Genomic DNA, 144,179 nt, shown 5'->3' with positions numbered 1-144,179 from the left:
TCCACATCACCATCAAACTGTCATGGTCCAAACCACACCAAGACAGTCGTGAAGAGTGCACGACAAAGCCTATTCCCCTTCAGGAGACTGAAAAGACTTGGCATGGGTCCTCAGATCCTGAAAAAGTTATACAGCTGCACCATCGAGAGCATCCTGACTGGTTGCATCACCGCCTGGTATGGCAACTGCTCTGCCTCCAACAGAGGGTAGTGTGTACGGCCCAGTACATCACTGGGGCCAAGCTTCCTGCCATCCAGAACCTCTTCACATTTACATTTTAGTCATTTAGCAGACGCTCTTATCCAGAGCGACTTACAGTTAGTGAGTGCATACATTTTCATACTGTACCCGGAAGTGTCAGAGGAAGGCCCTATAAACTGTCAAAGACTCCAGCCACCCTAGTCATAGACTGTTCTCTCTGCTACTGCACGGCAAGCGGTACCAGAGCACCAAGTCTAGGTCCAAAAGGCTTCTTAACAGCTTCTACCCCCAAGCCATAAGACTCCTGAACAGCTAAATATGGCTACCAGGACCATTTGCATTGTCCACCCCCCACCCCACCCCCTCTTTTACGCTGCTGCTACTCTGTTTATTATCTATGCATAGTCACTTTAACTCTACCCACATGTACATATTACCTCAATTACCTCAACTAACCGGTGCCCCCGCACATTGACTCTATACCGGTACCCCCTGTATTTAGCCTCCCTACTGTTATTTAATTTTTTACTTATCTATTTTTTACTTAAAACAGCATTGTTGGATAAGGGCTCGTAAGTAAGCATTTCACTGTAAGGTCTACACCTGTTGTATTCGGCACATGTGGAAAAACATTTTTGATTTGATTTGATTTGAGTAGGATGAATGGGAAGAGGAAGTGGAGGAGGGGATAGACAAAGAGTGAAAGGAGGACAACTAGGATGAGGGGGAAGGAGAGGAAGAGCAGCCGAGGAGCATGGGGGATGGAGTCAGTCCCCTTGGGAGGTCAGGAGTACCAACTTCCTATGGGCGCTCCCACAATGCACCATAATCCATCTCTATAACCATTCTATCCATCTCCATGGAAACGGGAGTAAGGAGGCAGGAGGAGAGGCAGCGAGGGCGAGCAATGGGGAGAGTTCAGTGTCAGTAAGTCTGAACTAGCCTGCCACTTTAGTGCCCAATGTACTGCACTCTCAACCAAACTACGTCACAGTGAGTCCCAAGTTCAAACAGGGTCGGAGCAAACATGGGCTGAAGAGGGCAGCTAAGGGTAACGGGAACAGACCCACACATTCTCACATGCACATAACTCTCTCTCACACACACACACAAAGATGCACACACACATTCCATCAATACAGAGGGAGCTGTGGGTGTCTGTGGGTTTTTGCCATGGCAACCCAGGTTGTGGGCCTGCCTCTATACAGTGTGTCCAAGACTTTGTGTGAGTGGAAGTCAGTAGATGATGATATTTAGATTGGTGACTGGTCTCTTCTCTCTCTCTCTCGCTGTCCATTCTAAATACCCCCCCCCGTCTCTCTGTCCATCCATCCCTCTCTCCAGTGGCCTGGACGTCTACAGAAGATAATAAAACAGAACAATACAGTCAGTCACCAGGTCAGGGCCCACTGATCCTCTCATTGTCCTTGGTGTCACATCCCAAATGGCACCCCATTTCCTTTATAGTGCACTACATTTGTGATATACCCCTTCTGTTCCATTTAGAAGTCTCTCTCTCGCTCTCTCTCTCTCACACACACACAAACACCCATCTTAGATATGTTTGTTCAGTTCATCTGAAGTGTCTGACTACATTTACTTCCTTCAGAGGTTTTAACATTTTAGCTGCAATCTGTTGATAATGTGAGGAGTGACAGATCTAAAAGATGAAAAGAGAGGAGGGGAGGAAAAATTGAGAACAAGTCTACCACTTCAGTGAGAACAAGTCTACCATCCAGATGCATACCTCTATGTACCCTGCTTAGCTTTGGAAACAAGCTGTGTTTGATTCAGCTGAGCTATCATGTCAACACATTTAGACATTGGTCTACACATTAATAATAAACTTTTACGTTTGGATAGAGAGAGAGAGAGAGAGAGAGAGAGAGAGAGAGAGAGAGAGAGGGGGGAGCGAGAGAGAGAGAGAGAGAGGGGGGAGCGAGAGAGAGAGTGAGAGATATGCATCTGTCACGTGCTTGTTTACTGTAGGATGGAATGTTTGGACAGATACATGCTAAAGGGATACTTCGGGATTTTGGCAATGTCTCTGCGTGCAGTTTGAAGGAAGTTGCTAACTAGCCCTAGCGCAATTGCTAACTAGCGTTAGCACAATAACTGGAAGTCTATGGGTATCTGCTAGCATGCGCTAGTTAGCGTTGGCTTGCGAAACTACCTATAACTTCCTTCAGACTGGACACAGAGACAGTTCATCTGATTGGGAAAGTGGATAAAGGGCCTCATTGCCAAGATCCTGATGTATCACTTTAATGATTACAGTCTGTCTGTCTGTCTGTCTGTCTGTCTGTCTGTCTGTCTGACCAAACGGAAGTGAGCCCTCTCCTCTCTCCCTCATACTCTCTCTTTCTCCACCCCCTTTCTCTTTCTGACTTCTATCTTATCTGTGTGTGTCTCTCTCTCCCTCTCCCTCTCTCCATTCGATAGGAATCTGAGCTCTGAGGACAGTGTAAACAGTGTACAGATGCCCTGTGCAGTGTAAGCAGAAAGGAGTAGAGGAGTGCAGGAGAAGTAAGCAGCACTACAGTGAACTAGTGAACTGGGACGGCTAAAAGATCTGCAGAGAATAACCGAGGATAGGTGCACAGAGGATAACTGCAGTCCTAAAGAGCTGGATGGCTGCTGGTTTCCTGCCTGAAAAGATCGGCCCAGAGAGATGAGTTTGGAGCCAACAGCTCAACAGGCCAGCGGAAACTCCAGTGCTGTTCAGCACATGTAGCCCAGCCTACAGTACACCATTCCACACACGGGAACATAGCAGAACAGGCTTTCTCTCATTCTTACTCTCTGTCTCACAGTCATTCGTTCGTTCAATTTCTTTATTTGACCAGGTGTGCCAGGTGTGTTAAGTTCTCATTTTAATGCAATTCATAAGGAATATGATGACATTTCGGATACACCCTTAGCTATAATCTGATGGTGAATCACCATTGAAATGTAAATTTGATTTCTTTGGAATCCTCTCCTCCCCTTCCCTCTCCCCCCTCCTCCCCCCTTCCCCTCTCCTCACCCCTTCCCCTCTCCTCCCTCCTCAACCCTTCCCCTCTCCTCCCAAGGAATTAGTAAATTGTCTCCTCCTTCCTACTTCAGGGAACTGCTGACCTCACAATGAGCTCTAATTCCATTAGATCCTAAGTCGTTTCAACCCAAATGGTACCCTATTCCCTATACAGTGCACTATTTTTGACCAGGGCCGATAGCCAAAAGTAGGGAATAGGGTGCCATTTAGGACACAGCCCTAGTTGTGTCCTGCTTCTCTCTGTTGTATTTTCAGACAGTAATATCTTTCCATGGGAAGAGATGGGATGCACGCGCGCACACTCACACGCACAGCCAACAGAGAGTGGCTCTAGGGAAGCATTAGGATGACAGTCAGCAACACTCCCAACTTATTGCACAACAGCTGCTTTCACACAGACTGACAAATCGCTTTCCATCTCTGCTTTCTATTCCTTTTCTCCCTGATCTTTGTGAGTAAGATTATTGCAACAAGCAAGCTCAGTGTGTGTGTGTGTGTGTGTGTGTGTGTCTCACACAACAGAACACAGAACTGAAACAGAACAGAACACAGAACTGAAAATGATCGGAGAGGTTGAGAGTAGAGGAAGTTCAGGAGAAAAAACAAAATATAATTATTGTAAAATTGACTGTCTCCATAAAATGTAGATAGTAGGCATAAGCTGGAAGTAGAGGCCTAAGCATTGTTGTTCACTAGTTTACTCCAAGTAGGGAAAGGGTGGTGGGGTTGGAAAGTAATAAAGGGGAATATATATATATTTTTAAAGGATATGTATGTGTATGTATGTATGTATGTATGTATGTATGTATGTATGTATGTATGTATATATATATATATATATATATATATATATATATATATATATATATATATATATAAAGAACATGGGGGATTGGAAGTGATGCAGACAATTACATTGATGGAAGTTACAATCTATCTGCAATATTAAGCTGATCTACCCCCCACATTTTTTAAAACTAAAATTAAACAAATTATTACAAATAAATAAAAAACAAGCAAGCTCAGTGTGTGTGTGTGTGTCTCACACAACAGTCTCTGGTGAGAACAGAACACAGAACAATGCACTGTAGAACAGAAACATAGAGACAGAGACACCCCCACAGAACTCTGGCAGAAGTTTGCTCCACAGAACACTTGCTCTGGCTTTGTTTTGGCATTGTCCACAGCTGGACTGTGGCCGGGGCAACGGGCCGAGCCTAAAAGTGCAACAGAGGGGGGAAAATAACATGATTTAAAAGAAAGAGAAAAGTTGAAGTTACGAAGCTAGAGAGAAAAGGTTCGCAGCCAGGGCAGGAAGTTGTTAATAGTTTTTCTTCTGCGTTTTTCACCTGAATTTATCTCCCCCTCCTGATCCCCCTCCTCCTTTGTCCCAACACTCACTCCCCCTCTCTTTATCCTTCTCCTTTTCCCTCTCTCTCTATCCCAACACTCACTCCATCTTTCTTCCTCTCTTTTCTCCCCTCTCTAACCTAACATGCACTCCAATTCTCTTTCCCTCTCTTTCTTTCTATTCCCCATCTCACCCTATATCCCCTATCTCACTCTTCCCCATTACATCTCTCTCTCGCTCTCCTTACCCCCCCCCCCTCTCTCCCACACCCATAATCCTAATTTCTCTCTTTAATAATCATAAATCCATTGAGTGCCAAATTACACTTCACAATGAGACAGCAACCCAAACAAGCGCCCATTAAATCATCAAGAGAGAGAGAAAAAAACATTCTGAAGCATCCAAAAGCAACATGGCTGTGTTTGGCCAGGTCTTCACGGTAGTTAGCTGCTGCTGCTGCTGTTTCCAACCCTGACTCATTGGGACCACACAGAACAGAGACACAGGTAGAGTGATCTGATCGCCATTCTATCTGACCATCCAAATAATCATAGAGAGGCAGTGTCACGTTCGTTGAATGACAGGTCAGACCAAGGCGCAGCGTGATATGCGTACATGTTTATTAACGTAATAAACAACACGACAAAACAACAAAGGAAACGAAACGTGAAGTCCAAGGTAGTACAGAACAACAAACCTTACACGGAACAAGATCCCACAACTAGACAGTGCCAATAGGCTGCTTAAGTATGGTCCCCAATCAGAGACAACGAGCGACAGCTGCCTCTGATTGGGAACCACACCGGCCAACATAGAACTAGACATACTAGATCCTCATACATAGAACAAGCACAACAAGGAATATACACACCCTGACTCAACATATAAGCGTCCCCTGAGTCAGGGCGTGACAGGCAGAGGATTACTCTCTGAGGTTTCAGGTCCAGCCTGCGTGAGAATTTCTGGGATTTCTGGGAAAGATGGAGGAGGAGGATGAAGGAATGAGAGAGGAGAGGAAAGCAGAGAGGGGGCAGAAGACCAAGGTGGGTATTTTCCCTGAAAGAAAACAGGGAGGAGAGGGGAGAGGGAGAGAAGAAGAGAAGGATAGAGGGAGAAGAGGGAGGTCAGGGTGGGATAGTCCTTAGCTCCACTAAAGGGTCTGCCTGGGTCTCCTGACTTAAACTCACTCTGACTTTCTGCTCTAGAGAGAAAGAGAGCGAGAGAGAGAGAAGATAGAGAGAGAGAGAGAAGATAGAGAGAGAGAGAAGATAGAGAGAGGTCTGAGAATTCCACAGGAAGGACAAGCTCTTCGGTTCTAGCTTTCACACTTGACAACTGACTAACAGCTTCCAGTGATAAAACACAGCACACACACACACTGAGGTCAAAGAGCGACAGAGCAGGGAACTACTAAGATAAGGAAAAGGAAACTGATAAAGGAAACTGCTACTCATCTTCAGTTTACTATGCAACAGAAACTACGACATGTTGTGGCCTCTTGATCACTCTCGCCCCACTCTCTCCCCCCACTCTCCCCCCTCTCTCCCTTCTCTCACCCCCTCTCTCTCTCTGCTCTCTCCCTCCTTCCTCTCTCACTCTATGCTCAGTATAAGACAGGGGACTGAGGTGTTTCTAGGCCTATACAGTGCCTTGCAAAAGTATTCATCCCCCTTGGCGTTTTTCCTATTTTGTTGCATTACAACCTGTCATTTAAATAGATTTTTATTTGGATTTCATGTAATGGACATACACAAAATAGTCCAAATTGGTGAAGTGAAATGAAAAAAAATTACTTGTTTCAACAAATTCTAAAAATTAAATAACGGAAAAGTGTTGCGTGCATATGTATTCACCCCCTTTGCTATGAAGACCCTAAATAACATCTGGCGCAACCGATTACCTTCAGAAGTCACACAATTAGTTAAATAAAGTCCACCTGTGTGCAATCTAAGTGTCACATGATCTGTCACATGATCTCAGTATATATACACCTGTTCTGAAAGGCCCCAGAGTCTGCAACACCACTAAGAAAGGGGCAGCACCAAGCAAGCGGCACCATGAAGACCAAGGATCTCTCCAAACAGTTCAGGGACAAAGTTGTGGAGAAGTACAGATCAGGGTTGGGTTATGAAAAAATATCTGACACTTTGAACATCCCACAGAGCACCATTAAATCCATTATTTAAAAAATGGAAAGAATATGGCACCACAACAAACCTGCCAAGAGAGGGCCGCCCACCAAAACTCACGGACCAGGCAAGGAGGGCATTAATCAGAGAGGCAACAAAGAGGCCAAAGATAACCCTGAAGGAGCTGCAAAGCTCCACAGCGGAGATTGGAGTATCTGTCCATAGGACCACTTTAAGCCGTACACTCCACAAAGCTGGGCTTTACGGAAGAGTGGCCAGAAAAAAGCCATTGCTTAAAGAAAAAAATAAGCAAACACGTTTGGTGTTCGCCAAAAGGCATGTGGGAGACTCCCCAAACATATGGAAGAAGGTACTCTGGTCAGATGAGACTAAAATTGAGCTTTTTGGCCATCAAGGAAAACGCTATGTCTGGCGCAAACCCAACACCTCTCATCAACCCGAGAACACCATCCCCACAGTGAAGCATGGTGGTGGCAGCATCATGCTGTGGGGATGTTTTTCATCGGCAGGGACTGGGAAACTGGTCAGAATTGAAGGAATGATGGATGGCACTAAATACAGGGAAATTCTTGAGGGAAACCTGTTTCAGTCTTCTAGAGATTTGAGACTGGGACGGAGGTTCACCTTCCAGCAGGACAATGACCCTAAGCATACTGCTAAAGCAACACTTGAGTGATTTAAGGGGAAACATTTAAATGTCTTGGAATGGCCTAGTCAAAGCCCAGACCTCAATCCAATTGAGAATCTGTGGTATGACTTAAAGGTTGCTGTACACCAGCGGAACCCATCCAACTTGAAGGAGCTGGAGCAGTTTTGCCTTGAAAAATGGACAAAAATCCCAGTGGCTAGATGTGCCAAGCTTATAGAGACATACCCCAAGAGACTTGCAGCTGTAATTGCTGCAAAAGGTGGCTCTACAAAGTCTTGACTTTGTGGGGGGGGGGGGGTTGTGAATAGTTATGCAAACTCAAGTTCTGTTTTTTGGTCTTATTTCTTGTTTGTTTCACAATAAAAAATTGTTTGCATCTTCAAAGTGGTAGGCATGTTGTGTAAATCAAATGATACAAACCCCCAAAAAATCTATTTCAATTCCAGGTTCCAAGGCAACAGTAGGGCTCACACGCATTTGGTAACACTAAACCCCCCAAAAACCTGAGTGAATTGTGTGTAGGACTGTTTTACTGTTGTGAGCAATAACAGCATGAAGGAAGAGATAATCTAACCATAGACAAGCTATAACACTTGGTTTTATCTCCATGGAGATAACAGATTATTTTATTTTCTGTCATCTCTGACCATAGAGATCCTATTCTAATTCCCAATTATGTGACTGGGTAAACAAAGGTCTAGTGACATCATGCCATGTAGCTTAAGGGCAATTCCAAAGTAATGGAATTACGCGTTGACTCCGTTTTTTCAATTTTCAATGTATGCCAAACAAAAACCATTGATTTCAAAGATTAACAAACCATACAAGTCTATGCACAAGGACTACGTTTGACAATTTCCACTGAAACATTTACAAAAACTAATTTAGTGAAAAAACTGTGCAGATGCAAACTTTGTTAACGGAATTACGTTCAAATCTTCCTAAGATTTTTATGCGACCACATTTTCCAAAACCTCTGTTAAATATCTGCTCAAAATTAAGATTAAAAGATGTCTGCAGAAAGAATGGGGTGTCAGCTATGACAAGGCACCCTTGAGTTTGAAGAAATCTATTTTGGTTATTGAACTACAATAAGTTAAGTGGATTTACACCCGGTAACGGAATTACATCTTGGGTCCCTGATCTGTACTCCACAGAAATGCATAATTATGGATATGAATGTCATTCTCCTCATGTTTCACAAGTTTGGACATCACAACACTGCTCAGCAAAGCACAGTACAGTGCAGTACAATACACCACAGCAAAGCACAGCAGAGTAGAGTTCAGTACAGTGCAGTGCAGTAGAGTACAGTAGAGTACAGTACAGTAGAATTCAGTACAGTACAGTACAGTACAGTACAGTAAAGTAGAGTATAGTTCAGTATTGTACAGTACAATATACTGTACTCTACTGTAATATACTATTCTTTAATGTACTGTACTGTACTGTACTATCCAAACTTGTAAAACATACGTCTATGATAGGTTCAGATTTGGACCAGTTCGGTCCGTCTGTGGACGTTAACATCAAGGCCAGGGTGGACTGACCAAATGTCAACAACTTTTCAACGTCCATGGACGTCCGGTGTCAGTCAGTGCTCAGTGGGTGAGGATGCTGGTTACAGTAAATGGAAAGAGAGGGGGCTCATGGGTAGGTGTCAGTAAGAGCTGGGATAGGTGACATTAACTGGAGAGAGAGAGACAGAGAGAGTTAGGGAGAGAGAGAGGGAGGGGTTGTCCAGACTTACACTGTTTTAACACTTGGTTTGACCACCAGACGACAGAAAGACAACGAAAAAACATATGAGCTGAACATAACAGTATGCCAGTGGAAGGGAGGGCAGTAGCAGGTGACCAAACTGTGGTTTGTGACTATTATGATTGCCCATTGTAGCCAATTCAGTTGCAGTAATTCCATTACTGATTTTTTGGTAATTCCGCGACCAAATTTTGTAATGGAATTATGAGTTTTAATCACTTCATGAACAAAATTGATATCAGTAAAATCACTACAACTAATTGATAGGTCTACCATTACCTCATGAGGGAGAGAAATTAAAAAATATCTTAAAGATATGTGGGTTTTTGGTAAGGCAAAAAGGTAATATTTTTAAAGGTACAAGGCAATATTTTTAAACTTACAGAAAGGTAAACAATTTCTCTAAAACTAAATAGAAGTGGTATATCTAATACCTTTTAAGACTTTTTCTGGTAATGTTTTCTAAGACCCCTTTTCTATCTGTTTATCCAGATGGAAAATGGTTGAAAAATGTATCTATGCCTTCATTTCCCAAAGATATAGTTTCTTAGCTTTCATTTGACACCCAGTTTTACAGTGAGGGAAAAAAGTATTTGATCCCCTGCTGATTTTGTACGTTTGCCTACTGACAAAGAAATGATCAGTCTATAATTTTAATGGTAGGTTTATTTGAACAGTGAGAGACAGAATAACAACAAAAACATCCAGAAAAACACATGTCAAAAATGTTATAAATTGATTTGCATTTTAATGAGGGAAATAAGTATTTGACCCCCTCTCAATCAGAAAGATTTCTGGCTCCCAGGTGTCTTTCATACAGGTAACGAGCTGAGATTAGGAGCACACTCTTAAAGGGAGTGCTCCTAATCTCAGCTTGTTACCTGTATAAAAGACACCTGTCCACAGAAGCAATCAATCAATCAGATTCCAAACTCTCCACCATGGCCAAGACCAAAGAGCTCTCCAAGGATGTCAGGGACAAGATTGTAGACCTACACAAGGCTGGAATGGGCTACAAGACCATCGCCAAGCAGCTTGGTGAGAAGGTGACAACAGTTGGTGTGATTATTCGCAAATGGAAGAAACACAAAAGAACTGTCAATCTCCCTTGGCCTGGGGCTCCATGCAAGATCTCACCTCGTGGAGTTGCAATGATCATGAGAACGGTGAGGAATCAGCCCAGAACTACACGGGAGGATCTTGTCAATGATCTCAAGGCAGCTGGGACCATAGTCACCAAGAAAACAATTGGTAACACACTACGCCGTGAAGGACTGAAATCCTGCAGCGCCCGCAAGGTCCCCCTGCTCAAGAAAGCACATATACAGGCCCATCTGAAGTTTGCCAATGAACATCTGTATGATTCAGAGGAGAACTGGGTGAAAGTGTTGTGGGCAGATGAGACCAAAATCGAGCTCTTTGACATCAACTCAAATCGCCGTGTTTGGAGGAGGAGGAATGCTGCCTATGACCCCAAGAACACCATCCCCACCGTCAAACATGGAGGTGGAAACATTATGCATTGGGGGTGTTTTTCTGCTAAGGGGACAGGACAACTTCACCGCATCAAAGGGACGATGGACGGGGCCATGTACCGTCAAATCTTGGGAGAGAACCTCCTTCCCTCAGCCAGGGCATTGAAATGGGTCATGGATGGGTATTCCAGCATGACAATGACCCAAAACACATGGCCAAGGCAACAAAGGAGTGGCTCAAGAAGAAGCAAATTAAGTGGCCTAGCCAGTCTCCAGACCTTAATCTCATAGAAAATCTGTGGATGGAGCTGAAGGTTCGAGTTGCCAAACGTCAGCCTCGAAACCTTAATGACGGAGAAGATCTGCAAAGAGGAGTGGAACAAAATCCCTCCTGAGATGTGTACAAACCTGATGGCCAACTACAAGAAACGACCTCGCTTTGTGCACGGGGGCATTGTCATGCTGAAACAGGAAAGGGCCTTCCCCAAACTGTTGCCACAAAGTTGGAAGCACAGAATCATGTCATTGTATGCTGCAGCGTTAAGATTTCCCTTCACTGGAACTAAGGGGCCTAGCCCGAACCATGAAAAACACTTGGCATTGCGCATGGTGATCTTAGGCTTGTGTGTAGCTGCTCGGCCATGGAAACCCATTTCATGGAGCTCCCGACGAACAGTTATTGCGCTGACATTGCTTCCAGAGGCAGTTTGAAACTCAGTAGTGAGTGTTGCAACCGAGGACAGAAGATTTTTTGCGTGCTATGTGTTCTGTGAGCTTGTGTGGCCTACCACTTCGCGGCTGAGTCGTTGTTGTTCCTAGACGTTTCCACTTCACAATAACAGCCCTTACAGTTGACCGGGGCAGCTCTAGGGCAGACATTTTACGAACTGACATGTTAGAAAGGTGGCATCCTATGACAGTGCCACGTTGAAAGTCACTGAGCTGTTCAGTAAGGCCATTCTACTGCCAATGTTTGTATATGGGCATTGCATGGCTGTGTGCTCGGTTTTATACACCTGTCAGCAACGATGTGGCTGAAATAGCCAAATCCACTAATTTGAAGGGTTGTCCACATACTTTTGTATATATAGTGTATGTCACAGACCTCCAGTCAATGTTGCATATTTGGGTCTTCAGCACAACTCTTATCTGCCATAACAACTGACATAACAACTGAGTCATAGGTGTGTTGCCATTGACTTGCCGTGGTACTTCTGTACTGTGGTAGTCCTGTTATTACACCAGCAGCATCACATAAAAACTGTGGCCCGAGTTTCTCTCTGACTCCATCATGACTGAGGTTCCACTCTCCAACTGAGGGCTGCTGAACTTGCAATCGCTTTCTCACAGGAAACAACGTTTTTTTCTTTATCATGTTATGTTACATTATCATTGTTGTGTTATGTCATGTTATTACAATATCATAACATTTAAACTGGTAGTTTGTCTTTGGAGAGCTGTTGAACTTCCAATATCTTTCTCACAGGAAATATTTTGTTATGTTCTGGGCAATATGTTCTGTCTCTCTAGTCTCTAAGAGATGCCTGTCACCTCATTTTGGTTTGGTTGTCCTCAAACCAAGAGGGCAGAGACAAAAACATGTTTCTCAACTTCAGACAGAACAGCTGTCATGCGTTGCATCCCAAATGTCACCCTATTCCCTATAGTGCACTACTTTTGACCAGGGTCCATGGGGTGCCATTTGGGACGCTGTCTCTCATGTCATCTTCACCTCACCTCCAAACATAGGCGTGCGCCTCTTTCTATTTGAATTAGCGTACCGTCTATCTGTAACTCTGTCATTGTCACGTTTTCGAAGATATCATTATCCGGTGTGAAATCTAAATCTGTAATCATGTGCTCTGTCGATATTCGTAACTATGCATATAGCGCGTGTCGCAATCAAGTGAGTTGGCGACAAAGTAGCCAGTTGGCACTGTGACATAACATTGTGGCAGTGGCTCGCGCAGTGTTTCAAGTGGCCGCGCCATGGGATGGATACTACACCTTTACATCCATACCTTTCTATCCATATCTTCACAAATAAAGTCATTACTGTTTTGTAACATGAATGGAATTGGAGTAGATGGTTAAAAACACAAGTCAAAATATGTTCAACGAGGGAGGGAGGGAGGGAGAGAGGAAGAGTCCTTAGGCCACGTGTGTCATGAACAACATTAGCGTGAGCAACAATAGTGGAATCGGCGGATCGCCTTCAAAATAAAAGTCCCCAATTGAAACTGATGCAAACGGATGAAAATAGTTGAATCATGGCACAGTTGGACTAGATCATGCTAAACAAAGGTTGGAATGTTGTTATATAAATTCAACAAAAGACAATAATTAGTTAATTTGATGACGAAAAAATTATAGACTTCAGAATTGCATTGGGGGCATACTTATATTGCAATGTACAGCCTTACCTATGGATCTTGGGTCCATGAAATGGGGTATCAGCCTACTCAGTGACACCCACAGACTACAATTCTAAAGAGTTTACACAAACATTAGCATCGTAGCTCTTATAATGGGACTTTAAATTTAGTGGGGCAAGGGGGAGGCAAGGGGGGAGTCCGATGACATCAGCGGGCACCATCAGACCAACTCCTTGAATGCCCTGGCCTACTGTCTACAAAACACAATTTTGCTTCAAACTTATTTTTTTACCCTTTAGTGTGTGTACTTTACTGTATTTATATTTATTATTCGTCAGGCCAAGCGATTGACCTGATGCATATTTTGGCACGTCAACGCGGCCTTGAGATGATTTAAATGTGTAAAGGCACCATTAGGATAATCTAGGTCGTTATGCCAGTCAATCATTGTTTACATTATATCTTTGAAGCAGTTGGCTTTTCAACTAAAGTCTAGTGTGGAAAGGCATTTTATTTCCCACTGGAAGCAAACAGGGTAAGCAAAGAAATGTTTTTAAGGTGTTTTGTCTTTCCAACTGATATTCAACACAACAGTAAATTCATTTAAATTCCTTCAATAAGCGCTACGACGCTAATATTTGTGTACACTCTACATAGTTGTGTTATGTGTGTGTCACTGAGTAGGCTGATAAGCCATTTCATGGACGCAAGATCCATAGGTAAGGCTGTACATTGCAATATGAATGTTCAATACACATAGGTTTACTGGTGAGCTCAATGTTGCTAATTTCACAGTGGTTTCAGAGTCCCGCAATAAGAGCTATGACGCCAATATTTGTGTAAACTCTTTAGAATTGTAATCTGTGGATGTCACAGAGTAGGCTGATACCCCATTTCATGGACCAAAAAACCATAGGTAAGGCTGTACATTGCAACAAACGTATGCCCCCATTGCATTTCTGAAGTCTACACAGGCACAGTGGGATTTCAACTGATTTTGTCTTTTGTAAAATTGTCTTTTGTTTAATTTATATAATAACATTCCAACCTTGTTTAGCCTTATCTAATACAATTGTGACATGATTCCACTATTTTTAACCGTTTGCATACATTTCAAAGGGGAACTTTTATTTTAAAACCGCCAATTCCACGTTGTTGCTCACGCTAATGTTGTTCTCAACACACTGGTATTTCGGCCTACTTTGCAAACAGTCATTGAAGTCTGCAGAGTGGTAGGTGAAAAGCAGCCATAAGGAACGCACGCATTGATGTCATCCACCTTTTTACAATAAATTGACATTCCTCTATTCCCTCACCCCCTCCAAGTTACCTCAAACTGGCGATTTTGAATACCTCTCCCACACATTCAACTTCAAGTTGACCTCAGTGAGTTGCAAGACTCACTCCGGCCACACCACACAAGTGATAGAAAATTATACAGTGTGATTTTTTCTTACTCTTTGGCGGTGGCTTACTGGCGAGCGCAGCGATGTGTCGCTGTAAACGGATCACCTTGCCCTCGAGCGTGCCCGACCGGTGACAGATAGACACGAGCTCGCCCTCGAGCTCTTCCAAGATGCTGACGGAGTGCCGGGATAAATCCGAGAGCTGTCGGAGCACCGAACACAGAGTGAACCCGCAAACGTCTACCAAGTCCCCGAAAATCGCAGTTTGCCTCTTCGCGTCGTTTTTACAGACATCCTTGGGAACTATTGTGCGCTTGCAGAAGGGCATTTTCACTCCAAACGCGCAAACCCAACCGAAAAAATCGTCCTTTAGCAGTAAAGAAGCGTGCTGTCCGTGCGGAAAACTCTGTTATTGTTGTTGTTGAAGAACCGTAGTAGGAGTTCCGAGTAGTAGCCTACAGTGCATTCATATTTTGCATTGCGATTGACTGTCCCCGCGCGATGCTCTCCGCATCCGCGCAACAGTAGGCTGTTAATAGGCTTGTCTCTGGTCTTCCCAAAGCGAAACCTGCTGCGGGGAGGAGGAGGAATCAAACCTCAACCCCTCTGTTCTGATCTGATCTGAAGACAGCGGTCAAGACGTCACACCGACCTGCACTTTGCACAGATACTCTGGAACTTGAGACTTATGTAGGCTAGCCTATTTGACTGACACAGGTGGCTGGTGGCACCTTAATTGTGGAGGATGGGCTCATAGTAATGGCTGGAACGAAGTGAATGGAATGGTATCAGACACATCATGGTTACCATGTGTTTGATACCATTCCATTCACAATTATGATCCATCCTCCCCTCACCAGCCTCCTGTGATTCTAGAAACTTGTTTTATCACCTTTTAACTTATGCCAATTATAAACAGAGGCAGCCTATCCATCTATATTGCATCTTGTATGCAGCATGTGAACCATGTGCAATTTTGTGTGACAAACACAATCACACGTGATCTGCATTGGAGCACTTTTTTGTTGTTCTCCTTTGCTTTTACAGACCACATCTGTGGATGCCATTTCACTCTTATCACATTCCTGTCCACACACATGCACACACACTAACCCTTATAAATTAACCCAAACACCAATATAACCCCAGTCTCTCTCATTCTCGCTCCCTCTGACTCTCTCTCCAACTCTCTCCTTGTTGCTCTCGCTCTGACTCTCTCTCCAACTCTCTCCCTTTTTTTTTCTCTCTCTCTCTCTCTCTCTCTCTCTCTCTCTCTCTCTCTCTCTCTCTCTCTCTCTCTCTCTCTCTCTCTCTCTCTCTCTCTCTCTCTCTCTCTCTCTCTCTCTCTCTCTCTCTCTCTCTCTCTCTCTCTCTCTCTCTCTCTCTCTCTCTCTCTCTCTCTCTCTCTCTCTCTCTCTCTCTCTCTCTCTCTCTCTCTCTCTCTCTCTGTGATAGAATCATAAGCAGAGGGGAGTTTTCACAGCTGTTGTTAGACAAGCACAGAGAGAAGTTGGAAATAATACACCCATGTTCAGGGCACACACTTCAGCAACTGTCCACGGAGAGAACCTTTCTCTCTGTGTCACCCCCCTCCTCCCCTCTCTCTCTTTGTCTCCCTCAATCTCTCTGACCCACAGTCCTCCCTTTCTCTCAACGTCAACTCTCAAGTCTCTACTCCCTTTTCCTCTCCATGTCAACTGTGAACGCACCCCTCCTATACTAAAGGAGCACATCTGGTCCCCCTCAACACCCCCCCAGTCCCAGCCTCCCCCAGCCATAGCCACCCCACCCAACCATGGACTTGGCCCACTCGTGCAGTCTGTGTCTTGGTTAGACGGGACTGAGGGAGAGAGAGAGAGAGAGAGAGAGAGAGAGAGAGAGAGAGGTAAAGAGGTGGCGAGAGAGACAGAGAGAGAGGTAGATAGAGGTGGAGAGGTGGAGAGAGAGAGAGAGAGATAGTTATTGGAAAGAGAAGGTAGGCTAACTGATACAGCACCATGTCATGTGCACTAATCTTATCGGGAGGATGATTTTCATGGCTGCTGATTTGAGTTCCACACACACAGTCTGTCCGTCCGTCCATCACATGATGGAAGCAATTGATTGGAAACATCTGTCGCCAACTCCTACCTTCCTTCCCTCCTTTCTTTCCTCCACTCCCTCTCTCTCTCCCTCCTTCCATGATTGTGTTCATTGGCAGCGTTCTATTAAGATGACCCGGGTTGAACCGACCTATGGCCCGTCACGTGATAGGGCGAAGCCAGTCGGGAGGAGCGCCCTGCTCAAATCGAACAACAATCTGCACCGCTTAGTTATGTTGTCAACAAGGCAGCATGATCCATCATTCAGAAATATAAAATATATGTTCGAATTTCCAAACTTGTTTTCATTGGGTAGGCAGATAAAGTGTTTTTATCCAAAGCAATCACTTTTGCATGTGAAAACACAGATCCTACTCATTACTCCACGTGCTAACCCACGTCACTTTTGTTTTGAGTAGACTGCACTGTCGGCCAGAATGGGGCTGCCGGCTCATGCCCGGGAGGCAGCCCGCTTCTAAAACAAATGCGATCACTTTTCACCCGATGCAAACTACGCCTACCCGGGCCACCTTAATAGAATCCTCTAATTGTTTCTCGGCCTACCCAACCCACTTCACTGATTGAACGGAAATGGTGCTGTACTGAACAACCTGTTGAAAAACGGGGAGGGGTTGGTTTGTGGGTTGGGGAATGCTTTCAGCATGGCCACTGCCCTTTTTGCTTCAAGCCACACCACGCCAAACCCACCAAACGGGAGCAAACGTACTTCAAAGTCTGTTCAAGAAAGTACAATAACGTTTTTGGGAAACGTGTCGTTCGATACAAATCGTTCCACAACGTAGCAAATGTTCAAGCGAACTGAATGCACCTCAGGGCTTGATGATTAGTTGACAAGTAGAATCAGATGTGCTTGTCCGGGGCCACATAAAAAATATGTACTGTTGGGAGTACTCAAGGACCAGAGTTAGGAAACTTCCAGAATCCCTCCATCCTCCTGTTCGTCCTCTTCCTCTCTCTCATTCAAAGTATTATTTTGCTTTTAGTTTAAGTTATTTATTTATATCTTTCTTGTATGGCCCATTATTCCTAGCATTATGTTCTGCCAAATATACCGCTCTTAAGCAGACCTGGGTTCAAATACTATTTGAAATAATTTCAAATACTTTATCTGTGCTTGATTGAGCTTGCCTGGCTTAATGGACCAATAGAATAGTATCAAGCCTGTAAACCCCACCCACCTGGGATTCCAGGCAGGAAAGAGGAAATGCTCAAAGTATTTGATAGATTTCAAATGGTATTTGAACCCAGGTCTGGTCTAAAGCCAACTGGGTCTCTGGTGTAGCCTAGTTCTATTCTGTTCACATCAAAGTGATTGTTTTCTTTCTGTTCAAGGGCGGATGCAGCCAGGACCAGAACCACGCAGGAGCCTGGCCAAGCTCACATTGCACCATTCAAACAGTGTGTGTGTGTGTGTGGGTGTGTGTGTGTGTGTGTGTGTGTGTACAGTTGTGGTCAAAAGTTTTGAGAATGACACAAATATAAATGTTCACAAAGTCTGCTGCCTCAGTTTTTATGATGCCAATTTGCATATACTCCAGAATGTTATGAAGAGTGATCAGATGAATTGCAATTAATTGCAAAGTCCCTCTTTGCCATGAAAATGAACTTAATCCCCAAAAAATATTTCCACTGCATTTCAGCCCTGCCACAAACGGACCAGCTGACATCATGTCAGTGATTCTCTCGTTAACAAGGCTGGAGATACACCCTCCTTTAAAAGGAGGGTGGTGCTTGAAATCATTGTTTTTCCTCTGTTAACCATGGTTACCTGCAAGGAAACACATGTCATCATCATTGCTTTGCACAAAAAGGGCTTCACAGGCAAGGATATTGCTGCTAGTAAGACTGCACCTAAATCAACCATTTATCGGATCATCAAGAACTTCAAGGAGAGAGGTTAAATTGTTGTGAAGAAGGCTTCAGGGCGCCCAAGAAAGTCCAGCAAGCGCCAGGACCATCTCCTAAAGTTGATTCAGCTGTGGGATCGGGGCACCACCAGTGCAGAGCTTGCTCAGGAATGGCAGTAGGCAGGTGTGAGTGCATCTGCACGCACAGTTAGGCGAAGACTTTTGGAGGATGGCCTGGTGTCAAGAAGGGCAGCGAGGAAGCCACTTCTCTCCAGGAAAAACATCAGGGACAGACTGATATTCTGCAAAAGGTACAGGGATTGGACTGCTGAGGACTGGGGTAAAGTCATTTTCTCTGATGAATCCCCTTTCCGATTGATTGGGGCATCCAGAAAAAAGCTTGTCCGGAGAAGACAAGGTGAGCGCTACCATCAGTCCTGTGTCATGCCAACAGTAAAGCATCCTGAGACCATTCATGTGTGGGGTTGCTTCTCAGCCAAGGGAGTGGGCTCACTCACAATTTTGCCTAAGAACACAGCCATGAATAAAGAATGGTACCAACACATCCTCCGAGAGCAACTTCTCCCAACCATCCAAGAACAGTTTGGTGACGAACAATGCCTTTTCCAGCATGATGGAGCACCTTGCCATAAGGCAAAAGTGATAACTAAGTGGCTCGGGGAACAAAACATCGACATTTTGGGTCCATGGCCAGGAAACTCCCCAGACCTTAATCCCATTGAGAACTTGTGGTCAATCCTCAAGAGGCGGGTGGACAAACTCCAAGCATTGATTATGCAAGAATGGGCTGCCATCAGTCAGGATGTGGCCCAGAAGTTAATTGACAGCATGCCAGGGCGGATTGCAGAGGTCTTGAAAAAGAAGGGTTAACACTGCAAATATTGACTCTTTGCATAAACTTTATGTAATTGTCAATAAAAGCCTTTGAAACTTATGAAATGCTTGTAATTATACTTCAGTATACCATAGTAACATCTGACAAAAATATCTAAATACACTGAAGCAGCAAACTTTGTGAAGACCAATACTTGTGTCATTCTCAAAACTTTTGACCACGACTGTACAGGTCTGCATCTGTCACGCCCTGGCTCTGGGGACTCTGTTATGTTGAGCCAGGGTGTGTAGAATCTATGTTTTGTGTTTCTATGTTCAGGATCTAGTTGATGTGTTTCTATGTTGGCCGGGGTGGTTCTCAATCAGAGGCAACGTGAATCAGCTGTTGCTTGTTGTCTCTGATTGGGAACCATACTTAGGTAGTCGTTTGGCATTTGTGTGGTGTGGTATCTTGTTCCGTGTTGGTTTGTTTGTTAAACCGAGGACTTCACGTATCGTTTGTTGTTTTGTTCGTTGTGTAAGTACTCTAATAAAAGATGTACGCATTCCACGCTGCGCCTTGGCCCGTTTCTTCAAATGACGATCGTGACAGAATATACCACCTCGACTGGGTCAAGCAGCGTGAAGAGGAGAGAGGTTGGACTTGGGAGCAGAGGATGGAGAGTCTGGCGAGAGCCATGGAGGCCATATCCACGGGGGAGAGACAAGCCCAATACATTCTTAGGGGGGGGCTCACGCCATGGACGACGGGGCTGCTGGAGGCAGATGAGGGGTGAGTTTGTGGACAAGGAGAGAAGGCCACCGGGTTACGGGAGCCATTGGTGATTAGAGGGAAGGAAAGTGTAGAGGCACGGCGAGAGGTACTGAAGTGTGTTGCCAGTCCGGTCCGGCCCGTTCCTGATCCCCGTATAAGGCCAGTGGTGTGTGTTCCCAGTGCAGTCCGGCCTGTTCCTGTCCCTCGCACCAAGCCTGTGATGCACGTCGCCAGCCCGGCCCGGCCTGTTCCTGCCCCTCGCACCAAGCCAATGGTGCGCGTCGCCAGCCCGGCCCGGCCTGTTCCTGCCCCTCGCACCAAGCCTATGGTGCGCGTCACCAGCCCGGCTCGGCCTGTGCCTGCTCCCCGCACCAAGTCTATGGTGCGCGTCGCCAGCCCAGCCGGCCTGTTCCTGCTCCCTGCTCCAAGCCTATGGTGCACGTCGCCAGCCCGGCCTGTTCCTGCTCCCCGCACCAAGCCAATGGTGCGCGTCGCCAACCGGCCCGGCCTGTTCCTGCCCCTCGCACCAAGCCAATGGTGCGCGTCTACAGACCGGTCCGGCCCGTTCCTGCTCCACGCACTAAGCCTGTGGTGCGTGTCGTCAGCCCGGTCCGGCCCGTTCCTGTTCCCCGCACCAAGCCAGTGGTGCGCGTCGCCAGCCCGGTTCGGCCTGTTCCTGTCCCTCGCACCAAGCCAGTGGTGCGCGTCGTCAGTCCGGCACAGCCCGTGCCTGTTCCACCGGTGCCTGGTCCAGCACCGGTCAGCTGCTCCGCTCCGGAGCTAGAGAAATCCGCTCCACCGATGTCCAGTCCAGCTCCAGCCAGCGGGACCAGACCAGGGGCGCTACGGGGGGGTTGTTAGAGGGTGGTGGTCAAGCCCGGAGCCGGATCCGCCTCCGAGGAGGAATTCCCACCCGGCCCTCCCCTGTTCGGTTTATGTTTGGCGCGGTCGCAGTCCGCGCCTTTGGGGGGGGAGGGGGTACTGTCACGCCCTGGCTCTGGGGACTCTGTTATGTTGAGCCAGGGTGTGTAGAGTCTATGTTTTGTGTTTCTATGTTCAGGATCTAGTTGATGTGTTTCTATGTTGGCCGGGGTGGTTCTCAATCAGAGGCAACGTGAATCAGCTGTTGCTTGTTGTCTCTGATTGGGAACCATACTTAGGTAGTCGTTTGGCATTTGTGTGGTGTGGTATCTTGTTCCGTGTTGGTTTGTTTGTTAAACCGAGGACTTCACGTATCGTTTGTTGTTTTGTTCGTTGTGTAAGTACTCTAATAAAAGATGTACGCATTCCACGCTGCGCCTTGGCCCGTTTCTTCAAATGACGATCGTGACAGAATATACCACCTCGACTGGGTCAAGCAGCGTGAAGAGGAGAGAGGTTGGACTTGGGAGCAGAGGATGGAGAGTCTGGCGAGAGCCATGGAGGCCATATCCACGGGGGAGAGACAAGCCCAATACATTCTTAGGGGGGCTCACGCCATGGGACGACGGGGCTGCTGGAGGCAGATGAGGGGTGAGTTTGTGGACAAGGAGAGAAGGCCACCGGGTTACGGGAGCCATTGGTGATTAGAGGGAAGGAAAGTGTAGAGGCACGGCGAGAGGTACTGAAGTGTGTTGCCAGTCCGGTCCGGCCCGTTCCTGATCCCCGTATAAGGCCAGTGGTGTGTGTTCCCAGTGCAGTCCGGCCTGTTCCTGTCCCTCGCACCAAGCCTGTGATGCACGTCGCCAGCCCGGCCCGGCCTGTTCCTGCCCCTCGCACCAAGCCAATGGTGCGCGTCGCCAGCCCGGCCCGGCCTGTTCCTGCCCCTCGCACCAAGCCTATGGTGCGCGTCACCAGCCCGGCTCGGCCTGTGCCTGCTCCCCGCACCAAGTCTATGGTGCGCGTCGCCAGCCCAGCCGGCCTGTTCCTGCTCCCTGCTCCAAGCCTATGGTGCACGTCGCCAGCCCGGCCTGTTCCTGCTCCCCGCACCAAGCCAATGGTGCGCGTCGCCAGCCCGGCCCGGCCTGTTCCTGCCCCTCGCACCAAGCCAATGGTGCGCGTCTACAGCCCGGTCCGGCCCGTTCCTGCTCCACGCACTAAGCCTGTGGTGCGTGTCGTCAGCCCGGTCCGGCCCGTTCCTGTTCCCCGCACCAAGCCAGTGGTGCGCGTCGCCAGCCCGGTTCGGCCTGTTCCTGTCCCTCGCACCAAGCCAGTGGTGCGCGTCGTCAGTCCGGCACAGCCCGTGCCTGTTCCACCGGTGCCTGGTCCAGCACCGGTCAGCTGCTCCGCTCCGGAGCTAGAGAAATCCGCTCCACCGATGTCCAGTCCAGCTCCAGCCAGCGGGACCAGACCAGGGGCGCTACGGGGGGGTTGTTAGAGGGTGGTGGTCAAGCCCGGAGCCGGATCCGCCTCCGAGGAGGAATTCCCACCCGGCCCTCCCCTGTTCGGTTTATGTTTGGCGCGGTCGCAGTCCGCGCCTTTGGGGGGGGAGGGGGTACTGTCACGCCCTGGCTCTGGGGACTCTGTTATGTTGAGCCAGGGTGTGTAGAGTCTATGTTTTGTGTTTCTATGTTCAGGATCTAGTTGATGTGTTTCTATGTTGGCCGGGGTGGTTCTCAATCAGAGGCAACGTGAATCAGCTGTTGCTTGTTGTCTCTGATTGGGAACCATACTTAGGTAGTCGTTTGGCATTTGTGTGGTGTGGTATCTTGTTCCGTGTTGGTTTGTTTGTTAAACCGAGGACTTCACGTATCGTTTGTTGTTTTGTTCGTTGTGTAAGTACTCTAATAAAAGATGTACGCATTCCACGCTGCGCCTTGGCCCGTTTCTTCAAATGACGATCGTGACAGAAGATACCACCTCGACTGGGTCAAGCAGCGTGAAGAGGAGAGAGGTTGGACTTGGGAGCAGAGGATGGAGAGTCTGGTGAGAGCCATGGAGGCCATATCCATGGGGGAGAGACAAGCCCAATAAATTTTTAGGGGGGGGCTCACACCGTGGACGACGGGGCTGCTGGAGGCAGATGAGGGGCGAGTTTGTGGACAAGGAGAGAAGGCCACCGGGTTACGGGAGCCATTGGTGATTAGAGGGAAGGAAAGTGTAGAGGCACGGCGAGAGGTACTGAAGTGTGTTGCCAGTCCGGTCCGGCCCGTTCCTGATCCCCGTATAAGGCCAGTGGTGTGTGTTCCCAGTGCAGTCCGGCCTGTTCCTGTCCCTCGCACCAAGCCTGTGATGCACGTCGCCAGCCCGGCCCGGCCTGTTCCTGCCCCTCGCACCAAGCCAATGGTGCGCGTCGCCAGCCCGGCCCGGCCTGTTCCTGCCCCTCGCACCAAGCCAATGGTGCGCGTCTACAGCCCGGTCCGGCCCGTTCCTGCTCCCCGCACTAAGCCTGTGGTGCGTGTCGTCAGCCCGTTCCGGCCCGTTCCTGTTCCCCGCACCAAGCCAGTGGTGCGCGTCGCCAGCCCGGTTCGGCCTGTTCCTGTCCCTCGCACCAAGCCAGTGGTGCGCGTCGTCAGTCCGGCACAGCCCGTGCCTGTTCCACCGGTGCCTGGTCCAGCACCGGTCAGCTGCTCCGCTCCGGAGCTAGAGAAATCCGCTCCACCGATGTCCAGTACAGCTCCAGCCAGCGGGGCCAGACCAGACCAGGGGCGCTACGGGGGGGTTGTTAGAGGGTGGTGGTCAAGCCCGGAGCCGGATCCGCCTCCGAGGAGGAATTCCCACCCGGCCCTCCCCTGTTCGGTTTATGTTTGGCGCGGTCGCAGTCCGCGCCTTTGGGGGGGTACTGTCACGCCCTGGCTCTGGGGACTCTGTTATGTTGAGCCAGGGTGTGTAGAGTCTATGTTTTGTGTTTCTATGTTCAGGATCTAGTTGATGTGTTTCTATGTTGGCCGGGGTGGTTCTCAATCAGAGGCAACGTGAATCAGCTGTTGCTTGTTGTCTCTGATTGGGAACCATACTTAGGTAGTCGTTTGGCATTTGTGTGGTGTGGTATCTTGTTCCGTGTTGGTTTGTTTGTTAAACCGAGGACTTCACGTATCGTTTGTTGTTTTGTTCGTTGTGTAAGTACTCTAATAAAAGATGTACGCATTCCACGCTGCGCCTTGGCCCGTTTCTTCAAATGACGATCGTGACAGCATCTCAAAAGAGAGGAGGAGATTTCCGTGTAGCACTTATCCTTCATGAAACATGCTCGTCCCAGGAAACAATGTCAATAAATTTACTGAAAGCAGATCAGATCCTGTGATAAGAACATTCAAATGGTTCAACTGTCAGTAATATGAAGTAGGTGTCAGGTAAAGAAATGCTGGAATTGAATGAAAAGTCACTCACAGGAATACAATTATGACTAGACAAAGCTAATAAAATATAAATAGATTTCATTCAAACAAATGCACACATATTTCTGCAAACAACCTCGTAAACATCAATCTACAAGCCTGAACACACACACTTCTTGTCCCTAACATAAACCAGCCAAGGACGTTGATGTAGCGGTGTGTCAGAGAGCATACAGTCACAGTCATGTTGTCCTGTCCTGCCATCCATACCCCCGTCCCCACCACCACCACCACACACCACACACACATACACACTCTCACACACACACACACACTCTCCCTTACACACACACACACTCTTTCTCTCCTGCAGGGTGTGTTGTAGTGGTGCGTGGTGGCGAGTTGAGTCTACAGGCTAAGTACTGTGGGAGAAACAGGGCGCCACACTCTCTCTCACACACACACACACACAGACCATGACACAAACTTTCACACAAACACACACAGTGACACACACACACACTTACTTCTCTAGGTGAGTGTACAGGGCAGGCCAAGTACAGTGGGAGGAACAGGCCGTCTCTCAGCAGTGCCCATATGGCCTTCTGGAGGCGTCAGGAACAGGGGATGGAGGGAGGGATGAAGAGATGGAGGGATGAGGTGACCAGCAGTGGTGTAAAGTACTTAAGTAAAAATACTTTCAAGTACTACTTAAGTCATTTTTTGTGGTATCTGTATTTTACTTTACTATTTATATTTTTGACAACTTTTACTTCACTTCATTCCTTAAGAACATTATGTACTTTTTATTCCATACATTTTCCCTGACACCCAAAAGTACTCATTACATTTCGAATGCTTAGCAGGACAGGACAATGGTCTAATTCACACACTTATCAAGAGAACATCCCTGGTCATCCCTACTGCCTCTGATCTGGCGGACTCACTAAACACATGCTTCGTTTGGAAATGACATCTGAGTGTTGGATTGAGCCCCTGGCTATCTGTAAATAAAATAAAAATCTAGAAAATGTGTCTGTCTGCTTTGCTTAATATAAGGAATTTCAAATTATGTATACTTCTTTTACTTTTGATACTTAAGTATATTTAAAACCAAATACTTTTAGACTTTTACTCAAGTAGTATTTTACTGGGTGACTTTCACTTTTACTTGAGTCATTGTTTGTTATGGTATTTTTACTTTTACTCAAGTAGGACAATTGGGTACTTTTTCCAACACTGGTGACCAGCCACCTGAACAGGAGATGGAGGGAGAGATAGAGGGAGGGAAAGAGAGAGAGGGAGGGATAAAGAGAGGAAGGGATGAGGTGACCAAGCAACCTGAACAGGGAAAGGAGGGGGAGGATGGGCTCATGCGGTCACACACTTACATAGGGTGTATTTTAATAGTGGCTCCCTCTTCATCTCCTGTCATTTATGCACTGATGTATAAAACGCTGGATGGGTGAAAGCAAATTCACAGGAGCTATCAACAGTAATGCTTTTACCAACTCAAACCACATTTTATTTGTCACATGCTTCGTAAACAACAGGTGTAGACTAACAGTGAAATGCTTACTTACGGGCCCTTCCCAACAATGCAGAGAGAAAGAGAACAGAGAAATAATAGAAAAGTAATAACACATAATAATAAAAGTAATAATAAATACAGAATGAGTAACAATAACTTGGCTATATACATGGGGTACCAGTACCGAGTCGATGTGCAGGGGTACGAGGTAATTGACGTAGATATGTACATATAACTAGGAATAAAGTGATTAGGCACCATGATAATGATAAGTCAAAAAAAAGTTGGTGCAAAAAGGGTCAATGCAGATAGTCCGGGTAGCTATTTGGTTAACTATTTAACTAACTATTTAGCAGTCTTATGGCTTGGGGGTACAAACTGTTCAGGTTCCTGTTGGTTCCAGACTTGGTGCATCGGTACCGCTTGCCATGTGGTAGCAGAGAGAACAGTCTATGACTTTGGTGGCTGGAGTCTTTGACAATTTGTAGGTCCTTCCTCTGACACCGCCTGGTATAGAGGTCCTGGATGGCAGGGAGCTTGGCCCCAGTGATGTACTGGGCCGTACGCACTACCGTAGCGCCTTGCGTCGGATGGAAACTGACATATGGAATTGTTTTAAGATGGTCATACTATGGATCATTTAGCTATTGATTTTGAATTTTAGGACCCCTATAGGTATATAAAATAATAATAATTTGATAAAATATTGATTTTGCCCTTTACTACTAAAGCACATTGAAACACATTGAATAACACGTTCATAAATGGCAAAAAGGACAGTCAAAAAATAAATCATAAGAAACAAGGTTTTGAAGTGTCTGTCCTAAATCTAGGAGATGTAAAAAAAAATCTGGAAATATATATATATATATATATATACATACAGTACCAGTCAAAAGTTTGGACACACCTACTCATTCAACGTTTTTTCTTTATTTTTACTATTTTCTACATTGTAGAATAATAGTGATGACATCAAAACTATGAAATAACACATATGGAATCATGTAGTAAGCAACAAAGTGTTAAACAAATCAAAATATACTTTATATTTGAGATTCTTCAAAGTAGCCACCCTTTGCCTTGATGACAGCGTTGCACACTCTTGGCATTCTCTCAACCAGCTTCATGAGGTAGTCACCTGGAATGCATTTCAATTAACAGGTGTGCCTTGTTAAAAGTTAATTTGTGGAATTTATTTCCTTCTTAATGCGTTTGAGCCAATCAGTTGTGTTGTGACAAGGTAGGGGTTGTATACAGAAGATAACCCTATTTGGTAAAATACCAAGTCCATATTATGACAAGAACAGCTCAAATAAGCAAAGAGAAACAACAGTCCATCATTACTTTAAGACATGGTCAGTCAATACGGAACATTTCAATAGCTTTTTGAAGTTTGATGAAACTGGCTCTCATGAGGACCGCCACAGGAAAGGAAGACCCAGAGTTACCTTTGCTGCAGAGGATGGTTTGGGATGAGTTGGACTGCAGAGTGAAGGAAAAGCAGCCAATAAGTGCTCAGCATATGTGGGAACTCCTTCAAGACTGTTGGAAAAGCATTCCAGGTGAAGCTGGTAGAGAGAATGCCAAGAGTGTGCAAAGCTGTCATCAAGGCAAAGGGTGGCTATTTGAAGAATATGTATTTTGATTTGTTTAACACTTTTTTGGTTACTACATGATTCCATATGTGTTATTTCATAGTTTTGATGTATTCACTATTATTCTACAATGTAGAAAATAGTCAAACTAAAGAAAAACCCTTGAATGAGTCGGTGATCTAAAACTTTTGACTGGTATGATATATATATATATATATATATATATATATATATACAGTGGGGAGAACAAGTATTTGATACACTGCCGATTTTGCAGGTTTTCCTACTTACAAAGCATGTAGAGGTCTGTAATTTTTATCATAGGTACACTTCAACTGTGAGAAACGGTATCTAAAACAAAACTCCAGAAAATCACATTGTATGATTTTTAAGTAATTAATTTGCATTTTATTGCATGACATAAGTATTTGATCACCTACCAACCAGTAAGAATTCCGGCTCTCACAGACCTGTTAGTTTTTCTTTAAGAAGCCCTCCTGTTCTCCACTCATTACCTGTATTAACTGCACCTGTTTGAACTCGTTACCTGTATAAAAGACACCTGTCCACACACTCAATCAAACAGACTCCAACCTCTCCACAATGGCCAAGACCAGAGAGCTGTGTAAGGACATCAGGGATAAAAGTGTAGACCTGCACAAGGCTGGGATGGGCTACAGGACAATAGGCAAGCAGCTTGGTGAGAAGGCAACAACTGTTGACGCAATTATTAGAAAATGGAAGAAGTTCAAGATGACGGTCAATCACCCTCGGTCTGGGGCTCCATGCAAGATCTCACCTCGTGGGGCATCAATGATCATGAGGAAGGTGAGGGATCAGCCCAGAACTATACGGCAGGACCTGGTCAATGACCTGAAGAGAGCTGGGACCACAGTCTCAAAGAAAACCATTAGTAACACACTACGCCGTCATGGATTAAAATCCTGCAGCGCACGCAAGGTCCCCCTGCTCAAGCCAGCGCATGTCCAGGCCCGTCTGAAGTTTGCCAATGACCATCTGGATGATCCAGAGGAGGAATGGGAGAAGGTCATGTGGTCTGATGAGACAAAAATATAGCTTTTTGGTCTAAACTCCACTCGCCGTGTTTGGAGGAAGAAGAAGGATGAGTACAACCCCAAGAACACCATCCCAACCGTGAAGCATGGCGGTGGAAACATCATTCTTTGGGGATGCTTTTCTGCAAAGGGGACAGGACGACTGCACCGTATTGAGGGGAGGATGGATGGGGCCATGTATCGCGAGATCTTGGCCAACAACCTCCTTCCCTCAGTAAGAACATTGAAGATGGGTCGTGGCTGGGTCTTCCAGCATGACAACGACCCGAAACACACAGCCAGGGCAACTAAGGAGTGGCTCCGTAAGAAGCATCTCAAGGTCCTGGAGTGGCCTAGCCAGTCTCCAGACCTGAACCCAATAGAACATCTTTGGAGGGAGCTGAAAGTCCGTATTGCCCAGCGACAGCCGCGAAACCTGAAGGATCTGGAGAAGGTCTGTATGGAGGAGTGGGCCAAAATCCCTTCTGCAGTGTGTGCAACCCTGGTCAAGACCTACAGGAAACGTATGATCTCTGTAATTGCAAACAAAGGTTTCTGTACCAAATTTTAAGTTCTGCTTTTCTGATGTATCAAATACTTATGTCATGCAATAAAATGCAAATTAATTACTTAAAAATCATACAATGTGATTTTCTGGATTTTTGTTTTAGATACCGTTTCTCACAGTTGAAGTGTACCTATGATAAAAATTACAGACCTCTACATGCTTTGTAAGTAGGAAAACCTGCAAAATCGGCAGTGTATCAAATACTTGTTCTCCCCACTGTATATACAGTGGGGGAAAAAAGCATTTAGTCAGCCACCAATTGTGCAAGTTCTCCCACTTAAAAAGATGAGAGAGGCCTGTAATTTTCATCATAGGTACACGTCAACTATGACAGACAAAATGAGGAAAAGAAATCCAGAAAATCACATTGTAGGATTTTTTATGAATTTATTTGCAAATTATGGTGGAAAATAAGTATTTGGTCAATAACAAAAGTTTCTCAATACTTTGTTATATACCCTTTGTTGGCAATGACACAGGTCAAACGTTTTCTGTAAGTCTTCACAAGGTTTTCACACACTGTTGCTGGAATTTTGGCCCATTCCTCCATGCAGATCTCCTCTAGAGCAGTGATGTTTTGGGGCTGTCGCTGGGCAACACGGACTTTCAACTCCCTCCAAAGATTTTCTATGGGGTTGAGATCTGGAGACTGGCTAGGCCACTCCAGGACCTTGAAATGCTTCTTACGAAGCCACTCCTTCGTTGCCCGGGCGTTGTGTTTGGGATCATTGTCATGCTGAAAGACCCAGCCACGTTTCATCTTCAATGCCCTTGCTGATGGAAGGAGGTTTTCACTCAAAATCTCACGATACATGGCCCCATTCATTCTTTCCTTTACACGGATCAGTCGTCCTGGTCCCTTTGCATAAAAACAGCCCCAAAGCATGATGTTTCCACCCCCATGCTTCATAGTAGGTATGGTGTTCTTTGGATGCAACTCAGCATTCTTTGTCCTCCAAACACGACGAGTTGAGTTTTTACCAAAAAGTTCTATTTTGGTTTCATCTGACCATATGACATTCTCCCAATCCTCTTATGGATCATCCAAATGCACTCTAGCAAACTTCAGACGGGCCTGGACATGTACTGGCTTAAGCAGGGGGGACACGTCTGGCACTGCAGGATTTGAGTCCCTGGCGGCGTAGTGTGTTACTGATGGTAGGCTTTGTTACTTTGGTCCCAGCTCTCTGCAGGTCATTCACTAGGTCCCCCGTGTGGTTCTGGGATTTTTGCTCACCGTTCTTGTGATCATTTTGACCCCACGGGGTGAGATCTTGCGTGGAGCCCCAGATCGAGGGAGATTATCAGTGGTCTTGTATGTCTTCCATTTCCTAATAATTGCTCCCACAGTTGATTTCTTCAAACCAAACTGCTTACCTATTGCAGATTCAGTCTTCCCAGCCTGGTGCAGGTCTACAATTTTGTTTCTGGTGTCCTTTGACAGCTCTTTGGTCTTGGCCATAGTGGAGTTTGGAGTGTGACTGTTTGAGGTTGTGGACCGGTGTCTTTTATACTGATAACAAGTTCAAACAGGTGCCATTAATACAGGTAACGAGTGGAGGACAGAGGAGCCTCTTAAAGAAGAAGTTACAGGTCTGTGAGAGCCAGAAATCTTGCTTGTTTGTAGGTGACCAAATACTTATTTTCCACCATAATTTGCAAATAAATGCATTAAAAATCCTACAATTTTCCTCAATTTGTCTGTCATAGTTGACGTGTACCTATGATGAAAATTACAGGCCTCTCATCTTTTTAAGTGGGAGAACTTGCACAATTGGTGGCTGACTAAATACTTTTTCCCCCCACTGTATATATATATATATATTCAAACATATTTAACCCCTTTTTTGGGTAGGCACAAAACTACCTTCATACTTCCATTCGTTTTTTTTTTAAAGACCGGTACCGGTTACCTTCAGAAGAATCCCATGACACTTGTGGGGCTCATAGAGCAAAATGGAGTCTCCCCTTTCCATGGAGCAGTTATTATAGTTTTTAGGTCAAACCGTTCGGATGCTACAGACGTTTACTTGAAAAGACCGATTTTTGGGATGTCTCATGGTCTGACAAACACCTCTCTAGCTTTGCCATCTTTCACCACAGATGCGGAAGTGCGACACTGGCTGATCAAATAAAATAAAATAATATTTGTCACATGCGCCGAATACAACAGGTATAGACCTTACCGTGAAATGCTTACTTACAAGCCCTTAACCAACAATGCAGTTCAAGAAATAGAGTTAAGAAAATATTTGCTAAATTAAATAAAGTTAAAAATTAAATAAAAAGTAACACAATAAAATAACGAGGCTATATACAGGGGGTACCGGTACCGAGTCAATGTGCGGGGCTACAGGTTAGTCGAGGTAATTTGTACATGTAGGTAGGGATAAAGTGACTATAGATAATAAACAGCGAGTAGCAGGGGGGGTCAATGTAAATAGTCCGGGTGGCCATTTGATTAATTGTTCAGCAGTCTTATGGCTTGGGGGTAGAAGCTGTTAAGGAGCCTTTTGGCCTTAGACTTGGAGCTCCGGTACCGCTTGCCGTGCGGTAGCAGAGACAACAGTCTATGACTTGGGTGACTGGAGACTTTGACAATTTTTGGGGCCTTTCTCTGACATGCCTAGTATATAGGTCCTGGATGGCAGGAAGCTTGCCCCCAGTGATGTACTGGGCTGTACGCACTACCATTTGTAGCAACTTACGGTTGGATGCCGAGCAGTTGCCATACCAGGCAGTGATGCAACCGGTCAGGATGCTCTCGATGGTGCAGTTGTATAACTTTTTGAGGATCTGGGGACCCATGCCAAATCTTTTCAGTCTCCTGAGGGGGAAAAGGCGTTGTCGTGCCCTCTTCACGACTTTCTTGGTGTTTGGACCATGATAGTTTGTTGGTGATGTGGACACCAAGGAACTTGAAACTCTTGAATGGGGGCGTGTTCGGCCCTCCTTTTTCTGTAGTCCACGATCAGCTCCTTTGTCTTGCTCACGTTGAGGGAGAGGATGTTGCCCTGGCACCATTCTGCCTCCTCCCTATAGGCTGTCTCATCGTTGTCGGTGATCAGGCCTACCACTGTTGTGTCGTCAGCAAACTTAATGATGGTGTTGGAGTCGTGCTTGGCCACGCAGTCGTGGGTGAACAGGGAGTACAGGAGGGGACTAAGCACGCACCCCTGAGGGGCCCCCGTGTTGAGGATCAGCGTGGCAGACGTGTTGTTGCCTACCCTTACCACCTGGTGGCGGCCCATCAGGAAGTCCATAATCCAGTTGCAGAGGGAGGTGTTTTGTCCCAGGGTCCTTAGCTTAGTGATGAGTTTGTGGGTACAATGGTGTTGAACGCTGAGCTGTAGTCAATGAACAACATACTCACATAGGTGTTCCTTTTGTCCTGGTGGGAAAGGGCAGTGTGGAGAGATTGTGTCATCTGTGGATCTGTTGGGGCGGTATGCGAATTGGAGTGGGTCTAGGGTTTCCGGGATGATGGTGTTGATGTGAGCTATGACCAGCCTTTCAAAGCACTTCATGGATACCGACGTGAGTGCTATGGGGCGGTAGTAATTTAGGCAGGTTACCTTCGCTTTCTTGGGCACAGGGACTATGGTGGTCTGCTTGAAACATGTTGATATTACAGACTCGCTCAGGGAGAGGTTAAAAATGTCAGTGAAGTGTACTATTGCTACTATTTCAGCTTAGAATACAAAGAGAGAAATTGTAATTATCCCATATTAACACAGAAATCATGGTACATCGTTTTTTGTCCAGTAAGTAGTTTCTTGACCTGGGGGATCGTCTGAGCCCAGCCACTCGGACAGCTGATGAAACTGTGGGTTTGCACAACTGAAACATTTCTGAACAAACTGTCAGAAACCGTCTCACGGAAGCTCATCTGTGTGCTTGTCGTCCTCGCCTGGGTCTTGACCGGACTGCAATTCGGCTTCATAACAGACTTCAGTGGGCAAATGCTCACCTTCAATGGCCACTGGCACGCTGGAGAAGTGCGCTCTTCACAGATGAATCCCGGTTTCAACTGTACCGGGCAGATGGCGTCGTGTGGACGAGCGGTTTGCTGATGTCAACGTTGTGAACAGAGTGCCCCATGGTGGCGGTGGGGTTATGGATGGGCAGGCATAAGCTACAGACAACGAACACAATCGCATTTTATCAATGGTAATTTCAATGCACAAAGATACTTAACAAGATCCTCAGGCCCAGTTGCACCATTCATCCGCCACCATCACCTCATGTTTCAGCATATTGCACGGCCCCATGTCACAAGGATCTGTACACAATTCCAGAAAACTGAAAATGACCTAGTTCTTCCTTGACCTGCATATTCAGACATGTTACCCATTGAGCATGTTTGGGATGCTCTGGATCGACCTGTATGACAGCGTGTTCCAGCTCCCGCCAATATCCAGCAACTTCGCACAGTGATTGAAGGAGTGGGACAACATTCCGCAGGCTACAATAAACAACCTGATCCACTATGCGAAGGAGATGTGTTGCACTGCAAGAGGCATATGCTAACACACTATTTTTTAAATATATTTGTATTTAACTAGTCAAGTCAGTTAAGAACAAATTCTTATTTACAATGATGGCCTACACCGGCCAAACCCCGACAATGCTGGGCCAATTGTGCACCGCCCTATGGGACTCCCAATCATGGCCGGTTGTGATACAGCCTGGAAACGAACCAGGGGTCTGTAGTGACACCTCAAGCACTTAGATGCCGTGCCTTAGACTGCTGCGCCACTCGGGAGTCCCAGACACTGACTGTTTTTCTGATCCACAACCCCCCCAGTTGTGTATTATCAGTCATGTGAAATCCATAGATTAGATCCTTATGAACTCTTCAATTGACCCATTTCTTTATTTAAACTCCAACGCAGTATAATCTTTTAAATGTAAGTCCCCTGTAGCTCAGTTGGTAGAGCATGGCGCTTGCAACGCCAGGGTTGTGGGTTCGTTTCCCACGGGGGGCCAGTATGAAAATGTATGCACTCACTAAGTCTCTCTGGATAAGAGTCTGCTAAATGACTAAAAATGTAAAAATAATTTTCCCAGTGTAGCTCACCCTAGAGCGATGTGTCCAATTTCTCCTGATGGTGGCACTGTGGGGCCATAGCTTGAACCCTACCATTGCTGATTGCAGCCCTCTTCATAGTCTTCTGCAAGGTGAAAACTGGAAGACGTCCCATAATGACCAGCAGCAATAACATGCCATATGTCCAACATTACCCAAACCACACTTTCCAGTGCATGACAATGTTGATCGAAGATTGAATGCCCATATACACACACAACCTGGTTTTAGTGAATGTGAATACACAACGTGTTTAAGTGTAAATGATCACAACATGCTTAGCACATACTGTAATGTTCAGTGAGGTTATGATCACATAAGCACTAGGCAGTGTAAATAACAGGCCTCTCACTAGTTGACAAGGAACTGACTAATTTTCCATCAAAACACATTTCCCTAGTCTTTCAAATCATTTACAAACCAAATAATTTACTAACATCAACATGGAAAACAATAGTCAAGTCAGCGGTTGGATTTTGTTGTAAATAACATTGTTTTTATTTCAAAGCCAAGATGCTTAGACCTACATATAGGACTTAGCTGCTGCCGGCCTTGGCAGCGATTCTCTTGTCTCTCTCCTCAGCGATTGTGAGACGGATACCCTTTCCACGGGGCAGGGACACCCACGGCTTGTTGCCCTGGAGATATGGGGGGGTGGGGAGAAAGAGGAGGGAAAACAGAAGATGTTACAAAAGAAAGGTGGTAAAGAGGGAATCTACAAACATGACACAGGAAGTGGTCAAATGTAAGTGGATAAAATATAATTTTCAATAAAAATTAACCTTGGTTCTTAGGAAAATTGAACATTTCATCTTAGCTGTGACAAATACTGATGTTAGTCTAAAAAGACCAAAACCTGCCGATAATGCGTGGGACCGATAAATTGATCAGGCTGTAGTATGTACTTGTGTTAAAGGGATATTTCACCCAAATTACATGTTTCCTTTCCCTGTCAGCAGTCTACAGACAAGGTATGAATCCATGCTTTGGCTTAGTTGTCATGGCAGTCCCCAAATGCTAACATTTTAGCATTTGTGGCACATATCCAATTTAAGTCATGGGACCTATATTAGCATTTTTCGCACATCATGTCCAAATCATCTAGAAGTACCTAAAAGCAGGCTATCCAACAGGTCGATCGCAAGCTACCAGTAGCTTACAGGCCACCTATGAGTAGCTCGCCAAACAATTCTGAAAGTACATGCAATTTTCACGTGTTCCACCGCAAACTGTCAGACAAATCTCATCAGTATCAGACACCGCAAGCTCCCAGCGACTATCTATTCAACGCAACATTATCCCATCCCTGGTTAGCCACGATTTTCTTCTAAATCCAAACCTAACAATATCTGCCCATTAATTTCCAGCAATATTGCCCCGGTCTGTCTGTGTGGTGGGCCCTTTTATCGCTCTGTGTGTAACCAGTTGATGTGATAACAGTATTGTGGGTTGACAGAAATACTTTCCCCAAAACCTTCTCAAATAAATGTTAAATGCACTGTTATTTATTTTATGTTAAATGCTTACCTGGCAGAAGTATATCATGATTAAGTTTATCATGTGTATCTATTATTTGCCAATTTTGCCATGAAACGAGCAGCAGCAGTACAGAACTGTCGCTAGACCGGCACATTACACACTCGCTAGATGCACAATTAAATGGCCAGATGTGCAATTAAAGGGGAATTACACTCAAATCTAAATATGGTTTGTTTTCTTCCGGACACATTGCCACCCCTTTGTTGTTTATTAACCATTATCTTACCAGGTATAATGTCAGAAAACAGTGCACTACTTTCTCTTGTATATTATGGACACAGGGAAGAGGAGAACAACGGGCCTATTTGAAAGCTAGAAAATAATGAGTAGCACTGGACATGTTTCATATTTATTTTTTTAAGTAGCTCTCATGCTAAGATTGGAGACCACTGATCAAAAATGTATTGTGAAGCTCAACATCACTTCTAGATGATTTGAACATGTGCGAAAAATGCTTACATTGGTCCCATGACTTAAATGGGATTTGTGTCACAAATACTTGAACATTAGCATGTAGAAACAGTGCCAGGGAAACTAAACCAAAGCGTGGATAGCTGTCATACGTTGTCCATAGACTGCTTACAGGGTAAGGACCAATGTGTCATTGTGTCCCTCCACAATGGTTGTCTGCAGCCTAGATGGTTTAGGATGGTTGGTAAACCTACTGTTCATCATTGTCAAGTGTGCCAGCGATTGAGGATAGAACCAGCAGACAATAACACACTGGTACCGAAGACATAGCATTGGCTTTGTTCTACCGCCGTACAATCACACATGAGTACTGAGCAACTACATGAGTGTCAAGAAATGGAGGGGATGAGCAGTGTTGTCAGGGTGTCTGTAGTTCATGTGTGTATGTGGATGTGCAGGTATGTGTTTGAGTGTGCGTGTACGAGTCTCCTCTGCTTACTTTGCCAATGATGAAGATGTTTCCAAGCCTGGTGGCGAAGATGTTTCCAGCGCTATCCTTGACGTGCACCACGTCAAACGAGCCAGGATGCCTCTCCCTGTTGGTGATGATACCGATACGCCCCAAATTGGCACCGCCGGTCACCATGCACAGGTTACCTACAGGGAGAAGAGGGAAGAGAGATGAGGATAAAGACTGCGCTTCAAAAGTATGCCAAGTTTGATTGGGTAGCTCAGTTGGTATAGCATGGCGCTTGCAACGCCAGGGTTGTGCATTAGTTTCCCACGGGGGGCCAGTACGAGAAAAAAAAAAGTATGCACTCTGCTAAATGACTAAAATGTAGCATTGTTGCTTTGCATCAGTCAAATCTGCAGAAAGTTTCAAAGATGGTGCTTAGTGGATCCAATGGTCTGAATGAACAGACTTGCGTTTCACAATTTATTTTTCCTACAACCTGTCAAAATGAGTCAAACATCCAGTTCTACATTCACCGTTGAAGAAAATGTCACCCTCTACCATGGGATAAGCAAGACTACACAAAATCTTAAATTTAGTTACTATGCCTGTCTAACAGTGTCTGAGACCAAGCGTCCCTGCAAGCCGTGGGATGCAAGACAGATAGGAATAGTAGGAAACAAGTTGATGTGTGCAGGGGGAACATAACAGGACTGAACAAGCTGCACTGTAACTTATCCTGCTTTCCTAATAATTTTTCAAGACACAAACCATAGATATTACTACCCACTCCCTTAATAGATTTGATATGTAACAATTTAAAAAAATCTTAACACGCTAACCTTAAGACCGCTTTCCTCACAGGTATTAATTTCCCTTTCAATCACTTTAAAAGTATATATTGTTAACTGTGATGTTACCTGTGTCAAACTTGATGTGTTCTGTGATCTTGCCGGTGGCGAGGTCGATGCGGACTGTGTCGTTGACCTTGATGAGGGGGTCGGGGTAGCGGATGGTGCGTGCGTCGTGGGTCACCAGGTGGGGGACTCCCTTGGTGCCAATGAGGTTCTTCTTCACCTTGCACAGTTTGTACTGGAGGGAAGGAGAGGGGGAGGTGATGAGGGGGATGGGAGAGGAGAAAGTGAGTGATTGTTATTGCAGGGCATCCCAAACCTAGTCTCTGAAATATAAATGCTTAATTTAAAGGAAAATCCACTAGAACCTCTTTTCATTAGTCCACTGTTGATAGTCCAAAAATGTTTTACATGTCAGCAGTTATTCACAGCTTGGTTTTGGAGCCTAAATCCTAATATGATAAACAAGCATAAGTACTCCAACTGAAATCGCGCTAGGCATTTACACAAAAGGTTGAATTTGTAACCGTTTCACATTAGGATTCATTCAATTCTTTTGGTTGGAGCTCAGAACTTCTTAGAGGTATTGGTGAGTTTTTTCAGATCGTTGGTCAAAACCAAAGACTCTTCATTGCTCCCTCCATACAGAACATTATATTGTACTGCTTGGTTTAAAAAGTTAGGCCTGAGCTGTGAATTACTAGACTCCCAAGCATGTGTGACAATGTGTGTGTAGTACCTGGGCCTCCTCAGCGGTGATGCGGTGAACGGTGAAACGTCCCTTCACATCATAGATCAGACGGAAATGCTCTCCAGTTTTCTCAATGCTGATCACATCTACAGACAGACAACACCAGTTCGTGTCAATGATCAAATCCAGAACAGGCCAACACTACATCACAACATTGTCTGTCAAAGCAGAGCTAAAACAAAATAGTCAGCATCAGACCAAATTCAATACACAATCTGTCAGTCAGGATCAAATTCTCATAACTGGGAACAAAATGACACCGCACAATTCCGATACCTGTAGTCAGAATGACAGTCAACCCAACAATATATAGTCCCTTCATAATAGTAATAATTAGGTAGGTGCTTAGATTTGTCCTATTTCACACATGTACAAGTGCGTATTAATAAGGGTGAATTGGACATTTGTTTTTACATATCCCACTCCTGAGATATCCTCGGAGAGTGGGGTGACGGCCAGGGTCTGCCATTATCAACAGCGACCCTGGAACATCAAGTTCCCTTTTCACCTTGTCGGCTCGGGATTCGAACTAGCGACCTTTCGGTTACTGGTCCAACGGTCTAACCGCTAGGCTACCTGCCGCCCAGGTCAGATACTAGTAAAAAGCACAATACAACTCATTCCATTGTACATCAGCTAGCTAGCTAAAGACTGGTAAATCTTAAGACTGGTGGAGGGGCACTATACAATTCCTCTAGACTCCATTGGGTATCAGAGGGGTCACACCGTTTTGCCATCAAGGTGTGTGATCTAGCCTTGTGGTGCACCAATGAGGGAGAGGGCATGGTCCAGTGACAAAGCCACTCCATTGTAGATTAATGGCTCGGCTAACATCCCACTGTATTGTTTTTCTAACAGTAGTGTGTGAGCTAGCCTTGAAGGAGAGGTGTTACATGGTCTGCATTTACATACTGTGAGGCTTCACCTGGCCTGGGAAATTAATCACAACACCATCATTACTCTCTTGGCAGGAATAAAGGTGCTATGGAAGTGTGTGTGCGTGCAAGATGGTGTGTGCATGAAAGTCTGGTGGGGTGTATATGAAGGAGTGTGTGCCTGAGAAAATATTTGAGTATATGAGAGTGAATGTCTACTGGTGTGTGTACAAGTATGCCTGAGCCCCAAGGGGGTTATGGGTGAAGATCCAAAAAGAGATTAAATTCCTTGAAGTGGGTTCACAGATGTCCATCCATCTGGTGTGAGGTGCACTTATCTAACCAGAAGCCATGAACACCAAATTAGAAAACAAGTGAGGAATAATTTGACAAGCGTGATCAAGGTATCACCATAAGCCTCCACCCCCAAAAGCCCAGACTAACTACAACAAAATGAAACTCACTCCAATCACTAAGCATGGCATCTCCCAAGTGCAACATTCTATAGACATTTATAGCAGAAGCTTTCAGTCAGTTCAGTGCCTTACAGCCAATGTGATGTGCCCATCACAACAGCCCAACTACAACTGGAAACATTTACAAATGTAATTTCACAGCAACAAGGGGCTACATGTCCTATAACCTGTTCAAATACTAGAAAATGCATCCCTACTTTCAGTTAGAGCTCAGAACTTCTTAGAGGTATTGGTGAGATTTTTTTCAGCTCATTGATCAAAACCAAAGATTGTCTTCATTGCTCTTTATTTCCTGCTCTAGTCACTGGCTAGGTGAAAGCATGCATGGAGTGGAACAGTTCCCTCCCCCTTCTCACCCCAAATGCACCCTCCAGTCCTTCCCATCCCCTCACTCCATTCCCATTATCCTTCACCTACCCACCCACACCTTGCATCCCCCTATCCCCTAGTCAGACTCACCCATGAAGCCAATTGGGAAGGTGACATCACTGCAAACTATACTCCTCTCCCTTCCTCATTCAAAACATACTCACCCCATCCCTTCCTCACCCACCCCTCATCAAACCCAACTCACCCATGAAGCCAGTGGGGTAGGTGACATCAGTGCGGACCTTGCCGTCAATCTTGATGAACCTCTGCATGCAGATCTTCTTGACCTCGTCTCCGGTCAGGGCGTACTTCAGACGGTTCCTGAGGAAGATGATGAGGGGCAGGCACTCCCTCAGCTTGTGGGGACCAGTGGAGGGACGAGGCGCCTACAGAGGAGAAAATAGGACGTGCTATTTTAACTGCTATATGAGCAGTAAACAATGACCGCTATAGACAATGTAGGGACGGCAGACAACTACACAGGAAGATAGCTATGCATTAAAACGGCGATATTTGAATTATTCAATATTAACAGTTATACCTTGGCTAATAGAAAGGGTCAGAAGCAACGAACTTGTTCTTGCCTATACTTTCTTCGTGTGTTTAAAAAAAAAATGTATGTTCAGTTGCAGGTGGTTCGCCATACACCAGAGAATATTCAGAAAGACAAATCCACGTTATGCACAGAGTTAAGCGTTACCGCACAATTTTTGCTGCCAGACATATATGCAGGAACTAGTCGTTTCTATGTGACGAGGCCATAGATATGAATGCCCCTCCATTTTGCTAATAATCTGCAACTAGCTGGTAACATTGTGGTTTTAACACCATTTAGGTATGAAGTAAATTGTACTTACGAACACTCCGGTGAGCTTGTCAAGCATCCAATGCTTGGGCGCTGCAACGCGCTTCAGGTGCTTCTTCGGTCCTCGTGCCTAGTAACCACAAAAATAACTGGTCAACTCAACTAGCTAGAATGTAGTTAAACTTTCAAGCAACAGCCCAACAACGACAGACAGCTCAGTTTCATTCGAGACACCATGCGACCTGTCTGGCTAGCAGAGTTTAGCATTCAAGCTAGCCATTTCCTACACGGTATTTCGACTAGGGCCTACTCGAAAAAAAGCACAATAAACCGGGTTTATTTTTTACCCAATTCTCTCTGGAAAAGGTTTGTGCTCAATTGCCACGGACAGGTATACACTTTAGAAATAGACTTTAACATAAAAGCTGTGGTAGCAGAAACATTTGGTTCAAATGGGCAGCATTGACGCTAACTAGCTAGCCGTTGGCTCCGAATGCCAAATAAGTCCGTTTTTCGAATATAGTTTCATAGACCAAAACATAACTTCTTATTTCAATACAGGGATTAACCATCGCAAAATGTATGTATTTTCAAATCGTCACAGTTTTATGTGCGATATTATATTCAGAAAAAGTGATGTTTGACGATGATTCTGGAGAGAATCGTTCGGAAACACAGCTCACCATGTTGGAGTCTGCGGGGAAAAGGACCTCCCACTTTCAGGCCTTAGAAAATAACACCAAGTACTGTGCATGACGAGGGACAAACAGAGCGGAATTTATATGGTCCGCTCTCTTGTGTCGAGGAGAATAACTGCAACTGGATGTTCCTTGAACTTGTTAAAAATACGGAAGATGGTTATTTTAGCAGGCCAGTTACACATAATAAAGTCTGTATTTTTATTGTATTGAATGGTACAAATACTGATATGGCTCTCACTGATTCTTATATGATTGTAAATATTTAATATATTTCAAATTAATCATAGAGTAGCGATCCTCGCTATATGAGCCATGTTACAATTCTCACCAAGTGTATTAACCCTATTGGCGTGATGTGTATGATGTTTGCCTATCACGCCGGAGGTCTGGGTTTGCTTCCCGCTTACTCCGTTCACTACTATATTCTCAAAATGTAATAGGCCTAAGCAACGCACACACAGTTGAACAACTTTTCATAATATTGATGATCTTGATTCGCAAGTCTAGCCTACATGTCTTCATCCTAATAAACAAATAAATGTTGGTATGTACTGTAGCCTATGTGTTTTTGTCTTCTCCGAGCCTCTCAGATGTCCTTTTGCCATCTCTTTCAGGAAATGTCAGCGCGCGTGACAGAGCCTTTCAGCTTATGCGGCGCGAGATAATAAAGCCGTTCTGAGGCGCATGTGTTCCCTATTCCCATGCCAAATGTCACTAGTGGCGTCCTTCTCTCTGGCAGCTTGCTTTCATATGTTTTAAGTGTATACTCAATTTATCTTCACATAGTTACACAAGTTAAGGACTTACACAAAGGCACCGCATTATGCTTGACCCCTGGCCCTCAATAAACATGCAACAGTGTATGTCTGTTGTAGCCTATCAATAGTGTGTTTTTATAAGTTTGACTGATTTTTCTCTAATCATGCCTATGAATATTCTGTGTTTTGTTGCTATAGGCCAACCGCCCATCTTCCTTTTATTATAAGACTTGCGTGACCTGTTGATTCTTTAGAAGTCACCACTAGATGGCGACATGTTCTAATAAAATGTGAACCGTTTTCAGCAATCAAGGGTTTATGACTGAATGAACTAAAATAACGTACAAATGTTGAATCTGGTCGGAGTAATGACAAATGTAAAGACGAGTCAGGTTGGTATTCTTTATTTTCCCCCAAATGCAGAGAAGTAACAAATATACAAGCATTCAAATATGATCTAGTACATATTTTCATAAAGATACAAATGAGATGCAAAGAGAGAAAGTGCTAAAACAAAAATCAACCTCAGTTATGATTCCATCAGTCATTTCAAAAAGAAAAAGAAAAGAGATATATAAATAAACATAGGGCCCTCTCCCTTTCTAAAATAAGGCCTCAATTCAAAAGGTGTGATTTAAAGAGAGAAACGTAGGACCATATAATCAGTGCAGTATCTACTAGACAAGTGATTCATTAGTATTTAATATACTTTTTTCGCCAACATTATTTTGTTCCTTTATAAAATCAATAGCAAGAAGTGTTTCTCGAGCTAAAACAAAAATAAAACAATCACAAAAATATCTGAAATGTCATAAGGAAAGCAAAACAAACAACATTTAATGAAAGTAAATGTTCTTACTAGTCTGTAAGCTCAAATGGTTTCTGATTAGGAAATAAGTTGGTGTTTAACATAGTTATCTTGCATTTCCTTGGAGTCAAAACTTAAGACTTAAAGGGTAACATACAGGAATACTTTCCCATGCAAGCATGCACGCACACACAGACACACACTCGTGCTCTCTTACAATCAAGTGATCCCAGCAACTAAAACTACAAAACAATAAGGACCCTGTTTAGATATGTAGCCTACTGACTGACTAACTCGCATGGTAAAAACACCAACTTATCACATGGTGAATAAAGCATGTTGATGCCATGTGACTCAGACTAGGAACCTGGGAACTTAGTCAATGGGAACTTTTCTTCTTTATTATCTTTATTAAGAGGAAATCTCTTAACAGTCTTCTGAACAGGTACTGTAAAAAAAAAAATGATTCAAATACTCAATCATTAGTTTATCATTAATTAGCCTTCAGTTCTCACAATTTGACCCACCCCCCGACCCCCCAAAAAAATACAACAAAAAAAGTCACCCTTCTTTAACCGCCACATTAAATGTAACCTAAACCCTCATGAAGTAATAGATTGTGTGTGTCCTATATGGCACACTATTCCAGACATACTTATATATATATATACATATACACACACATACACAGAAACACATACATATATATATATGCATACAGTACCAGTCAAAAGTTTGGACACACCTATTCATTCCAGGGGTTTTCTTTATTTTTACTATTTTCTACATTGTAGAATAATAGTGAAGACATCAAAACTATGAAATAGCACATATGGAATCATGTAGTAAGCAAAAAAGTGTTAAACAATTCAAAATATATTTTATATTTGAGATTCTTCAAATAGCCACCATTTGCCTTGACAGCTTTGCACACTCTCAACCAGCTTCATGAGGTAGTCACCTGGAATGCATTTAAATTAACAGGTGTGCCTTCTTAAAAGTTAATTTGTGGAATTTCTTTCCTTCTTAATGCGTTTCAGCCAATCAGTTGTGTTGTGACAAGGTAGGGGGGATACAGAAGATAGCCTTATTTGGTAAAAGACCAAGTCCATATTATGGCAAGAACAGCTCAAATAAGCAAAGAGAAACGACAGTCCATCATTACTTTAAGGCATGAAGGTCAGTCAATACAGAACATTTCAAGAACTTTGAAAGTTTCTTCAAGTGCAGTCGCAAAAACCATCAAGTGCTATGATGAAACTGGCTCTCATGAGGACTTCCACAGGAATGGAAGACCCAGAGTTACCTTTGCTGCAGAGGATAAGTTATTTATAGTTATCAGCCTCAGAAATTGCAGCCCAAATAAATGCTTCACAGAGTTCAAGTAACAGACATCTCAACAGCAACTGTTCAGAGGGGACTGTGTGAATCAGGCCTTCATGGTAGAATTGCTGCAAAGAAACCACTACTAAAGGACACCAATAAGAAGAGACTTGCCTGGGCCAAGAAACACGAGCAATGGACATTAGACCGGTGGAAATTTGTCCTTTGGTCTGGAGTCAAAATTTGAGATTTATGGTTCCAACCGCCGTGTCTTTGTGAGACGCGGTGTGGGTGAATGGATGATCTCCGCATGTGTATTTCCCACCGTAAAGCATGGAGGAGGTGGTGTTATGGTGTGGGGGTGCTTTGCTGGTGACACTATGCGATTTATTTAGAATTCAAGGCACATTTAACCAGCATGGCTACCCCAGCATTCTGCAGCAATACGCCATCCCATCATTTGTTTTTCAACAGGACAATGACGCAACACACCTCCAGGCTGTACAAGGGCTATTTTAACAAGGAGGAGAGTGATGGAGTGCTGCATCAGATGACCTGGCCTCCACAATCCCCCAACCTCAACCCAATTGAGATGGTTTGGGATGAGTTGGACCGCAGAGTGAAGGAAAAGCAGCCAACAAGTGCTCAGCATATGTGGGAACTCCTTCAAGACTGTTGGAAAAGAATTCCAGGTGAAGCTGGTTGAGAGAATGCAGAGTGTGCAAAGCTGTCATCAAGGCAAAGGGTGGTTATTTGAAGAATCTCAAATATACAATATATTTTGATTTGTGTAACACACGTTGCACAATTTTGGTTACTGCATGATTCCATGTGTTATTTCATAGTTTTGATGTCTTCACTATTAATCTACAATGTAAAAAATAGTAAAAATAAAGAAAAACCCTTAAATGAGTAGGTGTGTCCAAACTTTTGACTGGTAGTGTATGTATACACACACACACACACTGCACTACTTTTGAACAGGGCCCATAGAGCCCTGTTCAAAAGTAATGCACTATATAGAGAGCCATTTGGGATGTACTCATTGACTTTGACGGTACAACAGCAGAGTAGGTAGTAATGTATCTGGGAGCACAGGGGAGAGAGACAGGGACAGGGGGTGGAGAGAGAGGAGAGAAAGATGAAGAGACTTACAATACAGACAGAGAGAAAGACAGAGGGGGGGGAAACTATGATTCATTTCACCTACAGAGTTACCAGGTACACAAAGACCACGGACGTTGAGACTCATTCATTTATTTAGATACAGACACTGTCAGCACCATACAGGTCAGGTTACACCGGTTCACGGAGACTACACAGGCTTCTGATGCCTCCTGTCATGTCTGTCTTATGTCACAGGCACACACACACACCCTGGTGTCCCATCCAAACCCTCTGAACTCTCCTAAAATGTTGGGGTAACTGAATAAGTGACAAGTGCCAGTTTCACGGCTGCTACTACATTACCGGATCATAATACCATCTATCCATCCTTCTGCCGGTGTGTGAGTGTGTGTAAGGAGGCCCATGGGACGTACAGTGAAATTGACAGACAGGCCTGAGGCTTAGGTAAAAGGCTTTTGTCTCTGAATGGCTATTTCTATCCCTCAGTGTTTTCCCTACTATTACATATAGATAGGGTGGGCCCTGCCAAGCAGTTGTCCTTTGCCTAAAAGGTTTTGTCCTCTTTGGTCTCTATTGGAAATGTGGGCGTTTGCAACCCTAAACCCTCTGCTTCAGAGTAATTTGCGTTCTGCAAAGTAAAAAGAGGATTCACTGGAATGCACAGGTTCCCTCAGTAACATTATAGCATTTTCTGTGAGACACAGACACACACAAAAACATAAGACCCTGTGTCTACCCTTTCTCCTTCAAAATTTTGAAATTTAGAGGGGGATACAGAGGAAAAACAAGAGAACAGCATGCTTGTTGGGTCAGTTTGTGTCCATAACTTGTCCTTCAGAGAAAAACAGAGAGGGTGACCCCAAAAGAAAAAAAATATGTATTGTTTCGTGTGTTTGGGTGAGCACCCAGCCGGGACATCAGAGTTTCTGTCAATCCAACCTAGAGAGTAATGAACAGGAAAGAACACAGATCCCCTCCTTTCATCCCTCCATTTGGGCGGGTCAGCATCTGGCAGGTACATCCGCTATGAAGTCAAACTCGTTCTGTCCCAGCCAGAGTTCAGGCAGCTCGTTAGCCTGGTCCAACCCCAGCTCTACGACCAACGACATCAGCACCTCCTCATCCACCGGGTCAGAGTCAATAATCCCCCCACAGCCCTGGTTCCTCCCAACAACACCTCCAGGGGTACCCCCCACCAGCTGCCCCGCCGAGCCCAGTGTCGAGGCCCCAAACCCCCTCTGAGGTCCTGAGGTGGGCCCCGAGTCTACGCCACCACCTATACCTCCAGCCAGACTCTGGTAGTGGGAGTTGAGTTTCTGGAGCTGCATGCTGGCGAGGAGGTGAGGGCCGGTCTGGAGGGTCTGCAGGCAGAATGGCTGGGGTTTGGAGAGGGATGGAGAGGTGGAGGTGGGGGGTAAGGGGCCACCCCCGGGTGTCTTGACGGGTACCGCCGTCCCTGGGTAGTGAAGGAGGGTGAGGGAGGATGACGGCAGCTCGCGGTCCTTCATGACGACGTGGGTGGGGCTGGAGAACAGCAGTGAGGTCATCACCCGGGGATGCCTGGGAATGAGGAAGAGGAAAAGATGGTGTTACAATAACGTCATCAAACAGGGACACTACACAAGGCGAAAGAGATAAGAGTACTAAAAACATACAAGGTTCTGATAAGAGATATGACATAATAGCGGCTGGATCACAGTGATGATAAGACTCACTTGCTTTGCTTTAACAGCCTGAAGTCAATTTTTATCACTAGACGACCCACTAAGTATCCTAATCCAAATATTGGATTGAGACTGGAGACTGCGTCCCAGCTAAAAATTATTGTCTTATTTAATTGGTGGGTCACACGAACAAACAAAATATTTTTTGAGTTATTGTTCTTTACATTGCAGAGAGAAGGGCTGTATCCCAAATGGCACCCTAGGCCCTTTATAATGCACTACTTTAGACCAGAACCAACCAAGGTTTGGGAACTTGGGATACAGACTAAGTAAATTAAATAAATGAACCATGAAAATGCCATAGAGGCTCAGAGAGAGCTGACTGACTGACTGTCTGGTTGGTTGCCTGGGGTTTATAATAGGGTTAAAAGACAACAGACTCTTTGAGGTCCGAGTCACATGATAACATACATATCGCCCTGAGAAAAGGAGTGTGTATGTGGGTGTGAAAGAGGGACACACACACACGTGTAGTCATGAGGCTGTCATTTTAGGCAGTTAATCGCTTAATTATATGTGCTGATCCACTGGACCCCCCCCCCTTCCCGAGACACACTCCTCCAACCCCCTTCCTGCCCCAGCCCATATTTAGGGAGAGGATAATTGCTACAGGCAGGCATACAGCTGCACTGGGCCTATAGGACAGACATACACACCCGTCATCTTCTGTAGCCTGCCATTGACAGCTGTTTGGTATTCACCACTGTGTGTGTGTTCTCTGGTCCTTTGTGTTCATTATTCATTGGCTGATTACTGTCAGAGGCAGACTGACTGCACATGGTCCCTCAACACAACAGCTTTCTATTACACTGATGCTGACGGGAAGACAGAGACAGGAGGAAGGCGAGACACTGGACCATGTTCAAATATCCTTCCATCTATATCAGTGATTAGGCCTTCCTCAAAGAAGGAAGAATTGCGTTTTGAAAATATTCCAACAGAGCCTATTGAAGTGGTAGGTCTCTCTCACTAAACTGCTTCTTAACCTATTGCCAATAAGACTGAAACTGTTGATTGATACAAAGGTAGGCTATTCAATTAGCAAGGCTAGTTTATTTAGCCTATATAAACTAGGGCGGCGTTATGCCAGTAACCGAAAGGTCGCTGGTTCTAATCCCCGAGCCGACTAGGTGAAAAATCTGTTGATGTACCCTTAAGCAAGGCACTTAACCCTAATTGCTCATGTAAGTCTCTCTGGATAAGAGCGTCTGCTAAATGACTAAAATGTAATCACATTATGATGTCAGACAATTACAATAGAAGTTACTTGGAACAGGTTTTCAGTAATTTGATTAATCATATCGGTCTCCCGGTGGACTTGTGGGTTGGACCTGAAAGAGAGCATAGTATGCTTCTACCCTCTACACAACAACGGGGGTGTCAATTACACAATTACCATGCGTGACGAGAAAATTGAAACGTCAATCTGCATTCACACCTTGACCATATGCTGAGGCTCAGCATAGCCTCGTTTTAATTGAATCAACACATTTATCTTTGGGATGGAGGAAACAATGCAGAAAGGATATTTAAAATCAGCCTATAAAATTACATTAGCTTATAACCTACTTTTCATAACACATATAGACCTACTAATGTTTGTGACCCAAAAAAATTGGCCCCATTTGCAGATTTGGTCAAATTGACTCAATAACTGTCAAAACCAGGCTTTTTGGAGATTAATGTTATTGAGTAGTGTTATAAGTCATCATTCAAATAGTGCATAAAATGTATTTAATTTGAGGGTGTAGGCTAACTTCAGAATGTATATCGGAAAACTGTAAAAATAAAATAAATACATTAGGAAAAGTTAATTGACAAGTGCTTGGCAAATAAGTGCACGCTCTGCCTTATTGCTCTGCGAAATAAAACAAAGAGCAAAGAAAACCATGGGCAATGTCAAATAAACATTGGCCTAACGCATAACTTCCAAATAGCTTTAACAGAAAATGTATATAGGCAAGAACAAACCTTTTAGAAAACCACGTTCAGCGCAGCACGTGTGTGGAGAGGATTGGTGAGAAGTCAAATGCACCCAAATCAACTCCAACTCGCAAAACCACACCAGTAACTGTTTGTTGTCAATTAAAACGTTTATCAATAGTTGTCTATATTTAGCAATGCATCCGTTAGATCCTGTTAAACTGTAGCCATAAAGTAAACGGTTATGGAGCAGGACATTGTCCCCGTGCAGCGTCTCGCCTTCACTCTCAATCTCTCTCTCTAGACTGGACGACTCCGGCAGAGTTCCCTCAATGGTGCTGTTACTGCATCTAAAGGATTATTCTCTCTCTCTCACACACTTGACCCTCAAGAAGCCGCCGGCGAAGTGCGTTTGTGGCTGGACAGCATCAAAATCCCGGCCAAGAGTATAAAGAGAATTGGACTGACGCACAACGGCTATCGCCCAACAAACGGTTCGGTTAAATTTCCACAGTTTCCGTGTGCCCGTCATGAAAGCGCTCTACTGAGGCAGATGTTCTTTATTCTCAAGAGCGAGCGCCTTTCTCTACAATCACAGATCAAATAGTGTTCTATTCTATTCTAGGGCCTATTCTATTCTCAACAGCCATCTCACTGATTATCATTCACGAGGGAATGCATAGCCCCAACACCCCTCAATGCACTTGAAACAATAACTGACGATTTGCACAAAATAAAATGTTCACAGGACTCAGACACCAAAATAGAAAACAGTGTGGGCCAACACACACGCGCATAAACAAACACACACTAGCCCACCTAGACAGACCCCGCTGATGCTATCTCATCAATTAGGTAGGCCTATTTTATATTTAAATGTCCTCTGTTACAACTATAGGTCAAATAACTCCAAAATGTCATCCTAAAATAAAAGAATGACAGGGGATATAGACCTAAACATTTCCCAAAATTCGAGGTTGTCATATCAACCTAGACCTATTGATTGCACAACCTTTTTTAAGATCCTCTGTTCATTCATGCATTGATTCTTAACAATTAATCTCAATATTGTCAGAGAAAAGAAAACAAGCCAAGCCAAGGCACCTTCTTTTAAAACACCACGCGCCTTAATTCCTTTTCAGTTAACCACATAAAGGCTCGCGAGCATCTGTCTTTATTGTGATCAAGTCCCGCCAGTGCGCGGGGACAGTTCTCATGTAGATGAGGCTCGAGCATGATGTATGGAAGTACAGGGAGTCCTCTTTCTCCCCGGTCGGAAAACGTTATGCAAATGAGACGAAAGGTTTTCAATTTCCCTCTTGAATGTAAAACTAGACAAAACGGGTAAAAACAGACCGACCGACGTAAAAGTACATTAACGTCAGCTTGAAATGTTCAACATCTCAACTTTGAGATCATTTTTGCAAGCCTAGTTATATTATTGCCTAAGCCCTAAAGCAAACAGGTATCTAATAATGACAAAACAATTGATCATTCATCTAAAAGGTCAACTGATGTCGTCTTCAAATCAATGATTACATCCTATGGAGGGAAACATTATGTTTTGCATAAAATGTCGTTGGGAAGTCCTAATGCAGTCTAATCGCCATACAGGACATGGCAGGCAGGTGTGCTATTCAACAGCATGAATGGAGAATAGAGAGATGGGAGTTTGATTTCAGGCTGGGGGGAGAGGAAACGTTCTAATCTATACTCTATAGGCTCTGAGAGTTTCTTTAGTGAAGCTGTCAGGCAGATAGGGTGTGTCTGGTAGCCATGCATTTTCTCAATTGGATTTGCGCAACTCCTTCGTCCTCTCTCGCTTCCTTTTGAAAAAGGTCAAAGGTAATCGAGGTGATGGGCGAGGTGATGGGCGAGGAGAGGGAACGTGGACGAAAATGTGCTTGCATGAAAGAGACTCCTCCACTCGCGTGTCATGGTTTTGACAAGATGGAATGCCCCATTGTCAGAAGTGACTTTTCATAGAAGGTTAGGAGAACTTAAGCAGCAGGTTAGGAGAATTAAGGTAGTAGGTTTGGAAAAATGTTAGCGTTAGCTAAAATGCCAAAATGATTTCGGATGTGACTTGAATATGCAAGTTGACATCACTTTGACATTAGTGGCATCCCTTCTAGACATCACTGCACTTAATCTGTTAAATTATGTTAAATTATTTTGGAGCCCAAAATAAATGTGTAAAGTGATTAAAACAAATTAAGTTAGTTGTGCAGGACATTTTAAAGACACAATGATAAATAAGTAACATATTGTTTTTAAACTTGTGTATGCTTTTCTCCTCCAACAAAACAAAAGCTGATTCAAAGGGGGTGTGGCAGATTTCAAAACTCTTCAGCAAATGACAACTTGATGAAAGGTACCTACTAACAAATTGTCCATGACCTGACCACTTATCGGTTTCTGGGTCATGGAGGAGAGAGGGGTGGAGGACGGACTTTTCCCCAAATGAGAAAAAGCCCATTAAATAAGGTGGATTGAGAAATTTATTTTTGGTTGGCAAAGGACTGATAATTTGGCCCTCTGGCCTTGGCCCCCTTTATTTGGTCAAATTGCCAATCTAAAAATACCATGCCAGATTTTCTAAAATGTCTTTAAGAAATCTGAGGAATTCTCAATAAGTTTTAAATAGAGAAACAATTAAGGAAACAGTTATTTAAGACATTCTCAAATATTTTGTGAATCCAGCCCCCTAGGCCCTGAAGTTGTCTTGTTCTGGTCTCCATGCAATGTCATAATAAGTGGGGTTTGGGGAGGAGGTGGAAGACAGAACTACCCTACTCTCATGTCTAAATTCATCAGTTTCTACTGAGTCTTTGTGCAATATACTGTCATGGAGCTGTTTACGAGATGGTTTCAATCAGTTTAGTCTTTCCTCCTAACCCATAAACAAGTGAAACTCAGTCTGTTTCACATGCACTCTGAGGAAAACCACAACGCTGACCACAGAATCCATAACGTGTGTGTGTTTGTCGGTGTGTGAGATTGAGTGTGTGTGTGTGTGTTCTGGTTGTGGTCATGATGTTTAAATGAAATCCATAAAGATCACCCAGAACATTACAGAACTTCTGTTCCACACATGGAACCCACTGATTCCCCACCCCTAGGCTGCATCCAAAATGGCACCCTATTCCCATAGGGCTCTAGTCAAAAGTAAAAGTAGTGCACTATAGTGAACATGGTGTCATTTGGGACACAGACCTACATTTGGGGAGTTTCCTATACTGGATCTGATTGAAGCTCATGTTGTAATTGAAAAAAGACAGACAATTTGACAACCACAACACACTCAGTTTGTATTATATATTTTTTAATAAAATGTTATTTACACCATATAGAAGGCAAAGGTGAACCATAAAAAAAGTTGTACTTTTGTGAAACCAAAAGCAAAATGATACAAAACTGTTCTACACTCCGAATGTACTTACAGTTGAATGTAAAACATGCAGTTTGAACAGGACTGAAATCAATTTTGCCCCATGCTTCTGTGTAAAATATTTCATTAGACAGGAGATCAGATTGACATGCCACTGAACAAAAATATAAACGCAACATGTAAAGTGTTGGTCCCATGTTTCATGAGCTGAAATAAAATGTCCCAGAAATGTTCCATACGCACAAAAAGCTTATTTCTCACAAATTTTGTGAACACATTTGTTTACATCCCTGTTAGTGAGCATTTCTACATCGCCAAAATAATCCATCCACCTGACAGGTGTGGCATATCAAGAAGCTGATTAAACCGCATGATCATTACACAGGTGCACCTTGTGCTGGGGACAATTAAAGGCCACATATTTGCAGCGTTGTCATGCAACACAATGCCACAGATGCAATTGGCATGCTGACTGCAGGAATGTCCACCAGAGCTGTTGTCAGAGAATTGAATGTTAATTTCTCTACCATAAGCCGCCTCCAACATCAATTTAGAGAACTTGGCAGTACAGTACGTCCAACCGGCCTCACAACCGCAGACCACGTGTAACCACGCCAGCCCAGGACCTCCACATCCGGCTTCTTCAACGTCTGACACCAGCCACCCGGACAGCTGATGAAACTGAGGAGTATTTCTGTCTGCAATAAAGCCCTTTTGTGGGGAAAAACTCATTCTGATTGGCAGGGCCTGGCTCCACAGTGGGTGGAGCCCCTGCTCTGTCATGTGAAATCCATAGATTAGGGTCTAATGAATTTATTTCAATTGACTGATTCCTTATATGAACTGTAACTCAGTAAAATATTTGAAATTGTTGCGTTTATATTTTTGTTCAGTGTAAAAAAACAACCATATAAAGCTCCCGACAAGTACTGCACTCATGTAGTAAAGATCATTTTTAGCACTAAGATCATAAAACATCAACATTCTTGTCGGGATGCTCTATATGGGTGTAAGATTACCTTAATGCTGAAGATGATCTTTATGTTTTTGGGAAACTCACCCCAGGGGGGTGTTAACATACAGCACCAGGGAAGCAGCTAAAGAGGTAACACGAGCCCCTGACATGTCTGCTTTACTCGTTTAGCACAAATCTTACCTAACATATCCCCATACCACCCCTGCCCGCCCTTCATGTTTCCCACGCCTAAATATGTACACATTTAAGTCTAATATTACAAACCACCCATAGCATAGGTTCTAGACTGACAATTTAGAAGCAAAAAGGAACAAGGTAGTAATTCTGGGCCATGCAATCTTATTCATTATGATCTAAAAGGCTAAAATAATCTTCAAATTCTGATCCTAGATCAGCACTCACAACGCTTTGTGAATACGGGCCCTGGAAGCCATTTTTTGGAGCAGAAATTCTCTGTCTGGTCCATGGCTAGTCGAACCCGAATCTCCTCCCCACAGTTTAAAAACATTATACAAAGACAAACGGAAACAGACCAACAGCAAACCGGCAACATCAGCACCCTACCCTCCTCCTCGTCCCCTACAATAAAACGTCCCCCTAGAAACATTCAAGTTATGTTTTCCAACATCGCTCCTGCTCCACACACACCCCCACACACTCCAACATCTCCCTCTCCTCGCCGTTGGCAAAGGATGGAGCTCCAACATACGGTCTTCATCAGCCTGGCGTGTGTGTGTGCGTGTTCATTACCCCAGGAGGCCCTGATTGGAAACGAGACTCCGCTCTTAAACCACATTCTTCAAATTCCCTGTAAACAACAGAGGGGAGGGATGGAGGAAGGGAAAAACAAGGTTAAATTAATCGTAGATACTTAGAAATAAGCGCAATGAAAACATCACTCACGACACACACACAAAGTCAAAACACAATCAAACACACAGAAAAAATTAAGCATTCATTTATCTCAAAATTCTATCTCACACAGTGTCCATACAAACAGAGCACACACACACACACACCTCAGCCCTGTCATCAGTAACAGCGTTAGCATTGACGCTAAGTGTGGACAGAAGGGCTGTCAGTGATACATCAGATTTATCTGTAGATGAAAGGCTAGGAGAGTTAGCCTCCTGTTAGCCTGTTTTAGATAAAGAAGAGGGAGGTGTGTGTTTGTGTGCGGGAGGAGTAGCCTAGCGGTGACTATGAGTTCACTTGTCTAAATGTAATGTATGTTCGTTCAGCGATTCACTGTCTGTGTCGTAATGAGGAAGAAAGAGAGAGATATAGAAAGAATGTGGATACTTTAAAGATTGTACTGAGTTACAGTTCATATAAAGAAATAAGTCAATTGAAATAAATTCATTAGGCTCTAATCTATGGATTTTACATGACTGGGAATACAGATATGCATTTGTTGGTCACAGATACATTAACAAAAACAGGTAGGGGCGTGGATCAGAAAACCAGTCAGTATCTGGTGTGACCACCATTTTCCTCATGCAGCACGACACATCTCCTTCACATAGAGTTGATCAGGCTGTTGATTGTGGCCTGTGGAATGTTGTCCCACTCCTCTTCAATGGCTGTGCAAAGTTACTGGAACCCGCTGTCGTACACGTTGATCCAGAGCATCCCAAACACGCTCAATGGGTGACATGTCTGGTGTGTATGCAGGCCACGGAAGAACTGAGACATTTTCAGCTAGCAGGAATTGTGTACAGATCCTTGTGACATGGGGCCGTGCATTAGTCATGCTGAAACATGAGGCGATGGCGGCGGATGAATGGGACGACAATGGGCCTCAGGATCTCGTAACGGTATCTCTGTGCATTCAAATTGCCATCGATAAAATGCAATTGTTTTTGTTGTCCGTAGCTTATGCCTGCCCATACCATAACTCCACCATGGGGCACTCTGTTCACAACGTTGACGTCAGAAAACCACACGCCCACACAGCGCTATACACGCTGTCTGCCATCTGCCCGGTACAGTTGAAACCCGGAATTCATCCGTGAAGAGCACACTTCTCCAGCGTGCCAGTAGCCATCGAAGGTGAGCATTTGCCCACTGAAGTCAGTTACGACCCTGGTGAGGACGACGAGCACGCAGATGAGCTTCCCTGAGACGGTTTCTGGCAGTTTGTGCAGAAATTCTTCGGTTGTGCAAACCCACAGTTTCATTAGCTGTCCGGGTGTCTGGTCTCCGACGATCCCACAGGTGAAGTCGGATGTGGAGGTCCTGGGCTGGCGTGGTTATACAGTGCATTCAGAAAGTATTCAGACCCCTAGACTTTTTCCACATTTTGTTACATTACAGCCTTATTCTAAAATGGATTAAATAAATACAAATCTTCATCACCCTATATACCCTATAATACCCTATAATGACAAAGCGAAAACAGGAATACCTTATTTACGAAAGTATTCAGACCCTTTGATATGAGACTCGAAATGGAGCTCAGGTTCATCCTGTTCCCATTGATCATCCTTGAGACGTTTCTACAACTTGATTGGAGTCCACCTGTGGTAAATTCAATTGATTGGACATGATTTGGAAAGGCACACACCTGTCTATATAAGGTCCCACAGTTGACAGTGCATGTCAGAGCAAAAACCAAGCCATGAGGTCGAAGGAATTGTCCATAGAGCTCCGAGAGGATTGTGTCGAGGCACAGATCTGGGGAAGGGTACCAAAACATTTCTGCAGCATTGAAGGTCCCCAAGAACACAGCGGACTTCATCATTCTTAAATGGAAGAAGTTTGGAACAACCAAGACTCTTTCTAGAGCTGGCTGCCCGGCCAAACTGAGCAATCGGGGGAGAAGGGCCTTGGTCAGGGAGGTGACCAAGAACCCAATGATCACTCTGACAGAGCTCCAGAGTTCCTCTGTGGAGATGGCAGAAACTTCCAGAAGGACAACCATCTCTGCAGCACTCCACCAATCAGGCCGTTATGGTAGAGTGGCCAGATGGAAGCCACTCCTAAGTAAAAGGCACATGACAGCCCGCTTGGAGTTTGCCAAAAGGCACCTAAAGGATTCTCTGACCATGCGAAACAAGATTATCTGGTCTGATGAAACCAAGATTGTACTTTTTGGCCTGAATGCCAAGCGTCAAGTCTGGAGGAACCTGGCACCTTCCCTACGGTGAAGCATGGTGGCAGCATCATGCTTTCGGGATTTTTTTCAGCGGCAGAGACTGGGTGACTAGTCAGGATTGAGGGTAAGCTGAACAGAGCAAAGTACGGCACGATCCTTGATGAAAACCTGCTACAGAGCGCTCAGGACCTCGGAAGGTGAACCTTCGCCCCAGTCTAACAGGACAATGATCCTAAGCGCACAGCCAAGACAACGCAGGAGTGGCTTCGGGACAAGTCTCTGAATGTCCTTGAGTGTTCCAGCCAGAGCCCGGACTTGAACCTGATCGAACATCTCTGGAGAGACCTGAAAATAGCTGTGGGTTGACGCTCCCCATCCAACCTGACAGAGCTTGAGAGGATTTGCAGAGAAGAATGGGAGAAACTCCCCAAATACAGGTGTGCCAAGCTTGTAGCATCATACTAAGGAAGACTTGAGGATGTAATCGCTGACAAAGGTGCTTCAACAAAGTACTGAGTAAAGGGTTTTAATTTTGAATTTTTGTGCAAAAAATATATAAAAACCAGTTTTTGCTTTGTCATTTTGGGTTATTGTGTGTAGATACAGTGCGAATACACTGTACGTGTTCTGCAGTTGTGAGGGCGGTTGGACGTACTGCCAAATTCTATAAAACGACATTGGAGGCAGCTTATGGTAGAGAAATTAACATTAAATTCTCTGTTAACAGCTCTGGTGGACATTCCGGCAGTCAGCATGCCGATTGCATGCTCCCTGTGTTGTGTGATAAAACTGCACATTTTCGAGGCCTTTAACTGTCCCCAGCACATGGTACACCTGTGTAATGACCATGGTGTTTAATCAGCTTCTTGATATGCCACACCTGTTAGGTGGATGGATTATCTTGGCAGAGGAGAAATGCTCAATAACAGGGATGTAAACAAATTTGTACACAACATTTGAGAAATATTTTATTTCAGCTCATGAAACATGGGACCAACACTTTGCATTTGCGTTTATATTTATCTTCAGTTTGTGTGGACACTGTGGGCATGCAGTACCAGGGTTGAAAAACACTACATTCCAGATGCAACGTATGATTTGTGTTTTGTCTGTCTACACTACATTATCTTGCTCGCTCTCTGTGTGTGTGTGTGTGTGTGTGTCTACACTGCACTGTGTGTCTCTCTACACTGCAGCAGTTCCCCAGACGGAGGGTTTTTATCAAAATGCATCAGTTGTACTTCCTCAGCAAGAGCAGATATGCAAATGACGAACCAGCATATGTAAATTCACAAACGTAACACTTCACTTGCATAACATGGTGATAGAGCACTTATTTCCAACCAATGAATAACAAACTGCACACTTTACAACCTTTCTGTAGTTTTCAATATCATGTTTCAGAGAGATGCATGTCTGTGATTGCATAGTGATGATGGTGACTATGTGTTGACTAAAAAGGGGAAGGTCAGACAGGTCAGTGTCTATGCAGACAATGCTGCTTTTATTTCATATTATAAACAACAGGCTGTTTCACATTTAACTAACAAAAGCTGCGAGAATGACAGTCATACACTCATACAGTGCCTTCAGAAAGTATTCCTACCCCTTGGCTTATTCCACATTTTGTTGTGTTACTGCCTGAATTCAAAATTGATTACATACATTTTTTTCTCTCACCCATCTACACAATACCCCAAAGTGAAAACATGGTTTAGAAATGTTAGCACATTTATTGAAAACTAAATACAGAAATAGCTAATTTACATAAGTATTCACACCCCTGACTCAATACACGTTAGAATCACCTTCGGCAGCGATCACAGCTGTGAGTCCCTAAGTGCTTTGCACACCTGGATTGTGCAATATCTGCACATGATTCTTTTAAAAATTCTTCAAACTCTGACAATTTTCAATTCTTGCCATAGATTTAAGCCGATTTAAGTGAAAACTAACTAGGCCACTCAGAAACATTCAATGTTGGTGAGCAATTCCAGAATATATTTGGCCTTGAGTTTTAGGTTATTGTCTTGCTGAAAGGTGAATTTGTCCCCCAGTGTCTGTTGGAAAGCAGACAACCAGGTTTTCCTCAAAGATTTTGCTTGTGCTTAGCTCTATTCCGTTTCTTTTTATCCAAAAACAATCCCTAGTCCTTGCCGATGACAAGCATACCCATAACATGATGCAGCCACCACCATGCTTGAAAATATAAAAAGAGTAGTCTCAGTGATGTGTTGTATTTACCCCAAACATACAGTGGGGAAAAAAAGTATTTAGTCAGCCACCAATTGTGCAAGTTCTCCCACTTAAAAAGATGAGAGATGCCTGTCATTTTCATCATAGGTACACGTCAACTATGACAGACAAATTGAGAAAATAAAATTCAGAAAATCACATTGTAGGATTTTTAATGAATTTATTTGCAAATTATGGTGGAAAATAAGTATTTGGTCACCTACAAACAAGCAAGATTTCTGGCTCTCACAGACCTGTAACTTCTTCTTTAAGAGGCTCCTCTGTCCTCCCCTCGTTACCTGTATTAATGGCACCTGTTTGAACTAGTTATCAGTATAAAAGACACCTGTCCACAACCTCAAACAGTCACACTCCAAACTCCACTATGGCCAAGACCAAAGAGCTGTCAAAGGACACCAGAAACAAAATTGTAGACCTGCACCAGGCTGGGAAGACTGAATCTGCAATAGGTAAGCAGCTTGGTTTGAAGAAATCAACTGTGGGGAGCAATTATTAGGAAATGGAAGACATACAACACCACTGATAATCTCCCTCGATCTGGGGCTCCACGCAAGATCTCACCCCATGGGGTCAAAATGATCACAAGAACGGTGAGCAAAAATCCCAGAACCACACGGGGGGACCTAGTGAATGACCTGCAGAGAGCTGGGACCAAAGTAACAAAGCCTACCATCAGTAACACACTACGCCGCCAGGGACTCAAATCCTGCTGTGTCCCCCTGCTTAAGCCAGTACATGTCCAGGCCCGTCTGAAGTTTGCTAGAGTGCATTTGGATGATCCAGAAGAGGATTGGGAGAATGTCATATGGTCAGATGAAACCAAAATAGAACTTTTTTGGTAAAAACTCAACTCGTCGTGTTTGGAGGACAAAGAATGCTGAGTTGCATCCAAAGAACACCATACCTACTGTGAAGCATGGGGGTGGAAACATCATGCTTTGGGGCTGTTTTTCTGCAAAGGGACCAGGACGACTGATCCGTGTAAAAAAAAAAAATGAATGGGGCCATGTATCGTGAGATTTTGAGTGAAAACCTCCTTCCATCAGCAAGGGCATTGAAGATGAAACGTGGCTGGGTCTTTCAGCATGACAATGATCCCAAACACACCGCCCGGGCAACGAAGGAGTGGCTTCGTAAGAAGCATTTCAAGGTCCTGGAGTGGCCTAGCCAGTCTCCAGATCTCAACCCCATAGAAAATCTTTGGAGGGAGTTGAAAATCCGTGTTGCCCAGCGACAGCCCCAAAACATCACTGCTCTAGAGGAGATCTGCATGGAGGAATGGGCCAAAATACCAGCAACAGTGTGTGAAAACCTTGTGAAGACTTACAGAAAACGTTTGACCTGTGTCATTGCCAACAAAGGGTATATAACAAAGTATTGAGAAACTTTTGTTATTGACCAAATACTTATTTTCCACCATAATATGCAAATAAATTCATTAAAAATCCTACAATGTGATTTTCTGGAATTTCTTTTCTCATTTTGTCTGTTATAGTTGACGTGTACCTATGATGAAAATTACAGGCCTCTCTCATCTTTTTAAGTGGGAGAACTTGCACAATTGGTGGCTGACTAAATACTTTTTTTCCCCACTGTAGCTTTGTATTCAGGACATAAAGTTAATTTCTTTGCCACATTTTTTGCAGTTCTACTTTAGTGCTTTGTTGCAAACAGGATGTATGTTTTGGAATATTTTTAATTCTGTACAGGTTTCCTTTTATTTTTTTTCTGTAATTTAGGTTAGTATTGTGGAGTAACTAATGTTGTTGATCCATCCTCAGTTTTTTCCTATCATAGCCATTAAACTCTAACTGTTTCAAAGTCACCATTGGCCTCATGGTGAAATCCCTGAGTGGTTTCTTTCCTCTCCGGCAATTGAGTTCGGAAGGACGCCTGTATCTTTGTTGTGACTGGGTGAATTGATACCCCATCCAAAGTGTAATTAGTAACTTCACCATGCTCAAAGGGATATTCAAATGTCTGCTTATTTTTATTTTTTTTACCTCCCTGGATGGGACTAATAACATCTAACAACAAGCAATAACAACAAGATAACTAATAATGTAAGCATACTGTGTCCATAATAAGCATAATAAGTATATAGGTTATAGGTTGAGAGCTTTTGTGAAAGAGCACAGTTAGAAAGATATGGTATGGCATATAGAAGCAATCCGGATGGACATCATGAAAATGATCGGAGAGGTTGAGGGTAGAGGAAGTTCAGGAGTAAAAACAAACAAAATAGAATTATTGTAAAATTGACTGTGTCCATAAAATGTATATAGTATGTACAAGCTGGAAGTAGAGGCCTAAGCGTTGTTGTTCACTAGTTTACTCCAATTAGGGAAGGGGTGGTGGGGTTGGAAGATAATAAAGGGAAATATATTTATAAAAAGGATGTGTATGTGTATGTATGTACAGTGGGGAGAACAAGTATTTGATACACTGCCGATTTTGCAGGTTTTCCTACTTACAAAGCATGTAGAGGTCTGTAATTTTATCATAGGTACACTTCAACTGTGAGAGACGGAATCTAAACAAAAATCCAGAAAATCACATTGTATAAATCATTAAGTAATTAATTTGCATTTTATTGCATGACATAAGTCATGAGAAAAGCAGAACTTTATATTTGGTACAGAAACCTTTGTTTGCAATTACAGAGATCATACATCTTGACCAGGTTTGCACACACTGCAGCAGGGATTTTGGCCCACTCCTCCATACAGACCTTCTCCAGATCCTTCAGGTTTCGGGGCTGTCGCTTGGCAATACGGACTTTCAGCTCCCTCCAAAGATTTTCTATTGGGTTCAGGTCTGGAGAATGGCTAGGCCACTCCAGGACCTTGAGATGCTTCTTACGGAGCCACTCCTTAGTTGCCCTGGCTGTGTGTTTTGGGGCGTTGTCATGCTGGAAGACCCAGCCACGACCCATCTTCAATGCTCTTACTGAGGGAAGGAGGTTGTTGGCCAAGATCTTGCGATACATGGCCCCATCCATCCTCCCCTCAATACGGTGCAGTCGTCCTGTCCCCTTTGCAGAAAAGCATCCCCAAAGAATTATTTTTCCACCTCCATGCTTCACGGTTGGGATGGTGTTCTTGGGGTTGTACTCATCCTTCTTCTTCCTCCAAACACGGCGAGTGGAGTTTAGACCAAAAAGCTCTATTTTTGTCTCATCAGACAACATGACCTTCTCCCATTCCTCCTCTGGATCATCCAGATGGTAATAGGCAAACTTCAGACGGGCCTGGACTTGCGCTGGCTTGAGCAGGGGGACCTTGCGTGCGCTGCAGGATTTTAATCCATGACGGCGTAGTGTGTTACTAATGGTTTTCTTTGAGACTGTAGTCCCAGCTCTCTTCAGGTCATTGACCAGGTCCTGCCATGTAGTTCTGGGCTGATCCCTCACCTTCCTCATGATCATTGAATCCCCACAAGGTGAGATCTTGCATGGAGCCCCAGACCGAGGGTGATTGACCGTCATCTTGAACTTCTTCCATTTTCTAATAATTGCGCCAACAGTTGTTGCCTTCTCACCAAGCTGCTTGCTTATTGTCCTGTAGCCCATCCCAGCCTTGTGCAGGTCTACAATTTTATCCCTGATGTCCTTACACAGATCTCTGGTCTTGGCCATTGTGGAGAGGTTGGAGTCTGTCTGATTGAGTGTGTGGACAGGTGTCTTTTATACAGGTAACGAGTTCAAACAGGTGCAGTTAATACAGGTAATGAGTGGAGAACAGGAGAGCTTCTTAAAGAAAAACTAACAGGTCTGTGAGAGCCGGAATTCTTACTGGTTGGTAGGTGATCAAATACTTATGTCATGCAATAAAATGCAAATTAATTACTTAAAAATCATACAATGTGATTTTCTGGATTTTGTTTTAGATTCCGTCTCTCACAGTTGAAGTGTACCTATGATAAAAATTACAGACCTCTACATGCTTTGTAAGTAGGAAAACCTGCAAAATCGGTAGTGTATCAAATACTTGTTCTCCCCACTGTATGTGTGTATGTATGTGTATGTATGCATGTATGTATGTGTGTATATGTATGTGTGTATGTGTGTATATGTATATGTATGTATGTACAGTGAGTGAAAAAAGTATTTGATCCCCTGCTGATTTTGTACGTTTGCCCACTGACAAAGACATGATCAGTCTATAATTTTAATGGTAGGTTTATTTGAACAGTGAGAGACAAAATAACAACAAAAAAATCCAGAAAAACGCATGTCGAAAATGTTATAAATTGATTTGCATTTTAATGAGGGAAATAAGTATTTGACCCCTCTGCAAAACATAACTTAGTACTTGGGGGCAAAACCCTTGTTGGCAATCACAGAGGTCAGACGTTTCTTGTAGTTGGCCACCAGATTTGCACACATCTCAGGAAGGATTTTGTTCCACTCCTCTTTGCAGATCTTCTCCAAGTCATTAAGGTTTCGAGGCTGACGTTTGGCAACTCGAACCTTCAGCTCCCTCCACAGATTTTCTATGGGATTAAGGTCTGGAGACTGGCTAGGCCACTCCAGGACCTTAACATGCTTCTTCTTGAGCCACTCCTTTGTTGCCTTGGCCGTGTGTTTTGGGTCATTGTCATGCTGGAATACCCATCCACGACCCATTTGCAATGCCCTGGCTGAGGGAAGGAGGTTCTCACCCAAGATTTGACGGTACATGGCCCGGTCCATCGTTCCTTTGATGCGGTGAAGTTGTCCTGTCCATTAGCAGAAAAATACCCCCAAAGCATAATGTTTCCACCTCCATGTTTGACGGTGGGGATGGTGTTCTTGGGGTCATAGGCAGCATTCCTCCTCCTCCAAACACGGCGAGTTGAGTTGATGCCAAAGAGCTCGATTTTGGTCTCATCTGACCACAACATTTTCACCCAGTTCTCCTCTGAATCATTCAGATGTTCATTGGCAAACTTCAGACGGGCCTGTATATGTGCTTTCTTGAGCAGGGGGACCTTGCGGGCGCTGTAGGATTTCAGTTCTTCACAGCGTAGTGTGTTACCAATTGTTTTCTTGGTGACATTTACATTTTAGTCATTTAGCAGACGCTCTTATCCAGAGCGACTTACAGTTAGTGAATACATATTCAAATTTTTTTTTTTATACTGGCCCCCCGTGGGAATCGAACCCACAACCCTGGCGTTGCAAACGCCATGCTCTATCAACTGAGCTACATCCCGGCCGGCCATTCCCTCCCCTACCCTGGACAACGCTGGGCCAATTGTGCGCCGCCCATGAGTCTCCCGGTCGCGGCCGGCTGCGACAGAGCCTGGATACGAACCAGGATCTCTAGTGGCACAGTTAGCGCTGCGATGCAGTGCCTTAGACCACTGCGCCACTCAGGAGCCCATGGTCCCAGCTGCCTTGAGATCATTGACAAGATTCTCCCGTGTAGTTCTGGGCTGATTCCTCACCGTTCTCATGATCATTGCAACTCCAATGATGAGTTGCAATGGTGAGATCTTGCATGGAGCCCCAGGCCGAGGGAGATTGACAGTTCTTTTGTGTTTCTTCCATTTGCGAATAATCGCACCAACTGTTGTCACCTTCTCACCAAGCTGCTTGGCAATGGTCTTGTAGCCCATTCCAGCCTTGTGTAGGTCTACAATCTTGTCCCTGACATCCTTGGAGAGCTCTTTAGTCTTGGCCATGGTGGAGAGTTTGGAATCTGATTGATTGATTGCTTCTGTGGACAGGTGTCTTTTATACAGGTAACAAACTGAGATTAGGAGCACTCCCTTTAAGAGTGTGCTCCTAATCTCAGCTCGTTACCTGTATAAAAGACACCTGGGAGCCAGAAATATTTCTGATTGAGAGTGGGTCAAATACTTATTTCCCTCATTAAAATGCAAATCAATTTATAACATTTTTGACATGCGTTTATCTGGATTTTTTTGTTGTTATTCTGTCTCTCACTGTTCAAATAAACCTACCATTAAAATTATAGACTGATCATTTCTTTGTCAGTGGGCAAACGTACAAAATCAGCAGGGGATCAAATACTTTTTTCCCTCACTGTATGTATATGTATATATGTATATATATGAATATATATATTTGCGAGGGAAAAAAAACTAATGGGGGATTGAAAGTGATGCAGACAATTACATTGATGGAAGTTACAATCTATTTGCAATATTAAAGCTGATCTACCCCCTAAAAAAAAAAGAAACACAAAAAATATATATATATAAACCTCCCTGGTCTTGAATCTGTGTTTGAAATTCACTGCTCGACTGAGGGACCTTACAGATAATTGTATGTGTGGTGTACAGAGATTAGTTAGTCATTCAAAAATCATGTTAAAAATCATTATTGCACACAGAAAGAGTCCATGTAAGCACATTTTCCTCATGAACTTATTTAGGCTTGGCATAACAAAGGGGTTGAGACTTATTGATTCAAGACATTTAAGCTTTTCCTTTTTTATTAATTAGTTTAAAAAAATCTAAAACGTAATTCTACTTTGACATTATAGGGTATTATGTGTAGGTCAGTGACACAAAATCTCAATTTAATCAATGTTAAATGCAGGCTGTAACATAACAATACGTGGAAAAAGTTAAGGGTTGTGAATACTTTCTGAAGGCACTGTATATATAGTTTTTTGACAAACAACCATTTTATAGAGCCATGGCTAGGTTTCCTGTTTGCATTGCAGTGTGTGTGTGTTTGGTAAACCCTTCATTATAACCTGTCCTGCTGCATATGCTTAAAAGCCAGCCTGAGCCAACAGACTAGGGGGTTTGCATTGCAGTGTCTGTGTTTGCATTGCCAAGCATCCATTCCAATCAGCGCTTGGCAAAAAGCAACCATGTTTTCTATCCCTCTATTTTTAAACCAAGCTCAGAGTCTCGTAAATGTCCTCCAGATGTAGCTTGGAAATTCCGGTAAAGTGACGAGCAGTGAGCAGCGGTATTTACTACCCGAGTGTGTTAATCAATCGCAGCTCGTCTTCGACAACTCTCTGGGAGCGAAGCGTTTGTCATGTCATCAAACACACACACACACTTTTATCATCTCCTGGAACATTAATGAGAAAGCTGTCGGAGCCCTCACAAAAAAACCAAACAAAAAAACAACGTATCTCCCACCCTTGGCCGTGTACGGCTGCTGCCTGCTAGGGCAGGGAATTGCTAGGGACCTCACGACATTATCAATATAATTAGGTGCCGATACAATATGTATTGCGATTCTATATGCATTGCGATTTGATCCTGTGATTTTTTAACGATTTGATGTTCCAAACATATTGCTCACCATACAGTGCACTCGGAAAGTATTCAGACATCTTGACTTTTTCCACATTTTGTTACGTTACAGCCTTATTCTAAAATTTATTGAAAAAAAAAAAAAATGTCCTTCATCAACCTACACACAATACCCCATAATGACAAAGCAAAAACAGGTGTTTAGACATTTTTGCAAAAATAAAATAAAAACTAAGGAAATTTCACATTTACATAAGTATTTGACAGTGATTCCAGCCTCGAGTCTTCTTCGGTATGACGCTACAAGCTTGGCACACCTGTATTTGGAGAGTTTCTTCCATTCTTCTCTGAAGATCCTCTCAAGCTCTGTCAGGTTGGATGGGGAGCGTCGCTGTATAGCTATTTTCAGGTCTCGCCAGAGACATTCAAAATCGGGTTCAAGTCCGGGCTCTTGCTGGGCCACTCAAGGACATTCAGAAACTTGTCCCGAAGCCACTCCTGCGTTTTCTTGGCTGTGTGCTTAGGGTCGTTGTCCTGTTGGAAGGTGAACCTTCGCCCCAGTCTTTGGTCCTGAGCGCTCTGAAGCATTTTTTCATCAAGGATCTCTCTGTACTTTGCTCCTTTCATCGTTCCTTCGATCCTGACTAGTCTCCCAGTCCCTGCCGCTGAAAAACATCCCCACAGCATGATTCTGCCACCACCATGCTTCACCGTAGGGATGGTGCCAGGTTCCTCCAGACATGACGCTTGGCATTCAGGCCAAATAGTTCAATCTTGGTTTAATCAGAGAACCAGATAACCTTATTTTTCATGGTCTGAGAGTCCTTTAGGTGCCTTTTGGCAAACTCCAAGCGGGCTGTCATGTGCCTTTAACTGAGGAGTGGCTTTCGTCTGGCCACTCTTCCATAAAGGCCTGACTGGTGGAGTGCTGCAGAGATGGTTGTCCTTCTGGAAGGTTCTTCCATCTCCACAGAGGAACTCTGGAGCTCTGTCTTAGTGACCATCGGGTTCTTGGTCACCTCCCTGACTAAGGCCCTTCTCCCCCGATTGTGCATCGACACCAGGGGAGCAAATTTCACTTGTCCCCCCCACATTCTGAAATTGCATTTTAGCCACCCCCCCAGTTTTATCATTTGAATGTTATACAAAACGAGGCAACGGTGTGCTTTAGGACCATGGGGACGCCTCCGAGCGGTCGAGGTGGCTGTTTGGAGTGTTTATCCGACTGGATTAAAAAAATAAAGTCCCCCCCCACTTCTAAAACCAAAGTTGCGCCCCTGCTCGACACAATCCTGTCTCGGAGCTCTACCAACCTCATGGTTTGGTTTTTGCTCTGACATACACTGTCAACAGTGGGACCTTACATAGACAGGTGTGTGCCTTTCCAAATCAAGTCCAATCAATTAACTGTACCAAGGTGGACTCCAATCAAGTGGTAGAAACAACTCAAGGATGATCAATGGAAACAGGATGCACCTGAGCTCAATTTCGAGTCTCATAGCAAAGGGTCTGAATACTTATGTAAATAAGGTATGTTTTGTATTTTTTAAATACATTTGCTTACATTTCTAAAAACCAGTTTTCGCTTTGTCATTATGGGGTATTGTGTGTAGATTGATGAGGAAAATGTTTTATTGTATCCATTTTAGAATAAGGCTGTAACATAACAAGATCTGGAAAATGTCAAGGGCTCTGAATACTTTCCGAATGCACTGCTGCAGAGGGACGAGAGAGTTGGCACTATGCATTGGGGCAGGTAGCGTTCTCCTGGCATCTGCCAAACCCAGATTAATTAGTCGGACTGCCAGATGGTAAAGCGTGATCCAGAGAACGCGATTCCACTGCTCCAGAGTCTAATGGCGGTGAGCTTTACACCACTCCAGCCGACACTTGGCATTGCACATGGTAAACTTAGGCTTGTGTGCGGCTGCTCGGCCATGGAAACCCATTTCAGGAAGCTGCCAACGAACAGTTATTGTGCTGACGTTGCTTCCAAAGGAAGTTTGTAACTCGGTAGTGAGTGTTGCAACAGAGGACAGACGATTTTTACGTGCTACAGCACTCGGCGGTCCCGTTCTGTGAGCTTGTTTGGTCTACCACTTCACGCCTGAGCCATTGTTGCTCCTAGACGTTTCCACTTCACAATAATAGCACTTACAGTTGACCGGGGCAGCTCTAGCAGGGCAGAAATTTGACAAACTGACTTGTTGGAAAGCTGAGATCCTATAACGGTGCCCTGTTGCAAGTCACTGAGCTCTTCAATAAGGCCATTCTACTGCCAATGTTTGTCTATGGAGATTGCATGGCTGTGCGCTCAATTTTATACACCTGTCAGCAACGGGTGTGGCTGAAATAGCAGAATCCACTCATGTGAAGCCTCGTAAACATGAGACTACGCCGTAAATAAACCGATAAACAAACAGCGGAGAGAGACGGTTCCTGCCGCTGCCGTCATGCGGTTTTACTCTTATGAAAACGTCCTGTTTAATGAATTAATCTCAGCCGGTAATTTGGCAGTGCGCCCAATGGAGACGGCAAAGGTAACGGTTTTATCCCCTCCTAGTCGTTGAAGTCTTTCCCAAATGGCCACCAAGGACATATTGACAGACAGCTGATTTAAAAGTGTGATTTAAAGTTCGCAATCACATTCAGAAGGAAACTTCTACGGAGCAATCAGTCACACACACACCACACGCAAACAAGTCATTTTACTTCAGCCTTCCCGCGGGGCTCATAACTGCCCGTGGTCGCTCCACATAAAAGCTATTAAAACTAATATAAACCTTAACGGCAAGACTCAAGGTGTCTGTTGATGGCTGATGCTGTGATAACTGTACCTCTGTGCAGTGGTGGTGATACAGACGCTGAAATGCCAGTGCAGTAGACCACATTGCCAGGCCACAGTGTGTGTGCATTCGTGTGTCAAGACTCAAGCTCCCGGCTCATGGTGTGATAACCTAAGCCTGTGCGGTGCTGTCTGTTTCCAGGCCTGACATACACAGTTAAAATGGCTTCCATTGTTTGGGACCAATGGTTGTAATCATTGGTTTCCCTAGATTGGGAACTCTGGTAAACATTAGCTTCCAGTCTACACTCTGGCACAGCTGCCCAGCAACCACATCCTGCTCTCAACTGGTACCACAGTTGTCTGTATGTGGTATGTTTCTCTCACACAATCTCTCTCACACAACATGGTTGAGGTGGTGGGTGTGTTTTATTGTCACATACACAGGGTAAAACCAAGACCCCCTGAACCCCCCAGTCACAGAAAAAAGAAGGAATAGGTGAGAGAGAAAAGAAATGAACGGATGGAGGAAGGACATCACCTTCATTTAAATGCATGGATTGAATTCCCATCAGAAAGACAAAAAAGAGAGATAGAGGAAAGGAAACAAGGGATCTTTGAACTGAAGGAGCAGATGTGACACTAGACCGACCGCACATTCTGTCTGCCTTTCATTTTACCCCTCTATCCTTCCTTCCCCCGCTCCATCCGCTGATGGAACTGTGTTGTTTTCCACAGGTCAGTGATCTGGTTCCATTTTGGTCCCTAGACCCCATATGCTAGCTCCTATTCCCCAGCCTAAGCCTCCTACTCCCTAGCATAGGCCTCCTACTACTCCCTAGACCAGGGATGGGCCAGCCCTGAAGGCAGGGTTAAGACAGGGACACCCCCATACCTCCACTAATCACTAAAATTATTATTGTCGATCAACAATGACAAGCCACCAGGGATGGATGGAACATTACTGAGGATAATAGCGGACGATATTGCCACATCTTCAATTTAAACCTACTAGAAAGTGTGTGCCCTCAGGCCTGGAGGGAAGCAAAAGTTATTCCCCTACCTAAGAATAGTAAAGCCCCTTTAACTGGCTCAAATAGCCGACCAATCACCCTGTTACCAACCCTTAGTAAACTTTTGGGAAAACATTTGTTGGACCAGATAAAATGCTATTTTACAGACTTTCAGCACACTTATAGGGAAGGACATTCAACAAGCACAGCATTACGCAAATGACTGACGATTGGCTGAGAGAAATTGATGATAAAAAGACTGTGGGGGCTTCTTTGTTAGACTTCAGTGCGGCTTTTGACATTATCGCTCATAGTCTGTTGCTGGAAAAACGTATGTGTTATGGCTTTACACCCCCTGCTATATTGTGGATAAAGAGTTACCTGTCTAACAGAACACAGAGGGTGTTCTTTAATGGAAGCCTTTCCAACAAAATCCAGGTAGAATCAGGAATTCCCCAGGGCAGCTGTCTAGGCCCCATTACTTTTTTCAATCTTTACTAACGACATGCCACTGGCTTTGAGTAAAGCCAGTGTGTCTATGTATGCGGATGTCAACACTATACACGTCAGCTACCACAGCGACTGAAATGCCAGCAACACTTAACAAAGAGCTGCAGTTCGTTTCAGAATGGGTGGCAAGGAATAAGTTAGTCCTAAATATTTCAAAAACTAAAAGCATTGTATTTGGGACAAATCATTTACTAAACCCTAAACCTCAACTAAATCTTGTAATGAATAATGTGGAAATTGAGCAAGTTGAGGAGACTAAATTGCTTGGAGTAACCCTGGATTGTAAACTCTCATGGTCAAAACATATTGATACAACAGTAGCTAGGATGGGGAGAAGTCTGTCTATAATAAAGCACTGCTCTGCATTCTTAACAGCACTATCAACAAGGCAGGTCCTACAGACCCTAGGTTTGTCACACCTGGATTACTGTTCAGTCGTGTGGTCAGGTGCCACAAAGAGGGATTTAGGAAAATTGCAATTGGCTCAGAACAGGGCAGCACGGCTGGCCCTTGGATGTACACAGAGAGCTAACATTAATAATATGCATGGCAATCTCTCCTGGCTCAGAGTGGAGGAGAGATTGACTTCATCACTACTTGTATTTGTGAGAGGTATTGGCATGTTGAATGAACCGAGCTCTCTGTTTGAACTACTGGCACACAACTCGGACACCCATGCATACCCCACAAGACATGCCACCAGAGGTCTCTTCACAGTCCCCAAGTCAAGAACAGACTATGGGAGGCGCACAGTACTACATATAGCCATGACTACATGGAACTGTATTCCACATCAAGTAACTCATGCCAGCAGTAAAATTAAGATTTAAAAAACAGATAACAATACACCTTATAGAACTGCGGGGACTGTGAAACAACACACACATAGACACATGCATACAAACACACAATAACATACGCACTATTCACACATGTACACACGGATTTTGTGTTATAGATACAGTGGGGGAAAAAAAGTATTTAGTCAGCCACCAATTGTGCAAGTTCTCCCACTTAAAAAGATGAGAGAGGCCTGTAATTTCCATCATAGGTACACGTCAACTATGACAGACAAATTGAGGGGGAAAAAATCCAGCAAATCACATTGTAGGATTTTTAATGAATTTATTTGCAAATTATGGTGGAAAATAAGTATTTGGTCACCTACAAACAAGCAAGATTTCTGGCTCTCACAGACCTGTAACTTCTTCTTTAAGAGGCTCCTCTGTCCTCCACTCGTTACCTGTATTAATGGCACCTGTTTGAACTTGTTATCAGTATAAAAGACACCTGTCCACAACCTCAAACAGTCACACTCCAAACTCCACTATGGCCAAGACCAAAGAGCTGTCAAAGGACACCAGAAACAAAATTGTAGACCTGCACCAGGCTGGGAAGACTGCATCTGCAATAGGTAAGCAGCTTGGTTTGAAGAAATCAACTGTGTGAGCAATTATTAGGAAATGGAAGACATACAAGACCACTGATAATCTCCCTCGATCTGGGGCTCCACGCAAGATCTCACCCCGTGGGGTCAAAATGATCACAAGAACGGTGAGCAAAAATCCCAGAACCACACGGGGGGGACCTAGTGAATGACCTGCAGAGAGCTGGGACCAAAGTAACAAAGCCTACCATCAGTAACACACTACGCCGCCAGGGACTCAAATCCTGCAGTGCCAGACGTGTCCCCCTGCTTAAGCCAGTACATGTCCAGGCCCATCTGAAGTTTGCTAGAGTGCATTTGGATGATCCAGAAGAGGATTGGGGAGAATGTCATATGGTCAGATGAAACCAAAATAGAACTTTTTGGTAAAAACTCAACTCGTCGTGTTTGGAGGACAAAGAATGCTGAGTTGCATCCAAAGAACACCATACCTACTGTGAAGCATGGGGGTGGAAACATCATGCTTTGGGGCTGTTTTTCTGCAAAGGGACCAGGACGACTGATCCGTGTAAAGGAAAGAATGAATGGGGCCATGTATCGTGAGATTTTGAGTGAAAACCTCCTTCCATCAGCAAGGGCATTGAAGAAGAAACGTGGCTGGGTCTTTCAGCATGACAATGATCCCAAACACACCGCCCGGGCAATGAAGGAGTGGCTTCGTAAGAAGCATTTCAAGGTCCTGGAGTGGCCTAGCCAGTCTCCAGATCTCAACCCCATAGAAAATCTTTGGAGGGAGTTGAAAGTCTGTGTTGCCCAGCGACAGCCCCAAAACATCACTGCTCTAGAGGAGATCTGCATGGAGGAATGGGCCAAAATACCAGCAACAGTGTGTGAAAACCTTGTGAAGACTTACAGAAAATGTTTGACCTGTGTCATTGCCAACAAAGGGTATATAACAAAGTATTGAGAAACTTTTGTTATTGACCAAATACTTTTTTTCCACCATAATTTGCAAATAAATTCATTAAAACTCCTACAATGTGATTTTCTGGATTTTTTTTTCTCATTTTGTCTGTCATAGTTGATGTGTACCTATGATGAAAATTACAGGCCTCTCTCATCTTTTTAAGTGGGAGAACTTGCACAATTGGTGGCTGACTAAATACTTTTTTCCCCCACTGTATGTGGTAGTAGAGTAGAGGCCTGAGGGCACACACTTAATATGTTGTGAAATCTGTTATGAATGTATTGTAATGTTTTTAAAAGCTATAACAGGAATAAATACAAATACAAATCACCCTGCTTCTACTCCCTAGCCCCGAGTCTATCCCAACCAACCAACCCACTGCTGGTCCCCCTGGAGTAGTGTAGCGTGGCTGTCAGCAGCATATATACCAAAAGACCACGACACATTCCACACACACACACCCCTATCCAGAGTGAACGACAGGCTAGAAGGTGAGACAGGTGTCGACACTCTAGTACACATATACACAGACAATGACAAATATGTGTACATCGAAACTTGTTCACCCACACATACAGATTTAGTATCAAAATTGGACAATTTGAGTATTTGAGTGCGTTTGTCAGTATGATGAATTTGGCTCTAATGTTTCACCACCCATCACCCCCATTTCTCCAGTCATAACAGAGAGAGGAGTGTTTGACATTCTGATTAACCGGAAACATTAAACACACATCCGTGTTTTCACCACAGCCAGAACAGAACACACCAGGCTGACGACTGTTGGGCCTGTGCCCTCCCAAAGAAGAGGGGGTCAGGGAGTGTGTGTGTATATGTGGGGGTTGGGGGATGAGTTTTAGGTGAGGGATAGAGTTGTCTCCTTGGGGTGCTGACAACACACCCTGCTGTGTTAACTGTGGGGGCCATATGGGGCACACACACACACTTGTTGTCACGATACCCGAATTCTGACTTTGATACCAATACCAGGTTGAGTATGACGACACTCTACACCAGGGTTCTTCAATCCTGGTCCTGGAGGGCCGAAACACTTCTGTTTTTTATTTCTACCTGGTAGTTAATTGCACTCACCTGGTTTTCCCAGGTCTGAATTAGCCCCTGATTAGAAGGAGAGGATGAAAAACAGAGGTGTTTCGGCCCTCCAGGACCAGGATTGAAGAACCCTGCTCTACACCATCACGATATCATGGCAAAAAAAGGCATATTAGCCAATGTCACAGAATGGCACTTGATCCAGACAGATCTTGAGTTCAATATTATTACATTTGAAATGTTTGATGTCCATTTTTCAGACTGCCATGTATGCATTAATGAATCAATTATACAATCAATTTGACTTTGTTTTTACCAATCTAACTACATAATGGTAATCATGTATTTGAATGGTAAATCTCTGTTCATAAACTGGGTAAATCAAGACTTAGCCTAGGCCAATTCACAATAAAGGTGAATGCATATTCAATAGGACTGTGTGCATGCATTGAATTATTGAGCTTGTTTTGGCTGATTTCAAGAGGCTACAGATGAAAAACAATCCGTTTCCTTTCCATTTGGGACTTATTTTATTGTACTGATTAACAACATTTGCATAGAAGCAATCTCTTCTTTTATTAAAGTGCGTGCTGTCTCTTTAAGACCTAATGACTTCATTCACATACACACACAGTGAGAGAGACAGGAGAGAATAAGTTAATTAATAACGTTTTCGGCAATAAATGTGGTTTTTGGTGACAATCAGCTTTGAAATCAGCATATTTTGCAACTTAATTACAAACAAAGTACTAGGGTAGTGAATTGATGCTTGCTTTAGCTGTAAGCTAGCAAGTAAAGTTAGCCTACAAAGCTGGAAGCTACCGGTATCTTCTTGCGTTGTAAAGTGTTCTAGCCTGTAATGGACATTGTTTTGAGAACAGTAATTAACAGTTTCAACATTACTACATGCTGTTTTGCATTATTCAATTTATGTTAACTTATGCGCAGCATAAGTGGTGATGCAGCCCAGATTCCCAGTGAGTGCAGTGGTTCCTCAAGACAGGCTAGAGCTAGCAATGAGTAAGTGGAGCAGGCACAGCGCAATAAGGGGACATCGGCTGCTCTGATAGACAGATTTGATCCTCTCTCAATCAGTAGATGTCGTGAGAAACACTTGACAGAAGTACCGAAAGTAACTAAAATTCTAGTACCAAACCGTTTTTCAGGTTCTAGCATAGAAAAAGTACAGAAGTTTCGGTATACCGTGCAACACACACACACAGAGCTCTGGTCTTTAATGTTTGTCTTTTTTCCCACCTTTCTTTAACCAGGTAAGCCAGTTGAGAACAAGTTCTCATTTACAACTGCGACCTGGCCAAGATAAAGCAACTCTGAGGGTCTGGACGTTTAAATAAAATAACCCTGTCTTTAAACTAAAGCAGTCCCATCTGGACTCAACAGTCAGCAAATGACACCATTTGGTGTGTGTGACAGAGAGAGTGGTCAAAGTTTGACCATTTGTTGCTTGTGAGTGGTTTCTCTAAGAGTGTATGACCATTATGTTTCTTGGTAGTGGTCGTGACATAATTGCTAACGCTAGAGAGCGGTGTGAGTGTGTGTGTTCAGGCTGTGGTTATGCCGTCTGATACCTTTGATGGTGGAGATGACCTTGTCCAGGTGTTTGGTCTCGTTGCGGTCCGGTCGACAGCTGGGACTGATCTCCAAGGAGTAGTCAGGACCGTACTCTGTGAAGAACTGAAGTAAACAACAACATAAACAACCACAGTGTAGAACAGCTTTAAAACCAAAAACAACAAGACTTGGGTTCAAATGTAAGAAGTGGTGCGGGAAACAAACTAAACGAGAGAATAGTGCTAAATCAATGAGAAGAACTCGTCTAGGAACAGATTTGAAACCAAACACAACCAACTGCTGAGAGCGGAGAGTTAACGTGTAAGAACTGGTCCAGGAAATTAAAAACAAACAAACAAGAGAGAGATGCGTTAGCCACAGTGCAGAACTGGTCTAGGAAACAAATAACATCCACAAACAAGCATAGAGAGTTGTGAAGAACTGGTCTAGGAACAGATGCCAAACACTACTTTAAACCAAAACAAGGGAGTAAAGTTAACACGTTAACTTGTAAGAACTGGTTCAGGAAAGACAAACTTCAGGGAAAACATAGTGAGTTAACCACAACAGCGTCACGTTGAGGGAATTTTGCAAGTGAAAGACGTGATGAAGCAGCAAGAGATGATTTCATTTCAAAGCGATGCTATCTTGATGAGACGACAACCCCCCCCCCCGGAACTGTCACGTAAATCTGACATAGCGCTGGTAGAAAAAAAATCAATTGGAAAATTAACATTTCCCTGTAGGGATAATATTGATCAATTATGTTTCAATTAGCAATACATTATGTTGTCTCTATATGGGAACAACATAGGTACGCCAGGAGACATGGAGTGTACACACACACACTTTAACACAAGCTCACACACACTCCCACTCTGGCACAGCTGTGTGTGTATGTTCCTGCTCATTTGAAATACACTGGGTGCTTTGTCTTTGTCAAATAGCTGTTTTGGGGTTTCATAGTGGTTCAGTCAGAGTGTGTGTGTGTGTATCAGTGTGTTTGTTTCAGTGTGTGTGTGTGTGTTTACATTTGAGTAATTTAGCAGACCCTCGTGTGTGTGCGCGCACGTCTGTTCCCAATTACCCCCATTGAGTTTCTCTGGTACACCTCCCTCCAGTCCTGATGCAACTCAACATGCAAGGGATTACTAAAAACAGGAAACACACAGATGACCAATTTTCCCATGAACCTAACGCTCTCATAGTAGTACAGTCCTGTCTCCTGCTGTGTGTGTGTGTGTGTGTGTATATGTGTGTCTCCTGCTGTCAGGATATTTGGGTTGGAATGGAACTACAGTACTGAGATGAGGGGGGACTGGGGAGAGAAGGGGGAGGGATAGGGGGACAGAGATCAAGAGGAGGGAAACTAGAGAGGAAGAACTGGGGGAGACTGGAGCGGGGGGGGGGGGGGGTGGAGACAAGGAGGACAGGGATGGGGTGAGGTCAAGGAGGACAGAATAGGGGACTGACTGACAGTTTGGACTGGATCATAACCCACTGATATCGGAATAGGGGAAGGGGATTGAATGAGGGGGACAATAGACAGAAAAATAGGGTGACGAGAGACCAAAAAGATGGACAGAATGATTGGGTGAAGAGATACAAGTACAGCGGGGAAAACAAGTATTTAGTCAGCCAACAATTGTGCAAATTCTCCCACTTAAAAAGATGAGAGAGGCCTGTAATTTTCATCATAGGTACACGTCAACTATGACAGACAAATTGAGAAAAAAATATCCATAAAATCACATTGTAGGATTTTTAATGAATTTATTAGCAAATTATGGTGGAAAATAAGTATTTGGTCACCTACAAACAAGCAAGATTTCTGGCTCTCACAGACCTCCACTCGTTACCTGTATTAATGGCACCTGTTTGAACTTGTTATCAGTATAAAATACACCTGTCCACAACCTCAAACAGTCACACGCCAAACTCCACTGTGGCCAAGACCAAAGAGCTGTCAAAGGACACCAGAAACAAAATTGTATACCTGCACCAGGCTGGGAAGACTGAATCTGCAATAGGTAAGCAGCTTGGTTTGAATAAATCAACTGTGGGAGCAATTATTAGGAAATGGAAGACATACAAGACCACTGATAATCTCCCTCGATCTGGGGCTCCACGCAAGATCTCACCCCGTGGGGTCAAAATGATCACAAGAACGGTGAGCAAAAATCCCAGAACCACACGGGGGGACCTAGTGAATGACCTGCAGAGAGCTGGGACCAAAGTAACAAAGCCTACCATCAGTAACACACTACGCCACTAGGGACTCAAATCCTGCAGTGCCAGACGTGTCCCCCTGCTTAAGCCAGTATATGTCCAGGCCCGTCTGAAGTTTGCTAGAGTGCATTTGGATGATCCAGAAGAGGATTGGGAGAATGTCATATGGTCAGATGAAACCAAAATATAACTTTTTGGTAAAAACTCAACTCGTCGTGTTTGGAGGACAAAGAATGCTGAGTTGCATCCAAAGAACACCATACCTACTGTGAAGCATGGGGGTGGAAACATCATGCTTTGGGGCTGTTTTTCTGCAAAGGGACCAGGACGACTGATCCGTGTAAAGGAAAGAATGAATGGGGCCATGTATCGTGAGATTTTGAGTGAAAACCTCCTTCCATCAGCAAGGGCATTGAAGATGAAACGTGGCTGGGTCTTTCAGCATGACAATGATCCCAAACACACAGGAGGAATGGGCCAAAATACCAGCAACAGTGTGTGAAAACCTTGTGAAGACTTACAGAAAACGTTTGACCTGTGTCATTGCCAACAAAGGGTATATAACAAAGTATTGAGAAACTTTTGTTATTGACCAAATACTTATTTTCCACCATAATTTGCAAATAAATTCATAAAAAATCCTAAAAAGTGATTTTCTGGATTTTTTTTTCTCATTTTGTCTGTCATAGTTGACGTGTACCTATGATGAAAATTACAGGCCTCTCTCATCTTTTTAAGTGGGAGAACTTGCACAATTGGTGGCTGACTAAATACTTTTCCCCCCCACTGTATATAAGAAATGGGGATAGGGTAAGACGAAAGGGCTGAGAGCTCCATGTAGCTCAGTTGGTAGAGCATGGCGCTTGCAACGCCAGGGTTGTGGGTTCCTTTCCCACGGGGGGCCAGTATGAAAAATGTATGCACTCACTAACTGTAAGTCGCTCTGGATAAGAGCGTCTGCTAAGTGACTAAAATGTAAATGTAAGCTCAATCCCCATAGGCTCCATGTCAAAATACCCAACATGCTCAAATGTCATATCATAGCCCAGATAAATTTACCATAGTGTAACTAAATCCCCCACACAACACTCTCTTCCCTGTCTCTCTCCCAGTCTTTTTCTCTCTCTCCCCTTCTCCCTCTCCATCTTTCTCTCCTTCTGTCTGTGTTTGGTTGTTTGGAGAGAGACTAGCCTTGGCCAGAATAGAAAAGGAATCCAACCCTTGTTTATTGTTCCTGTTCTCCTCTACATCTCAGAAATGCCTACAACTCCAGATACATAGAGTCAATGTTGTGGAAAAAGCTCTGGGAAAACAAATCGATGAGTTCCTAATAAATGTCAACAGAGTCACATAGCGCACGTAGGCCCGTCTCTGATTCTCTGCAGTCCTACAACTGAGGTCTCTCCGTCTCTCATTCTCTGCAGTCCTACAACTGAGGTCTCTCCCTCTCTCATTCTCTGTAGTCCTACAACTGAAGTCTCTCCCTCTCTCATTCTCTGCAGTCCTACAACTGAGGTCTCTCCCTCTCTCATTCTCTGTAGTCCTACAACTGAAGTCTCTCCCTCTCTCATTCTCTGTAGTCCTACAACTGAGGTCTCTCCGTCTCTCATTCTCTGTAGTCCTACAACTGAGGTCTCTCCCTCTCCCTTACTCTCCCTCTCCGTCTCCATTTCCATCCCTTTCCTTCTCCCTCCTCCCCCTCTCTGCAGTCCTAAAACTAATGTTACGCTCTTCTTTGTAGCCACTATATCTCTCTCTCCCATTCTCTCTCTCACTGTCCATTCTAAATGACCCCCCCCCCCTTGTCTCTCTGTCCATCCATCCATCCCTCTCTCCGGTGACCTGGACTTCTACAGAAGATAATAAAACAGAACAATACAGTCAGTCACCAGGTCAGGGCCCACTGATCCTCTCATTGTCCTTGGCGGCACATCCCAAATGGCACCCCATTTTCTTTATAGTGCACTACATTTATGATGTACCTCTTCTGTTCTATTTAGAACTGACTGTCTCTCTCACACACACACTTCCCCATCCCAGCTCAGTTTTCCGGTGATTGAGGCCAGTATTCCGGAAGCCTAGTACTTCCCCACGGGCAGATGGAAGGGACACACGCCAGAGAGGACAGGAAGTACCAAGGCAGAAAACAGGAAGTACAGGGGCGGGACAGGCTAAGTCTATTGTACTTATCCTATGTTCAAATGTACATACTAGCATACTACTCAGAATGCATGCCCAATACATGGTTTAATACTAAGTAGTATGTTGTTAGTGTGGATATTGGAACACAGCCTATTTACTAGAGCAGGGTTCTCCAACCCCAGTTGTTACTAACCTGATTCAGCTTATCAAGCAGCTAACTATTAGAATCAGCTGCGCTGGATTTGGGTCGGAGTGGAAACCTACAAGACGGTAGCTCTCCAGGAACAGGGTTGGAGAGCGCTGTACTAGAGATTGAAAAACACTGGAAAAAATGTGTCTAAAAGCCATTCCTTCTACTTCTTTACCATCTCATTTATTTTCTACTGAACTCTGTTTTGGGTATCACAGAGGGGCCTTGGTCATACACAGTTCTCACTGCGGTGAGGCAGGGAGGGAGGGAGGGACAGAGGGTGAGAGGGAGGGGTGGAGGAGGGGAGTTTGAGTTCTGTGTTTGTTTTTGCACGGGGCTGTGCTGGGAATCACTCAGTGCAAATCTGAGAAAACAGACTAAAAAGAGAGAGAAAAAGAGAGAAAGGAAATAAAGATGTTGAATGGCTGGAGACAGACAGACCGGTTCCACACACACACACACACTGAGCTGGCCAAAAGCAGGCCAGGTTCAGGCCTACAGAACCACTCGAGTGGGTTGGGTCCAAAATAAACAGTTTCCTCAATCTAAGATAAGAACTGAACGTGAACAAACCCACAGGCTGTCTCCCAAATGGCACCCTATGGGATCTGGTCAAAAGTAGCGCACTACATATGGAATAGGGTGCCATTTAGGGAGAAACCCACAACTTTCAAAACCAACCGACTCAGCTAATCTAGACTAGATGATCTTTGACCCTGATGAGTATTTTTAGGTGTTAGAGATTCATTCAGACATTAGGACATTAGGGTTAGCAGACAATACAGGTCAACTAGCCTGGTCCCAGATCGGTTTGTGCTTTTGCCTATTCCATTGTCATTGTCAAGCCAAACATTGCATGACAATTCCATAAGGAGTTGGCAAAAGAGCAGAAACAGACGGGCACCCAGGCTATGGTCCCTGGGCTGTCTTGCCAACGCCAATGGTCATTGACTGATTATGTACTGAGTCCATGGGCATATAATAATAATAATAATAATAAATGCCATTTAGCAGACGCTTTTATCCAAAGCGACTTACAGTCATGCATGTATACATTTTACGAATGACCCCAGCGGGAATCGAATCCACGATCCGTGGCATTGCAAGCTCCATGCTCTACCGACAACCACACAGAACTTGGAGTTCCATCGAATATTTCTAAGCCCTTTCCTTCCTGTTATTTTTTTATTACTCTTCCTCCATTGATGAAGAGAGAATAGACTAGGGAGACGTCTGATATCTGACTCACCATGTATTCACAGTTAAGTCTTTATCGGGTCCGCTATCTCTTCTACGCTCTTCAACAACCACCCTTCCCACACTATCAGATATTAACTTTGCAGAACCTCCAGAGTCACCCCCAATGTCACTGTGTGTACGTCTCTCTCTCTGTGATGGTCTGAAAGGAGGCCCTTTTGTGTCCGGCCAATAGCCCCTAGCCCTTACTCCATTGTTCCAGGGGGGTTAGGGGCTATCCTTGCTGCCCAGAAAAGCTGCAGCCATTTGGGAAGGAGAGGGGGAGCTCTGGCCTCTCTCGGAGTCTCAGGTACAACAAAGTGCTTTTTGTTTTCCCTTCTCCTTAGAACCTTACTTTGCATGGTCATCGTGGATAAATACTCCTCTCTGGCACACACACACACACATAACGATGCTACTACAAATCTCTCTCTCTCTGGATTTCTTTCTCTCTCTCCTGCTCACCCTCTCCATCCTTTTCTCTTTCTCCCTCCCTCTCCGTCCCCCTCTACCTCGTCCTCTCTGGGCCACAGCAGGCCAGAGTTAAATAGTGTTTTGTTTGGGTGGAAGTGTAGACACACAATAACAAGAGGTAGCTGGCAGTGTAGAGTATGTGTTTGACGGAAAATGGGTACCACTCTTTGATGGCCAGAGCAAGAGGGTCAGAATAGGGGAGACTTATTTGTGTGGCTGTATGTGTGTTGTAGCAGCTGGTTAGACTTGTTTGAGGTGAGCCCTTCTTAATGAGGTTAAAGGTCACGTGATGTCACAGCCCGACATGGTGGAGGAGAAACAAGAGGTGCCTTTATCATGGCCCACACATACACACTACAGAAAGACCCTCTTTGTCTCAGGAGAGTAAGATAACTACCCCTCACTGTACATGGAAAACACAAATCTCTCCCTCGCTCTTTCTTTGTAGCTCTATCCCTCATTTGCTCTCTTTTTCTACTGATGTAATTATATGGGAATTCGCCAACCCTTCCGCCAAAAGAAACCAGTCTCCCCCCAGAATAAAACACACAAGGTCCTTCTAAGAAGACAAAAAAAAGATAAGGAGGGCAGAGAGAGATCGAGAGAAGCACAGAGACCCTCTCTGTCAGGTCTGGAGGGGACAGAGTGGTATTGTCCCCCCTTTCTCCTCTCCTACTCCCTCCATCCCTCCTGATTCACCTGGAAACAAACCCCTTTATTGAGGACCGGCGGCCATCTTTTATTAGAGGGAATGACTCAGCGAAGACTGACCGCAAGGTGTGTGTGTGTCTGTGTCTTTGTGTTTGTGCGTGCCTGTGTGAGGTGCTTTGTGTGTTTGGGGCTATGTATAGAGTTTGTGTTTACTCTTACCTCATGGTCAGGTATCTCAGAGGCCAGTGTTTGTCTCAGTACGGCCCCAGTCAGGTAGGTCCAACAACGGGCCGTATTGGCTAGGTTATACCCTCCTAGAGAGAGAGAGAGAAGAGATGGAGAGAGTGAGAAAGGAAAATAAGTGAGGAGGAGAGTGAAAGAGAAAGGCAGTATAGAGAGCGAGAAGGAGGGAGGAAAAAGAGAGGTATTGTAGTGAGTAAAAGGGCTTCATTGTACTGGTGTAATTAACAGCTATCATCTGGTACAGGGCTGAGGGGTCTGGAGCTGGGGTTTCAGATGTGTGTGTGTGTGTAGGTACGTTTGTGTGTGTCGATGTGTTTGTGTGTGCGCGCGTGCGTATATGCGTACGTGAGACCAGCCTCCTCCCAGCAGCAGTGTCGGTAGGTGCCAGTCTAGTACGTGGCGTAGACACTAGGCTGTGGTTTCTGACCGTGTGTATGGGGGTTTCCGTGAGGACAATTTTGGCACCGGACAAATGAACGGGAAGATTCTCATTTATTTGACATTTGAGAAATTTACATCCATATGCCTTGGGTGCGTAATCCATTAAGGCGTCCACCCACACAGCCAGGGATATTGGCCAAAAGATCCACATTTACGTGTCCTTAAAAACAGTCTATAACAAAAGACAAAAACACTATTCCTTGTTTTCGAAGTGTAGCATATGGAAAACTTTATAGCCTACTGTTTTATTGGTTTTTGCTTTCCTAAAACAATAATTGTCCACCTCACGGTTGAGCTGTTGGAGATTTGAGCACTAAATGGATCAGGGCATTGCATGCATAGGCCTATGCGCTTAGGCATCCACTGTATGATATGAATATTTTAAATATAAAAGGAAGAGAAGCTTAGGACTAGCCTCAGAGAGAGATCGAGATATGCCTGCAGCATGCTATGACACACATTTATTTATCCTGGTCAGATAGGCTACTGCGTCTGTTATACAGATATAGGCGTTTTAAAGTTTTAAAACTTTATTAAGTTAATATCAAAAGTAAGTCAAGAAATTGTTTATAGGGCAAAATACGAGCAGGATATTATATTGCGGCTAACACAACATTACAGTTGGAACTTAATTTGGCCAAAGAAAATGGCTCAACAGAATGAAACAAAACACTTGCGAACTGTCTTAAACCTTCACAAAAGTTTAACAGCCTATATTGCAACAATTACCAAGAAAGGCTAGTGCCTATTGTACCAAACAAATGACATCAATAGGCTAATGATATTTATTGTACAACAGGCCTACTTATAACCTATCTTAAACTACAGTGGGGAAAAAAAGTATTTAGTCAGCCACCAATTGCGCAAGTTCTCCCACTTAAAAAGATGAGAGAGGCCTGTAATTTTCTTCATAGGTACACGTCAACTATGACAGACAAATTGAGAAAAAATATCCAGAAAATCACATTGTAGGATTTTTAATGAATTTATTTGCAAATTATGGTGGAAAATAAGTATTTGGTCACCTATAAACAAGCAAGATTTCTGGCTCTCACAGACCTGTAACTTCTTCTTTAAGATGCTCCTCTGTCCTCCACTCGTTACCTGTATTAATGGCACCTGTTTGAACTTGTTATCAGTATAAAAGACACCTGTCCACAACCTCAAACAGTCACACTCCAAACTCCACTATGGCCAAGACCAAAGAGCTGTCAAAGGAAACCAGAAACAAAATTGTAGACCTGCACCAGGCTGGGAACACTGAATCTGCAATAGGTAAGCAGCTTGGTTTGAATATATCAACTGTGGGAGAAATTATTAGGAAATGGAAGACATACAAGACCACTGATAATCTCCCTCGATCTGGGGCTCCATGCAAGATCTCACCCCGTGGGGTCAAAATGATCACAAGAACGGTGAGCAAAAATCCCAGAACCACACGGGGGGACCTAGTGAATGACCTGCAGAGAGCTGGGACCAACGTAACAAAGCCTACCATCAGTAACACACTACGCCGCCAGGGACTCAAATCCTGCAGTGCCAGACGTGTCCCCCTGCTTAAGCCAGTACATGTCCAGGCCCGTCTGAAGTTTGCTAGAGTGCATTTGGATGATCCAGAAGAGGATTGGGAGAATGTCAGATGAAACCAAAATAGAACTTTTTGGTACAAACTCAACTCGTCGTGTTTGGAGGACAAAGAATGCTGAGTTGCATCCAAAGAACACCATACCTACTGTGAAGCATGGGGGTGGAAACATCATGCTTTGGGGCTGTTTTTCTGCAAAGGGACCAGGATGACTGATCCGTGTAAAGGAAAGAATGAATGGGGCCATGTATCGTGAGATTTTGAGTGAAAACCTCCTTCCATCAGCAAGGGCATTGAAGATGAAACGTGGCTGGGTCTTTCAGCATGACAATGATCCCAAACACACCGCCCGGGCAACGAAGGAGTGGCTTCGTAAGAAGCATTTCAAGGTCCTGGAGTGGCCTAGCCAGTCTCCAGATCTCAAACCCATAGAAAATCTTTGGAGGGAGTTGTAAGTCCGTGTTGCCCAGCGACAGCCCCAAAACATCACTGATCTAGAGGAGATCTGCATGGAGGAATGGGCCAAAATACCAGCAACAGTGTGTGAAAACCTTATGAAGACTTACAGAAAATGTTTGACCTGTGTCAGTGCCAACAAAGGGTATATAACAAAGTATTGAGAAACTTTTGTTATTGACCAAATACTTATTTTCCACCATAATTTGCAAATAAATTCATTAAAAATCCTACAATGTGATTTTCTGGATTTTTTTTCTCATTTTGTCTGTCATAGTTGACGTGTACCTATGATGAAAATTACAGGCCTCTCTCATCTTTTTAAGTGGGAGAACTTGCACAATTGGTGGCTGACTAAATACTTTTTTCCCCCACTGTAAATATGGAGCACACAATTAAAAAAGAATCAAATCAAATGTTATTTGCCACATGCGCCAAATACAACAGGTGTAGGCATTACAGTGAAATGCTTACTTAGAAGCCCATAACCAACAATGCAGTTTAAGAAAAAAATTTTTTTTGCAAATAATTAAAGAGCAGCAGTAAAATAAAATAACAGTAGGGAGGTTATATACAGGGGGTACCGGTACAGAGTCAATGTGCGGGGGCACCGGTTAGTTGAGGTAAGTGAGGTAATATGTACATGTTGGTAGAGTTAAAGTGACTATGCATAAATAATAAACAGAGTAGCAGCAGCGTAAAAAAGGGGGTTGGGGTGGGGTGGGGCAATGCATTATTGGCCATGATTAGCTGTTCAGGAGTCTTATGGCTTGGGGGTAGAAGCTGTTAAGAAGCCTTTTGTACCTAGACTTGGCGCTCCGGTACCACTTGCCGTGCGGTAGCAGAGAGAACAGTCTACGACTAGGGTGACTGGAGTCTTTGATAATTATTAGGGCCTTCCTCTGACACCGCCTGGTATAGAGGTCCTGGATGGCAGGAAGCTTGGTCCCAGTGATGTACTTGGCCGTACGCACTACCCTCTGTAGTGCCTTGCGGTCGGGGGCTGAGCAGTTACCATACCAGGCGGTGATACAACCAGTCAGGATGCTCTCGATGGTGCAGCTGTATAACTTTGAGGATCTGAGGACCCATGCCAAATCTTTTCAGTCTCCTGAGGAGGAATAGGCTTTGTCGTGCCCTCTTCACGACTGTCTTGGTGTGTTTGGACCATGATAGTTTGTTGGTGATGTGGACACCAAGGAACTTGAAGCTCTCAACCTGCTCCACTACAGCCCCGTCGATGAGAATGGGGGCGTACTCAGTCCTCTTTTTTTTCCTGTAGTCCACAATCATCTCCTTTGTCTTGAGCACGTTGAGGGAGAGGTTGTTATCCTGGCACCACACGGCCAGGTCTCTGACCTCCTCCCAATAGGCTGTCTCATCATTGTCGGTGATCAGGCCTACCACTGCTGTGTCGTCGGCAAACTTAATGATGGTGTTGGAGTCGTGCCTGGCCATGCAGTCATGGGTGAACAGGGAGTACAGGAGGGGACTGAGCACACACCCCTGAGGGGCCCCCGTGTTGAGGATCAGCGTGGCAGATGTGTTGTTACCTACCCTTACCACCTGGGGGCGGCCCGTCAGGAAGTCCAGGATCCAGTTGCAGAGGGAGGTGTTTAGTCCCAGGGTCCTTAGCTTAGTGATGAGCTTTGAGGGCACTATGGTGTTGAACGCTGAGCTGTAGTCAATGAATAGCATTCTACCGTAGGTGTAACTCTTGTCCAGGTGGAAAAGGGCAGTGTGGAGTGCAATAAAGATTGCGTATGCAAATTGGAGTGGGTCTAGGGTTTCTGGGATAATGGTGTTGATATGAGCCATGACCAGCCTTTCAAAGCACTTAATGGATACAGACGTGAGTGCTATGGGTCAGTAGTCATTTAGGCAGGTTATCTTAGTGTTCTTGGGCACAGGGACTATGGTGGTCTGCTTGAAACATGTTGGTATTACAGACTCAGTCAGGGACATGTTGAAAATGTCAGTGAAGACACTTGCCAGTTGGTCAGCGCATGCTCAGAGTACACGTCCTGGTAATCCGTCTGGCCCTGCGGCCTTGTGAATGTTGAACTGCTTAAAAGTCTTACACACATCGGCTACAGAGAGCTTGATCACATAGTCATTCGGAACAGCTGATGCTCTCATGCATGCTTCAGTGTTGCTTGCCTCGAAGCTAGCATAGAAGTGATTTAGCTCGTCTGGTAGGCTTGTGTCACTGGGCAGCTCCCTTTGTAGTCTGTAATAGTTTGCAAGCCCTGCCACATCCGACGAGCGTCAGAGCCGGTGTAGTACGATTCAATCTTAGTCCTGTATTGACTCTTTGCCTGTTTGATGGCTCGTCGGAGGGCATAGCGGGATTTCTTATAAGCATCCGGGTTAGAGTCCTGCTCCTTGAAGGCGGCAGCTCTACCCTTTAGCTCAGTGTGGATGTTGCCTGTAATCCATGGCTTCTGGTTGGGGAATGTACGTACGGTCACTGTAGGGACGACGTCATCGATGCACTTATTGATGAAGCCAGTGACTGATGTGGTGTACTACTCAATGCTATTGGAAGAATCCCGGAATATATTCCAGCCTGTGCTAGCAAAACAGTCCTGTTGCTTAGCATCTGCGACATCTGACCACTTCCTTATTAACCGAGTCACTGGTGCTTCATCCAGAGGCAGCGCTCCTCTAGAGTTTTTTTCCCCTCTGGTTGCACATTTAACATGCCGGTAGAAATTAGGTAGAACGGATTTAAGTTTCCCTGCATTAAAGTCCCCGGCCACTAGGAGCGCTGCCTCTGGATGAGCGTTTTCCTGTTTACTTATGGCCTTATACAGCTCATTGAGTGCAATCTTAGTGCCTGCATCGGTTTGTGGTGGTAAATATACAGCTACGAAAAATATTGATGAAAACTCTCTTGGTAAATACTGTGGTCTACAGCTTATCATGAGATACTCTACCTCAGGCGAGCAAAACCTTGACACTTCCTTAGTATTAGATTTTATGCACCAGCTGTTGTTTACAAATATACACAGACCACCACCCCTTGTCATACCGGAGTCAGCCGTTCTATCCTGCCGAATGTAGCGTATATCCCGCCAGCTGTATCTTATCCATGTCGTCGTTCAGCCACGACTCGGTGAAACATAAAATATTACAGTTTTTAATGTCCCGTTGGTAGGATAACCGTAATCTTAGGTCGTCTAATTTATTTTCAAATGATTGAACATTGGCTAATAGGATTGATGGAAGAGGCAGATTTCTCGCTCGCCGTCGGATCCTTTCAAGGCACCCCGACCCACGTCCACGATATCTCTGTCTCTTTCTCATGCGAATGACGGGGATTTGGGCCTTGTCGGGTGTCTATAGGATATCCTTTGCGTCCAACTCGTTGAAAAAAAATCTTAGTCCAATACGAGGTGAGTAATCGCTGTCCTGATATCTAGAAGCTCTTTTTGGTCATAAGAGACGGTGGCAGAAATATTATGTACAGAATAAATTACAAATAATGCGAAAAAACACACATAATAGTACAATTGGTTAGAGGGCTGTAATATAGCCAACGAAAATGTCTCCACAAAATGAAACAAAACATATTTTGCACATTTAAAGAACTGGTTTGGATTAATAAATAGGCCTACAATAAAAATAATGGTATACAATAATAATGATAAAACAAATGTTTATAAATACGAAATAATGTCCACCTCACAGTTCAGCCTCCAATAATAATAATGGTATACAATAATAATAATAATGATAAAACAAATGTTTATAAACACGAAAAAATGTATAAAGTTCAAAAATTGCATCCTACCTGAATAGCGAGTTGCACAGTAGCCTGAAGTTGGCAGCGCCAACGTTCTTCTTATCTTTGTCCACTACAATATTAAAACTTGTCCCGTTGTAGGCTTTTCACTATAGGAATATTCTCTAACTTTCATTTTACTTTAATGAAAAAGGCTTCCATCATCACAGTCAACAGTAGCCCAAGGCTCCTCTCTCGTGCTCTCTCTCTCCTCAGTAGCATGAACATGGACGTAAGGCAGCGGGCAGGAGTGAGAAAATGGTGCTGAAGCCACCCTGCCTTGATGGCCGGCTACTATTTTATTCATCAGCTTTTCATTTATTTTAACGTCACAAAGCCGGCAATTACCAGCTAACAGAAACCCTGGTGTGAGTGTGTTGTCAGACCCACCTCCTCCCAGCAGCAGTGTGGGTAGGTTCCAGTCTAGTACATGGCGAAGACACTGGGCCACCCCTACAGGGGTCATGTTGAAGGAACACATGGGGTCCCCGGCCATGGTGTCAGCTCCCAGCTGCATCACTACTGCTTCCGGGTTAAACAACGCCTGCACTTCCTGCATCACACTATTGATGGACACAACAATCATCAAAACATTAGAGGTTAAAGATGAACACAACAATCATAATATTAGACGGTTACAGTTTTGACTATGTAGTGAACACAACAGATAATGTTTTCATTTGACTTTGAAAATGTTTGTTTCCATAGCATACATACATACATAACATGCAAGATCTACAAAGACGATATCACGGTTCTGCAACAAGAAAAACGTTTGCAGAGTATCAACAAAACTACTCAAATCAAATCAAATCAAATCAAATTTTATTGGTCACATGCGCCGAATACAACAAGTGCAGACATTACAGTGAAATGCTTACTTACAGCCCTTAACCAACAGTGCGTTTATTTTAAACAAAAAAAGTAAGAATAAAACAACAAAAAAAAAAAAAAAAAAAAAGTGTTGAGAAAAACAAAGAGCAGAAGTAAAATAAAGTGACAGTAGGGAGGCTATATATACAGGGGGGTAACGGTGCAGAGTCAATGTGCGGGGGCACCGGCTAGTTGAGGTAGTTGAGGTAATATGTACATGTGGGTAGAGTTAAAGTGACTATGCATAAATACTTAACAGAGTAGCAGCAGCGTAAAAGGATGGGGTGGGGGGCAGTGCAAATAGTCCGGGTAGCCATGATTAGCTGTTCAGGAGTCTTATGGCTTGTGGGTAGAAGCTGTTGAGAAGTCTTTTGGACCTAGACTTGGCACTCCGGTACCGCTTGCCGTGCGGTAGCAGAGAGAACAGTCTATGACTAGGGTGGCTGGAGTCTTTGACAATTTTGCGATTCTAGCTTATTATGTCTGTAAATGTCCGTTACTGAGAAAGCAGAGGACATGCAGCATGTCTCTGATGTTTCTGACAGTGTTAACCATTAAAAGATGAGATATGTATCGTATGTCATTACCTGGGTGAATAAACCTGGATGAATAAAAATGTACTAGCTTTAACAACCATGTACCTGGTGAAGACGTGGAAGTATCTGTCGTCTTTGATGCCGTCATCCAGAGGGACGTTGACAGCATACCATCTTCCTTTACCCATCCCTGTGTCACACAGGTCCCCTGTACCTACAACAGGATGGTAGGGTTACTATGACAGTGTGTGTGTGTATTATGTATCAATGTTTCTCAAATTCCAGTTCATGGACTATACCAATCTCTCAGATTGTTAGCTGATTTGACACTGATTTAGTTCTACAGTTTTAAGTTTTAATGCAAGCGGTCCCCCAATGAGGAAGGACCATAGTATACAAGTCCCTACAGGTAAAGGAAGTTTATGATGAAAAGGAGGGTGATATGTACATCCTAAACGTGAGCATACCAGTGCTAGGATAAACAATAATACTGAAATAAAAGAATGAGAGGCCCGCACACAGAAGATTGGAAGTTTGCCAACTGTAGTAGAACGGTCATTTGTACTGCATTAGGAGCCACCACTGACCTGGGAAGAATCCGGGGGAAAACTTGTGTAGAGACACAGTCATCACTTTGGAGGTAAAACTGAAGGCATCTTCCACACCTGAGAAACATTACATTATTCTCTAAAAACACACAATGATTTATTTCATTGACAAACCAAATAATTTAGCAACCTTGACAAAACATTTGTATCCACATACAGTACTCATTTGGTGAAAATATCTACACAATATTTACAATATCAACGCACATTTAGATGTGAGTTCGGGGAAAAGGGTGTGTGTGTGTACCGTCTCCATGATGCAGGTCCACATCCACATATAGAACTCTCTCGTATTTCTCTCTCAGCTTGAGAATCCCCAGCACAGCATCATTCACATAACAGAAGCCTGATGCCTCATCCCTGAACGAGAGAGAGAGGAAGAGACAGAGAGAATGAAAGTGAGAGGAGAGAGACAGAAAGACAGAAAATACTTAACACATTCTAGTCTTTTCAATGACTTAGAGGCCTTCTGTGTAGACCATCATATATGTCTAACATAATTCATTGTGTCCTCCTGTTAGGAATGGTTTGGTAACACATTCATCAACATGTGACCCTGGTCCTTGTCCGGTCACCATTCACACACAGTTCACTCTTACTTCTTGGCGTGGTGCCAGCCTCCTGCCCAGTTGATTGCCACCTCACCCCTCTTGTCCAGCAGGCACTGGGCGGCCGTCAGGGTGGCACCACCCACCGCTGCAGCATAGTCATATATACCCTCCACCACCGGGCAGTCATAACCTGGCGAAAGGAGAGGGGAAGGGAGGAGGGGTGGCGAGAGAGAGAGAGAGGCAAATGACAGACAGAAAAGTAGAAAAGTAAATAAGAAAAGACGAGAGTAAAGTAGAGGGGGAAAATGTGAGAGGGTGGATAAGTGAGTGTGACAAAGACAGAGAGAGAGAGAGAGAGGACCAGACAGAGGTGTTGAGGAGAAACAAAGGGAGGAAGAAGGAAGCAGAAGAGAAACAATAAAAAGGAAAGGTGGGGAAGGGAGGGATCGATGAAAAGACGGAGATAAGGTGAGATTAAGACGTTTTTATAATAGAAAGGTTGGCAGAAGAGGAGTGATAACCCATTAAATAACAACAGAAAGGGGTTGCATCTCTCCAGTCTCCCACCCACAGCCCTAGACTGTTGATAACATGCTGACCTAGGTTGAATCTCTCCTCGCCTCCCTCTCAAAACACATCAGATCTTCTGCTCCAATGGGCTTTGAGGAGACAAGGAGAGAGGACGCAGGGAATCAATACAATAAAGGAAATACAGTAGGAAGAAGGAATGTCAATCTGTCATTTATATATTTAAGCATAAATGGAGGTTTTCTAATGTAAATTCATTATGTAACCATATTAATGTGTTGCCAAAAACAGCCTTGTAAACCTTATGCCCGGTGGTGGGTCGTTTTTTTATCCAGAGTTAAAGCACCCTCTACTGCCAGCATAACACCATTGCATGAAAGTCCTCCCATTTCCCTCAGTCACTGATTTCAAGGTTTTACTGTTAACCTACAAACCATTACATGGACATGTTCCTACACATCTCTCCAATTTGGTCCTGCCATAAATACCTACACGTACACTACGGTCACAAGACACAAGCCTCCTTATAGAGCCCTAGAGTGGAGGTGTCATAATACCCATAAAACCTAGCGGTCAAACAGGGAAATGGTTCCAATCATTATTCCCATATGGGATTTTAGAAACACTTCAAATAAGGGATGTGTTTCGTATAGGCTTACCCTGGCGTGACGTTTTGATAACCATGTAAATCTCTCACGCTCGACCGACCGACCTCCCCACTCGACCTTGCGCTCTCTCCCCCCTCGACCTTGCGTTCTCTCCCCCCCTCGACCTTGCGTTCTCTCCCCCCCTCGACCTTGCGCTCTCCCCCCCTCGACCTTGCGCTCTCTCCCCCCCTCGACCTTGCGCTCTCTCCCCCCCTCGACCTTGCGCTCTCTCTCCCCCTCCCCCGACCTCTCATCCTCCCCCCGACCTCCCTCAATTCAATATACTTAATTGACATGGAAAGCAAACACATTGTCAAAGTAAAAATATAGCGACGATGGTCAAAAGACAGGAACATACTAGACGGTTTGTAATTAAGCAATAATTACACTCATATTAATAGCAATTACAACAATAATAAAGAATAGGCAAATATGAATAATCACACTATACTTCTCACTGGCTCTCTCAGGATCCCTCAGGATGTGGCAGGAGGCCACAAATTTGGCTGCTAAATACATATTGGTTTTTCACCAAGTACGTATTTAAGTTTGTCTTCATCATTTAGGTTTTCTAATTCTTTGTATTGTTTTATAATTTGGGGGAAGAATGTATTTCTTATGTACGAATATCGGTCACCTCTTCCTGGGGGCAGAATCAGCACAGCCTGTCCTCTCTGGGCAGTCAGGTTTGCCTGTGACGACCGGTCTCTATGGCCAGGCTGTGCTCACCGAGTCTGTACGTAGTTAGTTTTTTCCTCTGTTTTTTATCAGTCACAGTGTACTGTCTGTTTATCGCCAAATAACATTGAAGTTTACTTCGACTTTCTTGTGATTTCTTTCCAATAGGTGATATTTTTTTAATTTTGCTTTGTGATAATTACGCTGGGACAGATTTTCTGAGTGCTGTCCAGAGGCTTCGTTGGGTTGGTAGTGGTTAGTGAATTGAGCCTCAGGACCAGCTGGCTGAGCGGACTTTATGGTCACCTCTTGGATATTAAATCAGAAGAGGGAATTGGCCTAATTCTGCTCTGCATGCATTGTTTGGAGTTTTTCTCTGTACTCTAAGGACGCTCTTACAGAATTCAGCATGCAGGGTTTCAATTGGGTGTTTGTCCCATTTGTCAAATACTTGTTTTGTAAGAGGACCCCACACTTCGCTGCCATATAGTCCAATTGGTTCTATTATTGATTAGAATATTTTTAGCCAGATCCTAATTGGTACGTCTAATTTGAGAGATATTTTACTGGCATTGAAAGCCCTCCTTGCTTTCTATTTGTTCATTCACAGCCATGTTGATGTTCCCTGTGGAGTTGATTTTATCTCCCAAAAATGTGTAGGTGTGTGTCTCTTTTACAGTGCATTCAGAAAGTATTCAGACCCCTCGACTTTTTCCACATTATGTTACAGCCTTATTCTAAAATTGATTAAATTGTTTTTTTCCCCCTCATCCTTCTACACACAATACCCCATAATGACAAAGGAAAAACTGGTTTTTATCAATTTTTTGCAAATGTATAAAAAAACAAAAAAAAACATCACATTTACATACACTACCAGTCTAAAGTTTGGAAACACCTACTCATTCAAGGATTTATCTTTATTTTTACATTGTAGAATAATAGTGAAGACATCAAAACTATGAAATAACACATATGGAATCATGTAGTAACCAAAAAAAGTGTTAAACAAATTAAAATATATATTTTATACGTGAGATTCTTCAAATAGCCACCCTGCCTTGATGACAGCTTTGCAAACTCTTGGCTTCACCGTAGGGATGGTGCCAGGTTTCCTCCAGATGAGACGCTTGGCATTCAGGACAAAGAGTTCAATCTTGGTTTCATCAGACGAGAGAACCTTGTTTCTCATGCTCTGAGAGTCCTTTAGGTACCTTTTTGGCAAACTCCAAGCGGGCTGTCATGTGCCTTTTACTGAGGAGTGGCTTCTGTCTGGCCACTCTACCATAAAGGCCTGATTGGTGGAGGGCTGCAGAGATGGATGTCCTTCTGGAAGGTACTCCCATCTCCACAGAGGAACTCTGGATCTCTGTCAGAGTGACCATCGGGTTCTTGGTCACCTCCCTGACCAAGGTCCTTCTCCCCCGATTGCTCAGTTTGGCCAGCTCTAGGAAGAGTCTTGGTGGTTACAAACTTCTTCCATTTAAGAATGATTGAGGCCACGGTGTTCTTGGGGACGTTCAATGCTGTTCTTGGGGACCTTCAGTGCCTCGACACAATCCTGTCTCGGAGCTCTACGACCAATTCCTTCGACCTCATGGCTTGGTTTTTGCTCTGACATGCACTGTCAACTGTGGGACCTTATATAGACAGGTGTGTGCCTTTCCAAATCATGTACAATCAATTGAATTTACCACAGGTGAACTCCAATCAAGTTGTAGAAACATCTCAAGGATGATCAATGGAAAGGATGCACCTGAGCTCAACTGAGTCTCATAGCAAAGGGTCTGAATACTTATGTAAATAAGGTATATTTTCAATTTTTAATAAATTTGCAAAAAAATCTAAAAACCTGTTTTCGCTTTGTCATTATGGGGTATTGTGTGTAGATTGATAGGAAAACAATTTATTTAATCCATTTTAGAATAGGGCTGTAATGTAACAAAATGTGGAAAAAGTCAAGAGGTCTGAATACTTTCCGAATGCACTGTATATGAGTGGAGCCCAGTAAAAATTGATATCGGTTTCCCTGACATCTGAATCTTTTCTGGAATATCGTCATTTGTGTCTTTTTGTGATTGACTGTCTGGGCCCAGGTCTGACAGAACTGTTGCAGATGATCTAATTGTCGCTGTAACCCCTCTTTTATGGGGGACAGCAGCACCAGGTCATCTGCATACAGGAGGCATTTTATTTCTGTGTTGTTAAGAGTGAGACGGGGCTGTTGATTGTTCTAGCGTTTTTGCCAATTCATTAGTCTATATATTAAGAAGACTTGAGCTGAAATTGTTCTCCTGTTTCACTCCGTGCCCTTGGGAAAATAAATGTGTATGTTTATTTCCAATTTTGACTGCACATGTGTTATTTCTATATATTGATTTGAAGACATTTGTATGTTTTTCCACCCACCCACACCATTTTCAATTAATTAGAGAAAAATGCCTTAATGCCAAATTGAATCAAAGGTTTTTAAGAAATCCACAAAGCACAAGAAAATTTGTTTTGTTTCACGTTTATCAATTCGTGTGTGTAGGGTATAAATGTGATCTGATGTTCGATAATTTCATAGGAATCCCAATTTCACTTTTGCTCAGGATATTGTGTTCACTTAGAAAGTGCAGTAATCAGCGGTTCATGATGGTGCAGAATATTTTTACCAGGATGCTGTTGACACAAATGCCATGTTAATTGTTTGGATCAAATGTCTCCATTTAAAATGTCAGGGAAATAGCCTACACTCAAAACTTTGTTAAATACTTTGAGTAAGATAGTGCTAAATTTGTGGTCTGTGTATTTTATCATGTCGTTCAATATTCCATCAGTACCACAAGCTTTTCTGGGTCGCAGGGCCTGTATGTTTTCCGTTAGTTATTTTTGTGTTATTGGGGAATCCAACGGTTCTGGTTGTCTTTAATGGCCGATTCAAGAACTTGCAGTTTTTCATAGATTTCTTTTTGTTCCGAATTAATTTTAATATGTCTATATAGTTATTTTATTTGCGCAAGTTATTTATATTTATTTTGGGGGGCTTTTTCATTGTTGGACATAAAAAACTAAAAACATCAGGAAATCATCTCCAAGTGATTTTTATTTAAGACATCTGTTCCCAAGTATTCCCACGCATAATAGAGAGACACGCGATAGTATATAAATGTAAACAAGGTTTGAAATGATTATGTTTTAGTCAAACTATTTGACCATCCGCCCAAGAAAAATCGGCCCGCGGCTTAATGAAGTTGATGATCCCTGGTTTAGGGAGTTCCAATTTTCTAAATAGTTGTTGAATCAATGGATTCCTCAATTTAATTAAGTTGGTGTCTGATGTGTTGTTCTTTTTTGTTCTGAGAGTCTGTATTCTTTTAGGGTTGCCCAACACTGAAGGCCCAGATCCTAGCTGTCTGGTGCTCTCTCTCTCTCTCTCTCGCTCCCCCCCCTCTCTCTCTCTCGCTCCCCCCTCTCTCTCTCTCTCGCTCCCCCCCTCTCTCTCTCTCTCTCCCCCTCTCTCTCTCTCTCCCCCTCTCTCTCTCTCGACCCCCCTCTCTCTCTCGCTCCCCCTCTCTCCCCCCTCTCTCTCTCTCTCTCTCTCCCTCCCTCCCCCTCTCTCTCTCTCTCTCGACCCCCCCTCTCTCTCTCGCTCCCCCTCTCTCCCCCTCTCTCTCTCGCTCCCCCTCCCTCTCTCTCTCTCTCTCCCTCCCCCTCTCTCTCTCTCGACCCCCCCTCTCTCTTCGACCCCCCTCCCCCCTCTCTCCCCCCTCTCTCTCTCCCCCCTCTCTCTCTCTCTCTCCCTCCCCTCTCTCTCTCTCGCTCCCCCTCTCTCTCTCTCCCCCTCTCTCTCTCTCCCCCTCTCTCTCTCTCCCCCCTCTCTCCCCCTCTCTCTCCCCCTCTCTCGACCCCCCCTCTCTCTCTCTCTCGACCCCCCCTCTCTCTCTCTCGACCCCCCCCCTCTCTCTCTCTCGACCCCCCCCCTCTCTCTCTCTCGATCCCCCCTCACTCTCTCTCTCGACCCCCCTCACTCTCTCTCTCGACCCCCCTCACTCTCTCTCTCGACCCCCCTCACTCTCTCTCTCGACCCCCCTCACTCTCTCTCTCGACCCCCCTCACTCTCTCTCTCGACCCCCCCCCTCACTCCCCTCGACCCTTCTCTCTCGAACCCCCTCTCGAACCCCCTCTCGACCCCCCACACTCTCTCGCTCCCTCACTACCTCTCTCTCTCTCTCTCCCCCTTTTTCTCTCGACCCTCCCTCTCCCCCCGACCCCCTCTCTCTCCCCCGACCCCCTCTCTCTCTCGACCCCACCTCTTTCTTTCACTCTCTCTCGACCACCCTCTCTCTCCCTAGCTCCAGAGAGCCTGCTCTTCCCTCTCCTCTTACCCAGGCCAAAGTCCCCGGACTGGGGGTCATCGTTGTCTCCATCCTGGCTGATTTTGTGGAGGTGCTCCAGGTAGGCGTCTGTGTGGAACTTGGCCATCTCCTCAATGGTCGCAACACGGGGCTTCACAACACTGAAAGAATGAATGGAACATAGATACTGATGGACTGTTCTAGAGGTTTGTACTTAGTTACTTTACAGAGTTCTAATCCATATTGTTCGAGAACTGTAGAAAGAGCTCAGAATGTGGTACTGGCATTGGAGCAGGATGGTAACGTTAGCTAGCTAACTAGTTGGTTTATTCTAATCTAAAATAATAGCTATAACTTCTTAAACGTCCATATAATGTAGGTAAAACAAGCACCAAGCTCAGTTGGTTAAATAAAGGGAATGGTTTAGCTAACTAATGTTAGCTAGCTAACTAATGTTAGCTAGCCAACATAGACAGCGCACTAGCTCTGGTCCAGACGCATGCGTTCTGCACGCGAATATAATGCGCGTGGGCCAGCATTAGACTGGGGGTAAAAGTTGTGTGTTTCGTATTTTGGAGAAATGACACCAGTGCACTGCATTATACAGCTTACTGTTTGTCAGCACTCTACAGTCAAGTAAATCACTAAAACTTCCCCAGTGCGAGAGTGGAGGGCAAGTGAACAACGCCCTGCCAGAGTTAACTAGCTCATTCCCTTATTTTTGACAAGCATCTAACGTTAACTTACCCCATGTGTTGAAGTAAACCATAAGCTTCTATGAGTGAATGTACCATACTTGCCTAGGGAAACGGAATAAAAAAAAAATCGTTCAGTACTTGTAAATAATGACAAAAGTAATGCCTCTCTGGCGAGCATCCATAGCTAGCTATCATTTCCATTCAACTCACCCGGTTGGGGACTTTTGATAGCGAGTCGCATGTCTCGATGTATTGAGGACTATAGACATATACAACTTTGCGTTTGGAAGGAGAGTCATTGGAGTCTCCTTTACAACTCATTTATGTTAGTTAGTGTAGTTATGTGGATAAAACGCTTGAAATAAGTAAAAATGTGTACGAGACTAGTAGCTTGCGAGCTAATTTCTGCACAAATGCAGATGGTGTCCCACTATCAACATTCCCCGGACAAAACGGAAACCGTGCTACCCGGAACTTATGTTTCAATAAAAAGCTTAATTAAACCAAATATTATGGATATACTGACAAGATACATGTCTCTCCGCCCTAATAATGGGAGTTGTTGTAATAATAATAATAATAATATGCCATTTAGCAGACGCTTTTATCCAAAGCGACTTACAGTCATGCGTGCATACATTTTTGTGTATGGGTGGTCCCGGGGATCGAACCCACTACCTTGGCGTTACAAGCGCCGTGCTCTACCAGCTGAGCTACAGAGGACCACAAAAGGTGTTGTCCAACAAAGCGGTACGGCGGACTGTCTAGCTCCCGCCTATCCTTTCTTTGGAATGGTGGATACATCTCATTATTGTAATCTATTTTTAAATATTTGATAAGGTTTGTTGACGTCAACCGCCTGTATTCAATGAAGAGAGACGCTATGCTACTAGCCTCATACTATGAATAGACAATGCCGATATAAAGTGTTTTTTGTCGATGTCACGTGTCCTACTTATATCAGTACACACGTAGCAACTTAAGCATTACGAAACGTCTATTTGATCAAATAAACCTCACGTAGCAAATAAGCCATTAATTTTTTTGTTAATCAAATCCGGCACTCATTGATCTCCAGATAAAAACTGCTTGCTTGGTGGGCAAAACATCGCCACCTACTGGAGGGAGACAGAATTTCCGCCGAGTTGGGCCACTTCTAAACTAATATCATTTGAACTACTGAAACACGTATGGAAACATGTATTAGGCATCGGTAAGAGAGCCGTTCATTTGGCTACTAAATGTGCATACTGGTAGGCTTTTTGGTGATTGTCTAAAGATAAATTATGAGATGACAGTTGAGGGTACGACAGATTCGAAAAGATGGCGGAGGCGGATGATGAAGTGGATTGTGAATCTAATGGCGGTAGAATCAAGGAGGATTGGAGTATAGTTCAAAAGAATGGAAAAAGGAGCGAAGTAGGGTACAGTGCGGAGAATGTCCCTATATATCTTGTAGGAGTAAGGTTTGTTAATGAGGAGCAGCTTATCGAAATACCAATCTTGAAGAATCCTTTTGAGCTATCCAAACCGGTGGAGAGTGTGATGGGTAAAGTGAAGGATGTGAGGATCACGAGAGGCGGGTTTGTTTTGATTTTTTGTAGAAGGAACGTGTGTTGCGGATCTCCCGATTTGAAAAGTTTGACGTGGCGTGTGTCTCTTCGGAACAGGGCACCCCTCAAGGGGGTAATATCTGGCGTCTCGTGGGAAGTCGAGTTAAAGAGATGAAAAATATTCCAGGAGGGATTGATGCACGTTGGATGAATCGAGTGGTGAATGATGAAAAAGTTTAGAGTTTATCTGTTCTTTTGTTTTTTGATATGGAGTCTCTCCCTACTGAAGTGCAGTTGGGGTATATAAACTACAAAGTCAGAGCATTTATTCCAAGACCAATACAGTGTGATCACTGTAAAGCTTTTGGTCATGTGTCAAGGGTTTGCAGAAGGGAGAAACCTAGATGTCCAAGTTGTGGAAAATATCATTTAATGTGTTATAAAAGTGAAATGTTGCAATTGTGGTGGGAACCATAAAGCCACGTCTTTTGAATGCCCGACAAGGGTGAAAGAAAATGAGGTGGCCAAAGTTAGGGTTGTACAGAGCATTTCCTATGCAGCAGCGGTTAAAAGGGTTGAGGGTTTGAATGGTGCCCCTGAAGAGTCCATGGTGGTGGATAGGACTTCAATGCAAGCTGCAGGGGTTGCCTTTCACCAAGATGATCCTGACATTTTCAATGTTAAAAAGGTGGACTTTGGAGAAAAGATCTAGGAAGATTGAAATCATTGTGATTGCAGCGGAGCGGTTCCTGGGGCTGAAAGATTTCACAGCAAAGGAGTTACATGGAATATTAGCAAAAGCCTAGAGCCTGAGAAGGGAGATATGGAGAACTAAAAGAAGGAAGAAGTGGGAGTTTTGTTTGTTTTGTTAATGTACTATATATATCTTTTTTAGTAGGGTGGATTGTTAAAATCACTATTAAGTATGGATTTAGTTATTTTAATTAAATTTTTGGTTTCAAATCGTCCAGTTGGTGGCGGCAATACAACTTTTGGATGTAGTCCGCCATAAAACCCATAGAAGAAGAAGAAGAAACATGTATTAGTCTTTTTTTACTTGATCAAATATGCAAACTGTTAGGTAATATCAAATAGTATGGAACTTTTGGGAATCAATTCTCCCTACCGACCATAGATAGCTAATTTATATCATAGTTTAACGTTGCGTTCGCTGTCTGTTGTTCTATCTTGTAGAAAGAATAACATTTGAGGTATGTATCCATAATTTGATGTGGAAAATCTATAAATCATGTAGCCTATAAAATACATTCTGAACTACCAATTAGCTTATCTTTGTGTTTCTGAAGCATTTTTGTGCCCATTTCAATCAAACATAAATCAGTACCATTTAAACAAGTAACAGGTTTATTTCATTTAATGGTAGAAAAGTGAGCCTCTATAACCAGGTTTCCATCCAACCATTTCATGCAGATTAATTAGGCTTCCTGACGCATAAAAAAAGTCATGACCGGGCTGATGGAAACAAGATATGCCGGTACAATTTTATAATTTGTTCGTTCCACATGGTGGGATCTTTTTGTGTCTGTAAAATTAATGATGTGCAAATATTGATATAATAACCATAAAATAGAAGTAAACTTGTCAGGGGTGGAGTGTAGTGGGATGTGGAATCACACGCAGGACACAGAGATATAAATCCAAAGGTCTTTTAGTGAAGTCCGTAGTACACGCCAAACACGGCAACAGGCCACAGGCGAAAACAAACGCACACTAAACTGTACAAAGTAAGTGTGCACAACGTGCAGGACTCTCTATAACAACACGAAATAAGAGAGAACAAAATCCAGAGGACCAAACAACCACACGACAGTAGAACAATTACACAGAACACCTGACCTAACACAAGGGAACTAAATAGGGTGCCTAATGAGACTAAACACTAAACAGGTGTGACAAACAGACAAAACCAATCAAACATGAAACATCGAACGGTGGCAGCTAGTACTCCGGAGACGACGACCGCCGAAGCCTGCCCGAACAAGGAGAAGGGGCCGCCTCGGCCGAAACCGTGACAGTACCCCCCCCTTGACGCGCGGCTCCAGCCGTGCGCCGCCCCCGGCCTCGGGGACGACCAGGAGGACGCGGAGCAGGGCGCGCAGGATGACCACGATGGAATTCGGTCAGAAGGGACGGGTCCAGGATGTCCCTCCTCGGCACCCAGCACCGCTCCTCCGGGCCGTACCCCTCCCACTCCACGAGATATTGGAGACCCCCCATCCGGCGTCTCGAATCCAGGATGGCCCGAACCGTGTACGCCGGAGCCCCCTCGATGTCCAACGGGGGCGGAGGAGTCTCTTCTATCTCAAAGTCCTGGAGTGGACCAGCTACCACCGGCCTGAGGAGAGACACATGGAACGAGGGGTTAATATTTTTGTAATCAATGGGCAGTTGTAACCTGTAACACACCTCGTTCAACCTCCTCAGGACTTTAAAAGGCCCCACAAACTGCCGACCCAGCTTCCGGCAGGGCAGGCGGAGGGGCAGGTTTCTGGTTGAGAGCCAGACTCGATCTCCAGGTGCGTACACTGGCCCCTCACTGCGGTGGAGGTCGGCGCTCGTCTTCTGTCGACGGATGGCTCGCTGCAGATGGACGTGTGCAGCGTTCCACGTCTCCTCCGAGCACCGCACCCACTCATCCACAGCAGGGGCCTCGATCTGGCTCTCATGCCAAGGTGCCAGAACCGGCTGGTACCCTAACACACACTGGAAAGGGGTTAGTTTAGTGGAGGAGTGGCGGAGAGAGTTCTGTGCCATCTCGGCCCAGGGCACATATCTCGCCCACTCCTCCGGCCGGCCCTGACAATATGACCTCAGAAACCTACCCACATCCTGGTTGACACGTTCGACCTGCCCATTACTCTCCGGGTGGTAACCCGAGGTAAGGCTCACCGAAACCCCCAACCGTTCCATAAACGCTCTCCAGACTCTGGAGGTAAACTGGGGGCCTCGATCAGACACTATATCCTCGGGTACCCCGTAATGCCGGAAGACGTGAGTAAATAGAGCCTCAGCGGTCTGTAGGGCAGTAGGAAGACCCGGCATGGGAAGGAGACGACAGGCCTTCGAGAACCGATCCACAACGACCAGGATGGTGGTATTCCCCTGTGAGGAGGGAAGGTCGGTAACAAAATCCACCGAGAGGTGAGACCAGGGTCGTTGTGGAACGGGCAGGGGTTGTAATTTACCCCTGGGCAAGTGTCTGGGCGCCTTACACTGGGCACACACTGAGCAGGAGGAGACATAAATCCTCACATCCCTGGCTAACGTTGGCCAACAGTACTTTGTACTAAGGCAGTGCACTGTCCAGCCAATACCTGGATGTCCAGAGGAGGGTGACGTGTGAGCCCAATAAATAAGCCGATCCCGGACCTCGAGCGGGACGTACGTCCGACCCACCGGACACTGTGGAGGGCTAGGGTCGGTGCGTAATGCCCGCTCGATCTCCGCATCGACCTCCCATACCACCGGTGCAACCAGACAAGACTCAGGTAGTATGGGAGTGGGCTCCATGCACCTCTCCTCTGTGTCATACCGCCGAGACAGGGCATCTGCCTTCCCGTTCTGGGACCCAGGGATGTAAGTGATCTTAAACACAAACCGGGCGAGAAACATAGTCCATCGAGCCTGGCGAGGATTCAGTCTCCTAGCTGCCCGAATGTATTCCAGGTTACAGTGGTCAGTCAGAATGAGAAAAGGGTGTTGAGCCCCCTCAAGCCAATGCCTCCACACCTTTAGGGCCTGTACTACGGCTAACAGCTCCCTGTCCCCTACGTCATAATTCCCGCTCCGCCGGACTGAGCTTCTTAGAATAAAAGGCACAGGGGCGGAGTTTAGGTGGTGTGCCGGACCGTTGTGAAAGAACAGCCCCGATACCGGCTTCAGACGCGTCCCACCTCCACTTGGAATGGTAAGGTGGGATCCGGGTGCGCCAGCACTGGAGCCGAGGTAAACAGGTCCTTCAGTCTCCCAAAAGCCCTGTCCGCCTCAGCTGACCACCGCAAGCGCACAGGACCCCCTTCAGAAGGGACGTTATGGGAGCTGCCACCTGTCCAAAACCCAGGATAAACCTCCGGTAGTAATTCGCAAAACCCAAGAACTGCTGCACCTCTTTAACCGTGGTTGGGGTTTGCCAATTACGCACGGCAGACACACGGTCAACCTCCATCCTCACCCCTGACGCAGACAACTGATAACCCAAAAAGGAGACCGACTCCTGAAAGAACAGACATTTCTCGGCTTTGACATACAGGTCATGCTCCAACAATCTCCTCAATACCCTGCGCACCAGGGCTACATGCTCGGCCCGAGTAGAACTGTACACCAGAATATCGTCTATGTACACCACTACTCCCTGCGCCTGCATGTCCCGGAAAATCTCATCTACAAAAGATTGGAAGACTGATGGAGCATTCATTAACCCGTATGGCATGACGAGATACTCGTAATGACCGGAGGTAGTACTAAATGCTGTCTTCCACTCATCGCCCTCTCTAATGCGCACCAAGTTATAGGTCCAATTTTGTGAAGAACCGTGCCCCGTGTAAGGACTCCGTCATGGTCGCAATCAGCGGGAGTGGATAACTATATTTCACAGTCACCTGATTGAGACCGCGGTAATCAATACACGGACGCAAACCTCCATCCTTTTTCTTCACAAAAAAGAAGCTTGAGGACGCGGGAGAAGTGGAGGGCCGTATGTATCCCTGTCTCAGAGACTCGGCAATGTATGTCTCCATTGCCGCCTTCTCCTCCTGTGACAAAGGATACACATGGCTCCGCGGGAGCGCAGCTCCTGCCTGGAGGTCTATCGCACAATCCCCCTGTCTATGAGGCGGCAACCGTGCCGCTCTTGTCTTGCTAAACACGAGTGCCAAATCCTCATACTCAGGTGGAATGTGCAGTGCGGGCATCTGGTTCGGACTCTCCACCGAGGTCGCCCCTACGGAAACACCCAGACATAGCCCCTCACACTGAGCAGACCACCCTTTAAGAGCCTTCTCTCGCCACGAAATCGTAGGATCATGGGTAATCAACCAGGGAAGCCCCAGTACCACCGGATACGCAGGAGAGTCGATCAGATAGAGTTGAATCGTCTCCTCATGACCCCCCTGCGTCTTCATCCTAAGTGGCGCTGTGACCTCCCTAATCAACCCAGATCCCAACGGACGACTATCTAGGGCATGTACAGGGAAAGGATTATCAACCGGAAGGAGGGGAATCCCTAACTCAACACAGAATTTACGATCTACAAAATTCCCAGCTGCGCCTGAATCTACTAGCGCCTTATGCTGGGAACGAGGTGCAACCTGTGGAAAACAAACAGGTATAGTTATGTGTACGACAGAAAGCTCTGGGTAAGTGGGGCGCCTACTCACCTGGGAGGACTCCCCACTGTGTGGCCTGCCGTCTCCTCCACCAGGGGACCCTCCCCAGCACCTAGCCGCGGTGTGCCCTCCACGGCCACAGTTGGTGCAGGGGACGGCCCCCCTCGGGCTCCTTCTTCTCCCTCCTCTAGCGCCAGCACCTCCGAGCTCCATCGGGCTCGGCTCGGAGGCACTGGAGGGTGGAATGGGCGGCCCCCACCTGGGACGTCCGCGGGTAGCGAGCAGGGTGTCCAGCCGAATGGCCATGTCCACCAACTGGTCAAATGAGAGTGTAGTATCCCTGCACGCCAACTCTCTGCGGACGTCCTCCCGGTGGCTGCAACGAAAGTGGTCTATGAGGGCCCGCTCATTCCACCCTGCATCTGCCGCTAGAGTCCGGAACTCCAGCGCAAACTCTTGAGCGCTCCTCATCCCCTGCCGGAGGTAGAATAGACGCTCCCCCGCCGCCTTCCCCTCTGGTGGATGGTCGAAGACCGCACGGAAGCGGCGGGAGAACTCCGCATAGGTGATAGTGGCGGCGTCTATTCTCCTCCATTCGGCGTTGGCCCACTCCAACGCCTTGCCGGTGAGACAGGAGATGAGGGCGGAAACGCTCGTGTCCCGAGGGCGCCGGGTGTACGGTGGCAAGGTAGAGTTCCACTTGTAACAGGAACCCCTGACACCCGGCAGCGGTGCCGTCGTACGCCCTCGGGAGCGAGAGCCGAATCCCACTGGGTTCCGGTAGTTGTACGGGCGGGCTGACCGATGGTGATGGTGCGGTAGGTGGGGGGTGTGGGTACCCCGCTGGTCTCCCATCGATGGAGGGTGTTCATCACCCGGTCCAGGGCGTGCCCGATTTGGTTGATCCGATCTTCTTGACCACGAAGGCGCTCCTCCATGATCTCGGTGGGTGCGGGTGCTCCTGCTGATTCCATGAGATGGTGTGTAATTCTGTCAGGGGTGGAGTGTAGTGGGATGTGGAATCACACGCAGGACACAGAGATATAAATCCAAAGGTCTTTTAGTGAAGTCCGTAGTACACGCCAAACACGGCAACAGGCCACAGGCGAAAACAAACGCACACTAAACTGTACAAAGTAAGTGTGCACAACGTGCAGGACTCTCTATAACAACACGAAATAAGAGAGAACAAAATCCAGAGGACCAAACAACCACACGACAGTAGAACAATTACACAGAACACCTGACCTAACACAAGGGAACTAAATAGGGTGCCTAATGAGACTAAACACTAAACAGGTGTGACAAACAGACAAAACCAATCAAACATGAAACATCGAACGGTGGCAGCTAGTACTCCGGAGACGACGACCGCCGAAGCCTGCCCGAACAAGGAGAAGGGGCCGCCTCGGCCGAAACCGTGACAAAACTTGGAGTCAAGCGATGATATGTCACTACGACTCGGGAAACCATGCAGTTTAATAGGCTACCGATGAAATAAATTATGATGAACTTCACAGGGTGGTGAAAATGCACGTGATGAACTTGGTGCTCCTTTAAATATTGAGGGTCTTATTCTGTTGACATGATGAACAGTGCCTGGCTGCCGTTTGATAAATACAAACAATATTGCTCTTATCCATAATAATCTCATGCTATTTAAGCAACCGATTTTGTGACAAAACTATTGGTATTGTTGAAAATGCGATGGAAACACAAACCAGGTTTCCATCCAACATTTTTATGTAAGTAAAGTAGCCTACATGTCAGATAAAAAATGTAATGACAGGCCTGATGGAAACAGAACATTTTTCTGTAATGTTTCCAAATGTAAAAAAAAACAAAGTATGCTACACAAGGTGAGCTCTTTTTGTGTTGGTAAAATATATTATGCGAGAAATGTCGGTGGAAATGCTTTTATGCGCAAATATTGATAAATAAATCAATGTCTAGGGTCTTATTCTGGTTACATGATAATCGATGCTTGGCTGCCATTCGAAAAATAAAATAATATTTTGTTATGTAGTGATCACGAGAAATGTTTATTGTGATCTGGACAAAACGAGGGAATAATTGTTTTAATTAATTTGTCCTCTCTGGACTTTTGAAGTATTCTTGTATATATTTTTAATTAGTCTCATTTTTCAAATATAAAGAAAGAATAAATACAGAAAAGACAAATAGATATACAGTTGAAGTCGGAAGTTTACATACACTTAGGTTGGAGTCATTACAATTTGTTTTTCAACCACTCCACAAATTTCTTGTTAACAAACTATAGTTTTGGCAAGTCGGTTAGGACATCTACTTTGTGCATGACACAAGTAATTTTTCCAACAATTGTTTACAGATCGAATATTTCACTTATAATTCACTGTATCACAATTCCAGTGGGTCAGAAGTTTACATACACTAAGTTGACTGTGCCTTTAAACAGCTTGGAAAAATCCAGACAATGATGTCATAGCTTTAGAAGCTTCTGATGGGCTAATTGACATAATTTGAGTCAATTGGAGGTATACCTGTGGATGTATGTCAAGGCCTACCTTCAAACTCAGTGCCTCTTTGCTTGACATCATGGGAAAATCAAAATAAATCAGCCAAGACCTCAGAAAAACAATTGTAGACCTCCACAAGTCTGGTTCATCCTTGGGAGCAATTTCCAAATGCCTGAAGGTACCACGTTCATCTGTACAAACAATAGTACGCAAGTATAAACACCATGGGACCACGCAGCCGTCATACCGCTCAGGAAGGAGACACGTTCTGTCTCCTAGAGATGAACGTACTTTGGTGCGAAAAGTGCAAATCAATCCCAGAACAACAGCAAAGGACCTTGTGAAGATGTTGGAGGAAATAGGTACAAAAGTATCTATATCCACAGTAAAACAAGTCCTATATCGACATAACCTGAAAGGCCGCTCAGAAAGGAAGAAGCCACTGCTCCAAAACCGCCATTAAAAAGCCAGACTACGGTTTGCCACTGCACATGGGGACAAAGATCGTACTTTTTGAGAAATATCCTCTGGTCTGATTAAACAAAAATAGAACTGTTTGGCCATAATGACCATCGTTATGTTTGGAGGAAAAAGGGGGTAGGCTTGCAAGCCGAAGAACACCATCCCAACCGTGAAGCACGGGGGTGGCAGCATCATGCTGTGGGGGTGCTTTGCTACAGGAGGGATTGGTGCACTTCACAAAATAGATGGCATCATGAGGAAGGAAAATTATGTGGATATATTGAAGCAACATCTCAAGACATCAGTCAGGAAGTTAAAGCTTGGTCGCAAATGGGTCTTCCAAATGGACAATGACACCAAGCATACTTCCAAAGTTGTGGCAAAATGGCTCATGGACAACAAAGTCAAGTTATTGGAGTGGCCATCACAAATCCCTGACCTCAATCCTATATAAAATTTGTGGGCAGAACTGAAAAAGCAAGCAAATCACATTTTATTGGTCACATGTAGGGCTGTTGCTGTGACCATATTACCGCCACACTGGTGGTCACGAGTCATGAAGGCAGTCAAATTCCATGTGACCGTTTAGTCACGGTAATTAGGCTTCTCCAACCGCTGATGCTGTTGCTGGTCATTAGTAGCCTACTAAACTTGCTAACTGCCTGGTACTCAGCACTCTATTGTCCCTCTAATCACTCTGACATCAATGCAAATGTTATTGAAAATCTAATTAAACACTTAATGAGAGCCCATGAGCTCATGTTGCGCAACATTTCTATAGGCTATGCAATTGCGTGAGAAAACAGAGTGATGGCCTCTACTAAAAAGAGGAGGATCCCATCAGCTTTCTATAGGCTAGGCCTACTATATTTATTTCTCAACTTTCCTAATATTAAGCACATTGCTTATATTTACAACAGGAGTATAGCCTACCTGGCTGGCATGAAAATGGCCCACGGGAAAAGCGTCCTCCATTCACTATTTAAGTGCATAGCTGCCCCTGTTTCGATACAGGTGCATGATAATGGACCATTCTAAATCAAAACACATTTCACACAAATATTATTTAGTGTATGTAAAGACAAGATTAAATCAAGAATATTCTGATGGGTGACAATATTAGCCTATCACTTGTGAGTTATATATTATCACTTGTGAATGATGCCGAATATAAGAAATAATGCCTTTTTTTGGCTACTTTTTCTAATCATATTTGCACACCTCATGTACCCTAGCCCATAGGCTTTATGTTTTGATAAGGTTTGCATCACAACTAAAGTGGCCAAATAACTTCTTAAAATTAAGCATATTAATCCGCTTTACAAGGGGTGTAGAGCCTAACTGGCATACATAAGCAGCGCGTGAGTTTCTGGTTTGGGAAAGATCATTTTCATCATAAAAATGCACCTTTCTAATAAAAGCATTACATGCATAATTGCATTTGCGGTCACTTTTGATAATGGTGTTTTCCGGAACATTCGCGCTTACTGCCTTGTGCGCATTGCTGCGCTTATAATGTAAAGAAATAGCCTCATAGTTTATCAACATTTTAAGCTAAATGTTCTGATCTGTTGAGTCAGCCACATTGCGTAATAAAGGTTTTTTGATGCTAGCGGTTGTATTAATTTGGGATCTATCGCATCCCACAACTGTCCCAGACTATGTTTGGAATATTAATTTCTCGCACAGAATAGAATAGGTTGACTTTTGTACTATGGGAGATAGTAGATTGACATAGGCTAGTGCTTTTGCTGTTCGTTAGGCCTACTCATCTTGTTGGCTGACGAAAAGTAAATGTGGACAGTTCTTCCAATATCTTCAATATGCACCTCAGAATTGGATAAGGATGCCGCAGTTGCGTCACGGATTTGTCTGTCTTCCCTTGTAGCCTGTGAGAAAGACCCGATCACATGATGGAGAGCCATGTGAGTGAGAGGTGCGGCCGAGCGCGCAGCACTCAGGGAGAAGGGCACAATGGCCACTGGCCGCAAAAGGCATGGATTTTTTTAGGGTGCATTATGGTCACACAAAGGGGATGCCGCCGTGAAATTCGAGGCATTATCAAGTGCTTGTCAAATTGTGAATGAGTGACTGATGAAGTGTGTACAGCCTGCGCAAAAAAAAACTAAGCAGAGCTCATGCCTTTCAAGCGACTTTTTTCAAATCATCATTAGAATTGCATCATGCAGCCTTACAATGTATAAAAAATCTAAACATTTAGCCCCAACGTTTGTAGAATAACAAAAGTTACATTAATAACTCTAAATTAAGCATATAGGAATACCTATTTATTTGTTAACTGCTCAACACAGAATAGCCGCATGTGCGCACTTTATTCAGCTTTGTTCAATTGTATTCTTCATACTATAAAATAATGCCACGGAATTCTAAGCAAATCTTGTCTGTTAAATGAACTAGTGTAGCCCACAGCCATTTGGCATAGCCAGATCAGGACCTAACATAAGGACAACTCAGAGTATGCTATTCTGTTCTTCTGAAATAGACTACATTGTCTTCATACCATGCTTCTTTAGACATGTCTAAAATAAAAAATTGATTTATTGTGAAGGTGGAGGCTATATTACATGGATTTATTATACTTGTAAAATGTAGATGTTCCAAAGGTCTGCATCAGTGGCTTGTAGGCTATGTGTGGAAGCCAGGTGATGCTAAATGTGTTTATGTTAATTAACGGTCAATTACTGTGAGACCGACAGTTATTTGCTTGACGAAATTTTGTGACCGCCACAACCCTAGTCACATGCACCTAACTCTAATGAACTTATCCTCTGCAGCAGAGGTAACTCTGGGTCTTCCATTCCTGTGGCGGTCCTCATCAGAGCCAGTTTCATCATAGCGCTTGATGGTTTTTGCGACTGCACTTGAAGAAACTTTTAAAGTTCTTAATGTTCTGTATTGACTGACCTTCATGCCTTAAAGTAATGATGGACTGTCATTTCTCTTTGCTTATTTGAGCTGTTCTTGCCATTATATGGACTTGGTATTTTACCAAATAGGGCTATCTTCTGTATCTACCTACCTACCTACCTTGTCACAACACAACTGATTGGCTGAAACGCATTAAGAAGGAAATAAATTCCACAAATTAACTTTTAAGAAGGCACACCTGTTAATTGAAGTGCATTCCAGGTGACTACCTCATGAAGCTGGTTGAGAGAATGCCAAGAGTGTGCAAAGCTGTCATCAAGGCAAAGGGTGGCTATTTGAAGAATCTCAAATATAAAATACATTTTGATTTGTTTAACACTTTTTTGGTTACTGCATGATTCCATGTGTGTTATTTCATAGTTTTGATGTCTTCACTATTATTCTAAAATGTAAAAAATAAAGAAAAACCCTTGAATGAGTAGGTGTTATGAGGTTAGGTCATAGTGTTGTGTGAACCAGGTTAAAGTTAGTAGATAAGTGGCTTGGTGCCACAGAGTCTGCATTCCATTATGTCAAGGAAGATTACTGATGTTTATCGTAGAATGATTGATGGATATGATATACTGACTTGGGTACAGGGGAATAACATCAGAGAAGGGAGTGCCCACTGATGGTTACCAGATGTGGTTGAAGAAACGTGTAAAGGAGGGTATATAAATGAGAGGGTTTCTTTGTTCAGTAGTTTGGAATGGCAAGAGGCAAAGCACTGTCTGTTTGTTATGCGAACCATGGTACCTATTAAATATTTATATGAACTCCCCAGCTAAGTGTTAAATATCTTCTTGCATGATGAATTACTTGATACCCGAGAAACTCATCATAACAGTAGGTGTGTCCAAACCTTTGACTGGTAGTGTAATTGATTTAGAGATCAAACCTGATGTGATATGTGTTCAAGAAACATGGCTTAGAGCACATCTTGATTTTATTATTCCTGGTTATTGTTCAATCAGATCTGATAGATCAACTGGACAGGGTGGTGGGTCTGCTACGTTCATAAGGGACGGTCTTGTATATCGTAATATACCTGTCCCATCTGAATATGAATGTGTGATGGTGGAAATCTACAGTGCAGGTAGTAATATTAAGTTACAACATTTTTACAACCCTTGTCGTCAACTATCTGTAGCGATGTTTGATGAAATATATGGAGAATTGGGCTCTAGAGAGATATGGTGCGGCGACTTTAATGCACATAATAGTTTATGGAAGATATGATGGAAACAAGAGCACTAGTATGTCTTAACGATGGATGTGGTACAAGAGTTGATGTTATTAGAGGGGTTACATCCTGCCTGGACCTCACACTGGCTTCTAACTCTATTGCATCTACAGTGGGGGAAAAAAAGTATTTAGTCAGCCACCAATTGTGCAAATTCTCCCACTTAAAAAGATGAGAGAGGCCTGTACTTTTCATCATAGGTACACGTCAACTATGACAGACAAAATGAGGGAAAAAATCCAGAAAATCACATTGTAGGATTTTTAATGAATTTATTTGCAAATTATGGTGGAAAATAAGTATTTGGTCAATAACAAAAGTTTCTCAATGCTTTGTTATATACCCTTTGTTGGCAATGACACAGGTCAAACGTTTTCTGTAAGTCTTCACAAGGTTTTCACACACTGTTGCTGGTATTTTGGCCCATTCCTCCATGCAGATCTCCTCTAGAGCAGTGATGTTTTGGGGCTGTCGCTGGGCAACACGGACTTTCAACTCCCTCCAAAGATTTTCTATGGGGTTGAGATCTGGAGACTGGCTAGGCCACTCCAGGACCTTGAAATGCTTCTTACGAAGCCACTCCTTCGTTGCCCGGGCGGTGTGTTTGGGATCATTGTCATGCTGAAAGACCCAGCCACGTTTCATCTTCAATGCCCTTGCTGATGGAAGGAGGTTTTCACTCAAAATCTCACGATACATGGCCCCATTCATTCTTTCCTTTACACGGATCAGTCGTCCTGGTGCCATTGCAGAAAAACAGCCCCAAAGCATGATGTTTCCACCCCCATGCTTCACAGTAGGTATGGTGTTCTTTGGATGCAACTCAGCATTCTTTGTCCTCCAAACACGACAAGTTGAGTTTTTACCAAAAAGTTATATTTTGGTTTCATCTGACCATATGACATTCTCCCAATCCTCTTCTGGATCATCCAAATGCACTCTAGCAAACTTCAGACGGGCCTGGACATGTACTGGCTTAAGCAGGGGGACACGTCTGCCACTGCAGCATTTGAGTCCCTGGCGGCGTAGTGTGTTACTGATGGTAGGCTTTGTTACTTTGGTCCCAGCTCTCTGCAGGTCATTCACTAGGTCCCCCCGTGTGGTCATTTTGACCCCACGGGGTGAGATCTTGCGTGGAGCCCCAGATCGAGGGAGATTATCAGTGGTCTTGTATGTCTTCCATTTCCTAATAATTGCTCCCACAGTTGATTTCTTCAAACCAAGCTGCTTACCTATTGCAGATTCAGTCTTCCCAGCCTGGTGCAGGTCTACAATTTTGTTTCTGGTGTCCTTTGACAGCTCTTTGGTCTTGGCCATAGTGGAGTTTGGAGTGTGACTGTTTGAGGTTGTGGACAGGTGTCTTTTATACTGATAACAAGTTCAAACAGGTGCCATTAATAGAGGTAACGAGTGGAGGACAGAGGAGCCTCTTAAAGAAGAAGTTACAGGTCTGTGAGAGCCAGAAATCTTGCTTGTTTGTAGGTGACCAAATACTTATTTTCCACCATAATTTGCAAATAAATTCATAAAAAATCCTACAATGTGATTTTCTGGATTTTTTTTCCTCAATTTGTCTGTCATAGTTGACGTGTACCTATGATGAAAATTACAGGCCTCTCTCATCTTTTTAAGTGGGATAACTTGCACAATTGGTGGCTGACTAAATACTTTTTTTCCCCACTGTATGTGTGAATGGAATGGAATTAATGATTCTACTGTTGGAAGTGATAATTTCCCGATTTTGTGTACAATGAACTTGGATGTTACTATTCCAGATAGGGTACCATTCAGAAAATGGTGCTTTTATAAAGCAGACTGGGAGAAGTTTGGGGATCATTGCTGTTGGAGAGTTGTCTTTAGAGAGGCCGGTTGATGTACAGTATGTGCTGCCTCTGTGACCTCTCTGATTTTGAGTGCTGCGAATGTATATGTACCAGTGAGCAGTGGTGTAAAGTACTTAAGTAAAAATACGTTTAAGTACTACTTATGTCGTTTTTTGGGGTATCTGTACTTTACCATATATATTTTTTTATTCTTTTTTTATTTTTACCCCCTTTTTCTCACCAATTTCGTGATATCCAATTGCGATCTTGTCTCATCGCTGCAACTCCCGCGAGCTCGGGAGAGGCGAAGGTTGAGTCATGCGTCCTCCAAAACATGACCCGCCAAACCGCGCTCCTTAACACCGCCAGCTTAACCCGGAAGCCAGCCGCACCAATGTGTCGGAGGAAACACTGTTCAACTGACAACTGAGGTCAGCCTGCAGACGCCCGGCCCACCACAAGGAGTCGCTAGAGCACAATGAGCCAAGTAAAGCCCCCCGGCCAAACCCTCCCCTAACCCGGACGACGCTGGGCCAGTTGTGCGCCGCCCTATGGGACTCCCGGTCACGGCCGGTTGTGACACAGCCTGGGAACGAACCCGGGTCTGTAGTGACGCCTCAAGCACTGCGATGCAGTGCCTTAGACCGCTGCACCACTCGGGAGGCCCTACCATGTATATTTTTGACTACTTTTACTTTTACTTCACTACATTCCTAAAGAAAATAATGTCCTTTTTACGCCATACATTTTCCCTGACACCCAAAAGTACTTGTTACATTTTAATGCTTAGCAGGACAGGAAAATGGTCCAATTCACACACTTATCAAGAGAACATCCCTGGTCATCCCTACTGCCTCTGATCTGGTGGACTCACTAAACACAAATACTTTGTTTGTAAATTATGTCTGAGTTTTGTTGTGCTCCTGGATACCCTTCAAAAAAAGGTTTGCTTAATATAAGGAATTTGAAATGACTTATACTTTTACTTTTCATACTAAAGTATATTTTATCAATTACATATTTCATACCAAATACTTTTAGACCTTTACTCAAGTAATATTTTACTGGGTGACTTTCACTTTTACTTGAGTGATTTTCTATTAAGGTATCTTTAGATTTACTCAAGTATGACAATTTAGTACTTTTTCCACCACTGCACGCGTTGAATACAACAGGTGTAGACTTTACCGTGAAATGCTTACTTATGAGCCCATAAGTATACAAGGAGTACCAGTACCGAGTCAATGTGCAGGGGAACGAGGTAGTTGAGGTAATTGCAGTAATACAGTATGTATATATAGGTAGGGGTAAATCAGGATATATAATAAACAGAATAGCAGCAGCATATGTGAAGAGTGTGAAAGTGTGTCTATGTGTGAGTGTGTGTGTGGTGTCAATATGCATGTGTGTGTGAGCGAATGTAGTGTGTGTGTGTAGGTAGAGTCTAGTGCGTGTGCATAGAGCCTGTGCAAGAGAGTCAGTGCAAAAAATTTAGATAAAATAATACATAATAAAGGGGGTCAATGTAAATAGTCCGGGTAGCCATTTGATTAACTGTTCAGCAGTCTTATGGCTTGGGGATAGAAGCTGTTCAGGGGCGGTAGCAGAGAGAACAGTATATGACTTGGGTGGCTGGAGTCTTTTTTTAGGGCCTTCCTCTGACACTGCCTGGTATAAAGGTCCTGGATGGCAGGGAGTATGACCCTCTGTAGCGCTTTGTGGTCGGATGCCAAGCAGTTGCCATACCAAGCAATGATGCAGCCAGTCAAGATGCTCTCAGTGGTGCAGCTGTATAACGTTTTGAGGATCTGGGGGCCCATGACAAGTCTTTTCAGCCTCCTGAGGGGGAAGAGGCATTGTCGTGCCCTCTTCACAACTGTGTTGGTGTGTTTGGACCATGATACACTCTAAAAAGTAAAAGTTTGTGGAGGATCATTTAGGGGTTCTTCAAATTGAAACTGTGGGGGAACCCCTATAAGTTCTTCAAATAACCCCTCTTAATGGATCCTCAAATAACTTTTTGAATAACCTTTTGGGGTTAATTTATGAACCCCCCCCCCCCCCTATTATTATTAATAATAATAATATGCATAACAATAACAGCAATAACATTTTTATTACGATTTTAGTGGCAAAGCAGAATATAAAAATCTAAATATGAGGTAACCTCCCAGCAGAGCCCCAAGTCCAATGGGTATATCCTCTAGTGTGTTGACGTTACTGTGTTGATGTTCTCCATATCCAAAGCCATAATGATTTTGCAGTGCATGGTGATCGAACAGGTTTCCTGTTATATTCATCAGAGGTGCAGGGAGGGTGAAGTCTGTGAATCCAAAAAATAGTAATTATACAGATGTTTAACAAAACATTATTCATACCTTGGTTTTTGTGGTAAATGTGAATGAAAAAAACTGTTTTGATAATGGTTTTCATACACATACCTTGTCCATAATGTAGAGGCTTATGGGATTTTCATTGAAGAGGTAAGGGGGGAGGATGGTATACCTTTGTATGCCTCCTCGTCTGTATACCTGCAGACACAGACACAAAAGTGAGCAGTTCATTCATCTGCACCCAATACAGCTAGCCTTCAACATATTCTTATAGCATACATATTCTTACCTCTTTGTTGATTGATATCCATTGAATTGTGTCCATTTTCTGTTTTAGAAATATTTACACAAATATCATAAAACAATATCAATTTAGATCATACAAGGGACAAACCTTCCCTTAAATTTAGGAGATCTAATTATAAAAAAAAAAAATCAGTTAAGTGCCTGCACCTGCTGTCCTTTCAAATCCAAATGTTTCACTTGGGCAGTTAGGTTCCTGCAAGAACCCCCACCAACTAAGGAGGTTCCTCGATGAACCCCACCTCCTATGGGGTTCTTGGAAGAACCCTTTGGGGGCAATTTTCAGTGCCAAGAACCCTACAATTCTTTGAAGAACTTTGAGGATCTTAGAATAACCCTTGTTGAACCCCTACTTTTTTGAGTGTCGGTCCTTATTGATGTGGACACCAAGGAACTTGAAGCTCTCAACCTGCTCCACTACAGCCCTGTCGATGTGAATGGGGGCATGTTCAGCCTTCTGTTTCTTGTAATTCACGATAAGATCCTTTGTTACTCATATATAAATGGCAAACTCTCGGACACACAAAAAGAGGGACTAATCTTTCTCCAACTGAAACAGGAGCCAGGGGGGCAATACAAAGACCCTGTCACGTCTCCTCCCGTTGCTCCCCTCCGGCGCTCTGATTCGCCGGTCTACTGAGCCACCGGTCTGAGCGCACCACCTCGGCAACACCGGAATGGAAACCCAACGCACCCTAATCACCTGCACCTCATCATCTCATCACCACCCCTATATAGCCCTGGACTGTTCAGTGTTGTGTTGTGTTGTGTTGTGTGTGATTGTTAGTGTCATGTCGTGTACTCGCTCTTTGTTGTTCTCTTGCTCAGTGTTAAGTAAACCTTTACATTGTTGATTCCTGCGTCTGCGTCCTGCCTCTTCGTATCCTCAGTACTTGTCACAGACCCAGTCTCTTAAAAAAATTGGAGGCCCCTCACCCTTCAGTGTTGTGACCCAAAAATATTGTCAAAATGTATTGCTCATAGAATAAAAAAGATGGGATTCTTAAAAGAAAGCTATATTGGAGACAACATTAGACAACTACCAGAAATAATGGAAAACCATGAGAATGCAGGGAAACCAGGTATGATATTTATAACAGATTTAAAAAAAAAGAAAGAATCTGTTTATTACTGCCTAGATTTTTTCAACTTTCATAAAATGGGTAAAAGTAATGTACAACAATCCTTTATGTTAAATAATAAATAACGGTTACTTCTCTGAGAACTTTGAATTGTCAAGAGGTGTACCACAAGGTTGCCCTCTGTTAGCATACCTATTTATTATGGCCATTGAATTGTTAGTTTAACATTATGGGACCAAAAATGTAACGATCAGAGACAAAAGTATCAATGTATACCGATGAGTCATGTTTTCACTTGAATCCTCAATCTTAAACCTTGAAGGGCCTCATTGAGGACCTGGATAAATCCTCCAGTTTCTCTGGACTAAAACCCAACTATGATAAGTGTACTACAGTCATGGTCAAATGTTTGGAGAATGACACAAGTCTTGGTCTTCATAAAGTTCGCTGCTTCAGTGTTATGATATATTTTTGTTAGATGTTACTATGGTATACTGAAGTATAATTACAAGCATTCCATAAGTGTCAAAGGCTTTTATTGACAATTACATTAAGTTTATGTCTTGAGGGTCAACCACAAGTTCTCAATGGGATTAAGGTCTGGGGAGTTTCCTGGCCATGGACCCAAAATTTCGATGTTTTGTTCCCCGAGCCACTTAGTTATCACTTTTGCCTTATGGCAAGGTGCTCCATCATGCTGGAAAATGCATTGGTCGTCACCAAACTGTTCTTGGATGGTTGGGAGAAGTTGCTCTCGGAGGATGTGTTGGTACCATTCTTTATTCATGGCTGTGTTCTTAGGCAATATTGTGAGTGAGCCCACTCCCTTGGCTGAGAAGCAACCCCACACATGAATGGTCTCAGGATGCTTTACTGTTGGCATGACACAGGACTGATGGTAGCGCTCACCTTGTCTTCTCCGGACAAAGTGTTTTCCGGATACCCCAAACAATCGGAAAGGGGATTTATCAGAGAAAATGACTTTACCCCAGTCCTCAGCAGTCCAATCCCTGTACCTTTTGCAGAATATCAGTCTGTCCCTGATGTTTTTCCTGGAGAGAAGTGGCTTCCTTGCTGCCCTTCTTGACACTAGGCCATCCTCCAAAAGTCTTCGCCTCACTGTGCGTGCAGATGCACTCACACCTGCCTGCTGCCATTCCTGAGCAAGCTCTGCACTGGTGGTGCCCCGATCCCGCAGCTGAATCAACATTAGGAGACGGTCCTGGTGCTTGCTGGACTTTCTTGGGCGCCCTGACGCCTTTTTCACAACAATTGAACCTCTCTCTTTGAAGTTCTTGATGATCCGATAAATGGTTGATTTAGGTGCAATCTTACTAGCAGCAATATCCTTGCCTGTGAAGCCCTTTTTGTGCAAAGCAATGATGACGGCACGTTTTCTTGCAGGTAACCATGGTTAACAGAGGAAGACCAATGATTTCAAGCCTCACCCTCCTTTTAAAGCTTAGTACTTTCAGCATGACAGAGTGATCTCCAGCCTTGTCCTCGTCAACACTCTCACCTGTGTTAACGAGAGAATCACTGACATGATGGCAGCTGGTCCTTTTGTGGCAGGGCTGAAATGCAGTGGAAACGTTCTTTGGGGATTAAGTTAATTTTCATGGCAGAGGGACTTTGCAATTAATTGCATTTCATCTGATCACTCTTCATGACATTCTGCAGTATATGCAAATTGACATAATCAAAACTGAGGCAGCAGACTTTGTGAAAATTAGTATTTGTGTCATTCTCAAAACTTTTGACCACGACTGTATATTACAGATTTGGTCTCTAAAACATACAAACTTTAAATTGCTGTGTGGTCTCCCAATTAAATGGGCGGATGGTGAAGTCGATGTGCTTGGTGTACATATCCCGGAAAAGTTGAGTGATCTTACAAATATTAACTTTGACCGAAAACTTAGCAAAATAGACAGAATCTTGAAACTGTGAGGCGGGAAACACCTATCAATTTACGGGTAGATTACCCTGATTAATTCTCTAGTTAACATATTTATTCACGGCCTACCGACTTCAGGAGAATCCTTTTTCAAATCATGTGAGAAAAAACTATGAATGGCAAACCAGATAAAGTTAAACGAGCATATTTATATTACGAACATGAGTTTTGAGGGTTAAAACTATTAAATATTAAGGCATTAAAACTCTCTCTTAAAGCCTCCATTGTATCTAGATCAAAATAGTTTTTTTTAGCAAGCTACTATGAGAGGCCAGTCCTATGTTTAAGCGTTGGCTCTTTGCCCTTTTGCAGATTAAAACCTTACAAGTCATACAGAGTTGGCTACAATTTAAATTTAATCCTTCAGAAAAGGCAGATCTAATATTACAGCAAATAATATGGCAAAACTCTCCAAAAATGTACAAGAAGGGTATAATATTTATGAAGGACATTGTAAACAACAGTAAAATGATGTCACACAAGCATCTAACAACAGTGTATGGAGGTGTATGCTCAATACAAAATTATAACCAACTCACAACTGCCACAAAATTGGAAGAGACAATTACTTAAAGAAGAAATTAAATAATGAATGTGTCTGCCACCCATTAAAAATCATAAATGGCTTAAAATGATAAGTATAAATTGAAAAATGTATCAGTCTCACTTAAAGTCAAAAGGTTTGACAGCAGCAATACCATACAAAATTCAAGTCAGTTTTTGATGTCCCAATAACGGGTCTATGAACTGACATATAAAACAACAATAGCTGTAAGTAGCAGTAGAAGTATTGTTGTCCGTTAGTTTACTCCAATTAGGGTAGGGATAGTAGGGTAGAGGGAAATAATTATAAATGCACAATTGAGAGCATCAGGCCCATTCCTCCATACAGACCTTCTCCAGATCCTTCAGGTTTCGGGGCTGTCGCTGGGCAATACAGACTTTCAGCTCCCTCCAAATATTTTCTATTGGGTTCAGGTCTGGAGACTGGCTAGGCCACTCCAGGACCTTGAGATGCTTCTTACGGAGCCACTCCTTAGTTGCCCTGGCTGTGTGTTTCGGGTCGTTGTCATGCTGGAAGACCCAGCCACGACCCATCTTCAATGCTCTTACTGAGGGAAGGAGGTTGTTGGCCAAGATCTCGCGATACATGGCCCCATCCATCCTCCCCTCAATACGGTGCAGTCGTCCTGTCCCCTTTGCAGAAAAGCATCCCCAAATAATTATGTTTCCACCTCCATGCTTCACGGTTGGGATGGTGTTCTTGGGGTTGTACTCATCCTTCTTCTTCCTCCAAACACGGCGAGTGGAGTTTAGACCAAAAAGCTCTATTTTTGTCTCATCAGACCACAGGACCTTCTCCCATTCCTCCTCTGGATCATCCAGATGGTCATTGGCAAACTTCAGACAGGCCTGGACATGCCATCCCAGCCTTGTGCAGGTCTACAATTTTATCCCTGATGTCCTTACACAGCTCTCTGGTCTTGGCCATTGTGGAGAGGTTGGAGTCTGTTTGATTGAGTGTGTGGACAGGTGTCTTTTATACAGGTAATGAGTTCAAACAGGTGCAGTTAATACAAGTAATGAGTGGAGAACAGGAGGGCTTCTTAAAGAAAAACTAACTGGTCTGTGAGACCCGGAATTCTTACTGGTTGGTAGGTGATCAAATACTTATTTCATGCAATAAAATGCAAATTAATTACTTAAAAATCATACAATGTGATTTTCTGGATTTTTGTTTTAGATTCCGTCTCTCACAGCTGAAGTGTACCTATGATGAAAATTACAGACCTCTACATGCTTTGTAAGTAGGAAAACCTGCAAAATCGGCAGTGTATCAAATACTTGTTCTCCCCACTGTATGTATATATTCTTAATTCTATCCTTGCTTAGATTTGTGTGTATTGGGTATATGTTGTGAAATTGTTCGATATTACTTGTTAGATATTTGTTGTAACTAAATAATGATGCTAATTATGCTGTGAGAACAAGGAATCCGCTGACACTGTCCTCGATTATAATAGTTTTATTACATTGAAGATTTCAGCACCAATTTACAGACTTCTGCAGACATCTGGAGAACAACCGGACCAATCTCTGATATGTTGTTACTACCCGTCCTTTGTTTCAACCATGGTATTTATATCCTATGCCCTATGTAACATAATATGGGTGTTTTCACATAAACCAATCCCAGCAGGCCACCTAACAGACTTCCTCTAACACACCATTTGCAAACATCAACAAAGTCTAAACTGTTTAGACACTACATATTTCCCCCCTTCGAGACTAATTAAGTCTCGAAAACAAAAATAATAGGATTATGACAAATAACAATTTTTCTTATTGAGTAACTTTAGCAATAAACCAAAATGTATGGAGAGTAAACACATTTTTCTATGGAGTGTAAATACATTTCTATGAAATATGAACAAATCTTTATGGAGTGTGAGAGCGAAAAACCTGTCTGGCAGCTTTCTTTCCAAATATCCATCAATCAATCAAGACAGTAAAATTCTCTCACGGCCCCTCTGCCCCAGGCGACCCCCTAAGTACTCCAGATCAATTCATAAATCTTTATCAATGCATTTGAAACTATGATACAATTGAATACACATGAAAGCCTCAGAAAACAAAATACAATCAAAACATTTCCACATTCAGGCTGGTCGACCCATCGGATCCTCCTGTGGATTCTCTCTGTCCCTGCCTAGACCCAATATCCCTAAGCATCCACGAAATAAACAAAAACATCTGAGATCCCCACATGTACCCAACAACAGCAAATATCATTCTTCAAAAATTAATACAGAAATAATATGACACAAATTATGTATTATACATGCAAATATGTCTATATATCATTGCAGACACTGGAATGTAGTCCACTACACTGCATCTCCTCAGCAGTGTCGACTTTTAATGAAACGTCGATGATGGAATCTGAACATTTCCACACCTTCCTTGTTCCACTTCCTCCAGTCCATTCATATTGTCCATGTTTGAGTATTTGAATCCCCTCTAAACATTTCCCCATATGCTTCTGGAAGAAAAGAAAAGACCAAACAGTATCTTTTGCAAAACAACACATGCAAATTAAAACATCAATATCAACAATAATACAAAAATGATATATAAAATTGATATATAAAATGAATCACATTCCATTTCCCCCCTTTGATTCATCCCAAAATACTAACTATCACAATAATACGTAAAAACATGTGAAAAATGATCGGATATTCAAAATGGATATCTATCCATCAATACTCCATCTAGTCCCACTTGTTCATCTCCATCTAGATCAGTAACAGTTAACAACGGCATCTGAGTGTTTTCTCCAGGCATCACAACCCCAACCCATCTCAATATCATAGCCTTCGCAAAAGTCAATAACAAAGTACAAAAGCAAAACATCACACACAGCGCTATAAGAGCTGCCACTAAAATCTGAACTATCACTGCTCCCACTGAGCCTAACTGATCTTGCAACCAAGCCTTCGCTGACCATCCAGCTCCTTCAGATCTACCAAACGCATCCCTTATATTCTTAAATGCATCTATAACACTAGTGATATTATCGGAACTATCGGGAATCAAAGTATAACAATCATCCCCCGTTAAGTTCATAGCCAAACATAAGCCACCTTGTTTTGCAAAAATATAGTCAAGAGCCATGTCATGTTTCAACAGTGTCAGTCTGTGACCTCTTTGAGTATTTGACAGAAGGTTAAACCCTCTTATCGTTTCATTTGCAAAAACCCTGCAAAGTATAGGTAATATTGTCAATGTGATCTGCCAAAAATGTTACACCATACCATGGAAAAAGTCCAAGTCCCCACTTCTCTCTAAGACTTATCCTCCAATGGTAGGCTTCCAGACTATGACATTTCTCTCTTTCAGAATCAGATTTATCTGTTTCCGGTGCTTCCCCTCTTTTAATGGTAAAAACATCATATGGAAGCTTCAACGTCGACATGTAACAACATCCTGTCCATCCATAGGGTAAGAATATATATGCGTTATCACCACAAACCCACCAAATATCTCTAAAATTCCCAATAGTCACATTACCAGGCAAAAGCTGATCTTTCACCATCAAAGTCCTGCTCTTCTTACTAACTGGAACATAAAAAGTTACATTATATTTCTCATTACTAACCTTATGTTCATGCTTACCCAAAGTCATCATATAAATATCACAATCTGATATTCCCATAAACATACCCTTTCCATCATATGTTTTATTTGAACAAAAACAGCTTTTAGCCCTCACGGGTTTCACCTCTAATGCTTCAGGAATCGCTGTTAACTGATTTTCCTTCAGATCTAACAAATTCACATAGGGTAATTCATTTAACCAATAACACTTAAACCTAGGCCTAAACAAATGCTTCGACAACGACATTATTGTATCTGTTAATGATTGTTGCTGATACAACAGCCATGATAAAGCATAAGATTAACACGTACTTGATAGAGGTTGAGCCACCGTCTCTAAGATTGAACCCCATGTGCCTGGTGCTGGAATTCTCAACAGACATGGACCCTCAAGATTCCTCACTGATCTTACAGAATGAGTTAACTGCTGGAACCATAGATTCCTACCTGCCCATCCATCTTTAATTTGCAAAACAGAAGAATCAAATCCATATGCCTTCCATTTAGTTTCTCTCTTCCCTAACGAGCGGTATTGATTAGATATATCATCTTGTCTTCCATTAAAATGAAAGAACTCATCCTGTACCTCCATGATAGTATTCTGCACTATTTCAGATGAATCTACCTCATTCTCTACTACCATCTGCTCTCCTATTTCAACACTATCCTCACTACCATTCACAGCACTCTCCATCCGTATCCTAAACTCCTGAGTCACTCTTACTACATCCTTTAGTTTCAGAAAAGTTGTTGTTGGTGTCTGTGTCACATTTACCTACATTTGTTATTGCCGTTCGGAACATTCATCTCTTTCAAAGTTACTGTTAAAATAGTTGCTTTAGTTGATGTATTAACACTCTTAATTATTTCCAGTGGGAAAGTGACAGATGTCCTCTGTGTATTATTTACTGTTGGAGTGGCTACTGTAATATACTTCTCCTGAACTAAATTTCCCTTCACCACTGTTCTCTCTCGTGCACTTACATGGGAGCTGAGCTGACTGTCATAGAGTTACTTCAACCCTAGTTTTCGTAACTTTTTTAGTCTGACTTTTCTCCTAACTTTTTCAAAAACCATTTCACTGATTTATCCACAAATTCCTTCCCATTATCTGAGGATATTTGATCGGGAAGTCCCCACCTGCTTATGACTTCTTTACACAAGAACTTGGCAACCGATTGAGCATCTTTTAGCTTAGTTGGACATCCTATGCACCTCTTGGTGTAGGAATGTAACCAAGAATAACAGTCACACCCCTGTAAACATTATTTTTCAGACAGATTGTGCACCTGCCTATGACATAGTCAACCTGTTCAAGCAAATATGGTGCCCAAAAACCATACTCCTTTGTGATCTTTCTCCTAACCTCCCGCCTTGCAACATGAGCTAACCCATGTGCTTCCTGAATCATCCGACCTAATAGGTCTAGAGGCGCTACTATCAACCCCTCATGGTTTCTCCAAAGACAACAAAGGATTGTTACTCTAAGGATTTTTTTATTGTCCTCAAAACACCTGCTTTTGAAAGTCCTTCAATTTGTGGTTCAATCCCTTGGATTGCTTCATCTTTTAATGGATACTGATTCTTCCAAGGAGGTCTGGCTCCTCGTCGAAGTTCAACTTTCACCTCAATTGGGCTGATTTCACAAGTCCAATATCGGTACTGTGTTGAGACCACAAACATTCTGGAACTTGTTGCAACATCTCCTCTTTCATAGGGTCTGAATCCATCTTCACACTGCAAATAGATTCATGTGTCATCCGTACAGCTTGTGGCTCTCCTTGTCCTTGAGCCTAAATCATTATTTTGAGAAATCGCTGATCTTCACTCCTCCAAATCCCCAAATTCTCTTTCATCGGTACGAAAACAGCTTTCTCTGCTTCTGTCATCATTTCTCCTATTTGCTTCTGCTCATAGCCTTCAGAAACCAACAAGGTCACATGTGGCACACTCTTCTCAATCTCCAATTCTTTATCCAGATAATCGTCTATGTTTATCTTCATAGCTGCTCCTTGTGGTCCTAAAATTATGCAACATGAGCTGAGTTGAACTTTCTTTGTTTGATGACTCAACCATTCCTCTGAATTCAATTGGGCAGCATTCTTGAAATACTTGAGCGTACAATGAAATGGATATTCCGGAAGCCTCGCATCTGGCATATTTGCCACAATATATATTTCTCCCATATCTTAGCCTGCTTCAAAAAATCTTCACTGAGATTTCCAATCCAGAATACTAAAGACGAATCCATCTCTGTCATCATCACCAATTGGCAAACCTTTTCCTTTGGCACTTCTACCAGACAGCCGTCTGGTGTAGATTTTATTGTACAGTTCAACTTACACAATGCATCTCTTCCCAACAATGCAATAGGTGTATGTTCTGATACCAGTATGGGTATTGTAATTTTCTGATTTTTATAGCAGAGCTCAATTGGTTCCATAAGAGGAATCAGCTGTTTCACTCCCTCAAATCCGATTGTCCTAATTAGTTGATTGGACATAGGGAGATGTGTAGCATCTTCAGGCCGAACACAGGTAAAAGCAGCTCCGCTATCCGCCATCACTTCCAATGGTCGGTTGTTTATTTTCACCTCAATTGTTGGATCTTTTTCCGGTCCTGATGCTACCAGCTGACACCCCCCTTTCGGATCTTCTCGGCACCCCTAAAATCCTTGCTCCGGGACCCTGTATCTTCCTCTGAAATTCCCTCTGATGTTTCCTCCTGGCCCATTACACTCACGGGCAAAGTGACCAACCTGTCCACAATTATAACACACTTCTGAAGATTGCTGGAAGTATGGCTTAAATCTTCCTCCTCTTCCTCTTCCTAAGTCTTCTCATCCTCTTCCTCTCCAATTCTGTGTCTGTCCAGAGACTGGCTGCGGATGTGAAACAACTGGTACCGCTATTGGTGGCTGGTACAATTGCGGTTGGAACTGGTCCGGTTGAAGCTGTGGCAGTGATTGTTGATTTGGTGCACACTGATTCTGCATAACCAAAGCTTGTTTCTTCTCCTTCTTATTCTCCACCAGTTGTATTTGATTGAGTTTTCTGAGAGTTTCTTGGTCCTGTTCTTTCTGGTTGTGTTCCTTTTTCCTGTACAGATTCACTTGATGGGCTATATGATCTGTATAGACACCTTTTGTCATGCTTCCAAGTCCAACCACCTCTGCCAGTTTGCTCCTTACTGGTGAGGGCAGTCCCATCTGCAGTTTAGCTCTCAAAATTGACTGCTCAATTTGACTCACATCTGGATCATTTCCGGTAATATTTCTCCACACTTGATGAACTCTTGACACATAGGCTCTCGGATTTTCTTGTTGTCCTAGTGGGTCAATCAGAATGTTGTCAGGATGCACATTTGTTGGAAACGTATCTTTCAGTGCTCTCCACAGCCGATTTCTACTTGCAGCCAATAATTCAGGGTCATTCACCGCAGTCCCCACATATCTATCAAGTCCAGCTCTCTGAAATATTTCTTCCATATCTGGAATCCCAAGGAGATTAGCCAAAATTATCTTAATGTCTCCTATGGCAGACTGTGTTCCCACCGTAATTTCTTCCAATTTTGAAATCCAAGGATATGCTCCATCTTGAAGGGTAGGCAGCTTCTCAAATATATCTGACATATCGGTATTCTGCAAAGGCTTATACTCTAGGTTCTGTCTTCGAATTATCACTGGCATCATCTTCTTACTTGTGCTCTCTTTCCTTGGCCTCAATGTATACTTCTTCTCCAATTCTTGGGATCCTTTTCTCAGCAGTTTTTTCTTCTTGAGTTGTTCTTCCAGTTCTCTTACTTCTTCTAAATTATTCACCTTATCCAGGCATGATACGCATCGGTCTATATCTCTTTCTATTTCTTTTGTGCTAATCATTGTAGGATAAAATCCTCTTGAATATAAAGCACCTTTAATCTCCAAATCTTTATCGCTGTCTTCATCTTTACTTTCATCAGAACTCGAATATCTAGTATCCTTCTCCTTCAAACATCCATCACCCCTTCTTTCCGCTCTGGCCAACTTCCGTCTGATCACAGGGTCATATCCACCCATGATCTCTTCTGAATCACTCTGATCATCATCATCATCATCTTCAAGTTCCATCCTCCTGAACCTCACTCCACCCTTAGTTTCCAGACATCTCGTTTTCTTCTTACTTTTGGAGTTTGGATTCATCTTTATGGTCGTTTCTGCTTGTCCTCTCTCTATTATTCGTTCATCTTCATCTCTGATGCAATAATCACCCTCCTGAATGATCATTGGAAGCTGAGGATAGACGTCCTTAAACTCTACTTCTTTCTCATAAGGTGGGGGTCTTTTTGCTGAATCCGTATGTGAGAAAGGTGTATTGACTTCTGCCATTAGTTTTTCTGTCACCTTCACCTCTTTTACCATTTTCTCTATACCTCTGTTTCTTTTATCGTTGGTATCTTTTATCCGTTTTTGTCCTTAATTTTCAAACAGCTTAAGAACACCCAGCTCTCTTTGTCTCTTTTCTTTACGTTGTTCCCTTTTTTTCCCCTTCTTTTGATCTGCCTTATAAATTGACAGAAGCACTTTCATTATGTTGATGACGTCAGGGTTAAGAGTCCCTTCCACTGGCCATGGTTGTTCAATGTCAGGCCAACGTTTATTCCATTTTCCAGATAACCTTGCAATACCATTAACTAGAGGATTACTATTTTCTACTACATCAACAGGAGTAAATACTTTCATAGTTTTGATGTCCTTTTTCCCCATTGTAACAATTCTTTTATATTCCTTTATTGTGAATTATTTTATTATTTTAGACTATGTAGCTTATGGTTCCCTCCCTTAATTAATTAATCAATCAATATATTCATTTATTTTTTATTAATTAATTTATTTTACCAAATTATTAATTAGTGGCAATCTTACCACATCCGATCAGGAAAAGTAAAGGAAAGTAGTCAACTTCAGAGCAATCCAAAAAAGAAAGACCTGTAATCCAGCAACACTACAGCACTCACAAACCAATTGCTTAATAAGCACCCAATTACCTTAATTTTACAGAATAATGTCAGTGCTGGATTTCCAACCCAACTCTAATCAAACCAACTCATGCACAAAAAACTCCAATATGCAATTCTCAATTACATGAATTGATCAGTCTGTTGCCAAGTCCCTGTCAAATTGTCACAACATGAAATATGCTAGGCACACAAAATATCCTCTATGGGAAGGTAAGTTTTGTAAACAGAACAGTACTGGCCTTAATTTGACTGGATCCGTTGCAGCCCACACTGTCGCGTGACGCACTTGTCAGCACCTCCTCTCTCTCTCTGTCTCCTCCTTCTCGTCTCTCATATGACAGAAGAACAAAGGAACAGACAAGAATTTAGTATTTTAAGCACTCACTGGGTTATTTCAACCATGCAATACTCCTCTAGTCATACTTATTTTCACACTCGCGCTAAGAAATAAGCAAACAGCTTAACTCAGGAATATCATAAATAGCTCAATAACATTTTATTTTATTTACTTTTAATCCGTTAACATATCTCTCATTTATCAATTCAATAGATCTCAATCAAATAGTTTCATCGCTAAGCAACAGCCGATTTAACAAACAGAATACTTTATTTGTGTGTAAGTCTCCCCCTTCTTCTCTGTCTGCATGTCACAGCAGCTCCGTGCAGGCAGGGGAGTGGCATATTTGCTCTACGTAACTCTAAACTCATAAAATCCCACACATGCGCAGTTCATTCACCAGTGCGATTTCAGAGTAAAAGGAGCTCCCAAGCAGCTCTCTCCAAGCTAAACAACAGAAAGTAGACAGACCAGCTGTCCCTCCGTTATTTCCCCAATACAGACAAACAGTAACACTTAACAGAACTCACAAACCAACACAAAACATAGAACACAAATCCTACTTTGAAGTTTCTTAACTTCACTTATCCTAATCTGCAGATTTATAGTTATTTTCTTATCCATTACAAAACATCTCTATACACTCTTTAAACCCCTCCCTGTAGGCTCATGCTCTTCTAACCATTATTAAACATTATTTTTTTTAATAGAGACTCATAATATTTTAACCTTAACGTCCTTCCAGCATTTCACTGTAATGTCTGCACCTGTTGTATTCAGTGCATGTGGCCAATAAAATTTGATTTGATTTGATTCATATATAGTTAACAATTATTAGCGTTCTCACCAACGGAGACTCATAAGATTTTAACCTTAACTTACATATTTCCTTACAAAAAACAAAAACCCCTGTTCTCAACCAAAACATATATATGTATATATCTCTAACATAAATCTTATCCTAACATGAGTCGACACACAGTTTAAACACAACAGAGACGTCTTTATTTTATTATTATTATTATATATTTTTTCCCACACACCCAGGCTCTCTTCCACACACACACAATTCAAGAGGCTTGTATCCGTGCCTACGGACCTCTAAAGCATGCTACCGTCGCTCCTTATTTCTCATTATTCCTTCCTAAATGTATGCTACCTCGAGTTAGCAGATATTCAAATGAGAGGTTACATCGAACATATACCTCGTCAACTATAAGTTGAGTGGTAACTTGCAACCGAATGTATCTACCACAATCTCCAGTCCCCGGAACTGACCTAAAAACAACCTAGTGAGTTTTCAGGATTTTCGGCCCATCCTAATGATCGCCTCGTTTGAGGGCTTGCCATAGATCAACGACGTCCTAATTTGTATACATTTTTCCTTGGCCTTATTCCTTCATTGTATTCTTTTTTGAATTTTATTCAAGCAAAATATCCCTGTGTCCAGTATTATCAAATCTTATAGACACTCCCCCCTGTTTGCGTTGTTACCAGCGCAAACAAATTTAGAAGTTTAGAACGGACTCTTATCCCACAGCAAATAACAGCAAAGTGCACACATAAGTCTTTCAAACGGTACATCTCCCCAGCGCACACACCCACATAAGCAAACAAACCAACCAGCGCACAAAATTGTGAGAAATCTCACCTTATGTGCCGGCGTCTTGAGCGGGAGTCACTTCGTCGCTCATGAATGGAACGCTGGAGAGACGCAACACATCCCAAAGGTCCTCGTCGCCATTCTGTTGTAACTAATGATGCTAATTATGCTGTGAGAACAAGGAATCCGCTGACACTGTCCTCGATTATAATAGTTTTATTACATTGAAGATTTCAGCGCCAATTTACAGACTTCTGCAGACATCTGGAGAACAACCGGCCCAATCTCTGATATGTTGTTACTACCCGTCCTTTGTTTCAACCATGGTATTTATATCCTATGCCCTATGTAACATAATATGGGTGTTTTCCCATAAACCAATCCCAGGAGGCCACCTAACAGACTTCCTCTAACACACCATTTGCAAACATCAACAAAGTCTAAACTGTTTAGACACTACATATTACTGCACTGTCAGAGCTAGAAGCACAAGCATTTCACTACACCCGCAATAACATCTGCTAAACATGTGTATGTGACCAATAAAATTTGATTTGATTTGATTTAAAATAATTTTTTAAAGAGGGATTAGAAATTATGCAAACAATTAAATTGATAGAACCTATGATCTATCTGCAATATTAAAGCTGATATATCTTCCCCCCCAACAACAACAAAAATATTGTGTCATCATCCCCTTCATTTGAGGAAGACAACAGATTGAATATTTTATTAATCAAATGTAAAAAACTAAAAAAAGAGTAATGTTTGATATTACGTGTTTATACTGGGTTTTGGGAATGTGTTCAAGCCATTTATTTATGTCACTGGTGGGTGCCAAAAAGTCTGAGTGTAAGGAAGACTGGGGGGCAACTGGTGTTAATCTTAGAATGAGTACGTGATGGAATGTCCTGACTGGGGTGCAAGATGATACCATTGTAGTTGGGAGTGTCACCCAAAGATGGTTGGCAACAGTTGGTTAGAACTTGTTTGCACTGCAATATATAAACTGTGAAATCTCTGTGTCTATCATTCTGATAGCAGGGGCAACTCACGTGCAGCTTGCTATGTTGAATCCGGTACCGTATTATTAAATACATTGTATCAACTCTCCATCTAACTGTTTAATTATCTGAATTCCTTGATACCAGAGAACTCATCATAACAATTGACGTCTAATGAACAGGATACAGTTGACGGCCGAACCAACAGGTAAGCAGACTTTCATGTTTTTCGGATTGTGTTAAAATCTGCTTATCTGTGGAAAAGCTGAGCTGAAAAGAACGTTAAAAATCAATATTTTTTGAGTGGGAAAGATGAGCGGTATTGAGTTATGTAATGGGATATAAGGAGAATATTACATTTTTAAAATGACATGGTGATGTGATTCAAATTAGGGTGTGTTCAGATTAATGAGTGGAAAAACAAAGGATAAAAGAGTGGGTTTGAGGCCCTTAATGTTTGATAGGCATTATAAAGAGTTGGGTTTGAGTCCCTTAATGTTTAAAAGCATTATAAAGAGTTGGGTTTGAGTCCCTTAATGTGTAAAAGCATTATAAAGAGTTGGGTTTGAGTCCCTTAATGTGTTGTAGCATTACAAAGACAGAATTAGTCCTTTGTGAATTACTCAAAACGGTCAGGAGAGAGAGAAAACAATAAATCATATGGCATTAAGACTCGAGCAGCTACAATTAAACATATTGAATCATGGCACCAATGACTAAATAGACAAATACAATTTTAATAAAGATCAAGGTCGGGATTTGATTCAAATATTTAATTACTAACATTGCATGAACTAATATAAAAAAATGGGGAGCCAACTCAGTAGAACTGAATATGGCAAGACAATCACAATTAAAACATTAATCAGAGCTTGATTTGCCTCGAAGAGAAAAAAGGGAAATCACAAGATTATTACAGACAAATATGCATTTAAAACATGTCTCTATTAAAAGTATCGAAAATCAGACACAGCGCGAAAGGATGTTAAGTAAATTAGGATATTTCTATGTGGAACCATATCTGGTAGTTTTAAAAGGGATAAGTTACAGATAGCGGGAAAATATATAATTGATAATACCGCCGTAAGTAAAAATCAGCTAAGAAATTAAGTAATTTGGCAATGGAAAAAAATAGTCTACCTTATGAAAAGAGTGAGCCCACATGGTCTATAAAAGGATCTGACAATATGAAAGGAATTTATCCACAGTTAACGAACTCTATTCACCCTCCAGCTTATAGCACGGAGGACAACTTTGACAATGATAGTGACATATATGATTGGTTATTTATAGAATTTTATAGAAGTCAGGCTAATAAAATATGTAATCCTAAAATCAGTTATAGTAAAATGTTAATGTGATAGAATTGACATTCCAAGTTTGGCTTCCCTTTGATAGAAGAAAATATACCTGCAGGGTATACAAATATGTTTGGAAATAGCATTGTGTGAATGTGATATGAGAGTGGTGTGAATATGGAAATAAGTCTTAATCTGAAGTTTGGATAATAAGAGATAGAAATGGGTATGATAAGATGATTGAGATTTGGATAATAAGCTTTGATATGACGTTCTCTTGGGATTCCGTACATCACTGCCCATCATAGAATATCACGGGGTGGTATTGAGAGTGGGATGTTATTTTAGAAAGTAGCGGTTTCCAGAAGGTTAGAGAACCGTTGAGGATCCCATGACAGGACGGGCAGTGTCCGGGAAACTAAAGTTGTTGTTTTTTTGGTTCCGCTGGGAGTATGTTTGAAGAAGCTGATTTGTGGCGATGGAGAATAATTAAATATGCGAATGGATTGGTTGATGTGTCCCTAAGAATTTCTAATGTTCTATATGGATTCTGTGAATATATAAAAATGTGATGAATTTTATGTGTGTGTAATCGATTACTAGAGATTTGATAAAGTAATAATTAGAATAATAGTCATATACTAACTTGCGCACCCAAATGTAGACGTACGTCAGGGATGGGAAACAATAACTAAACGTTTTCTGACTTGGTGCCGTTTATGGATCATTTGATAGAGATAAGGTTAAGAAAAGAGCTGCCCATAAGGCCTGGAAATTATCCACGTAACTTATAACATAGTACAAAGCCAATTTAGGGTTTCCATTAAACTAATTATCATTGTAGAGCTAAGGTGATGTAGTAAAGGAATTTCATTATGTCGCAAGGGAAAACATATTCCGTTTGATTAAACTCGCCAGATCTATTTCCAAATCAATGAATGTGGATTTAACTCGTTGACTGTCTTTGTGAGAATTAGGAGAAGAGGGCATAGATAGGGAGAAAAAACAACATTTAAACCACGGTTATTAAAACAGGAAATAGTAATAATAGAAATCTGGGTAGGAGAATTTAAGATATAGACTAGCCGTCCAGATATAAACAAGTATGTAAGCAAGTATATAAATAGATAAAAGAAAAGTTTGGGAATAAATATCAAGACGAAGATTAGAACGAAGACCAGCCGCATTCAGGTATAGGAAAGGGGTTATGGGTTTGTTTATTTTATAAGGTGTCTCTTCCCCTTAATGGAACACGGTATTATCTGAGGTGTCTTGAGTAGGATTCTTTTTTCCAGGACTGATGGAAGTCCCCTACAGTATGTTAAGGGAGACATAGGAGACCACGTCTCAAACTACTTTTTAATAGATGCCTGGGATCAAATATCACTGATTCCTTACACTGAGAAATTGACTATATTTGCGACAGAAAAGGTATTACATTTAGAAACAGCTATTACCTATGTCGTTGATCCAGTATCGATACCACGATAGTTTGACATGAGGAGAAATTGAGCCTATTTAGGGGTTGGATAATCCTTGCGAGAATTACAGACAATGGAGTCTAAAGGGTAATCAATTAAAAATACTCATTGCAAACTCGGAGAACCTTGGGTGGTTTTCATCTTGTGAGAGATTTGATGTAATCTTATTCTGGAGTATTCACAAGGAATTAAATTGAAACAAACGATTAATGATTGGAGGGAAGACAGTGGAATTATTGTCGTCATGCTTGTTGCTGATTAAGAGTTAATGTTAACAACATGTATACTTTTTCTTCCAGGAGAATGGGGTTTCATTATCTCTTTTTCAGATGTTCCTGTGTATGTGGTCTTGGGAAGAGCTGTTAGTTAAATTCGGCAGTTTTGTAAGTATTAAGATATCCGGATTAGGTCGTAAATGGGAGCTATCAAATTAAATAAGGCCTGGCCATTTTTGTTTGTTTTTACCATATGGTTTGCAAATAACCATACACAACACACTTGTTATTAATATTTGGTAGTGGTGTTAAAACGTGTTTGACTTACTGAGTGGACTATTTCATTTGGTTTAGTGGGTTTTCACGGGTTAGTGCCGAGGTATCTTAAAGGGGCACACACATTTTCTGTGTGAGTTCTATTTCAAAACGTGATTTATTTTGATAAGAACTGTACTGAGGACTTACTGTACACCTGGGATACGAAATGTATGAAATGTTTGACTATTTTTGGTGATTAGACTACTATGAAATGAAACACTTCTTTGAGGGATTTGAATGACCTCTGACCTCTGTCCTGACTTTCTAGTGTGGTTTGATCACCCTCACTGGAAAGCCGAGAGACATTGACTGATGAATTTAAGGTAATTTATAATACGGATGTGAAGGTTATTTATAATGATTTTAAGTATAAAGAAGTTTATAGTTCATAGCTACAGTGGGGAAAAAAAGTATTTAGTCAGCCACCAATTGTGCAAGTTCTCCCACTTAAAAAGATGAGAGAGGCCTGTCATTTTCATCATAGGTACACGCCAACTATGACAGACGAATTGAGAAACAAATTCCAGAAAATCACATTGTAGGATTTTTAATGAATTTATTTGCTAATTATGGTGGAAAATAAGTATTTGGTCACCTACAAACAAGCAAGATTTCTGGCTCTCACAGACCTGTAACTTCTTTAAGAGGCTCCTCTGTCCTCCACTCGTTACCTGTATTAATGGCACCTGTTTGAACTTGTTATCAGTATAAAAGACACCTGTCCACAACCTCAAACAGTCACACTCCAAACTCCACTATGGCCAAGACCAAAGAGCTGTCAAAGGACACCAGAAACAAAATTGTAGACCTGCACCAGGCTGGGAAGACTGAATCTGCAATAGGTAAGCAGCTTGGTTTGAAGAAATCAACTGTGGGAGCAATTATTAGGAAATGGAAGACATACAAGACCACTGATAATCTCCCTCGATCTGGGGCTCCACGCAAGTTCTCACCCCGTGGGGTCAAAATGATCACAAGAACGGTGAGCAAAAATCCCAGAACCACACGGGGGGACCTAGTGAATCACCTGCAGAGAGCTGGGACCAAAGTAACAAAGCCTACCATCAGTAACACACTACGCCGCCAGGGACTCAAATCCTGCAGTGCCAGACGTGTCCCCTGCTTAAGCCAGTACATGTCCAGGCCCGTCTGAAGTTTGCTAGAGTGCATTTGGATGATCCAGAAGAGGATTGGGAGAATGTCATATGGTCAGATGAAACCAAAAGATAACTTTTTGGTAAAAACTCAACTCGTCGTGTTTGGAGGACAAAGAATGCTGAGTTGCATCCAAAGAACACCATACCTACTGTGAAGCATGGGGGTGGAAACATCATGCTTTGGGGCTGTTTTTCTGCAAAGGGACCAGGACGACTGATCCGTGTAAAGGAAAGAATGAATGGGGCCATGTATCGTGAGATTTTGAGTGAAAACCTCCTTCCATCAGCAAGGGCATTGAAGATGAAACGTGGCTGGGTCTTTCAGCATGACAATGATCCCAAACACACCGCCCGGGCAACGAAGGAGTGGCTTCGTAAGAAGCATTTCAAGGTCCTGGAGTGGCCTAGCCAGTCTCCAGATCTCAACCCCATAGAAAATCTTTGGAGGGAGTTGAAAGTCTGTGTTGCCCAGCGACAGCCCCAAAACATCACTGCTCTAGAGGAGATCTGCATGGAGGAATGGGCCAAAATACCAGCAACAGTGTGTGAAAACCTTGTGAAGACTTACAGAAAACGTTTGACCTGTGTCATTGCCAACAAACGGTATATAACAAAGTATTGAGAAACTTTTGTTATTGACCAAATACTTATTTTCCACCATAATCTGCAAATAAATTCATAAAAAATCCTACAATGTGATTTCCTGGATTTTTTTTTCTAATTTTGTCTGTCATAGTTGACGTGTACCTATGATGAAAATTACAGGCCTCTCTTTTCTTTTTAAGTGGGAGAACTTGCACAATTGGTGGCTGACTAAATAATTTTTTTCCCCACTGTATATTTTTATTTTGGTTCATGGGAAGAATGAGAGGGTGTTGCCTTTCATTAAGGATTTCTTAAGTATATTTTCTTATGACTGTATGGATACAAGTTTTTTCTTTCTGGAGTTATTAAAGGTATTGATTTTTATTCGATTTGTTTTTTAAACCAGTAGTAGTATTGTTTTTTTGTTTTTTATACTGTACTCACATTGTGAGTCATGTGTCAAAATGGGAATGACCAGTCCCCTGAGGTTTTTAGATTGAAGTTTACACACCTTGAGTGATATGTCCAGTGTAGCTCAGTTGGTAGAGCATGGCATTTGCAACGCCAGGGTTGTGGGTTCGTTTCCCACGGGGGACCAGTATGAAAAAAAAATGTAGGCCCTTCATCTATTTTCTTATGACTGTATGGATACAAGTTTTTTCTTTATGGAGTTATTAGGGGTATTGATTTTTATTCGATTTGTTTTTTTAAACCAGTAGTAGTATTGTTTTTTTTGTTTTTTATACTGTACTCACATTGTGAGTCGTGTCAAAATGGGAATTACCAGTCCTCTGAGGTTTTTAGATTGAAGTTTACACACCTTGAGTGATATGTCCAGTGTAGCTCAGTTGGTAGAGCATGGCATTTGCAACGCCAGGGTGGTGGGTTTGTTTCCCACAGGGGACCAGTATGAAAAAAAAATGTATGCACTCACTAACTGTAAGTTGCTCTGGATAAGAGCGTCTGCTAAATGACAAAAATGTAAATGTAAAAATATGTAAGAGTGTATCGAGGGATATAGTGGGGGAAAAAAGTATTTAGTCAGCCACCAATTGTGCAAGTTCTCCCACTAAAAAAGATGAGAGAGGCCTGTAATTTTCATCATAGGTACATGTCAACTATGACAGACAAAATGAGAAAAAAAAAATCCAGAAAATCACATTGTAGGATTTTTAATGAATTTATTTGCAAACTATGGTGGAAAATAAGTATTTGGTCAATAACAAAAGTTTCTCAATACTTTGTTATATACCCTTTGTTGGCAATGACACAGGTCAAATGTTTTCTTTAAGTCTTCACAAGGTTTTCACACACTTTTGCTGGTATTTTGGCCCATTCCTCCATGCAGATCTCCTCTAGAGCAGTGATGTTTTGGGGCTGTCGCTGGGCAACACAGACTTTCAACTCCCTCCAAAGATTTTCTATGGGGTTGAGATCTGGAGACTGGCTAGGCCACTCCAGGACCTTGAAATGCTTCTTACGAAGCCACTCCTTCGTTGCCCGGGCGGTGTGTTTGGGATCATTGTCATGCTGAAAGACCCATCCACGTTTCATCTTCAATGCCCTTGCTGATGGAAGGAGGTTTTCACTCAAAATCTCATGACACATGGCCCCATTCATTCTTTCCTTTACACGGATCGTCCTGGTCCCTTTGCAGAAAAACAGCCCCAAAGCATGATGTTTCCACCCCCATGCTTCACAGTAGGTATGGTGTTCTTTGGATGCAACTCAGCATTCTTTGTCCTCCAAACACGACGAGTTTAGTTTTTACCAAAAAGTTATCTTTTGGTTTCATCTGACCATATGACATTCTCCCAATCCCCTTCTGGATCATCCAAATGCACTCTAGCAAACTTCAGACGGGCCTGGACATGTACTGGCTTAAGCAGGGGGACACGTCTGGCACTGCAGGATTTGAGTCCCTGGCGGCGTAGTGTGTTACTGATGGTAGGCTTTGTTACTTTGGTCCCAGCTCTCTGCAGGTCATTCACTAGGTCCCCCCCGTGTGGTTCTGGGATTTTTGCTCACCGTTCTTGTGATCATTTTGACCCCACGGGGTGAGATCTTGCGTGGAGCCCCAGATCGAGGGAGATTATCAGTGGTCTTGTATGTCTTCCATTTCCTAATAATTGCTCCCACAGTTGATTTCTTCAAACCAAGCTGCTTACCTATTGCAGATTCAGTCTTCCCAGCCTGGTGCAGGTCTACAATTTTGTTTCTGGTGTCCTTTGACAGCTCTTTGGTCTTGGCCATAGTGGAGTTTGGAGTGTGACTGTTTGAGGTTGTGGACAGGTGTCTTTTATACTGATAACAAGTTCAAACAGGTGCCATTAATACAGGTAACGAGTGGAGGACAGAGGAGCCTCTTAAAGAAGAAGTTACAGGTCTGTGAGAGCCAGAAATCTTGCTTGTTTGTAGGTGACCAAATACTTATTTTCCACCATAATTTGCAAATAAATTCATTAAAAATCCTACAATGTGATTTTCTGGATTTTTTTCTCTCAATTCGTCTGTCATAGTTGGCGTGTACCTATGATGAAAATGACAGGCCTCTCTCATCTTTTTAAGTGGGAGAACTTGCACAATTGGTGGCTGACTAAATACTTTTTTTCCCCCACTGTATATGAAGGAGTGTATTGTTGTGTTTGTTCTGTTGTGCTTCGATGCAGATTTCACCAGATTGGGTCTGCTGATTTGTTGGGATTTCTTCCAATGGGTTTGAGGTCTAACTTCCTGATCCTGTGACTCTGCGGTGAAGTCAACAGTGTGATAAGGGGAGTATATTAGAAATTGGTATTAAGAATAATTGTTAAAAGTAATAATTTGTAATTTAGTCTACGCTTGTATGGATTTCTTGACTCAGAAATGAACTCAACTTAACTGTTATGATCTGTCCTCTCTCTCGAGGTTACTACAGATGGTGTCTTGATGCATAGAAGGGATAATTCGGCCGAGAACGGTGTGAACCTCAAAACCCCCTCTAACCGGCTAAAGAGGAGCGACAAAGGTGTTGAATACGGTCCTGTCCAGCACCACTTCTACTGAGAGACCTGAATCAGAGCTAGCAACCGGTGTACAGCATCTAATCGAAGCTATCAACTGTCTTTTCTCTCATGCCTTTTCTTACGAGAGTGTGACAGGAGTCCACGTGGAGTGAGCATGGAGAGAGATCCGTTCATACAAAACATCTCTCATGTTGCTGGTATACTGGTTGGCAAATGGACAAGACAGAATGGGGGGTAGAGATGGTAGCTGCTCAGGTGAGACATGGAATTTGGAACATTATCATTGGCCATCCACATTGAACTATGAAGCTATCTGAAGAACATAATGAAGAGACGCCAGAAGATTGAGTGCCGGGGAAGGATGGGGTTGGTCAACTGTGCCCGTAATTGATTTGGACTTATCTAAAATTGTTATTTGAGGTATCAGGTTGATGGAGGAGGTCTAAACACTGCTAAATTTATAGTAATTTAGACTAACAATGCATTGAGATAATGAATTGAGATAATGATCTGTAGTTATTCTCCTTATGAGGAAATTAATACTGGAATTATGGATATTTATTAATGTAGGTTAATATGGGTGTACGTTCTGCCAGTATTAATGTGTGCTAAGTTGTGGGTTTTTAACTTTGAGTGATAGGACCCATGTGTGTCACTAAGCATTGTCATTCTAAATTTGGGTTGGATAATTAATTTTGATATGTTGAGGATTTTTCAGTAGACTATAGTTCAATTTCTTCAGACTCAATGGACTATAAGATAAACATAGTTAATCAACGAACACGGAGCTAGGGTTAAACATTGGTACATCTCTGTTGCTATGCAATAATTGAATTGGTTCCTCTCACGGGGTTAGGTGTGTGTGACATAGGAATGTTTCTTCTCTCTTCATCTGACCTGACCTCGGGTCGAATTCCTCGCTCCTACCTAATCCAAGGCTATCCTGATTTATCAGTGACTGAAACCAGAGTGTTATCCTTTGCCTCTATCCTAAGGTATATTCCTGGAATGGCGTCAGGGTTGAACAGAGTTCAGAATAAACATAGTACCCACTCAAATATCAGCTACTGTAAATGCATCTTCTGTATTTGATGTGTGTGGAAAGGGATGACAGAGGGACGAGTTTTCAGTAATAGATATTGGGTTCTTACGACCTTCTCAATGTCATGATCGTTGAAAACATGGGAGGAGACTATCATATTTCTAAACTAGGAATTCTACCGATTCCAGGGTTCTTTTGGTGTTGTGGAAACAATATATGGACTAATCCCCCTCCACTATTCGGGGGAATCTGTGGAGTGTGTACGTTAAACAACCTTCTTTATGTGGTTCAGCCTGTTGAATTTGTACCTAAAAACATTATGGGGCGTCAATCTAAAAGGGATACCTCAGAACTTATGGGTTATGTACTTTTAAGGAATTCGGATCCGATTGATTTGGCTACTAGATACAACACAATACCTCAAGACATTAGAATATTTACACATACTCAGCTAGTTTTCAAGACTATTTTTGGGAATACGGAATTACAATATTCCGATCATTATCTCATAGCATTGACACGTCATGACGTTGCTAGAGTGGCTAATGAAACAGTCATGGGTTTTCAAGCAATTGGGTCTGAAATGGCACTCATTAGACAATATGCAATTGATAATTGGATGCTAATTGGATGCTATTACAGCAGCTCAAGGGTGAGATGTATGTTGTATATATTTACCATCAGACTCTGAAGGTCTTGGGAATTTAACTAAAGCTATGGGACATATTAGAGAAATACAGGATGGGATTAGAAACACTAATCGAGAAGCACGGATATTCATATACCTCTATTGTAGTTTACAGGTAAATTAGAAATAGTCATGAATCAATGTATTTTCTGGGATGATGTCATGATATTAAGCATTGATTTATACAGTTGAAGTCGGAGGTTTACATACACCTTAGCCAAATACATTTAAACTCAGTTTTTCACAATTCCTGACATTTAATCCTAGTAAAACGACCCTGTCTTAGGTCAGTTAGGATCACCACTTTATTTAAAGAATGTGAAATGTCAGAATATTAGTAGAGGGAATTATTTATTTCAGCTTTGATTTATTTCATCACATTCCCAGTGGGTCAGAAGTTTACATACACTCAATTAGTATTTGGTAGCATTACCTTTAAATTGTTTAACTTGGGTCAAACGTTTCAGGTAGCCTTCCACAGGCTTCCCACAATAAGTTGGGTGAATTTTGGCCCATTCCTCCTGACAGAGCTGGTGTAACTGAGTCAGGTTTGTAGGCATCCTTGCTCGCACACGCTTTTTCAGTTCTGTCCGCACATTTTCTATAGGATTTAGGTCAGGGCTTTGTGATGGCCACTCCAATACCTTGACTTTGTTGTCCTTAAGCCATTTTGCCACAACTTTGGAAGTATGCTTGGGGTCATTGTCCATTTGGAAGACCCATTTGCGACCAAGCTTTAACTTCCTGACTAATGTCTTGAGATGTTGCTTCAATATATCCACATAATTTTCCTTCCTCATGATGCCATCTATTTTGTGAAGTGCACCAGTCCCTCCTGCAGCAAAGCACCCCCACAGCATGATGCTGCCACCCCCGTGCTTCACGGATGGGATGGTGTTCTTCGGCTTGCAAGATACCACCTTTTTCCTCCAAACACAACGATGGTCATTATGGCCAAACAGTTCTATTTTTGTTTCATCAGACCAGAGGACATTTCTCCAAAAAGTACGATCTTTGTCCCCATGTGCAGTTGCAAACCGTAGTCTGGCTTTTTTATGGCGGTTTTTGAGCATTGGCTTCTTCCTTGTTGAGCGGCCTTTCAGGTTATGTCGATTATAAGACTTGTTTTACTGTGGATATAGATACTTTTGTACCTGTTTCCTCCAGCATCTTCACAAGGTCCTTTGCTGTTGTTTTGGGGTTGATTTGCACTTTTCGCACCAAAGTACGTTCATCTCTAGGAGACAGAACGAGTCTCCTTCTTGAGCGGTATGATGGCTGCGTGGTCCCATGGTGTTTATACTTGCTTACTATTGTTTGTACAGATGAATGTGGTACCTTCAGGCGTTTGGAAATTGCTCCCAAGGATGAACCAGACTTGTGGAGGTCTACAATTGTTTTTCTGAGGTATTGGCTGATTTCTTTTGATTTTCCCATGATGTCAAGCAAAGAGGCACTGAGTTTGAAGGTAGGCCTTGAAATACATCCACAGGTACACCTCCAATTGACTCAAATGATGTAAATTAGCCTATCAGAAGCTTCTAAAGCCATGACATCATTTTCTGGAATTTTCCAAGCTGTTTAAAGGCACAGTCAACTTAGTGTATGTAAACTTCTGACCCACTGGAATTGTGATACAGTGAAAGTTAAATAATCAGTCTGTAAACAATTATTAGAAAAATTACTTGTGTCATGCACAAAGTAGATGTCCTAACCGACTTGCCAAAACTATAGTTTGTTAACAAGAAATTTGTGGAGTGGTTGAAAAACGAGTTTTAATGACTCCAACCTAAGTGTATGTAAACTTCCGACTTCAACTGTATGTATGTTTTTCTTGTTAGCCAGTTTAAGAGGATGAGTATAGTTGAAAATGATGTATACAAGTGTGTTATTTACAATGTATATATGGTTTATGTGGGATTTTTCCTTATATATATATTTGTAAGGTGTTGCCTACATAGATATTTAGCGTGAATGTATATACAGTGGGGAGAACAAGTATTTGATACCCTGCTGATTTTGCAGGTTTTCCAACTTACAAAGCATGTAGAGGTCTGTAATTTGTATCATAGTTACACTTCAACTGTGAGAGACGGAATCTAAAACAAAAATCCAGAAAATCACATAGTATGATTTTTAAGTAATTAATTTGCATTTTATTGCATGACATAAGTATTTGATCACCTACCAACCAGTAAGAATTCCGGCTTTCACAGACCTGTTAGTTTTTCTTTAAGAAGCCCTGCTGTTCTCCACTCATTACCTGTATTAACTGCACCTGTTTGAACTCATTACCTGTATAAAAGACACCTGTCCACACACTCAATCAAACAGACTCCAACCTCTCCACAATGGCGAAGACCAGAGAGCTGTGTAAGGACATCAGGGATAAAATTGTAGACAATAGGCAAGCAGCTTGGTGAGAAGACAACAACTGTTGGCACAATTATTAGAAAATGGAAGAAGTTCAAGATGACAGTCAATCACCATAGGTCTGGGGCTCCATGCAAGATCTCACCTCGTGGGGATTCAATGATCATGAGGAAGGTGAGGGATCAGCCCAGAACTACACGGCAGGACCTGGTCAATGACCTGAAGAGAGCTGGGAAAACCATTAGTAACACACTACGCTGTCATGGATTAAAATCCTGCAGCTCACGCAAGGTCCCCCTGCTCA

At 43.3% G+C, this 144,179-nt stretch overlaps 4 protein-coding genes and 3 non-coding genes across 7 annotated transcripts in view; all 7 read right to left on the bottom strand.

Moving 5' to 3' along the window:
* Positions 1 to 15,007, bottom strand: part of nhsl2 (NHS-like 2) — a 154,804-nt gene extending 139,797 nt beyond the window's left edge. The window contains exon 1 of the mRNA XM_041882636.2: positions 14,454 to 15,007. Within this exon, the coding sequence (XP_041738570.2) occupies positions 14,454 to 14,730 (277 nt within the window). The 5' untranslated portion in view covers positions 14,731 to 15,007. The remainder of the gene's footprint in view (positions 1 to 14,453) is intronic.
* Positions 15,008 to 34,526: 19,519 nt separating this feature from the next.
* LOC121571267 (40S ribosomal protein S4) lies at positions 34,527 to 41,341 on the bottom strand. The gene is made up of 7 exons (XM_041882635.1): positions 41,275 to 41,341; positions 40,644 to 40,721; positions 39,992 to 40,172; positions 38,055 to 38,152; positions 37,382 to 37,553; positions 36,507 to 36,664; positions 34,527 to 34,695 (listed from the first exon to the last, which is right to left on the bottom strand). Exons 1-7 carry the CDS (start codon positions 41,275 to 41,277, stop codon positions 34,594 to 34,596), a joined length of 792 nt encoding a protein of 263 aa, XP_041738569.1. The 5' UTR covers positions 41,278 to 41,341; the 3' UTR covers positions 34,527 to 34,593.
* Positions 36,276 to 36,410, bottom strand: LOC121573135. Its single transcript, XR_006001999.1, has one exon. It is a non-coding gene; the product is annotated as a small nucleolar RNA SNORA57 (small nucleolar RNA).
* On the bottom strand, positions 37,879 to 37,950 carry LOC121573138. The gene has a single exon (XR_006002002.1). It is a non-coding gene; the product is annotated as a small nucleolar RNA SNORD61 (small nucleolar RNA).
* LOC121573137 lies at positions 39,624 to 39,699 on the bottom strand. The gene has a single exon (XR_006002001.1). It is a non-coding gene; the product is annotated as a small nucleolar RNA SNORD61 (small nucleolar RNA).
* Positions 41,342 to 45,162: 3,821 nt separating the features above from the next.
* LOC121572733 (cbp/p300-interacting transactivator 1) lies at positions 45,163 to 49,442 on the bottom strand. Its single transcript, XM_041884755.2, has 2 exons — positions 49,005 to 49,442; positions 45,163 to 46,869 (listed from the first exon to the last, which is right to left on the bottom strand). The coding sequence occupies exon 2, from the start codon at positions 46,854 to 46,856 to the stop codon at positions 46,311 to 46,313; it is 546 nt and encodes a 181-aa protein (XP_041740689.1). The 5' UTR covers positions 46,857 to 46,869; positions 49,005 to 49,442; the 3' UTR covers positions 45,163 to 46,310.
* A 3,572-nt stretch (positions 49,443 to 53,014) lies between these two features.
* Positions 53,015 to 98,524, bottom strand: hdac8 (histone deacetylase 8). Its single transcript, XM_041882634.2, has 11 exons — positions 98,294 to 98,524; positions 98,133 to 98,185; positions 97,416 to 97,546; positions 91,241 to 91,382; positions 90,889 to 91,001; positions 90,621 to 90,698; positions 90,139 to 90,247; positions 89,015 to 89,187; positions 82,332 to 82,426; positions 75,208 to 75,313; positions 53,015 to 54,131 (listed from the first exon to the last, which is right to left on the bottom strand). Exons 1-11 carry the CDS (start codon positions 98,402 to 98,404, stop codon positions 54,109 to 54,111), a joined length of 1,134 nt encoding a protein of 377 aa, XP_041738568.2. The 5' UTR covers positions 98,405 to 98,524; the 3' UTR covers positions 53,015 to 54,108.
* Positions 98,525 to 144,179: the final 45,655 nt, after the last annotated feature.

The sequence above is a fragment of the Coregonus clupeaformis genome, chromosome 8 (genome assembly GCF_020615455.1).
Source record: "Coregonus clupeaformis isolate EN_2021a chromosome 8, ASM2061545v1, whole genome shotgun sequence".
NCBI lineage: Eukaryota > Metazoa > Chordata > Actinopteri > Salmoniformes > Salmonidae > Coregonus > Coregonus clupeaformis.
This window is presented reverse-complemented; position numbering and strand designations above follow the sequence as displayed.

Excerpts from the sequence above, each read along its gene's own strand:
- hdac8 (XM_041882634.2), bottom strand. The coding sequence starts at position 98,404 with ATGAGTTGTAAAGGAGACTCCAATGACTCTCCTTCCAAACGCAAAGTT. Across the intron at positions 91,383-97,415 it reads GTCCGGGGACTTTGGCCTGG|GTTATGACTGCCCGGTGGTG; the intron begins GTAAGAGGAGAG and ends TCCTTTCGCCAG. Across the intron at positions 90,699-90,888 it reads GGACCTGCATCATGGAGACG|GTGTGGAAGATGCCTTCAGT; the intron begins GTACACACACAC and ends AATGTTTCTCAG.
- LOC121572733 (XM_041884755.2), bottom strand. The coding sequence starts at position 46,856 with ATGACCTCACTGCTGTTCTCCAGCCCCACCCACGTCGTCATGAAGGAC.
- LOC121571267 (XM_041882635.1), bottom strand. Across the intron at positions 40,173-40,643 it reads ACAAGCTCACCGGAGTGTTC|GCGCCTCGTCCCTCCACTGG; the intron begins GTAAGTACAATT and ends TCTCCTCTGTAG. Across the intron at positions 36,665-37,381 it reads ACACATCAAGTTTGACACAG|GTAACCTGTGCATGGTGACC; the intron begins GTAACATCACAG and ends TTCTCCCTGTAG.